The sequence below is a fragment of the Coregonus lavaretus genome (genome assembly GCF_964263955.1).
Source record: "Coregonus lavaretus genome assembly, chromosome: 13".
Classification (NCBI taxonomy): Eukaryota; Metazoa; Chordata; class Actinopteri; order Salmoniformes; family Salmonidae; genus Coregonus; species Coregonus lavaretus.
The window spans coordinates 46,643,044-46,763,779 of record NC_140000.1 but is presented as its reverse complement, the minus strand read 5'-3'; the positions used below and the strand labels follow the sequence as shown (position 1 = coordinate 46,763,779).

General features: G+C 43.4%; 1 protein-coding gene across 4 annotated transcripts; it reads right to left on the bottom strand.

Annotated features, from left to right (window-relative positions):
- Positions 1-32,303: 32,303 nt before the first annotated feature.
- Positions 32,304-95,217, bottom strand: LOC311140536 (protein phosphatase 1 regulatory subunit 12A-like). Of its 4 annotated transcripts, none has more exons than XM_084175625.1 (26): positions 94,906-95,217; positions 73,372-73,502; positions 66,808-66,926; positions 61,168-61,327; positions 60,338-60,482; positions 60,110-60,184; positions 59,768-59,859; positions 59,284-59,444; positions 58,469-58,605; positions 55,605-55,868; positions 54,777-54,868; positions 54,241-54,360; positions 53,478-53,630; positions 52,926-53,090; positions 52,389-52,550; positions 51,224-51,314; positions 50,352-50,522; positions 49,867-50,134; positions 46,954-47,087; positions 46,603-46,668; positions 40,392-40,408; positions 39,988-40,102; positions 39,752-39,856; positions 39,548-39,595; positions 37,047-37,097; positions 32,304-34,024 (listed from the first exon to the last, which is right to left on the bottom strand). In XM_084175625.1, the coding sequence occupies exons 1-26, from the start codon at positions 95,140-95,142 to the stop codon at positions 33,938-33,940; spliced, it is 3,366 nt and encodes a 1,121-aa protein (XP_084031751.1). In that variant the 5' UTR covers positions 95,143-95,217; the 3' UTR covers positions 32,304-33,937. The 4 variants fall into 4 exon arrangements, with proteins under 4 accessions (XP_084031751.1, XP_084031752.1, XP_084031753.1 ...); XM_084175626.1 differs by having other exon boundaries at positions 52,404-52,550; XM_084175627.1 differs by having other exon boundaries at positions 58,496-58,605.
- Positions 95,218-120,736: the final 25,519 nt, after the last annotated feature.

Sequence of the window (120,736 nt, the reverse complement as noted above, 5' to 3'; positions counted from 1 at the left end):
GGCAATCATATACCTTCCACCTGTATTGTATTCATGTATTGTACTTTACAGTATTGTACTTATTGTAGTGTCTTGTGTGGCTTTTAGTAAGAGCATGGCACTAACAACACCGGAGTTGTGGGTTTGATTCCCACTGGGGTCACATATGAAAATGTGTGGACACTTTGGATAAAAGCGCCTGCTAAGTAAATAGCATATACTAGGATATTAGAGTACACCGCCCAATGCAATTTGATTAAAGCAGTGTGAACCCCCCTATCAAAAAGAAGGCAGCAACTTCATTTTGGATCCATGTTTACTGTAATGGGGATGCCTTTGTTACATACAGTTATAGCTGTGCACTTAATCCTAATACCTCTTCATTGACTACATTTGAACATTGTCTTCTTTTAGGGTGTGAATTGCTATGGTCAGATTTAATTAAAACAGTTATTTTAAGGGGCAACTCTGCCACTTTTCAACCTCATTCATTATATCCAGCACCAAATCGGTGTCTATACAGTATGTGAAAACGGCACATTTCTACATTTTGTAGAAAAAAATATAACGTAAAAAGTTCTACCCGATGACATCATCAAAAGGTAATTTTTTTTTTTTACATTGATTTTTCAAACACTATGAGATTCGCAGTGACATGGGGAGGAAGAAAATACCCTCCTTCTGGCTAGAAACTCATTTTGAAAATCACTCGGTTTTGAAAATCACAGTTTTTCTTACTTTTAAGACCAACAGAGTTTTAATCTATATTCTTCGTGGCTGTCTATTTACCACCAAAAACCGATGCTAGCACTAAGACCGCACTCAATGAACTGTATACGGCCATAAGCAAACAGGAAAACGCTCATCCAGAGGCGGCACTCCTAGTGGCCGGGGACATTAATGCAGGGAAACTTAAATCTGTTTTACCTCATTTCTACCAGCATGTTAAATATGCAACCAGAGGGGAAAAAAACTCTAGACCACCTTTTCTCCACACACAGAGACGCGTACAAAGCTATCCCTCGCCCTCCATTTGGCAAATCGGACCATAATTATATCCTCCTGATTCCTGCTTACAAGCAAAAACTAAAGCAGGGAGCATCAGTGACTCTGACAATAAAAAAGTGGTGAAGCAGATGCTAAGCTATAGGCAAAGCGTCAATACAGACCTAAGCTCGAATCGTAGTACACCGGCTCCGACGCTCGTCGAATGTGGCAGGGCTTGCAAACTATTACAGACTACAAAGGGAAGCACAGCCGTGAGCTGCCCAGTGACACGAGCATACCAGACAAGCTAAATTACTTCTATGCTCGCTTCGAGGCAAGTAGCACTGAAACATGCATGAGAACATCAGCTGTTCCGGACGACTGTGTGATCACACTGTCCGTAGCCGATGTGAGTAAGACCTTTAAACAGTTCAACATTCACAAGGCCAGATTACCAGGACGTGTACTCCGAGCATGCGCTGACCAACTGGCAAGTGTCTTCACTGACATTTTCAACCTCCCCCTGTCTGAGTCTGTAATACCAACATGTTTCAAGCAGACCACCATAGTCCCTGTGCCCAAGAACACAAAGGTAACCTGCCTAAATGACTACCGACCCATAGCACTCACATCTGTAGCCATGAAGTGCTTTGAAAGGCTGGTCATGGCTCACTCCAACACCATCATTAAGTTTGCTGATGACAACAGTGGTAGGCCTGATCACCGACAACGATGAGACAGCCTACAGGGAGGAGGTCAGAGACCTACAGGAAAAAGAAGAGGACCGAGCACGCCCCTTTTCTCATCGACGGGGCTGTAGTGGAGCAGGTTGAGAACTTCAAGTTCCTTGGTGTCCACATCACCAACAAACTAACATGGTCCAAGCACACCAAGACAGTTGTGAAGAGGGCACGACAAAACCTATTCAGGAGACTGAAAAGATTTGGCATGGGTCCTTAGATCTTCAAAAGGTTCTACAGCTGCACCATCGACAGCATCCTGACAGGTTGCGTCACTGCCTGGTATGGCAACTGCTCGGCCTCTGACTGCAAGGCACTACAGAGGGTAGTGCGTACAGCCCAGCACATCACTGGGGCCAAGCTTCCTGCCATCCAGGACCTCTATAACAGGCAGTGTCAGAGGAAGGCCCAAAAAATTGTCAAAGATTCCAGCCACAATTCCTGTAAATGCGACCTGCTACAAGTAGGAAAAAAGTTAGACAAAACAGAAATGTGACATATCTCTTTGACAGTAACCCTGAATGATGAATGTGTGAACTACTTTGTCATCTCTTTGGCTAACCACAATGGAACATTCTAATCTTTAAAGGCATCTAATCTTTAAGGCAGAACAGGTATAACTCTAAGTATTATGCCATTGTTTTCAGGAGGGACAGGAAGCGGACTGCTGATCCTGCATTCTACCTTTGTATGACCTTAAAACTACATGGGTAAAGCAAAAGAAAAGTGCACTATCTAAAATCTAAATATGTTTATCCAACTTTCTTGGCTGTCATGGTGTGTGTCATGATCAGGATGATCCGAACTTCACTTATTGCTGTTTTCCTTGGTTTTTTCTTGGATTTTGTAGTTACTACAAATTTGACACTCAATTTTCTCTAAAATGGAAGATAATTGAACCAGGACACTCTGTCAAAAGATAAAACAGATAACACAAAGCCTGGTTTTGGTCTTAATTGTACGGCAGAATACATCTCTGATCTTGACTATATCAGATTGCTTAAAATGTACAGTGAAGTAAAATTATAATAGTCATCATCATAATAGGACGTTACAGTATACCGTTTATCATACTTAATATGTTTATTCTTTACAAACATACATTTTCATTATGTAGTTCTCAAAATCTGTAGTAGAAATAACTGTTTAGAATCTAGAGGTTTACCAAACGGTTAAGTGGTTATCAATTAAAAGCAGTCGGATAGTAAAATGTATTTTAACAAATGAGAAGACAATCATATAAAAAATGATGTGAACATTGCAGTGTGAAAAGCAATTAATTTATTTGAACATGTATTGCAATGTGAAACATGTTTTTCTACATGAAACACTGATTAAGTTTGGTGAAAAAGTGACTGTATGATTTTGTGTGTTGTACTTAGTCAATTGGAGTTCTTAGAGTTTTGAAACAACTGCCTTTTTTGATGATCTGTTTTGAGTTTTGTACTAAGTGTTGTGAAAATGTACCACATACTTGTGAAAATTGCACCAAAGGATTGAAAAAAATATCTAGCTATAATGAACTTCGGTGGATGAATCGAGCCCTAGGTGAAGACAGAGGGGCATTCCTCTGCTCAGACATTGCTGATCTTACAATGGACAGGTATTTTATCTATCAGCTTTCACACATCTTATTTATAGCAATCTGATGCCCGGCAGCACAGTCGATGACGTGACACGCAACCATTGGTTGATCTTATTTATAGCAATCTGATGCCAGGCAGCACAGTCGATGACGTGACACGCAACCATTGGTTGATCTTATTTATAGCAATCTGATGCCCGGCAGCACAGTCGATGACGTGACACGCAACCATTGGTTGATCTTATTTATAGCAATCTGATGCCCGGCAGCACAGTCGATGACATGACACGCAACCATTGGTTGATGCATGCAACGTCTGAGCAGGGGAATACAACCAGAGACAGATAATTGACCTGGGCTCGGCTTCCCGATAGCGATTGAATAGGTTTACGAGTGTATTAATGATGCATTGCACCTACAATGGCAGAATAATTCCGCGTTTAAATGCTAGTCGGAACTAGGGTTCTCCGAAATGTCTGACTTGCTGATTCGTTGAACGCAGCACGTGTATAGCTACAACTAGTTAGCAAGTCGAACATGTGAGTTTCCTAGTTCCGACTAGCACTTGAACGCGCCAATACTCACACGCGTGTCCCTAAACACTAGGAATAGAGAACTTTCACTAAGTGCGTTGTTGGAACATGTGTCGATACTGACAGGATCGAAAGAAAGGCAGCGCTGCTCTCGGTTCAGCTTTCTCCATTCAAATCTTACCTTAACATTATAATTATTCCACAATACTGACGCCGGATCAGCTCCTGCCTAGAGAGATATTATCATCTATAGGCTATGGCTGCAAATATTGAGGCGGCTTATTCTAAGGATTAGCCTCTAGCCTACCCTATAATAATGCACAAAATCACAGATTTGGCTAATCATTGCGCACATGTTACACATCATGAAATTATTAGGCAAATATTACAAGATTGAACAACAAATGTATTTCAATATGATTTAAATATATAGGTTGATGTTGCCTATAGGCCTACTCTATTGATATTTTATTGCAGTCATCTCGGTTTTTGTTTGAAGCATATTTTTTTAATTCACTTGTTTGTATAACTTGCAAAGACATTGGCAACTTTCTATTTGTACACTACCGATCAAAAGTTTTAGAACACCTGCTCAAGGGTTCTTCAATTCTGGTCCTGGAGGGCCGAAACACTTCTGTTTTTTATTTCTACCTGGTAGTTAATTGCACTCACCTGGTGTCCCAGGTCTGAATTAGCCCCTGATTAGAAGGAGAGGATGAAAAACAGAGGTGTTTCGGCCCTCCAGGACCGGAATTGAAGAACCCTGACCTACTCATTCAAGGGGTTTTCTTTATTTTTACTATTTTCTACATTGTAGAATAATAGTGAAGACATCAAAACTATGAAGTAACACATATGGAATCATATAGTAACCAAAAAAGTGTTAAACAAATCAAAATATATTTTAGATTCTTCAAATTGCCACCCTTTGCTTTGATGACAGCTTTGCACACTCTTGGCATTCTCTCAACCAGCTTCATGAGGTAGTCACCTGGAATGCATTTCAATTAACAGGTGTGCCTTCCTAAAACTTTAATTTGTGGAATTTCTTTCCTTCTTAATGCGTTTGAGCCAATCACTTGTGTTGTGACAAGGTAGGGGGGTATACAGAAGATTTCCCTATTTGGTAAAAGACCAAGTCCATATTATGGCAAGAACAGCTCAAATAAGCAAAGAGAAATGATTGTCCATCAATACTTTAAGACATGAAGGTCAGTCAATACGGAACATTTCAAGAACTTTGAACGTTTCTTCAAGTGCAGTCGGAGAAACCATCAAGCGCTATGATGAAACTGGCTCTCATGAGGACCACCACAGGAAAGGAAGACCCAGAGTTACCTCTGCTGCAGAGGATAAATTCATTAGAGTTACCAGCCTCAGAAAATGCAGCCCAAAGAAATGCTTCACAGAGTTCAAGTAACAGACACATCTCAACATTGACTGTTCAGAGGAGACTGTGTGAATCAGGCCTTCATTGTCGAATTGCTGCAAAGAAACCACTACTAAAGAAGAGCAATAAGAAGAGACTTGCTTGGGCCAAGAAACACGAGCAATGGACCAGTGGAAATTTGTCCTTTGGTCTGGAGTCCAAATTGGAGATTTTTGGTTCCAACCGCTGTGTCTTTGTGAGACGCGGGGTGGGTGAACGGATTGATCTCTGCATGTGTATTTCCCACCGTAAAGCATGGAGGAGGAGGTGTTATGGTGTGGGGGTGCTTTGATGGTGATACTGTCTGTGATTTATTTAGAATTCAAGGCACACTTAACCAGCATGGCTACCACAGCATTCTGCAGCGATACGCCATCCCGTCTGGTTTGGGCTTAGTGGGACTATCATTTGTTTTTCAACAGGACAATGACCCAACACACCCCCAGGCCGTGTAAGGGCTATTTTACCAGGAAGGAGAGTGATGGAGTGCTGCATCAGATTATCTGGCCTCCACAATCCCCCGACCTCAACCAAATTGAGATGGTTGGGATGAGTCGGACCGCAGAGTGAAGGAAAAGCAGCCAACAAGTGCTCAGCATATGTGGGAACTCCTTCAAGAAGGTTGGAAAAGCATTCCAGGTGAAGCTGGTTGAGAGAATGCCAAGAATGTGGAAATGTGTCATCAAGGCAAAGGGTGGCTATTTGAAGAATCTCAAATAAAAAATATATTTTGATTTGTTTAACACGTCTTTGGTTACTACATGATTCCATATGTGTTATTTCATAGCTTTGATGTCTTCAGTATTATTCCACAATGTAGAAAATAGTAAAAAAAAAAAAAAAAAACTTGAATGAGTACGTGTTCTAAAACTTTTGATTAGTAGTGTAGTCAACTTCGTTCTGAAGTTATCAGCAGTCACAGAGAGACAGATACATTGGGGGGGAAAAGTATTTAGTCAGCCACCAATTGTGCAAGTTCTCCCACTTAAAAAGATGAGAGAGGCCTGTAATTTTCATCATAGGTACACGTCAACTATGACAGACAAAATGAGAAGAAAGAAAATCCAGAAAATCACATTGTAGGGTTTTTAATGAATTTATTAGCAAATTATGGTGGAAAATAAGTATTTGGTCAATAACAAAAGTTTCTCAATACTTTGTTATATACCCTTTGTTGGCAATGACACAGGTCAAACGTTTTCTGTAAGTCTTCACAAGGTTTTCACAGACTGTTGCTGGTATTTTGGCCCATTCCTCCATGCAGATCTCCTCTAGAGCAGTAATGTTTTGGGGCTGTCGCTGGGCAACATGGGCTTTCAACTCCCTCCAAAGATTTTCTATGGGGTTGAGATCTGGAGACTGGCTAGGCCACTCCAGGACCTTGAAATGCTTCTTACGAAGCCACTCCTTCGTTGCCCGGGCGGTGTGTTTGGGATCATTGTCATGCTGAAGACCCAGCCACGTTTCATCTTCAATGCCCTTGCTGATGGAAGGAGGTTTTCATTCAAAATCTCACGATACATGGCCCCATTCATTCTTTCCTTTACACGGATCAGTCGTCCTGGTCCCTTTGCAGAAAAACAGCCCCAAAGCATGATGTTTCCACCCCCATGCTTCACAGTAGGTATGGTGTTCTTTGGATGCAACTCAGCATTCTTTGTCCTCCAAACACGACGAGTTGAGTTTTTACCAAAAAGTTCTATTTTGGTTTCATCTGACCATATGACATTCTCCCAATCCTCTTCTGGATCATCCAAATGCACTCTAGCAAACTTCAGACGGGCCTGGACATGTATTGGCTTAAGCAGGGGGACACGTCTGGCACTGCAGGATTTCAGTCCCTGGCGGCGTAGTGTGTTACTGATGGTAGGCTTTGTTACTTTGGTCCCAGCTCTCTGCAGGTCATTCACTAGGTCCCCCCGTGTGGTTCTGGGATTTTTGCTCACCGTTCTTGTGATCATTTTGACCCCACGGGGTGAGATCTTGCGTGGAGCCCCAGATCGAGGGAGATTATCAGTGGTCTTGTATGTCTTCCATTTCCTAATAATTACTCCCACAGTTGATTTCTTCAAACCAAGCTGCTTACCTATTGCAGATTCAGTCTTCCCAGCCTGGTGCAGGTCTACAATTTTGTTTCTGGTGTCCTTTGACAGCTCTTTGGTCTTGGCCATAGTGGAGTTTGGAGTGTGACTGTTTGAGGTTGTGGACAGGTGTCTTTTATACTGATAACAAGTTCAAACAGGTGCCATCAATATAGGTAACGAGTGGAGGACAGAGGAGCCTCATAAAGAAGAAGTTACAGGTCTGTGAGAGCCAGAAATCTTGCTTGTTTGTAGGTGACCAAATACTTATTTTCCACCATAATTTGCAAATAAATTCATTAAAAATCCTACAATGTGATTTTCTGGAAAAAAAATTCTCAGTTTGTCTGTCATAGTTGACGTGTACCTATGATGAAAATTACAGGCCTCTCTCATCTTTTTAAGTGGGAGAACTTGCACAATTGGTGGCTGACTAAATACTTTTTCCCCCCACTGTAAACATCTTGATTCTATGTTTAGTGGAGATCTTCTGTGTATAAAGTTATGAGGAAGGGCAGAAAAGCACCTAACGATGCATTTAGTTGTTCAACTAGTGGTCTGATGCAGTCAGTATATAAAGAGCGTTTTCAAGTGCAACTTTAGTAACTAGGGTTTTGGGAAAAAGCTTGAAGATTTAACTTTACTCCTACGAAGGTTCTAACGACGAACTTAGCCTTAAGAAGCTTTTGGGAAACCAGGGCCCGGGATAGTCAACCTGGCTCAGGGGTAGATGTAACACAGTAAATGTAAATCCGGGACACTCCAATTAGTATGATATGTTACGTTTCGTATGGTATGTATTAATTGGTGGATGTTCATCGCCATTTCGTAAATGTTACGAATTGCAATTTGTACAATATGCTACAAATTTGCAAAACGTATGATATGTTACTAATTCCAATTTGTTGTTACTAATGTTAGCAAGGTGGCTAACGCTAACGTTAGCTAGGCTAGGGGTAAGAGGTTAGGGTTAAGGTTAGGGGAAGGGTTAGCTAGGAGAAGGGTTAGCATGCTAAGTAGTTGCAAAGTAGCTAACTAGTAGTAAGCATTGCAAAGTTGCTAATTAGCTAAAATGCTAAAGTTGTCCGTGATGAGATTAGAATATGCAACTTTTGGGTTGCTAGACGTTCATGTTATAGGCCTACAGCCACCCATCCATCCAGACCAACCACCCTACTTTAGTTTTTGCCTTAAGTAACCTTCTGTCTTATGTAACCATATCAAATGTAACATATCATACTAATTGGAGTGTCCTGGATTTACATTTACTATGTTACGTCTAGTCTATAAGACCTGGGCCCAGTTTCCCGATAGCGAATTGAATTGAGGCTTATGAGTGTTTTAATGATGCATCTTTCCTACAACAGTCGAAGATGTAACATAGGTTTCCCAAAACGTTTACTAAGAGCATCGTTGAGGTGTGTGTCAATACTGATAGGCTAGAAAGAAAGGCAACGCTGCTCTCGGATCAGCTTTCTCCATTTAAAATCTTACCTTAACATTAGAATTATGCCACAATGCTAATGATGGATCAGCTCCTGGAAAGATATCACCTAAGGCTGCAAATACTGAGGCGGCTTATTCCAATGATTACCCTGTAATAATGCACTAAATTTAGATTTGGCACATCATCACGTTAGGCTTTACATCATAAAATATATTGAGACAAATTACAGTAACCTACAAGTAGCAAAAAATAACCCAATTGATTGAACATTAAATGTAATTCAATATCATTGAAATAGGCCTATAGCCTACTTTATAGTGTATTTTAATGCGGTCATCTCAGTTGTAATTTGAAGCATATTTTTATATGTTGCTTGTTTGTATCAATTGCAAAGACATGGGAACTTTGAATTTATTTGTATAAACCATGTGATTCTATGTTTAGCGGAGCTCTTCTGGGTATAAAGTGACGCAGGAGCACAAAAAAGCATCTAACGACCCACTTAGCTGTTCTACGAGTGGTCTGAGGCAGATGTTAGATTACGAGCATTTCCAAGTGCAACGTTAATAACGATGCACTTAAAGCTGGGGTGTCAAACTCATTCCACAAAGGGTTTTTAATTTTTCCTTTCAAATAAGACTTAGACAACCAGGTGAGGGGAGTTCCTTACTAATCAGTAACCTAAATTCATCAATCAAGTACAAGGTTGGAGCGAAAACCCGCAGATACTCGCCCCTTCGTGGAATGAGTTTAACACGTGATTTAAAGGCTTTAAAAGTACACTGAGGGCAAAACGTTATATAAAAATACTTAATTAAAGGTGCAATATGCAGAAATCGCTCCGCCATTTCCTGGTTGCTAAATTTCTAATAGTTTACGTAATTATTATAATTTTTTGACAAAACAAGCAAGGTATAGTGTAGAGTCCTCAAACTCAACTCTGGACCTCGAAGCCAGTTCCAATGTATTTTTTCATTGTTCCCATCTAATCAGTGTCATGGTCCTCTGTAGCTCAATTGGTAGAGCATGGCGCTTGTAACGCCAGGGTAGTGGGTTCAATCCCTGGGACCACCCATACGTAAAAATGTATGCACACATGACTGAAAGTCGCTTTGGATAAAAGCGTCTGCTAAATGGCATTTATTTTTATTTATTTTTTTATGACTGTCCTGTGTGAGGATCTAAGGCCTCAGATCAGCTTGACAATGGCTGACAATAACCAGACCCTCTCTCACCCACAGAAGAGGGTAGGGGGGGCTGGGCCGGTTTTGACACCTCACACCCGGTTGTAAATTAGACAGGAGGGGTATCTCTTACTATACATCCAGTATTGGTGATTGGAATGTCCCTTTGTCTCCAGAAGACCTTTGCCGCCAAAACTCTAACGTCCAAAAAGTAAACACTGGAACAATATTTCTAAGATAAGAAAGTGGGGAATGGTCAGTGTGGACCTAAAGAATAATCATAATAGTCATATTGTTTATTATTTTGTGATGTCATTAAGAAAGGTATCAAGAAAATACTGTAACTTGAAAAGAATACACAGCTCTGGAAAAAATTAAGAGACCACTGCACATTTTTCTTAAATCAGCATCTCTACATGTATGACAGCCATTCCATTCCAGTGTCTGTTGAATTCCAACATAGGCACACCTCATTCTACTGAATTAGGTACTGATTAGGTGATCACCTGAACCAAATCTTATTTAACGAGGAAAAGTACAGTGGGGGAAAAAGTATTTAGTCAGCCACCAATTGTGCAAGTTCTCCCACTTAAAAAGATGAGAGAGGCCTGTAATTTTCATCAGAGGTACACATCAACTATGACAGACAAATTGAGAAAAAAAATCCAGAAAATCACATTGTAGGATTTTTAATGAATTTATTTGCAAATTATGGTGGAAAATAGGTATTTGGTCACCTACAAACAAGCAAGATTTCTGGCTCTCACAGACCTGTAACTTCTTCTTTAAGAGGCTCCTCTGTCCTCCACTCGTTACCTGTATTAATGGCACCTGTTTGAACTTGTTATCAGTATAAAAGACACCTGTCCACAACCTCAAACAGTCACACTCCAAACTCCACCATGGCCAAGACCAAAGAGCTGTCAAAGGACACAAGAAACAAAATTGTAGACCTGCACCAGGCTGGGAAGACTGAATCTGCAATAGGTAAGCAGCTTGGTTTGAAGAAATCAACTGTGGGAGCAATTATTAGGAAATTGAAGACATACAAGACCACTGATAATCTCCCTCGATCTGGGGCTCCACGCAAGATCTCACCCTGTGGGGTCAAAATGATCACAAGAACGGTGAGCAAAAATCTCAGAACCACACGGGGGGACCTAGTGAATGACCTGCAGAGAGCTGGGACCAAAGTAACAAAGCCTACCATCAGTAACACACTACGCCGCCAGGGACTCAAATCCTGCAGTGTCAGACGTGTCCCCCTGCTTAAGCCAGTACATGTCCAGGCCCGTCTGAAGTTTGCTAGAGTGCATTTGGATGATCCAGAAGAGGATTGGGAGAATGTCATATGGTCAGATGAAACCAAAATAGAACTTTTTGGTAAAAACTCAACTCGTCGTGTTTGGAGGACAAAGAATGCTGAGTTGCATCCAAAGAGCACCATACCTAGTGTGAAGCATGGGGGTGGAAACATCATGCTTTGGGGCTGTTTTTCTGCAAAGGGACCAGGACGACTGATCCGTGTAAAGGAAAGAATGAATGGGGCCATGTATCGTGAGATTTTGAGTGAAAACCTCCTTCCATCAGCAAGGGCATTGAAGATGAAACGTGGCTGTGTCTTTCAGCATGACAATGATCCCAAACACACCGCCTGGGCAACGAAGGAGTGGCTTCGTAAGAAGCATTTCAAGGTCCTGGAGTGGCCTAGCCAGTCTCCAGATCTCAACCCCATAGAAAATCTTTGGAGGGAGTTGAAAGTCTGTGTTGCCCAGCGACAGCCTCAAAGCATCACTGCTCTAGAGGAGATCTGCATGGAGGAATGGGCCAAAATACCAGCAACAGTGTGTGAAAACCTTGTGAAGACTTACAGAAAACGTTTGACCTGTGTCATTGCCAACAAAGGGTATATAACTGAGTGGCGCAGTGGTCTAAGGCACTGCATCGCAGTGCTAGCTATGCCACTAGAGATCCTGGTTCGAATCCAGGCTCTGTCGTAGCCGGCCTTGACCGGGAGACCCATGGGGCAGTGCACAATTGGCACAGCGTCGTCTAGGGTAGGGGAGGGAATGGCTGGCAGGGGATGTAGCTCAGTTAGTAGAGCATGGCGTTTGCAACGCCAGGGTTGTGGGTTCGATTCCCACGGGGGGTATCAAAATACAAAAAACAAAAAAAAGTAATGTATGCACTAACTGTAAGTCGCTCTGGATAAGAGCGTCTGCTAAATGACTAAAAATGTTTTAAAAAATGTAAAATGTATTGAGAAACTTTTGTTATTTACCAAATACTTATTTTCCACCGTAATTTGCAAATAAATTCATTAAAAATCCTACAATGTGATTTTCTGGATTTTTTTCCTCATTTTGTCTGTCATAGTTGACGTGTACCTATGATGAAAATTACAGGCCTCTCTCATCTTTTTAAGTGGGAGAACTTGCACAATTGGTGGCTGACTAAATACTTTTTCTCCCCACTGTATATGTCAATTTTTCATCCTTTTACATTGTATATGCACCACTCGGCTCCTGAGTGGCGCAGCGGTCTAAGGCACTGCATCTCAGTGTTAGAGACGTCACTACAGACCCTGGTTCGATTTCAGGCTGTATCACAATCCGGCTGTGATAGGGAGTCCCATAGGGCGGCGCACAATTGGCCCGGCGTCGTCCGGGTTTGGTAGGAGAGGCCGTCATTGTAAATAAGAATGTGTTCTTAACTGACTTGCCTAGTTAAATATAGGTTAAATAAAAAATACATAAAACATATGTATATGGAAAATGACGAGAGTATCTTTGTTAAGATAGGAATATGATTTTAGTTTTCTAACGAGATCATAGTTTTTTATGATGCTTTGCACCATTAAGTAGCCATGCCCCGAGAGAGCTCAGAGAGCGTGTCAGCATGACGGAACGCCCCTTTTACCAAGAGTGCATAAATGCTTGAAAGACAAATTAACATCAGACCAGAAAGACGTGAGACGGTGGTCTACACGTCTGAAAATGGTTGGAACGTTGAACCTCAACACGAGGTGAAGAAGACCAACTCCCAGACTAGACCTGAACATCGCCAGGCTGCAGCTGTGCGTGTAAAGTGGCTCAAACTCTGACGAACCACACGAGGTGGGAAGAAGAAAGCTCCCCTCTCAGACAATCACTGGTACATCTGAGTAACTGTTCTGAGGAAACATTCCAATGCCAGGACAACTAAGAAGAAGGACATTGTAACCTCTTGTGGACAATCAGAGCCTTACACCCACAGGACAATCAGAGCCTTACAAGTGAGCTGAGCGAAGACCCAGCCAAAACCTCCTTTCCAAGAGGGCTTGGGTCAACAGAGATAGACGACGAACAAAGACATCCACACGTAAATACATTCATGATTTCTTCTTCCAAACGGGCGTTGGTTCGTGAGCAAAGTACTATGATTACTTTGAGGGTAGTTTCCAAATGTATCAACGATAAGTGTTGTGTCTCTCTTTCTCTCTCTCGCTCTCTACCCCTCCCTCTTTTGGTAACCAAGCAGTCATGTTGTTGTTAGTCCGCTAGGGACTTTTTCTCATGTTTTAAGTGTGTATGTTATTCTGTATTATTATTTAGTTAGATAGTAAATAAATAATTAAACCAATTTGCGTAGTGCTGAATCATAAGTAAAACTGGGGTTCGTGCAGATCCAAGAAGTCTACGACCATTCTGTTTTATCCATATTGATAGGTAAAGACCTTCAGAGTTTAATTCGGGAGATGGTAACTCTATAAACAACTTCTTCCGTGGTGCCCCAAATCCTAATGAGTTAATTTCTATATTATTAATTTAATCGAGTAACAATTAAACAGTTAGTTGATTCGATAAATAACAGTCATCATATTAATTAAAGTCACGTCACGACATCAGGGACTGATTTAGACCTGGGACACCAGGTGTGTGCAATTAATTATCAGGTAGAACAGAAAACCAGCAGGCTCTGGACCTCATAGGGTAAGAGTTGAATACCCCTGGTGTAGATAATCATTCTACCATCTAAACTGATGTGAAATATATTTTCAGTAACCTAAAATATTGCATTTTCAGTAACCTAAAATATTGCATTTTCAGCTGTTTGAAGTTGGTGTGCAAAACCAAAAGTAAAAGACGCGAAAACGAAACTTGAGCATGGGAAGCACAGAAATAGTGCACATAGAACAGATCTACCACTTCTTAGACTTGCGTTCAATGGGAATGACAGATCTATAACTGATAGAAGAATTTGGTAATGACTAATTATTACACCCCGAAACAGTGTGAAATGTGTTAGAATCATAACACTATAATCTGATAATGTGTGTAGCTTAGTTAGAAGTACAATGAGGCAGTTGTCTTATTTTTGTATCGATGTAAGCAGAGTGCAGTTGTGAAACCAGTAAAGGAAGACTGTGTAGGTGTGACCCGATAATCAAGAAAACAGAAGATAACAACATGAGCTAAACCCAGGTGTGAGTTTACAAGGTGTGTACAGTGGAAAAATACAGCCCGCCTAAAGCGGGGTGGGATTTTTCCTCTGACGTGTGTGTATAAAAAGATTGTGCGCCCTTTTAGGGACAGAGCTCTCATAAATAAAGGCTGACCACTGCAGAAAGGGGTCTTTGTTTAATTCATTATTTAACTAGAGATTTACAACCTCTGGGAATTATTCAAAGATTTGAAAAGTAGTTGAATTCAACCATTGAGATAACAAAATTCTCATGACAATAACTCACATTTCTATGTGAATTTGGTAGGGTCACCCAAAAAGTTACATATTGCAGTTTTCATTTAGCAAAAAAGATAAAACAATAAAACTAATTGGCAGTATCATGTGATAAAACAACATTTTACATTTCAGACATGGATCTTCTAGATTAGAACATTCTAAAAACACTGGTTTTACACTCTGGCTTGAGTAATTAACTAATCAGGTACACCTGGAGTGTGACCTGCCATGCAAAACTGAGATACTCAAAATTAAGACAAATTAAAGACTTAAACAAACAATGAACTGCTGACGGTTGAGACTGATATTAAGCGCTGAGTAGGCTATGGAAGGATTTGATGAATAAATACAAGAAGAACCCATTTTGGTTCCAGGAAGAGCTCTTTTGGTTCCAGGTAGAACCCTTTTGGGTTCCATGTAGAACCCTATCTCTACATGGAACCCAAAAGAGTTCTACCTGGAACCAAAAACATGCCAAGATGGAAAGATGCCAAGTCACCAGTAAGTGTCTGGTAAACGAGATTAGGACACAAGTGCTGAAACCCCTACCCTTCCCATTAGTGACAATAGAAAGACAATGTGAGCGAAGCCTGGAGCTGAGGCTATAGAAAGACAAACCCTGTTTCCCATGGCACTTTAACCCCTTGCTATTCCTAACATTAGGTAGCAAAACAGAACTCCTGAAAAAAAATAACTGAAATGCATGGTCCTTTGTATATGGTCCTTTGTAGCTCAGTTAGTAGAGCATGGCGCTTGTAACACCAGGGTAGTGGGTTCGGTTCCCGGGACCACCCATACGTAAAATGTATGCACGCATGAGTGTAAGTCTCTTTGGATAAAAGTGTCTGCTAAATGGCATATATGTATTATGCACATTATGCTTGAATAAAATGTACCACCAAACGTATCAAAGAGGAGGACTGAGTAATGTACATTAGGTAGGTCAGGTGTTCTGATGTGTTTGGGTGTGGTTGGGCGGATTTTGTTCCCTCAGGAATATGTGTTGATTGATGATGTTCTTCCCCCTTCTCAGTGGTGTGTGACTGAGACGTTGTGTGTGCGACTAAGACATGTTGTGTGTGTGGCTGAGGCATGTTGTGTGTGTGGCTGAGACATGTTCTGTGTGTGACTGAGACATGTTGTGTGTGTGACTGAGACATGTTGTGTGTGTGACTGAGACATGTTGTGTGTGTGACAGACGATGTGCATCTCCTTTGTTTCCAGCTAAATGGGCGAAGAAAAACGTCGTCACATTGGGCAATGCCACTACCAGCATGTAATAACAATCTGTAGGAGATGATGGCTTCCAGTAAGAGATTAATAAACAATGACTTTGCAGAAAAGAGGGGCTGAATCATCATGACAATGCAGAAAACAGCAAGAGAGGATTACTTCAAATGAATTATTTCTACTGGTATGTTCCATACAAGTTTAAACTGGAACAAAAATGGGAATTGGTCATTGTTTTATCATGGTGGTCGGTGGTGTAGCATGTGGATTTACAGACTATGTTTTACATTTCTGATTCATCAGTCACAAGGGCAAAAATATATAGGCTATAGTATGAGACAGCATTTAGAACTGGAAGACAGGCAATTCACCCTTGCAGGGATGGGAGTGTAGAATTAAGAAAAAAGTACTTTTAAAAGTACCAAAAGATTTTAGTCTAAAAGATTTCAAAACAATTCAATATGTATTGACTAGGCCTACATTGACCATGCAAGCCACATTTATGAAAACACACACTGGCATAATATCCAGGGGTAACAAAGAGGTTTAGGAGTTTGTAGGTTTCTTATGTTGTTAAAGGCAGTTTTTTTTAGATAGCCACAGGATTCCAGTTATGGAGTAGGAGATAATGTTTAAAATGGCTTCTCTGAAAATACTGTCATAATGGAAGTATTTTTGAAAACTGACAGACTGGGCGGCTGAAACTATATTGTGTTGAGAAGAGAAGAAAATAAAAGGAAAGAAAAGAGGAGAAGATATTGTCCATCTACAGATCATACAGGACCCCCAGTATGGTGGTGATAAACCGGGCCTGGGTCTCACAGCTGAAGGGACAGTACTGGCCATTCTCATTGGTCAGCTCAAGTAGACCCAACAGTACTGGCCATTCTCATTGGTCAGCTCAAGTAGACCCAAGACGATCTGGTGGGTGATAAGAGAAAATTTTGATTATGTGACAATTATAATCAATCATATCAATTGAGTGAAACAATGAAAACATGTAATATACTTCTGACTAGAAAAAACATGATTCCATCCTGAGAGCATTTTCAAAACCATTTTGGTCACTTACCGTTAAAATTTAAAAATTGAGAACGTTATAGTATGTGCAGTCACTTAAGTTCTTGGGCTTGTGACTTACCTCTCCAAGTGGATGTTATGCCTAGAGGGGACATTCTTCACTAGGTTAACAGTCTTGTCGTAGATCTCCCATCTTCTTAGCAAAGTACAGTTCCTATCTACTAAGAAATGTTTATGTAGGCTGTAAATGCATTAACGGATCCTTGGTCTTATTTGAAGCCCTTAGCGACATTGAAATTCTCACTATCCAGAGTGTTATCGTAGACACCACAGTACTTCATGTCACTTCATGAGGGGAAAGAAAATAGATAATATGTTAACTGTGGGGCAAGAATGAGAGATTGAGTGTGGTGCAAGAGGTGGGTCTATTCTAATGAGTAACACAGACGTCTTCGGACTATTGCTGGGGAGCGAATCTACTGTATGCTACACTGCCAGTTTCTTCACTGTTTATCCTCTTTCACCCTTCTCTTCTGATGTGTCTAAATAAAGCAACAACAAAAGAAGAATGATGTACTGTATGTATTGGTGATACACTGGTGATGTTAAATACTATTCCAATCGTTGTGAGATCTGATATTCTTCCCAATGCAACTTAAAAATATGAGATGTAGGCCAATACAACTAGCAATACAGAAAATAGCAATGTGATCTACTGTATAACCCATGGAAAGCCAAAGAACTCACCCGTGAACTATTTCATATGTATTTATGGACTGATTGTGAGGTTAACAATTATGCAAAGGGAGTTTACATGTTGGTGATAAAGTTAAACAATTATGGGAGTAAATTGTTACTGACCGTGATTTTTAGTTTTGTCTAGTTTTGTTTGACATGCTTTGGACAATTTCTATTTGTGTCTCATGTAGAGAGTTGTGTCTACTTTTCGTTGATACATTTGGAAACTACCCTCAAAGTAATCATAGTACTTTGCTCACGAACCAACGCCCGTTTGGAAGAAGAAATCATGAATGTATTTACGTGTGGATGTCTTTGTTCGTCGTCTATCTCTGTTGACCCAAGCCCTCTTGGAAAGGAGGTTTTGGCTGGGTCTTCGCTCAGCTCACTTGTAAGGCTCTGATTGTCCTGTGGGTGTAAGGCTCTGATTGTCCACAAGAGGTTACAATGTCCTTCTTAGTTGTCCTGGCTTGTATTGGAATGTTTCCTCAGAACAGTTACTCAGATGTACCAGTGATTGTCTGAGAGGGGAGCTTTCTTCTTCCCACCTCGTGTGGTTCGTCAGAGTTTGAGCCACTTTACACGCACAGCTGCAGCCTGGTGATGTTCAGGTCTAGTCTGGGAGTTGGTCTTCTTCACCTCGTGTTGAGGTTCAATGTTCCAACCATTTTCAGACGTGTAGACCACCGTCTCACGTCTTTCTGGTCTGATGTTAATTTGTCTTTCAAGCCTTTATGCACTCTTGGTAAAAGGGGCGTTCCGTCATGCTGATACGCTCTCTGAGCTCACTCGGGGCGTGGCTACTTAATGGTGCAAAGCATCATAAAAAACTATGATCTCGTTAGAAAACTAAAATCATATTCCTATCTTAACAAAGATACTCTCGTCATTTTCCATATACATATGTTTTATGTATTTTTTATTTAACCTATATTTAACTAGGCAAGTCAGTTAAGACCACATTCTTATTTACAATGACGGACTCTCCTACCAAACCCGGACGACGCCGGGCCAATTGTGCGCCGCCCTATGGGACTCCCTATCACAGCCGGATTGTGATACAGCCTGAAATCGAACCAGGGTCTGTAGTGACGTCTCTAACACTGAGATGCAGTGCCTTAGACCGCTGCGCCACTCAGGAGCCGAGTGGTGCATATACAATGTAAAAGGATGAAAAATTGACATATACAGTGGGGAGAAAAAGTATTTAGTCAGCCACCAATTGTGCAAGTTCTCCCACTTAAAAAGATGAGGCCTGGAATTTTCATCATAGGTACACATCAACTATGACAGACAAAAGGAGAAAAAAAAATCAAGAAAATCACATTGTAGGATTTTTAATGAATTTATTTGCAAATTATGGTGGAAAATAAGTATTTGGTCACCTACAAACAAGCAAGATTTCTGGCTCTCACAGACCTGTAACTTCTTCTTTAAGAGGCTCCTCTGTCCTCCACTCGTTACCTGTATTAATGGCACCTGTTTGAACTTGTTATCAGTATAAAAGACACCTGTCTACAACCTCAAACAGTCACATACCAAACTCCACTATGGCCAAGACCAAAGAGCTGTCAAAGGACACCAGAAACAAAATTGTAGACCTGCACCAGGCTGGGAAGACTGAATCTGCAATAGGTAAGCAGCTTGGTTTGAAGAAATCAACTGTGGGAGCAATTATTAGGAAATGGAAGACATACAAGACCACTGATAATCTCCCTCGATCTGGGGCTCCACGCAAGATCTCACCCCGTGGGGTCAAAATGATCACAAGAACGGTGAGCAAAAATCCCAGAACCACACGGCGCTTGTAACGCCAAGGTAGCGGGTTCGAGCCCCGGGACCACCCATACACAAAAATAATAAATAAAAAATGTATGCACGCATGACTGTAAGTCGCTTTGGATAAAAGCGTCTGCTAAATGGCATATTATTATTATTATTTATTACCTAGTGAATGACCTGCAGAGAGCTGGGACCAAAATAACAAAGCCTACCATCAGTAACACACTACGCCGCCAGGGACTCAAATCCTGCAGTGCCAGACGTGTCCCCTTGCTTAAGCCAGTACATGTCCAGGCCCGTCTGAAGTTTGCTAGAGTGCATTTGGATGATCCAGAAGAGGATTGGGAGAATGTCATATGGTCAGATGAAACCAAAATATAACTTTTTGGTAAAAACTCAACTCGTCGTGTTTGGAGGACAAAGAATGCTGAGTTGCATCCAAAGAACACCATACCTACTGTGAAGCATGGGGGTGGAAACATCATGCTTTGGGGCTGTTTTTCTGCAAAGGGACCAGGACGACTGATCCGTGTAAAGGAAAGAATTAATGGGGCCATGTATCGTGAGATTGAGTGAAAACCTCCTTCCATCACATTGAAGATGAAACGTGGCTGGGTCTTTCAACATGACAATGATCCCAAACACACCGCCCGGGCAACGAAGGAGTGGCTTCGTAAGAAGCATTTCAAGGTCCTGGAGTGGCCTAGCCAGTCTCCAGATCTCAACCCCATAGAAAATCTTTGGAGGGAGTTGAAAGTCCGTGTTGCCCAGCGACAGCCCCAAAACATCACTGCTCTAGAGGAGATCTGCATGGAGGAATGGGCCAAAATACCAGCAACAGTGTGTGAAAACCTTGTGAAGACTTACAGAAAACATTTGACCTGTGTCATTGCCAACAAAGGGTATATAACAAAGTATTGAGAAACTTTTGTTATTGACCAAATACTTATTTTCCACCATAATTTGCAAATAAATTCATTAAAAATCCTACAATGTGATTTCCTGGAGAAAACAAAATCTCATTTTGTCTGTCATAGTTGACGTGTACTTATGATGAAAATTACTGGCCTCTCTCATCTTTTTAAGTGGGAGAACTTGCACAATTGGTGGCTGACTAAATACTTTTTTTCCCCACTGTACATCTACTGTTTAAAAAAATAATAATCAAGCATTTATATTTAATGTGAAAACAATCGGAAATTACTAGGCTAACTGGTTTTAGGGTTACTTGGATCCCTGTGTTGCTCATGTGGATTCTAGTTTCCTTCAGTGTTTAATGAATCAAGACAAACTGCAATGCAGCCCACTAAACTGTAGTGAAGTGGGTTTGCCAAAACAACACATTTCTCTTGCAAAATACACTAACACAATCAAAACACCTGTCTCAAAATTAAATCACTCCATCAAAACAGTATAATTTGTCATCTAATTAGAATTCTTATTTAGCTAAATTAACCAACACCCTCAAAACTGTTTGAAATAGCTTTGCATACAACACGCAGCGTGTTCTCTACCAGAAACCGCTCCGAAGTCTGTATATTGATTATCTCTACACATATACACATTGGTGTGTTTGCCAAAACAACACATTTCTCTTGCAGAATGTGTGGAGAGGGAGAAAAAAAAAAAAAGTTGAGACTCCATCCCCCCCCATTCCCTTAATGTCAGACAGAACTTACCCATAACATGGTTACCATGTTTTCATTATATACAATATTAAAGTTCTAGACACTTTTCATAGGAATGTTGCAAGAACATTCATGTATCCAGTTTTGTGAGGTTTATGAGAATATCTGTCACACCAAACATACACAGAACATGGTTGCCATGTTCTCAGAATATAAGATATTCATGTTCTAGACAGGTTTCATGGGACGTTGCAAGAACATTCATATGTCCAGTTTTCATATGTCCAGGGGGGTACTGTCACGTGACACATGGATGATCAGACCTTGCATCCATAGCTCTGTCTATGAATTTGAGAGAGGTTACTTTTCTCCAGCCCTATCCCTCTGATTTTTACTGAATCAGGGATGTGGCGACCGCTTTGTTATTGTTTGAACTGCTGATTGCCGCTTTAACAACTCTTTGCATGTTGACAAGGTTAGGGACACCCACAAACACACAGGGCTTTCAACATACATATGACACACATTGACTATTTACATTTACGTCATTTAGCAGACGCTCTTATCCAGAGCGACTTACAAATTGGTGCATTCACCTTATAGCCAGTGGGATACTTTTTCCTATCCCAGGTATTCCTTAAAGAGGTGGGTTTTCAAGTGTCTCCGGAAGGTGTTGAGTGACTCCACTGTCCTGGCGTCGTGAGGGAGCTTGTTCCACCATTGGGGTGCCAGAGCAGCGAACAGTTTTGACTGGGCTGAGCGGGAACTGTGCTTCCGCAGAGGTAGGGGGGCCAGCAGGCCAGAGGTGGATGAACGCAATGCCCTCGTTTGGGTGTAGGGACTGATCAGAGCCTGAAGGTACGGAGGTGCCGTTCCCCTCACAGCTCCGTAGGCAAGCACCATGGTCTTGTAGCAGATGCGAGCTTCAACTGGAAGCCAGGGGAGTGTGCGGAGGAGCAGGGTGACGTGAGAGAACTTGGGAAGGTTGAACACCAGACGGGCTGCGGCATTCTGGATGAGTTGTAGGGGTTTAATGGCACAGGCAGGGAGCCCAGCCAACAGCGAGTTGCAGTAATCCAGACGGGAGATGACAAGTGCCTGGATTAGGACCTGTGTCGCTTCCTGTGTAAGGCAGGGTCGTACTCTCCGAATGTTGTAGAGCATGAACCTACAGGATCGGGTCACCGCCTTGATGTTAGCGGAGAACGACAGGGTGTTGTCCAGGGTCACGCCAAGGCTTTTTGCACTCTGGGAGGAGGACACAACAGAGTTGTCAACCGTGATGGCGAGATCATGGAACGGGCAGTCCTTCCCCAGGAGGAAGAGCAGCTCCGTCTTGCCGAGGTTCAGCTTGAGGTGGTGATCCGTCATCCACACTGATATGTCTGCCAGACATGCAGAGATGCGATTCGCCACCTGGTTATCAGAAGTGGGAAAGGAGAAGATGAGTTGTGTTTCGTCTGCGTAGCAATGATAGGAGAGGCCATGTGAGGATATGACAGAGCCAAGTGACATGGTGTATAGCGAGAATAGGAGAGGGCCTAGAACTGAGCCCTGGGGGACACCAGTGGTGAGAGCATGTGGTGCGGAGACAGATTCTCGCCACGCCACTTGGTAGGAGTGACCCATCAGGTAGGACGCAATCCAGGAGTGAGCCGCGCCGGAGATGCCCAACTCGGAGAGGGTGGAGAGGAGGATCTGATGGTTCACAGTATCAAAGGCAGTAGACAGGTCTAGAAGGACAAGAGCAGAGGAGAGAGAGTTAGCTTTAGCAGTGCGGAGAGCCTCTGTGACACAGAGAAGAGCAGTCTCAGTTGAATGACCAGTCTTGAAACCTGACTGGTTTGGATCAATTAGGTAATTCTGAGAGAGATAGCAAGAGAGTTGGCTAAAGACGGCACGCTCAAGAGTTTTGGAGAGAAAAGAAAGAAGGGATACTGGTCTGTAGTTGTTGACTATGTTGTGCATGTTCATATACACAGTCATTATTATTAAATATGTCCTCACCTGGGATTTGAACCTCCTGGTTTACAGCATTATCATCTTCCCGCTACGCCACCATGTCTTTGTCAGTTACTGATTTCACCTGCATTGCTACACTTTGAAGTAAATCTCAGCTCTGTTAAAAGTACACTCAAGAAAAACTAAATTTTTTTATCATAGTGATTAAGAAGTAACATCTGTGGATGTTTGGTGCGACTTTGTGCTGCATATTGGGGGGGGGGGGGGGGGGGGGGGTCAGGGTCAATGGGGAATACTGAAAGACTCACATAATGTGCAGCACAAATACATTAGTAACCTTAGTACACCAACATTGAGAGGGATAGGTTTAGCCAGAGACAGACCTGTCTTACAGCAGCAGGGCTATTAAGGGTTTCACAGGTTAAAAAAGGAACAATATAAACCGGCACTTTTTTCTGGTTTTAATCAGTTCAGACATTTATTTGCTGGTCAGAACAGCGGAACGGAACAATTTCTGTTCAGAACTAAACGATTGGAAAATAATTTCAGTTCCAACCCCTGTATACAATTACAGTGGGGGGAAAAAAGTATTTAGTCAGCCACCAATTGTGCAAGTTCTCCCACTTAAAAGTATGAGAGAGGCCAGTAATTTTCATCATAGGTACACGTCAACTATGACAGACAAAATGAGATTTTTCTTTCCAGAAAATCACATTGTAGGATTTTTAATGAATTTATTTGCAAATTATGGTGGAAAATAAGTATTTGGTCAATAACAAAAGTTTCTCAATACTTTGTTATATACCCTTTGTTGGCAATGACACAGGTCAAACGTTTTCTGTAAGTCTTCACAAGGTTTTCACACACTGTTGCTGGTATTTTGGCCCATTCCTCCATGCAGATCTCCTCTAGAGCAGTGATGTTTTGGGGCTGTCGCTGGGCAACACAGACTTTCAACTCCCTCCAAAGATTTTCTATGGGGTTGAGATCTGGAGACTGGCTAGGCCACTCCAGGACATTGAAATGCTTCTTACGAAGCCACTCCTTCATTGCCCGGGCGGTGTGTTTGGGATCATTGTCATGCTGAAAGACCCAGCCACGTTTCATCTTCAATGCCCTTGCTGATGGAAGGAGGTTTTCACTCAAAATCTCACGATACATGGCCCCATTCATTCTTTCCTTTACACGGATCAGTCGTCCTGGTCCCTTTGCAGAAAAACAGCCCCAAAGCATGATGTTTCCACCCCCATGCTTCACAGTAGGTATGGTGTTCTTTGGATGCAACACAGCATTCTTTGCCCTCCAAACACGACGAGTTGAGTTTTTACCAAAAAGTTATATTTTGGTTTCATCTGACCATATGACATTCTCCCAATCCTCTTCTGGATCATCCAAATGCACTCTAGCAAACTTCAGACGGGCCTGGACATGTACTGGCTTAAGCAAGGGGACAAGTCTGGCACTGCAGGATTTGAGTCCCTGGCGGCGTAGTGTGTTACTGATGGTAGGCTTTGTTACTTTGGTCCCAGCTCTCTGCAGGTCATTCAATATGTCCCCCCGTGTGGTTCTGGGATTTTTGCTCACCGTTCTTGTGATCATTTTGACCCCACGGGGTGAGATCTTGCGTGGAGCCCCAGATCGAGGGAGATTATCAGTGGTCTTGTATGTCTTCCATTTCCTAATAATTGCTCCCACAGTTGATTTCTTCAAACCAAGCTGCTTACCTATTGCAGATTCAGTCTTCCCAGCCTGGTGCAGGTCTACAATTTTGTTTCTGGTGTCCTTTGACAGCTCTTTGGTCTTGGCCATAGTGGAGTTTGGAGTGTGACTGTTTGAGGTTGTGGACAGGTGTCTTTTATACTGATAACAAGTTCAAACAGGTGCCATTAATACAGGTAACGAGTGGAGGACAGAGGAGCCTCTTAAAGAAGAAGTTACAGGTCTGTGAGAGCCAGAAATCTTGCTTGTTTGTAGGTGACCAAATACTTATTTTCCACCATAATTTGCAATTAAATTCATACAAAATCCTACAATGTGATTTTCTGGAGAAAAAAAATCTCAACTTGTCTGTCATAGTTGACGTGTACCTATGATGAAAATTACAGGCCTCTCATCTTTTTAAGTGGGAGAACTTGCACAATTGGTGGCTGACTAATTACTTTTTTCCCCCACTGTAGCTGCTACACATTAACTCAGCACCGGGATTAAAAACTAGAATTTAATACGTACAGAGGGATCTGTTTGCAGCAAAAGTATTTTATTAACAAAAGGTAAACATACATTTGCTTTACAGAACTGTAATTGTTGCTGCTTTAGAGCAAATTTCCTGCAATTCTACACATTTTAATAATATGCCATTTAGCAGATGCTTTTATCCAAAGCGACTTAGTCATGCGTGCATACATTTTTGCGTATGGGTGGTCCCGGGGATCGAACCCACTACCTTGGCGTTACAAGCGCCGTGCTCTACCAGTTGAGCTACAGAGGACCATGGGTTGGGAGGCATTTTTGCCATTTTAAAAGCTACTTTCCTCCAATTCTACATATTTGACATGACTTATGCCTTGTTAATATGATATCTGAATGAGAGTGACTAAGAAAATCAATGGGGGCTCTCTGGAGGTCAGGGCCCCTGGGCACGTGCCCTGTGTGCCCGGTCGGTAATTCGGCTTTGATTATTACAAATTTAGATAGCTGGCTAGACTAACTAACCAACAATGTTAACTGACATTGGCTAATTGAGTGACTGTCAGTGAGTGACATATAACAAGAGGGAAACTGCTGATGCACAACCGAGTTGACAACCATCTCTGCAGCACTCCACCAAATCAGGCCTTTATGGCAGAGTGGCCAGACGGAAGCCACTCCTCAGTAAAAGGCACGACAGCCCGCTTGGAGTTTGTCAAAAGGCACTTAAAAGACTCTCAGACCATGAGAAACAAGATTCTCTGGTCTGATGAAACCAAGATTGAACTCTTTGGCCTGAATGCCAAGCGTCACGTCTGGAGGAAACCAGGCACCGCTCATCACCTGGCCAATACCATCCATACGGTGAAGCATGGTGGTGGCAGCATCATGCTGTGGGGGTGTTTTTCAGCGGCAGGGACTGGGAGATTAGTGTCTTCCTGGGGTCCAGCAAAATTAAGGCAGTTACACAATTTTAAGAACATTACAATACGTACACAACAGATTTCACAACACATTGTATGCCTTCAGGTCCCTACTCTACTACCACATATCTACAACACAAAATCCATGTGTACGAGTGTGTATAGTGCGTATGTTATCGTGTTTTTGTATGCATGTGTCTGTTCCTATGTTTGTGTTGCTCCACAGTCCCCGCTGTTCCATAAGGTGTATTTTTATCAGTTTTTTAAATCTAATTTTACTGCTTGCATGAGTTACTTTATGTGGAATAGAGTTCCATGTAGTCATGGCTCTATGTAGTACTGTGCACCTCCCATAGTCTGTTCTGGACATGAGGACTGTGAAGAGACCTTTTGGTGCCATGTCTTGTAGGGTATGCATGGGTGTCTGATCTGTGTGCCAGTAGTTCAAACAGACAGCTCGGTGCATTCAACATGTCAATACCTCTCACAAATACAAGTAGTGATGAAGTCAATCTCTCCTCCACTTTGAGCCAGGAGAGATTTACTCTCTGTGTACATCTAAGGGCCAGCCGTGCTGCCCTGTTCTGAGTCAATTGCAATTTTCCTAAGTCCCTCTTTGTGGCACCTGACCACACGACTGAACAGTAGTCCAGGTGAGACAAAACTGGGGCCTGTAGTCAGGATTGAAGGAAAGATGAACAGAGCAAAGTACAGAGAGAACCTAGATGAAAACCTGCTCCAGAGCGCTAAGGACATCAGACTGGGGCGAAGGTTCACCTTCCAACAGGTCAGGGACCCTAAGCACACAGCAAAGACAACACAAAAGTGGCTTTGGGACAAGTCTCTGAATGTCCTTGAGTGGCCCAGCCAAAGCCCAGACTTGAACCCAATCTAATATCTCTGGAGAGACCTGAAAATGGCTGTGCAGCAACGCTCCCCATCCAACCTGACAGAGCTTGAGAGGATCTGCAGAGAAGAATGGGAGAAACCCCAAATACGAAGCGTGCCAAGCTTGTAGCGTCATACCAAATAAGACTCGACGCTGTAATTGCTGCCAAAGGTGCTTCAACAAAGTACTGAGTAAAGGGCTGAATACTTATGTAAATTAGTTATCTGTTTTTTATTTTTAATACATTTGCAAAAATGTCTAAAAACCTGTTTTTGCTTTGTCATTATGGGGTATTGTGTGTAGATTGATGAGGGGGGAAAACAGTTTAATCAATTTTAGAATAAGGCTATAAGTGGAGGGGTCTGAATACTTTGCACTGTACATGTGTTTAGACTGAAGTGACCCAAGCACAAAACCTTGGGCCTAAGAACAGCCCTTAGTTATCACACGATGATCCCCGGGTTCTCATGCCTTATTAAATTGCCCATTGTGTACAAGCCCATTGTGTACAATCAGACACGCCTGTAACCCTAGCTGGGATGTAAAGTTGTAATTGTATGGTTCTCATGTTACCTGGGTGTGTTCTCTGGTCTCTACAGTGTGCTTAGGCAGAACGTTGATGCTGTTCCTGTCCTTCTGGTAAGACCCAGCGAACCGATCCTCTCTACAGTCCTGGCCCCAAGAACCACCACCTCTTTTTTAAATGTACTTAAGTAAAGTGGTGGAAAAAATACTAAATTGTCAAATTTGAGTAAAAGTAATACATAAACTTCCGTATATTAAGCAAACCAGACATTTTGTTTTTGCTTTTTTAATTTACAGACAGACTGGCACAGTCCAACATTCAGACATAATTTACAAATACAGTATGTGTTTAGTAATTCCGCCAGATCAGAGGCAGTAGAGATTACAACGCGTTATATTGCTAGGTGCGTGAATTGGATCATATCCAGAGAGAGAGAGATGGAGAGAGAGAGAGATGGGGAGAGAGAGAGAGAGAGATAGAGAGAGAGATGGAGAGAGAGAGAGATGGGGAGAGAGAGAGAGAGAGATAGAGAGAGAGAGAGAGATGGAGAGAGAGAGCGAGAGAGAGAGAGCGAGAGAGAGAGAGAGAGAGAGCGAGATGGAGAGAGCGAGATGGAGAGAGAGAGAGAGAGAGAGAGAGATGGAGCGAGATGGAGAGAGAGAGAGAGAGAGAGAGAGAGATGGAGAGAGAGAGAGCGAGATGGAGAGAGAGAGAGAGAGAGATGGAGAGAGATTATATTATATTATTATTATTATTGTAGCAACTAGATAAAACAGGCAAATGGTTATAGCCAATATGGTCACAGCTGTCTTTAATAATTAAACAAAACTCAAGCTGAATGAATCTGTCAAAGTGCCCTCGTTTGGGTCTAGGGTCTGATCAGAGCATGAAGGTAAGGAGTTGCCGTTCCCCTCACAGCTCCATAGGCAAGCACCATGGTCTTGTAGTAGATGCGAGCCTCAACTGGAAGCCAGTGGAGTGTGCGGAGGAGCGGGGTGACATGAGAGAACTTGGGAAGGTCGAACACCAGACGGGCTGCAGCGTTCTGGATAAGTTGTTGGGGTTTAATGGCACAGGCAGGGAGCCCAGCCAACAGCGAGTTGCAGTAATCCAGACGGGAGATGACAACTGCCTGGATTAGGACCTGTGCCGCTTTCTGTGTAAGAAAGAAATTGTCCAGCTCATCGCTGCCCGTGAACAGCTCAGCCACCATTTACAGGTCAGGCTTCAGCTGGCGAGCTCTCTCCAGCATGTACTACATACAGCACAGCACAGCACAGCCACCCACACCACAACACACAGGCCAGGGCACACAATGCAACACAGGCAATGTTGGGGAAGGGAGGACGAGTGAGATTGGAGATAGAGATGAAAAGGAGGAGGAGGAATAGAGGAGAGAAGGGGATATAGAAAGAGAGATAGATATGAGACAAGAGAGGAGGAGAGATAGGAGAGAAGGGGAAAGTGAAGGGGTACAAGCTGGGCAAGAAAGAGTAAATATGAAAACACAGAGAGGGGAGGGGGGACATGCAAAGTGTCAATTACCAGGCAACAAACAGGTTAATGGTGGGAATTCGCCTGAAAAAGGGGTGTTGGGAAATGTAGTAACAAAATCGATTTATGTTTAAGTGAATGTGCACAGGCAGTCCAGTGATAATGGAAAATATAGTTATACACTTAATATAGAACACATTAAGAACACCTGCTTTAAGTGCCTTTGAACGGGAATGGTAGTAGGTGCCAGGCGCACTGGTTTGACTCAAGAACTGCAACACTGCTGGGTTTTTCACGCTCAACAGTTTCCTGTGTGTGTAAAGAATGGTCGAGATGAGTCCCATTATGTCTGGCGAAAACCAAACACTGCATTCCACAGTAAGAACCTCATACCAACGGTCAAGCATGGTGGTAGTGTGATGGTTTGGGGATGCTTTGCTGCCTCAGGACCTGGACGACTTGCCTTAATAAAAGGAACCATGAATTCTGCTCTGTATCAGATAATTCTACAGGAGAATGTCAGGCCATCCCGTCTGTGAGCTGAAGCGCAGCTGGGTCATGCAGCAAGACAATGATCCAAAACACACAATCAAGTCTACATGAAAATGTTTAAAAAGCAACACATTTGAAGTTTTGGATTGGCCTAGCCAAAGTCCAGACCTAATCCCAATTGAGGTGTTGTGGCAAGACTTGAAATGAGCAGTTCATGCTTGAAAATCCACAAATGTCACTGAGTTAAAGCAGTTCTGCATGCAAGAGTGGGCCAAAATTCCTCCACAGCAATATGAGAAACTGATCAACAACTACAGGAAGCATTTGGTTGCAGTCATTGCAGCTAAAGGTGGCACAAGCAGTTATTGAGTGTAAGGGGGCAATTACTTTTTCACACAGGTGAATTGGGTGTTGCATAACTTTGTTAATTAAATAAATAAAATAAGTATACATTTCTGTTATTTGTAAACTCAGGTTTCCTTTATCTAATTGTAGGTTTTGGTTGAAGATCTGACAACATTCAGTATCAAAAATATGCTAAAATAGAGAAAATCAGAAAGGGGGCAAATACTTTTTCACAGCACTGTTTGTACTTACAGCTTTATTTGATACCGTTTGTAATTTTTCATAATGCTCTAATCTAGATGTTCCACAGCACATTCACACAAGATGGCAGGAAGACTAGGGGTCCCCTTTTCTACAAAGACTTCAAAGTGTTTCCCCCCAGCAATAACAAGAGGATAATGTTGGCCTAGTAAGACTCAGCACATTCAATTTAAGAGTATCACAGAAAATATTCACCAGGATATGCAGATATGAATGTGTGCATGTACAGTCAGATCAGCATTCTGTTCCTCAGCCATGCACGTGTAGGGGAGTGGAGCGACAGTTGTCCAGGCGTACGCCTGCAAAGCGTTTGGCCGTGATCTCTGTGTACTACTTTATGTGGGCCCACAGGTAGGGGCAGTCCTCTAGTTTAACACAGTTTCAGGCTGTCTCCCCAGCAGAGCAGCTCTTCCCTCAGGTACAATGTAGAGAGCCAGACGGGGATAAGACAGAGAAGTTAGAAATATCAATTCTCTCTAAACTGGAAAATTCACATTTCTCGGGGAAAGGTACATCTTTACCACCCCCTTTTGGTATAGACTGGATATGAGAATTTTAGGCCTATCGCTAGGCCCCAGTTACAACGGAACTAGCAGCTGACCTGGAACCTAATACTACTGAACTATCAGCTGACCTGTCTCTGCAAAGTTCCTCAGGGGGTCATCTGACATCACCCAGCCGTTTTGGGCCAGGAAGTGTCTGACTGGCTCATCAGCTGTATTTCCTGGTCAAATACCATGTTGTCCTCAGGTGAAATATCTGCACACCACTGGATGTTTCCTGGTGATAGGTCCCAATTTAGGCCTGTGCTCCACAAGGTGTTCATAAACTATATTTCCCACGATGCAGTCGTTGCCCTTAATACTCATTTTTAGTGCAGCCCCTTATTCCGCTCCACATTAAGCTCCTCCTGTCTGTTCCAGTTATAACACTCCAGGATGGATGAGGGCTCATTATTGTAACACAAGCACATTAATGACAGAAACATTTGTAGACCCAACACTAGTGACAAGGCAATGCCCAGGTCAAGATGATTGGGATCATTGCTTCAAGGTATTTCCGTTCCTCTCAACTCAAGTGTCTTATCAAACAAAGCTTGTAATTGTCTTATAGAAGGTAGCATACAATACAAGAAAGGTGATTCGACATAATTAGCAATCACTCTGTATGAGCGGGTCTATTGCTGTAATGGAGTATCGTAAAGCAGACATGATTTGTCGCCACAGATACTTTGTCTACGTTTCTACCGTTGTGGCTAGAGGGAGTTGACGTAGGCTTACCGAGCCATCTAGTGGTCGCGTCGGGGACAACAGTTGTTGACAACTGTGGCATTAGCTTAACCCTTTTCCTAACATTAACCTCTTTCTCCTAACCTGCTAAGTTAATTCACCTAAACTGTTGCGTTAATTATCCTAACCTGATGTGGCAACAAAGCCCACCCCTAACCCTCCCCACAATGGTGTGATTCACTCAAATTAAATGACAAATACTTTACTTAGTATAGTCACTCCCACTAAGTCCAACTTTGAATCGTTGATATCCCAGGATTATTTGCACGTTAGACTGGGGACGAGGTTAGATGGTTCCTCAACCTGAAAGTAATTTATGGACCAGGAGAAACTGATCCATGGTTGACATGGGTCTATATCACATCCTTATTATTGCAGTTGAAACAAACTGACCTGAGGTGGTGGTGGCTGTAGGCCTAGAGGAGCATGGATGTTGGGCTCTCCCCGGCTGAGCTGGGTGTTTCCATTCTATTTGAGTGAAAATAAACTTTAAAATGTTATTGGTACACATGAATAGGAATGAGTAGACCTTGTCATTTCTTAAAACATGTACTCGTTTGTCCTAAATAAAATACAGGTAGTAGTTGACAGACACCAACGTGGACATCTTTGAAGGTCCTCCACAGCTTTAGCCGGTTGTTGGAGTTGGGGACCTCCATAACACAGCAGAGATGACCCAAGAAACATGTTTCTGCTGTACTATGGGGGTACCACTGCAGAAAGAGGTCAAGCCAGATAAGAAACTATTCACAGAGAAGTGACAGGTTAGAATACCTGAAGGGCTATAAAGTCACCTTCAAGTGAACAATTGAATGAATGACAAGAATAAAATAGCCAATACAAGGTCTTTACAATGTACAAGTTTATTTTTAATGAACTCTTCAGTGGTTGGTAGTCACAGCACAGCTCGCATGAATGAAGCCACACGCCTATTTTACAAGATGGGAAATTTAAAAAGGAAAAACAGCAAAAATGTAAACCAAGAGGAGATGGCCAACAGTCCAACTACAGCAACGTGTTTTCTTTACTACAGTATCCATAAAAGGCCACTGAAATGCATAATGTGTTTGATGCATGGACTTTATTTTGATGGTGGCTGACATAAAATACTCCTCACATGGCATTGACAGTGCATGTAGACATTGTAAATACCTAAGATCTTTTAGTGACAACACCTTGGCTAATACTACGGCTTAAAAAAAAAAAAAAAAAAATGAAAAGAAAATGAACCGCATTCGTCCAAAGATACTGAATACAATGTGTCAAATGTAGTGAAGCAATTATATTATTTGTATCTCACAATTACCGCGAACACTTAAAACTGGAAAGAAAAAGAACTGAACACTGCCAGCCATTCCCTTTAAGAGAGAGGCCCTATTGTAATCCAATGTCTTTAGACTATAAATGAAGAAAATAGTTAAAAACACACTTTTTTTGTCCTCTGGAGTTTGTATATTTTTAATAGTAACAGACGGGAATCATAAATGCATGCCATGTGCTGGTCTCAAACAATACATACAGCATCACTCAGTACCTGCTAAAACGAAGTGAGAAATACAGAGTATAAACCAACGACTACACTACAAACTTAAAGAAAAGAGGGGGGTGAGGGTCGGTGAAAGGGGTGAGCGATGGAAAGATGGAAGAGGAGTGAAAATCCTACTAGTGATGGACTCATCATTAAAGCATTTTTATTAGAAATAAATGCATATTGCACATACAGTGAAAGCTTAAATTCCACCAAGTCCACCTGTTCCGTAAAGCGATAATTCCATTTACCTCTGAAGGAGACACACAAAGGTACAGAAATGGAAAGGGGGTGGGTGGCGTGGATAGAGGTGTGTGCGTGTGGTGTGTGTCGGGGTAGGGATGGGGGTGGGAGGTTGTGTGCACTAAGACAGGGTACAACTGGGAAGTATTCTGCTGGGCGACAGAGCCTCCAAAAACAGGGTGGGACTTCTTCTGGGGGAGGGGGGGGGGTCAGAAAGAACAGGACAACTACACATCGCACAACCCTTGTATGTAGGTCGAGGAACAAACAGGAAATGAAAACAAAAAGATGAAATAAGAGTTTGTGGCACAAATAAAATCAGGTGAAATAACTGTTCTTCTGTGACAGCCGAGAGATCGATACAAGTGTTTTATGTACAACTAAGGCTTATTGGTTAAATAGTTGAGGCTTCCCCGCCCGCAAAGGCTTTTACATGCCGTTCACAACCCTTTCCTTTGCTAATGTAAACTCAGTGGTTCTATCTGGAGAGCAGCCACAGGTTGAAGTGGATAATAACCTAATGGAGAGAGGGAGGAAATGGATGGGAGGATGCTGTGGTGGTGGTAGAGGAGAGGAGCGAGGGATAGAAGAGCTGAGAGAAGGAGGCTTCCTGTTGCTGATGTCTCTTGCAATTAATACCTAAAAGTTGCAATTCCATTAGTCACTGCCATGGAGGAGTGGGCGGGTGCAGGAGGGCGGGGAGGGGGTCTGTTCTACTTGGAAAGCTTGCTAATGACTCGAATAAGAGCTCCGTTCTCGTCCTTTAGTCTCTGGTTGTCTGCTTTCAAGTCTGGTAGCGTCTGGAAGAGAACAAAAGGAAGATAGGGAAACAGGCTTAGAGACATGTCACCACAGAGACACGTTGAGGTTTACCAGTCAGCCCAGTTCTAGAAACTGTTAATTGCAGCGTGTCATCAGCATCTTTGATGAGCCAGTCTCAACCATTTTTTTATTGTCATTTATTTTCTCAGCACAAACAGTGCTCCTTTGTTTGAAGCATACAGGGCCAAAAAAACACATGAGCGACAACTAAAACTGTTGCAGCATCAAATATTCGGTTCTTCCATTTGTATTTGTGAGGTCGACTTACCATGTGTAAAGCTAACACCATCTCGCAGTCAGGATTGGAAGTGGAAATGGGGCCATTCCCCACCCAATACCCGTTTCTGCCTTGAACTAAGTTTCCAAACTAACTGCTGTTCTTTTCTTATAAGAAAGTAATGGTAATACAACAACTCTGCCTTAACAGAATTATAGTAGGTACATTATTCACTAACATAATTACACCACTGCCTGTCATCTTGGTCACAGTTTGTGAGTTTAGTCTGAAATAGATACAATAAATTGACTTAAAAGCCCTATGACACTCATTAGGGTCATTCTGACTAGCTATCTGAATAAGGGATACCCTACCGCTTTAACTATTTATTAACACAATACTCAGTGTGGTGCCAAAGTGTTGTGGATTAAGTGGGTAATATTACGAGAGACCTACGAAATACTAACCAGTTTGTTTGACAACTGAAAATATAACTAATCACAATGAGTCACAGATGATAATTTACAGGTATAATTCCCTCATTAATATCAATTAAAACCATACTGGGCTAAGCAGATTCATAAAGCCATGCAGTAGTGCATTGCCTTGGGCAGAGCAAACATGGAGGACTGTCCAGTCCCTCTTGAAACACTTCAGCACTCACATAGGGAACAACTGAACATCCAGGGAGATGAAGAGCAAAACTTCACTGTCCACTGCAAAACTATAAAGCATTTTATTACAGATGACAATCAACCAACCTGAGCATCTTATGGTATGTAATGGACCTTGAATCATTAGCCAAATTAATATGTCTAGGTCACATTTCACTTGGAATTTAAATCAGACCAAGTGTAAACCTGCATTATGGGGGTGACCCGGTCTCAAAGCTGGGTTGATGGCATCTATAAGAGTGAATTGAAACGGGGTAGGACTGGAGAAAGACACTGAGGGGAAAGGAAATGTGTCCGTTTTTTTTTTAACATGTCCGCCATTTGACGCAAAAAGAAAGCCACGTCATGCAAAGAAACCAGAAACAAGCCAAACGAAACAACGGCCCTCCCTGATAAAGACTTCAAGACAGCACACTGGGGGGAAAAACAAAATGGGGCACTCTCCTTTACAGTACATCAAATGATCTAGTAAAATCAACTGCATAAAAGACCTAATCATGTAGTCCAATATTTATACTTCAGGTACTGCACTAACAATAAAGTAGTACATATTTGCTTATATGAAAATGAACACCTGAATTGATACTTACCTGAATGAAAATAACATTTCACTATACTGTAAAATATGGGTACTGTAAATGGAAAGTGCCCACTCAAAACACACTCCCCCAATATGAACACCAGAGAGGTCTGGGGAGGTAGGGTGAGTCAGTCTCCGGGGGGAATAACCTTGTAGTTGGGCGGCTGGGGACCTGCCTGTCTATGGGTGCGGTCGGAGCACGAATGGAGCATGAGAAGGGAGGGTGAGGGGGAGCGGTTGGGCAGGGCTACAGGTCCACGGAGGGGGGCAGCTGGCTGCAGGCTGACTGGGAGAGCTTGACCACCACGCGGGCCAGGGCCCTGTTCTCTGCCTGCAGCCGCTCTTTGACCTGACGCAGGGCCTGAACCTGCTTTACCTCTGGGAGGTTCTGCAGGAAAACCACAACACAGGGAGAGAGAGCGGGAGAGAGAGAGTGGGAGAGAGAGAGAGAGAGAGAGAGAGAGAGAGAGAGTGGGAGAGAGAGAGAGAGAGAGAGAGTGGGGGGAGAGAGAGAGAGAGAGAGTGGGGGGAGATAGAGAGAGAGAGTGGGGGGAGAGAGAGAGAGAGAGAGAGAGAACAAGAGAAAGCGCAAGAGAGCGAGTCAAACCAGCAGAGGGCAGAGAAAAAGGGGGAGATGGGAGAGTGTACCAGAAGGGAGAGAAAGAATGGAAGACAATGAGGGGCCAATACAAATGATAGAGAGGATAAGAGGGGGCAAAGAGAAGACAAAACAGAAAAAGGAGATTGTTAGGAAAATGGGACAGAGTTTGGAACTGGAGGAATGACAAGTGCTTTCCAGGCAGACTGGCATGTAGGAGAGATGGCGATCTACGGTAGCAGAGTAGAATGGAAGACAGATCTGATCGCTGGGCTCCTTATGACCTAGAAATTAACACTACATTATGGCAGTGCTGGGAAGAAGAAGGAAGAACACTTGCTGACTCTGACATAATGGATTTTGCTGCACAGTTTGAGAACATCCAATCTGTCATCTCCTTAGTTAGAAGAGCTTACGAGTTACGTCGACATAGATTATATAGAGCATCCCAAAATGTCATAAATACGGAACACACACACACACAGGTGAATACACACATATTCAGAATACACACCATAGACCGGATACACAGTGGGGGCTTAAATCAAACACTGGGGGCTCAAATCAAACAGTGACAACAGCACTATGCTGACTGTCAGTTAAGATTGTTTCGTTATACAAATACCATGATATAATTGACAGCACCAGAGAGTTTATCAAATGGAACATTGGGCCTGTGGAAAAAATGCTATCCTGTATAGTAACTTTGTTCAGCAATACATTTCAACAGGGCATACTAATATAGTACAGCTAATGTATACAGTATGTTTAACAATATTGGAATATTGACTGCTGTCCCCGATCTTAAAGGGGCAATATGTAATTATGTCACTCACAACCTTCTGGTGCCCTACACACAAATAGGGCATACACCCAACCACATACTCCCAGCACGGGTCACCCCTGAGGGCCCAGTCACATGAGACAGTACCTTGAGTTCCTCCTCCATCTCAGAGATCTTCCTTTCTAGAGCTCTTCTTTCCTGCAGGGAGGGGGACAAACAGATGTTAACCCTGGGTTTAAAGAAGAGGGAGAGGAGCATTGAAAACACCACGCAAGACAACCACCACATCCAAGCTCCCACAAACTGCTTCAGTTATGTTACCTCACACCTCGTGGACAAAACGAAGGCCATAGCTCGGCAGCTCGGCTGTTACAGCCTTGAGTGACTGACAGCAGTGTTCGTTTGTCAACAATAATGATGAAAAACACTCGTCAACAACCTATTTTTCCTGACTAACACTATGATAACGAGACGAGATTCCCTGGGGAAAAAACGACAACTATCACAAATTACTTTACATTTTAGTCAACGAAAATGTGACGAGACTCCCACGTGACACTAATGGACATTTAATTTAATTCGGCAGTCAAGTATCCTGGCACCTGGCTTCGCAGCAGTTAAACAGATTGATGAGTGACTGAAGTGACCGCCTGGAGCTGTGTGGGATAGCTGGGCAGATCAGCTCAATCAGCTGCAGACCGCGGAACTGAAAGATGTGAATTCTGCCAATGAAAGGACTGCATTAAATATTCTGCATGCATACATGCTTCAGATTGGACATGTTTGTTTGCAGAATTGACATCTTTCAGTTGCGCGGTCTGAGTTGATCTACCCAGCTCTCCTCCCACACAGCTACCCAGGTCACTTCAAATCACTCGTCAATCTTTTGAACTGACGCGAAGCCAGGTGCCAGGACACTACTTGTAACTAACCTCAACTAGAAACAGTAATGTTTACTCTTACTTTCATGTAGGCTATTTTTGTTTATCACATCAGAACCTCTATTTTCCCATTTGCACTTTTATTCATCTGTGTTGCCGCTCTCGTGCCGCGGTCCGCAAATGCGAGTGGTTGCTTTTTTCCTATGGGGAAAAAACGAATGCCATCTGTTAAATATTAGGAGTACAGTAATACTTCTGACATTTTGGGAAAGCTCAAATTCTCCCCTTATCAAGAAACCACTGTTATTTACCCCCCTTGACGGTTATGATGGGGAGGAAAACAGAGTTGTAAATTGTTTAACCTGTAGCCAAGGATTTATAGCCTATATGGTTAATTATGGCTGGCATTAGTTTCAATCTGCCACAATATCAATGTTACCAACTAAAGTATACAAGGAGATAATAGGCCTAGTTGGACAAGGCCATCTGAATGTGCACATGATGGAAGTTAGAAGTAGCCTAAATATTCATTTTCTTTTAGAAAATAATGTACTGACTATGTGGCTAAAATGTTGCTAAGACTAAAAAGGTATTTTAAGACTAAAACACAGACTAAAACTAAATAGCCGGCAAAATGAACACCGCCCGTAAAACCTAGCTGCAGTTCTATCCAGTACAGTGACTGTGGAGATGAGGTGTGAACGTCAGATAACAGATGCAGGTTGTGGAGCTTTATGAAGAGAGAGAGGCGAGAGGGTGAGGTACACACGCATGACTGTGAAGCATGTCAAAGCCAGAACCATGGAGGCTAATCTAAAGCCCTAACATGTTTAGTGCTGCATGTCCCATTTTCTCCTGATGTGGTTAAAGGCTGTGGTTATCTAATCATGACAAGTTAATGAAATTACTAATGGTAAATGTCAGCCATACTGGCATGACCAATGCAACTAAAATAAAATAAAAACATTTGGCTTCGTTTGCAAAGGAAGACCCAAGCTGTGAAGGTCTGGAGGTATGCTGACTTTAGGGAATGCCAGGGGAAGGTGATCAAGGGAAGGTGATCTGAAATCCGGTTATAACATGGACTTTACGCAGACTAAAGCAATAGACTAGGGTATGAGTAAATCATTCATGGAAGATGTTTTGAGTTGAGGATAAAATGTTTTGTGAACTACATGTGCCTGTTGTCTTTAAGGGGATGTTTGTGTCAGTCATAAAGGGGATGTTTGAGTCAGTCGTTAAGGTGATATGAGTGAAAGTTACTCAAAATTGGGATGAGGAACACTTGCCAAGAAGAATGGCAAAAAGCACATGCAGAAGATAACATTTACATTGAAACAATCCATCATGTATACTCACTATCACACACTACACAAAAACTCTGGAGAAGAAGTGACCACACACTGGCTATTTTTTTTTTAACAAAACACGTGAGAGAAGGTAGGTAGCTCGTGCTTGGGTGGGGTGGCACGCCCCCAGCCAGCTATATGGGCATGGTGAGACAGCCAGCAGCAGAGGCAGTAGACTGTAGAAAGTAGTCAGGTTTATAAGACCATACCACCCAGCTGAAATTGGGGCCTGCTTGTAACCTTCAGACATAAACCAGTTGGCATTGATTACCACTAGCATTACCAATTCAGTTCAAGCCAATAATAATACTTTTATTTTTAAGTGCCTTTCATACATACAACTCATTTTTGAGTTCATTCATTTGTTGGGGAAAATGATGAAATAAGTTAAAAACATAAAACACGTAATAATCATTACCCTTTTCTCCATCTCAAGCTGCGACCGGTCAGCAAAGCGTTCCTGCCTCTGTAACACAAGCAAAGTCGATAACCCACAGTTAGCGAGGAACAGCCCCTATTTATTCCCAATGAGTGATGCTAATGCTGAGGCAACTTACGCTAATGCTACATGATACGTGCTAATTTCCCAACTGTACTGTGCAGCCTGGCCCCAGTGCCTCACCTGTGTGGCCTTCTCCAGCTGTAGCTTCAAGTCAGTCAGCTGCAGGTCTGTGTCACGTAACTGGGCCTTCAGCTTCTCATTCTCTGCTAGGATCTGCTCATAAAGCTGAGAGGAAAAACAACAGTGAGAAAAAAAATCTAACTTCACAGGGAAGAATGACTATTTCTATGGTGGTGTTATTGAGTCTGGTGTGATCTTAACTAAGGTAGAAGGTGAGTGTCCGGGAGCTCCTGTACCTTCTTGTAGTCAGTGCTATCGTCTCGGTCCAGCCTGCTTGAGAATGACCTGCGACCCTCGCCACGGCTACCCAGGTGGTCATATCGGTCGGAAGAGGAAGTGCTGCTTTCATTCCTGAAGAGAATAGAAACATGGACACTTACCTCTACAGTTACATTATCTATTTGACCATATCTAATATTTACACTGCCATATACAAGGTTGTCAACGGTTGATTTGGTCCAAAGTGGATCAAGCCCTCCAAGTGAAGGGTAAATAGCAGACAGGAAGGATGAATTCCCAAATGGCACCCTATTCCCTACATAGTGCACTACTTTTGACCAGAGACCTATGGGCCATGGTCAAAGGTAGTGCACTATATAGGGAGCCATTTGGGACAGACGAAACTGAATTTGGTACGTACCTGGACAGTCGGTCGCTCTGTGAAAAGAAAAGAAAAACAGAAGTGATTTAATGTCTTCACCCGATGTTAAATCAAGCAAATCCACATGACAGATTCAGAGCAGTGCAGTTTTCCTGTTGTCTAGATTATCAATTAGAGTGCATTTTAGAGTTTTGTTGTTCTGCCAGGGAATGTTTGGAGCAGTGAGTGGAGCATCACAATGAACACACTGAAAACAGGATGTTTAAGGTGGCATTCTATTCTCCTAGCACATTTTTTAGTCCAATCTTTTTGTAAATAACAACTAGCTAGCTGTGGCAAGTTGAGTGTTACAAAAATACTAAATGATATGTACTGCTCGGTTATTCATTTCCTTGGCTTCAAAAGGTCTGCCTCCTTGACTTGGAAAGCGTTGACAAGCCAGATGTTGGATAAATCAGTGTCTACCCCCTCTCAGCGCCGAGCCTCTCCCTCTCATAGCACCTGACCCCTCTGCACTGCAACAGTCCCCCCCCCCCCACCACATTCCTGAACGGCTGCCAAGCCTGCCAGTGCCTCAGGGCCTGCCCCAGATCCCCAGCCTCTCCTAGCACCCGCTGCTCCAGCAGAGGGCCTCAGAGTGGGGTTAGGGAGCAGGCGGGATGGGGGTCAGAGGGCCAAGCCTACAGCGGTATTCAAATTGCTGTTGGCTTCCTGAAGCTGAAGGAGCCCGATTGCCAGGAAAAGCACTTGTGTCAGCATATCTTTAAGACCTTAGCTACAGAGATTAAAATGGTGAGGGGGAAGAAAACTGACATGTACAACTGGTTGAATTACAGGTTTGTCAGAAAAATATACTGCTTAACAAAAACACCACAGCATGTTTTAGCCTACTTCTATAAGGTTATGATATATTTTTCAGATCTTGGCAAATTCAAATCTCCCTCAAGTCGTGAAAAAAAACTGTGTGCTTCACTTCACACTGCAAGTAATTGATAAATGCAGGGACATTCTTCCATCTAACTCCAGTTATCCATGACTTTCACCACAATAAAAAGGCCAGCTAAGTTTACCTCCTAAAATCAAGTGGGCAGAACTGGAGGGGTGAAACTAGTTACATATCGCAATATTATTATGGACGATATTATAGCGATACTTTGACTGCGAGTATCGATTTGTAAACATATTGCTAGTAGGGTTGAATGTCGGGAACCCGGTTACCGAGATTTACAGATTTACTGCCCAAAACCACTCCCTTTTCCCGGGATAAATAACAGAGAACCGGTAAATTATAATACATTATTTATATTAACAGCATGACGTGAAATAGAACTTAAATGATATGTGTTGTCTAAATCAGGATTCTCTAAGGCCTTCTCTCTGGTCAAAGCATGATGAATCATCAGATCTCAGGGTGGGGACCGACAGCTCATCTCAGTATGTAGACCTATCATCTCATCATGGTAACTTTGCATTGTGACAGGTAGACTTCCATTCGCTGCAGCATAGCCTATGCTACAGTAATAAAGACCGAATGCACGTCTAATTTACACATCTCCATCTGGCTGGGGTCTCCTCCTTTTTTGAAATGGTAAATATATATATTTTTTGCAGCTGCAGCATTTTAAAACACTCCTATATCGCTGCATTAAATCAATTCACGAGCGAGCACTCTCTCGCAGTCTTTCGCTCTCATCAATTACATTCAAATTGCATCCAAAATAGATCATCCTGTTCAAGATCGACTATTCGAAGAGGGACGCAAACTCGTTTGCTGAATGTTAAATACAGCAGCCAATAGAACTCACAGGTAGTTTGAAAGAGTGAATGCGCGATGGCAGTACGCTATAGAAGTTATTTATTCAGGTCCATAACCATTCAATCCTCGTGGAGAATTGAAAGCCTTCTGCATCTCATTCTAGTCCTATATTATTCAAGCATGTCATTAGAATGATTAAGATAAGGACAACGAAACTTATTTCATTTAACTGTTGAAAGCGAGCAAGGAATGAAGCAACACTAGAGAGAAAGAGGTGGTAGGCTAATAACATTAGGGGAAATATTATGAAAAATGTCAAATTCACTAGCCTATACTTGTAAATTTGTAGGCCGCATGTGCTGCACCAGAATCGCATGTTCTCTCCCTGCTTTATCATGGTTTGAACAAGGTGCGTAATTCCAGTCCATTTAATACAGTATAGTACAATACAGTAATACAGGTCACACTCAAAAAGATTACTGGAGCTTGTTTCATGTATTAACCCATAGTATAGCTATGGTGGGGAGAACAAATATTTGATACACTGCCGATTTTGCAGGTTTTCCTAATTACAAAGCATGTAGAGGTCTGTAATTTTTATCATAGGTACACTTCAACTGTGTGAGACAGAATCTAAAACAAAAATCCAGAAAATCACATTGTATGATTTTTAAGTAATTAATTGGCATTTTATTGCATAACATAAGTATTTGATCACCTACCAACCAGTAAGAATTCCGGCTCTCACAGACCTGTTAGTTTTTCTTTAAGAAGCCCTCCTGTTCTCCACTCATTACCTGTATTAACTGCACCGGTTTGAACTCGTTACCTGTATAAAAGACAACTGTCCACACACTCAAACAGACTCCAACCTCTCCACAATGGCCAAGACCAGAGAGCTGTGTAAGGACATCAGGGATAAAATTGTAGACCTGCACAAGGATGGGATGGGCTACAGGACAATAGACAAGCAGCTTGGTGAGAAGGCAACAACTGTTGGCGCAATTATTAGAAAATGGAAGAAGTTCAAGATGATGGTCAATCACCCTCAGTCTGGGGCTCCATGCAAGATCTCACCTCGTGGGGCATCAATGATCATGAGAAAGGTGAGGGATCAGCCCAGAACTACACGGCAGGACCTGGTCAATGACCTGAAGAGAGCTGGGACCACAGTCTCAAAGAAAACCATTAGTAACACACTATGCCGTCATGGATTAAAATCCTGCAGCGCACGCAAGGTCCCCCTGCTCAAGCCAGCGCATGTCCAGGCCCGTCTGAAGTTTGCCAATGACCATCTGGATGATCCAGAGGAGGAATGGGAGAAGGTCATGTGGTCTGATGAGACAAAAATAGAGCTTTTTGGTCTAAACTCCACTCGCCGTGTTTGGAGGAAGGAGGATGAGTACAACCCCAAGAACACCATCCCAACCGTGAAGCATGGAGGTGGAAACATCATTCTTTGGGGATGCTTTTCTGCAAAGGGGACAGGACGACTGCACCGTATTGAGGGGAGGATGGATGGGGCCATGTATCGTGAGATCTTGGCCAACAACCTCCTTCCCTCAGTAAGAGCATTGAAGATGGGTCGTGGCTGGGTCTTCCAGCATGACAACGACCCGAAACACACAGCCAGGGCAACTAAGGAGTGTCTCCGTAAGAAGCATCTCAAGGTCCTGGAGTGGCCTAGCCAGTCTCCAGACCTGAACCCAATAGAAAATCTTTGGAGGGAGCTGAAAGTCCGTATTGCCCAGCGACAGCCCCGAAACCTGAAGGATCTGGAGAAGGTCTGTATGGAGGAGTGGGCCAAAATCCCTGCTGCAGTGTGTGCAAACCTGGTCAAGACCTACAGGAAACGTATGATCTCTGTAATTGCAAACAAAGGTTTCTGTACCAAATATTAAGTTCTGCTTTTCTGATATATCAAATACTTATGTCATGCAATAAAATGCAAATGAATTACTTAAAAATCATACAATGTGATTTTCTAGATTCCGTCTCTCACAGTTGAAGTGTACCTATGACAAGAATTACAGACCTCTACATGCTTTGTAAGTAGGAAAACCTGCAAAATCGGCAGTGTATCAAATACTTGTTCTCCCCACTGTACATCTATGTGCTTTTATGTTTTTCTACCGTGCTTAATGTGCAGTAGCCTATATATCATATAGCCTATGTATTGGATAACGTCACAATCATTTGGGCTTCGACTCATTAAATGTCTTTAATGTAGGGCTCATAATATGTATTTAAATCAGGCTCAGGTTGCATCCGGCTTGAATTTTCGATCAAAGCTCTAATCAAATCCAGACATAGGCCTATTTAAATGCTTTTGAATGACACTTCCGGTTTGGCGGGAAATACCGGGTTACACGGGAGAAAAGTGATTTATTCTCAGGATGGAAGATTTGTAAAATATTCAACCTTAATTGCTAGGTAGCGTTAGCTAGCGCTATTCGACTGTACCTGCGCCAAAACTCTTGTATTTTTCATCCTATAGCTTGCTCTCCATCTTCTTTTTAAATAGTGAGCCAACATGTTCAGCCCTTTTATTTCCATGACTGATCAAAAGTCATTTTCTCATGCTCTCTCATCTCTCTGTAGCAGACATATATTGAGCAATATAGTTTGAAACAGCAAATCGCAATACACATAGAATTGGGAGAATATCAATACATATCGTATCTGCACCTAAGTATCGTGACAACATCGTAGCGTGAGGTTCCTTGCAATTCTCAGCCCTAGGAGAAACCCAAATCAACTCTGCCAGGAGAGAGCAGCTCTTCCTGAATGCTTTCCTATCCATGCAGAGATAATGGACCATTTCCTATTTGGTGTTCCGTTCAGGCCCCGCCCCATCGTGCAGCCTCCAACAACAAAGAGATCCGCTGGCTTTCTGTCTGGTTGCTGCGTCCGCCTGCCCCCCTCCTCCCACTGTGTGCGTCTGATCTGCAGCCAAGCGCCTGGCCACATCGCTGTCTGCTCCGCTCTGCAGTACTACACAGGTTACACCCCTTCCAAAAACAGGAAGACCTAGCCAGGGAGACTCCATCTTATTTAACCTTTATTTTGACAGGGAAGTCATACTGAGACTAGGGTCTCCTACAGATGAGCCCTGCATAAATACAGAGACTGGGCTTGGTAATTTGTAAGTCTAAATTGAATTAATGATACAGTAGATATTGTTTATCGACAAAGCATGAGTGCTTTGTAGATAAACAAGAAAATGCTGCTCTCCCTTTACATACAAAGAGGCCCAACCCATTTTTTGTTAGTCACACTGACCTTCCCCTCTACCCTCCCAAAGCTACAAAGGAACTCTGTAGGGGGTTCTTTAGCTATGATTACAGGGTGGATGTCCTGTCCACTAAAATTACGTCCTAGCAGATGCCAGAATATCTGATGTTTTTCACTGCATGTGAAAAATATGAATTTGTCATTTTTCAATAACTAGTCCAAAAAAGTAACTAGTCCAGAATGTTTTAATTCCTTCCACTTTCTCCTCCATTCGCAGAACGTTCCTAATAGTGAAAACTGCCTGTACGTTCAACCTTTGACATGAGCAAGACACATTTCCTTTGTGTGGTGGCTTGTTTTGGAACTTACTGTGAACTACGGTGGAGAGTGTTTTGGGTTTGAGGTCACCTTAGCGACAGGACAATCAAAGGAAAGGAGGAACCATTAAATCCAAAGTCAGAGGTATTTACAGTACCAAAGTTGGCCAAAATAGGCCAAATAAAGGAAAAGCAGAGGCACTTGCTTGGCCATGACTATACACAAAAGAGAGTGAGAGAAACAACTACAGGAAGAAGTTGATTGGGGTGGTTGAACATCACCAAAAAACACTGGTCAGTCACTAAAAAGCATGTGTTTTATCAAAACAGTCTATCCTTTAGTTTGGGTCTCAGGCTGGAGGTTTGACCACAGACAGTTGCGGTAAAGAGGTCAATGGAATTCAACCAAAACAATGGAAATGCCATGGAAACGAGTGGGGGAAAGGTCTTGAATATCCTCATTGCCCCCCAGCAAGAACAGCCTATATGTAGGCTATTGTTTATGTATATTTCACAATATGTTGAAGTACAAATCTGAGTATAATAGTTGTATGGATGTCAACCCCAATATATGTTCATGTCATCGTCACCAATCAACTGCATTCGAGTTTAAAACAACTGACTTCCATAACCAATTTCTGTATGCTAGCTATGCAACCAGCTCATATGAACGGGAGTTAGCATTTAGCAGTCACTTCTTGAAAACGTGAAAAGGGACAACTTCTAAATGTTATGCAGCGAAAAACAGCCAAATATCCAAATCCCAATATCCACATTGTGAGCCTGTTTCAAATCAATACATAGATAATTACGGACTTGACGAATTTCCACAGATTTGTTGAATTTACGCCATTGAGGGCATCACAGCGTCCTGCGTTCCATTGACGACTTTACCGCATCTATTGTGGGTTTATTTCTACATGGTTGTGTGGACTGAGGTTACCTGAGGTTCACCCTTGATGCTGCCTTCCTCTGAGTCCGCCGACTGGTCTGGGTCATTGTCATCACTCTGGAATACAAGGAGGGACATGAGGTCAGGAACAGCCCCAGGACACAGTTATTCTCAGAACAAATCCAAAGTCAGGCTCCAAATCCCCAATCAGCTAGACCCAGAGGTGTTTCATGAGGTGCACTTCAGTGTAGTACCACATGAGTAGTTGTACTGCTAAATCCATAAAATGGATTTTTACTTCAAAAACTGACATGTATCTTTATTGCCTTATGGGTGGGTCAAGTGGGCTCTGATCATTATACTTGAGGCATGTCCACATTAAAGTGTGTGTCAGTCACTAACCCCATCTTGGGTCCAGAAGGACACCCCGGTGGAGCGTCTCTTCTCACGGGGCCGCCGGCGATCCCGTATGGAGCGGGGCTGGGACTTATCCTCTCCCTCTTTCTCCTCCTCCTGCTGCTGCTTCTTGTCTGATTCTGTCAATCACAAAGAGACTGAGTGAGCCACATGCACCTCACCTAGCACCTTGGGGTCAATTCCAATTCTGCTTCCTGTTTACATTGTCAACTCAAAATCAAATTTTCAAATTGCATTTGACTTTACTGAGGAGCCTAACTGGTGACTAAAACGAACAGTCATCCATGGCTGGTATGGGTGGTCCTCTGTAGCTCAGCTGGTCGAGCACGGCGCTTGTAACGCCAAGGTAGTGGGTTCGATCCCCGGGACCACCCATACACAAAAAATGTATGCAAAAATGTAAGTCGCTTTGGATAAAAGCGTCTGCTAAATTGCATATTATTATTATTATTATTATTATCCAATAAATAAGCATGAACTTTATCAATAGTGTTCATTACAGTCAGTGTATGTGCTGACAGCAAAGTTTCATTCCATCAAAGCTTAGTTCGGTAAAACTTAATTTAAATCTTTGGTTTAATTTGCTTTCACTAGCGAGCCTTGTATCGCAATTGAGCATTGGCCAGATTTCAGGAGAGAAAACAGCTTTGGATCCGAGAACGCTTGCTCAGCTGACTGAGCATGGTTTGCCGTAGTAGCCAGTGCGTCATCGCTATGGAGAGCGGAGTGATTTTCAGAATTAGGAACTAGTGTTAGGCGGATGAGCAAAATCTAAATTTTTAGAGAGGAGTTCCACGTTTGGTTAGACAGATGGCTCCTAGCAACTGCGTGTCGTGTTAAAATGACGCCATCTGACATGAGACAATGTGCTTTAGTCTCCGAGATGAGAAACCATTTCATTTAAGGCAACCAAATCTTCTCCCTCGCCGTGGTTTTAATAAGCATATTGTGGAGTTCCCATGTGAATCTGGACCGTGGGGAGTTCGAGGGACCAATGCTGCCTGGGTGGAATTCAGGTTAACCTGTCTGTGCTCACATGGCTATTAGATACAGTGCCTTCAGAAAGTATTCATACCCCTTGACTTATTCCACATTTTGTTTTGTTACAGCCTGAATTCAAAATGGATTATTTTTTCACCCATCTACACAAAATACCCCATAACGACAAAGTGAAAACATGTTTTTAGATTTATTGAAAATGAAATACAAAAATCTAATTTACATTTGTTTTTATTATGGATCCCCATTAGCTGCTGCCAAGGCAGCAGCTACTCTTTCTGGGGTCTGGCTAAATTAAGGCAGTTATACATTTAAAAAAACATTACAATACATTATAACAGATTTCACAACATAAAGTATTCACACCCCCCCGAGTCAATACTTTGTAGAAGCACCTCTGGCTGCATTTACAGCTTTTGCACCTCTGGATTTGAGGATTTTCTCCCATTATTCCTTGCAGATTTTCTCAAGCTCTGTTAAGTTAGATGGGGAGCGGCGGTGAACAGCAATCTTCAAGTCTTTCCACAGATTTCAAGTCTGGGCTTTGGCTGGGCCACTCAAGGACTTCCACATTGTTGTTCTGAAGCCATTTCAGCGTTGCTTTGGCTGCACGCTTGGGGTCATTGTCCTGTTGGAGTGTAAATCTTTGCCCCAGTCTAAGGTCATTTGCACTCTGAAGTAAGTTCTCGTCAAGAATATGCCTGTATGTCTCCATTCATTGTTCCCGCTATCCTTACCAGTCTCCCAGTCCCTGCCGCTGAAAAGCATCCCAATAGCATGCTGCTGCCACCACCATCCTTCACGGTAGGGATGGTGTTAGACGGGTGATGAGCTGTGCCTGGTTTTCTCCAGACATTTAATTTCCCAATGATTGAGACCACTGTGCTCTTGGAAACTTTCATACCCTTCCTTCTATATGCCTCATCACAATTCTCTTGGAGTACTATGGACAGTTCCTTGGACTTTATGGTATAGTTTCTGCTCTGACATGCAATGTGGGACCTTATATAGGTTTTGTCACGCAACACAACGCCACAGATTTCTTAAGTTTTGAAGGAGCGTGCAATTGGCATGCTGACTGCACGAATGTCCATCAGAGCTGTTGCCAGAGACATACATTTTAATTTCTCTACCATAAGCCACCCCCAACGTCATTTTAGAGAATTGGGCAGTATGTCCAACCGGCCTCACAAGCGCAGACCACGTGTAACCACGCCAGCCCAGGACCTCCACATCCGGCTTCTTCACCTACGGGATTCGTCTGAGACCAGCCACCCGGATAGCTGATGAAACTGAGGAGTATTTCTGTCTATAATAAAGCCCTTTTGTGGGGACAAACTCATTCTGCTGCCCAGTCATATAAAACCCATAGATTAGGGCCTAATGAATTTATTTCAATTGACTGATTTCCTTATATGAACTGTAACTCAATAAAATCAAAGAAACATTTCTAAAAACATGTTTTCACTGTCATGGGATATTGTGTGTAGATGGCTGAGAAAAACGAATCCATTTTGAATTCAAGCTGTAACAACAAAATGTAGAATATGTCAAGAATGAATACTTTCTGAAGGCGCTATACATCTAATAATGATAGATACTCTGGCCATAGCTCAATGTGGGAATACATTCAACATCAGCAGAACTCAAGCTTCTTTTTTTCAATGAATAGGTCTGCTGTTGAAAGCAGGAGTATCTCAGTATAATATTTATGCGTGCATGTGTGTCTACTCAGTCACAATCAATGCACTGCTGACAGTGTGTCCAGTATGCTTACAGTTTAGTATGCGAGTACATAGATTTATCATACTGATACACCGAATGGCAGTAACACATGAGGTTTAATACAATCCATTGCATTTAGAGATCTGAACCCGTAGCTCTGCTCTCATGGCTTACCTTTCTCAGTGTCCCTAGAGGAGCGACTGTAGGAGGAGGTGATGCCCGTCAGGCTGTTGGGCCTGTTGAGAGAGCTGGAGGAGGAAGTGATGCCCGTCAGGCTGTTGGGCCTGCTGAGGGAGCTGGAGGAGGAAGTGATGCCCGTCAGGCTGTTGGGCCTGTTGAGGGAGCTGGAGGAGGTGGACAGGGAAGTGGAGGAGGACGGGGTGGAGGCCGTGCTCAGGGTGGAGGTGGTTGAAGTGGTGGAGGGACGGTATCGCTGGTAAGTCTGGAGAGAGGAGAAAGAGAACAGGAAGTCAGGAATGGTTACAGTCTTCAGATCAATCAACCTGGGCTTGAGGAAAACTGCACAAAAAAATACTAATTTATTCTGAAATCTCAAAAGGGATTTTCAGTTTACACATCACCAGTAAACACATTATATGTTGTTTTTCCAAATGTATAATAGAGCATAGTAAATAACTATTGGGGAAGCCTTCACATACCTCTTCGAAGCTGCGGTACCTGGACCGGTAGTCGTCCTCCTTGGTCTCACCAGTCTCCTTCTTCTCCTTGTCTTGTTTCTCAGTCTCTTCCTTCTCCTCCTCCCGGGTCCGTGTGGGGCGGCTCCTGCCGATGGTCTTCTCTGCCTCTTGGAGGTCAGTCAGAGTCACACCCTGAGAGGAAACGGAGAGAATTGAGTGAATCTCTGTGTCGAAAAGGGTTAGAGGAGCAATGTTTTTATTTGGCCATTTTGATTTCTTCATGGAGGGAAAAACTACTAAATGGCAGTTATCTGCGTTTTGGAAGAGGAACATTTACAACTAATTTCAGGCATTCACTTACTGCACTGTGAACATTATGTTATAAAAAGTAGACAATTTAATAGGGCATTTTAAGCTGCACCATATTTAGTTATTTCAGGTAGTATTAGCGACAGCATGGAAAGTTGAGCTTGTTGGGGGAGAGGAAAAGGAATAGCCCAATTTCCTATGGCTTGTAAACAATCTCCTCATTAAAACTCGCCACGCTTAGCAATGTGTGCCAGCTTATACAAATGTGTTTGTTTCGGCAATAAAACAAACTGGAAATAACTTTTTTTAACAACAATCAGTTCAGCTATATTACCCCAAGCCACATTATGGCAGAACACTTGCTAACATTAACATGACTTTTAAAAAAAAAATATATATATATGTGTGACTCTTGTAGTAGAGAAATGGACTAACCATGAACCATTACAAAGTACAATAAGAAGTGACTCAGTTGACACTGCATTTAACAGCATGTTGTTTTCTTTTTGTAAACCCCAGAAAGTATTTGGTTAGCCATTTAGGCCCAGTTCAGAAGCAGCGTCAGGACAAGTGTCTAGACTAACCTGGGTAGACCTCCTGGACTGTCTAGCCTGTCTGGAGCGGGCTTTCCTCTGGGACTCAGACTCTTCATCCCGGACAGGCGTGAGGTACGATCTGCAACACAAACAAGGACAGGCGTGAGGTACGATCTGCAACACAAACAAGGACAGGCGGGAGGTACGATCTGCAACACAAACAAGGACAGGCGTGAGGTAGGAGCTGCAACACAAACAAGGACAGGCGTGAGGTACGATCTGCAACACAAACAAGGACAGGCGTGAGGTAGGAGCTGCAACACAAACAAGGACAGGCGTGAGGTAGGAGCTGCAACACAAACAAGGACAGGCGTGAGGTACGATCTGCAACACAAACAAGGACAGGCGTGAGGTAGGAGCTGCAACTCAAACAAGGACAAGCTAAAGCCACACGTAAGCATGAGGATGATAGCATGAGGATGATAGAATGAGCCTGACACCACTTCAAGTAAGTAACCAAATCTAAAATGACTAAATCTAACATCCAGGTATTCTTTCTGTTCAGCTCCGTTTAATCATCCAGATTTGTATTGTACTATCAGCTGTGGAGATATTTTATCTCCTTTTACCTTTTATTTAGCATCAGTCTAAAAGAAATGGCTAATATTGAGGGCGCAAAGACAGTTAAGTCTAGTGCTTTCTTTGACGGGGGAATGTGTTTCTCCATCCCATACAAAAATATGAACTCAATCACTTGTGAGCCTTGGCACGGCCTTGAGAAACCCATCTTCCTTATAAGGAGAACTTTCTGAAGCAGTCAGGGTTCTAGACCCCTCCCAGAACAGGTGGCTTCTTTCAGCAGCAGTGACTTCACAGGAAGACGAGCTCTTAACCCCATTCATTTTAACAGACTCCCGCTCCTCCTCCAGTGTGTACACACTGGAGGAGATCACACCCCATTCTCAAACAGAGGCGATGCAATCTCAAATAACACAGGATCCTGCTAGCTTCAAGATATTCTGCTTTCTGAGAGACTGCAGTTATTCCATTGTTTGTAGTTGCATAAACAAGTGAAGAGACGTGAGTGTTGTGTAAAAAAGGTGTGTATCAGTGACATCCTTGTTTTTCCCCTGTGGGTGCCACGTGTGGGCATCCGTGTGTGTGTGCATGTTTGCATTTGAGTAGGTGTGTGTAGGTGGGGGGGTGCGCGTACGTGCGCGTGTCGGACCTGCGTCTCTCCCTGCCGTCAGAGCCAATGATAGTGCCAGTAGTGGACGTGGTGGTGGTGGTAGAACCAGTGTTAATCGTAGGGATGACAGCCGCAGACTCCTTCTCACGCTCCTTTTCCCTCTCCGCACTCTCCTCTGCCCAGTACCTGATCCACACACAATTATACACACTTCAAAATAGGACTAACATTTTTACATTTATATGCACGTGTGTGTAGGGTTCTCCCCAGGATTTTTTAACAAGGTGATGCTGCTGAAAATGGAGGGGGGTTCTGCTCGGAGGGGGGCAGTGTCCCCCTTTCGCACAGAGATTTTTGAATTTTTTAACACCTGTAACTGCCATTTCCCACAATCTAGAGCCAAAAGATTGCCTTATATGATAACAAATAAAACAATTTTTTTTAGACGCATTTATTTTACATAGTGCCGCAGCACCCCGCTTACATTCTTTGGGGAGATCTCTGTGCGTGTTACATGCATGTGTTACGTGTGTGTGTGTGTGTGTGTGTGTGTGTGTGTACCTGCTGGTGAGGCTGGAGGATCCGGTGCGGGTGGAGGAGCCCAGGCTGGAGAGCAGGCTTCGGTCACGGTGGCCGGTGGGCGAGGTAACAGACGAGGTGGTGGTGGTGCTAGTGGAGGAAGAGGTGGTCGAACCCAGGTCCTCGTGCCTCCTGCCAAAGGAACCACTGTGGATACCAGTGGAACAACAGTCAGAGAAGGAACGAGAGAACGGGAAAGAGGACGAGGGAAGGAGAGTGAAAGATAGGATGGAAAGGAGAGGACCCATTACCCATACCTTTAGTAAAACAGTAACAGGAATGACACGTTCTGAAAACTAGGCGATCAAAAACAGTTAACACTATGGCCTTTGAAGACGAATTCCTCTCCATTAGCCATTACCCAGTGTTCCAAAATGGGGTTGATCTCTCTTTAGTTGATGGGATGGTCAAGAGAACACCACAAAGTCACAAAGACGCATTGAACTGCACAACACTTATGTAGCCGAGACCGACAGACAGGTGACAGACAGTGGAGGTGGAGAGGTTGTTGTTGAGTGGGGGCTGGTGGTATACCTGCGGTAAATGCTGTAAGACTGGTAGTGGGAGGCGGGCGACTGCCAGAGTTTAGTGTTACAGGTGTTAGGGTCCAAGCTGGAGGCGGACGAGGACTTGGCTGGCACGTCCCGCGTGCTGCCGCTCCGCCCTAGCGTTAGCGTGTGGGACGTGCTGGCAGTGTGTGGGGGTGGGGGGGGACGAGATTGGCATGTTAGCAAGAGGGTGCACAAACCACACACACATTTATATAACATACATACACACGCATAACATGTATAAAAACTAAGCTCTGATACACGTCTCGGTTTCTTGTGTCATAGGGATGGATTCTGGGTAATGTAGTTTTGGAACCTTGCAGGCTGTAAGAGCGTGACAATGGCAGATAGTAATGTAGAACCTGGTGTGTAGTATAGAGAAACGAAAGGCACAGAAACCTGACAGGACTTGTACAGTCATGCAAGAGACTGTGGCGTTTGTGACAGAGAGCCGTTGGACTGATTTGCATGGCTTTTCTCAGTAGCTGTTTGCATGTTAATCATGTACATGCACGTTTTTCAAATGACACTCCGAAATCAAATCGAAATGAGGAATGAGCAAAACTACTAAGAGTCAACTAAAGTGTAACTGGATATATCCACAACATTGTTAGTTTGGTTATTAATTTTTAACAACTATGTCCAGAACTAGTACTGAATGAATGGAAGATGGCGCACTGATCTGGTGTAGTGATTCGGTCAGGTTGAGGACTCTGAGGGGTAGCATATAGTGAAGCGTGGCTAACCTGCGCTGATAACTGGGTGTTGTTCGGTTGGTGGAAGCGCTTCCTTCACTGTTCTTCAGCTCATCGTCCCAGCGTCTCCTGGTGTAGGAGCCGCTACGTACCAGACTAGCAGCAGAGTCCCTGGGATTGGAACCACACACTACAATAGCACCTAGGGCTCCACAATATACAGGCAAGGACCAGTAGCCTTGTGCTACAACAAGTAAATACTCGATAAATTCTAAGATTGAAATGTAAATCACAATGACTAACAAAGTATCAATGACTGATATTTATATATTCTATTCTTGTCAATCTGATGCTGGCCAAATGTGAACATTGTGAGAATATTATTTTCCTGTAACTAATTGCTACACTTGATAGAAATATGTATGAGGATTTTTCATTGTAAACTGAAGTACTCAGAGGCAGCAGAGCAGCTACATTAAGCCACAACATGCAGTGCTGCTTTTGGCCTGTAACACACAGCAGTGAACAGCAGGTGGCGCTCCTGTCAATGCACTTTTCCCTTCAGAGGGACAACGCTGGCGCTTCACCTGTTCTCCTTCTCATCAACGTCTGATGTACTGGCCAGTCTCCTGGGGATGGTGGGGGCAACATAGGCAAGTCTGGCTCCTTTGTCTTTTTCCTGCACATGAAACAACATTGTAGCCATTTGCTTGAGCTCCTAAACACAAACGCATGCTACATGCATACACCCAGCCAACAAACTAGTCTCTGTCGACTGTGGATTTCAACTTCAATCTAGCAATGCAACTTTTCAAAACAGTCTGGAACGGTGAACCATCAACTTCATCTTAATATGAACGATGACATCCGTTTCAAAGCTTTGAACACATTAAAGCATATATATATATATATATATATATATATATATATATATATATATATATATATATATATATATATATATATATATATATATATATATATATATATATATATATATATATATATATATATATATATATATATATAATGCAATTTAGCAGACACTTATCCAAATATATATAGTATCAGCACTATTGACTAGGCTAGACAGGGACACATTATATTATAGTAGGGGCACTGAGTGGGTCCTATAGAGACATACAGCAAGTATATGATGATATTGTGTCAGCACTAACGACTAGGTCAGATAGGGACACATTATGACGGCACTGATGCCTGGGTCAGATGGGGACTGATGCCTGGGTCAGATGGGGACTGATGCCTGGGTCAGATGGGGACTGATGCCTGGGTCAGATGGGGACTGATGCCTGGGTCAGATGGGGACTGATGCCTGGGTCAGATGGGGACTGATGCCTGGGTCAGATGGGGACTGATGCCTGGGTCAGACAGTATGGCGTTAGTTAGCTACTGACCTTCTCTTTGTCCTTGTTGTCCAGGGAGGAGGAGAGGCGGGGGCTGGAGGCCGAGCGCATCACCCCGGCCGTGTCCTTCTCCTTCTGGGCCTCCTTAGTGGCTGTGATCTCCGCCAGCGCCCCGTAGCTGCCCGTCTTCCTCAGGCCCAGGCGCCACGACGCCGGGGACACGTCCGATTTCTTAGTCTTGTCATCCTCCTGTTTATCTTTAGGGGAGACCTCTTTAGGAGAGACCTTACCGGCAGGGGACACCTGCTGGGCCACCTGGGGGGAGAGAGAGGGGAGAGGAGGGGTTAGTGGTTAGCTTAGACTCGTTAATAAAGGGGGTTTATACAGAGAGCAGACGAAGGCAGCAGTCCGGGGTTTAGTTTTCTGGGGTGAACAACACAGCAGTCCACAGAGGTTAATCAAGAGGTCAAAAAGCAAAGGAGTTTTGGTGTGGAATGAATCTGCAGAGGCTACTGTCTGATCTCTGGCAGCGCTTGAGAACGTGTCATGGATTGACAACAAAATGCAGGGGACGTTTTGAGTACAGGCGCATGTTGAAGGGGGAACTGAAAGTCTGGAGACATGCTGAAAACACTACAAGTGACTTGTACCCCTAGAAATAATATAACCACATCTAGTCGACGTCTCCCTTGAAAAAGAGAGCTTGGTCTCAAATGGGACTCCCAGCTAAAATAAAAGGTAAAATAAATCAACTCAGATATTAGACTTTTGACTGAGGGACAGAGTAAAAACTCCTTACACTGAGCGGCAGTGGCAGGTCTACAATCAGACACCAAAGAGAATAAACAGTGTTCACTGATGAACTCCAGTTAGTGCATGGATGGATGGGACTGGGTCAATTCAACCTGTTAGGGTTTAGAGGGCTAACACAAGCCTTGGGCACACTGTTACACTGCAAACATAAACGGCAACAGAGACAAACAGACCACATACTAGTTGGAGCACATGAGCCACAGACACACAGAGAAAGCATTTTAGGACAGTGTGTTTGAAGACCCATGCAGAACAAAATGTCACTAGGGGGGTTAGCAAGAGTATTGACTGGATGTGCCATTGAGGTCAGGTGAGTAGGCAAGTTGTCGTTTGGTGCGGAGGTAACAAGGGCAGGGTAACTAATAACTCTGGAACACACACCAATGCCTCACCATGGGTTTTTTGGGACCAAGAGAAATGCCAGTTTTGCGCAAGCCTTGACGCCACAATGCAGGACAGCTTGGCTCCGCCACAGGCATGAGGGCAGTAATATAATCAGACTAAAGCCAACCAAGACAAGAGCCATGATGAGAGAGGGGCGGACAGAGAGAAAGAGAGACAAAAATACTAGTAGAGGGAGAGCAAGAGAGAAACAGAAACAGAGTACAGAGACAGAAGCAGCAGCAAAGATACAGTTCCTAGCACAGAGAGAGACAAATATATATTTTAAGGCCTGATCACACCACACAAGGTTTACTGACCAGGGGGTCAATCGTTTCTATTGGTTGAGTGAGTGACAGCTCTCGCAGGGCACAAGAGGCTTTTTGAAAAGACAAGACAATGCTAGTCTCAAAGCGGACATTGTTAATTGTTTTGATCACTCGTTAGACAGAAGACATCGTGTTGTGTCTGTGCTAGGCATTAAAGTAGGAGGGGAATGAGAGCATTTCTACAAGAGAGATAACAGGAAATATGGATAACAGGGATAGTGATGGGTATATTTCATAGTCTTGACTTCGGTTTGAATGCAGAGTCCACCAAGAAAATGCAATCAGATGGGAGGATACATCCGATGGGAGAAATGTCCTTAGGCACATAACTTCAAAAGGGAAAACGTGACCGTTTCAAAATGTTGGACCTTAATGAGACGCAAAAACAGAAGGGAAGTGTAGACAGGGTATTGTTTGTAGCTTAGTTTTTCTAGTTGAATGATACTGTGCCAGTTGTGTTGAAGGCAAGATACTAAAAACGACTATTACTATAAAGTCCACCACCTCAGGTCTTATGAGGGGATAACGCACAAGTTCCCTCTAAAGAGAGTAACAGGCCAACACTGAAAGGCACAGTATGACTGAGGTCACCGAGTACATTCAGTCAGCTGCAATGCCACATCTGCACTGCAGAGGGCAGCAGACATAGGGAAACTGTGGGGCCATTTTTGAATTATAAATTCCCATCCACATTGTGTCTTGTAATAATCAACACTGCTAAAATATCTGACTGATGCCCTTACCCGTGTCCTTCCAGGGGTCAACAGTGTTACAGTGTACCGTTAACACCATCGAACAATGGCTACCCACCCCCATGTACAACCACTGCCACGTTTGTTGAAGACCAGAGCTCCTGTTCAACTAATCGTAACTATAGCGCCCTGGGCCTCTGTGACACTAGTTTCTGTTCACAGTGTACCGTAGACGGCGACAACAAAACCTACCCAAGTGTTGTACTACTCATGTGACGGGAGTCAAATCCCACGTAACCCCCTTTAAGTAAACCCTGTGTAACTTGAGCCAAGCGTGAAACGTGGGTTTGTGTTAAAGCTTTAACTAAATAGACAGTGAATTATATCGACCTGTATAACAGTGGAGGCGTTGACTGTCTCATCCCAGGGACTCGCGTGAAAGCTGCATTCATAAACGGAGCTCAGGCATGGCTATGTATCCCGGATGACAGGTTACATCCTAACGCATCAGCGATTAAACCTTCCTCTTGGGTTCTATAACTAACAAACTTCTGGGACACGGAACCACTTGATCAGTCATGTGAATCTCTAGAAAAGAGTGCTTCTGTAGTGGGAGCTGTAAAGGCGTGATAAACTCTCTGCAGAAGAGGCTGAAGAGGACTAGTGGAGGACTGCAGTGGACCTATCCACCAGGCCGTACCTTCTTGACAGGCGAGGTGGGAGTCACCTGGTTAGTGGGGCTGGTTGGGGAGGTGGAGGACGCCGTAACGCTGGTCGGCGCTGGCACCACAGTAGTGCCGTTACTGTTGCTCACAGGGACAGGCGCCTTGCTCTTGTCTGGAAGGGAGGAATAGATGGGCGAGGATGAGTTACTGAGGCATAAAGGCTGGTTTATACTTAATCTAACCACAAATGAGACAAGTGTCGTTGGCAAAATCAACATTGGATAACAGGGATAGTGATGGGTATAATTTATACTCAGGTCGACTGTCTGCAGACCGTCGTTGCAACTGTTGTTTGTAAGATATGGTCTGATGATCATATGAACTGGTTAGCTAGCTAGCTAGCTAGCTAAATAGCTAGCGCCAAACCCCTCTTTATAAATGTGTATTTTTAGTGGTCTGGCTTGCTAGATTGACATGTACCAACATTTTTTAACGGATGGGTTTGTTGGTGTTAAAATAGAGCAAGAATGCTTTTTGGACCATATTTTGCTGATGTCATGCAGACTGTCGTTTTTGTGTTTATACTTTTTCATAAAGATAACGACCATAGGTGATGTCACAGACAACAATGTTCATGATGATGTTGCAATAAGTGTATACAGACAGTTCAAAAGAGTACATCTACGAAACACTACAACATTTACAATGTGTTCAACTAATGTATACAGGTTCTAAGGTCTTCTTCAGACTTGGACTCTGTGCTAATGGCTTAGATTGAAATCAGGTCAAGGTTTAGAAACACCCTGCCTGCCATTGAGGTTATTGTACCATTACAGTAGGTGGAACGTACCGGCTTCAGTCTCAGACTCAGAGTCTTCCTCCTCTTCCTCCTCGCTGGAGCAGCTGGACTCCTGGTCCTTCTTGCCCTCCTCTTCTTCGTCCACCTTCTCCGGCTCCAGGGTCTCGATGCGCGGGGCGGGCTTCTCGGGCTCCAGGAGGAGGGTCTCTTTGCTGGAACACACACAGAACGTTTGGTACTTTCAGCCTGCATGGATTCATTATTATTAGACTACAAAGATGTGTGCTCCATTTCAGAGTAACAATACCCATAAACTCATTCCCCTCTGTATTATCAGAGGGCCTCAATGACTTAGAGCTACTTTCAAAGCACTGAAAATATATTTCAAAACAGGCACTTTAACCATGGTTTGCCCCGTGGCCTAGACCTACCCTGGGGATTGATGCATAAAAGACTGAGAATCCATTATAGGACCGTTTTTCACTGAGTGACTCCCTTACGTCACCCCATTTCCCCCCCCGACCAGGACATTTACCTCTTAATGGATTTTAGATTTTGATTGTTGTCCCCAGTGGTTGTCGTTTCTATCAAGGGAGACTTCTTAACATCCTTCTTTTCACTATTGAGCTGCAATGGGAGAAAAAAAATGCATAATGATTGACAGCAGTTAGTACCTAACGCCAGAACTTCAAGCTTTCAGTCGTAAAAAAAAAAAAAGTTGTCAGATTTGATCAAGGGCTTCTGCAATGCTTACACCTGCAAGGCATATACCAGTGACTCTCAGTTTCACTTTTGAAAGCTATTATAAACAGGTTATGCAGTTCATCCAGGCTCAAATGAAAGCTCTTACGAAAGCATTAGCCACACACTGGCTTACCAGAGTCTGCTTCTTCTGTAATTCCTCTAAGTAGCCAAGGACATCTTCATCTGCCACATCAAAAGCTGTCTGACCCTGAGGAGGAAACACACAATTCTCAGAACTAGTGTTATGAGAAGAGCACAGATGTGCAGTACAGGACATGAAGAGTACAGTACATGCTCCATATTCAACTGAACCGTAGAAGGTATGGAAAGAGGACGGAGACTCAGTAGAAGTACTACTCACCACTTTATTGATAAGGTCCATGTCACACAGGTTCTCCACCAGTATCCTGCAGGCCTCCTCTTTGCCCCAATGTGAAGCAGCGTGGAGCGGGGTCCAGCCGTCAAAGTCTTTAATATTTACATCATACCCTGCTTGGATTAAAAGCCTGGGGGGCACAGAGGGAGGGGGGAACAAAAATAGTGTTTATGAGATTTAGCTAAACTTGTTTTCTTGGATTTGGTGCTGCAACCTAATCTTATCAGTCGTTGCCAGTGTCCAGGCTTTTGTTGCTGTGCCAGCATTATGGCTGTATTTCCTATTAGTTAGGCACAAATAAACCAAAAAAGTATTCTATCAACTATTTGCATAAGCGCAAATACATTTGTGCAAAAGGTTTACGAACCATATTTCAGTCAATAAACGTCTTGCAGGACAGGAAAAATGTTGACCTCAAAGTATCTGGTCCTCAACATGGTAGATGTTAGTGTTAGCCAACTATGGCAGTGGAGTGTGTGGGAGACTGTTGGCTGCATTCCCAGGATCAGATGGATAGGGTGCTGTAGTCCCTACCTTAGGCAGTCTGTCTGTACTGACAGGCCAGAGCTGGAGATGTGCTCTTGATAACCATTGATACAGTAATGTAGTAAAATCCCACAAGGGACATGGCTATAAGCAGCATCCACCTAAGAACAACAAATACCTAACACGGACTAAAATAACGACAATATGTACGTGGAAATATCTTTTAAAAATCAGTGTTAATAAAGGTGATGAGTCTAAAATAAAAAAAAGATCCAAAGATTGGCTACAGCTTGTTAGCGGTAAAGGCGAGGTAAGGAGTCTGGACTTACTTTAAAACCTCTGCGTATCCCTTGGCGGCGGCGACGTGGAGCGCGGTCCCCCCGGACTTGGCGTGTCGGACATCGTTGATGGTTCCGCTGTTGAGCCACTGCCGGGCGTCCCTCAGCATGATCCGCTCCTCCTCCTTCCTGGCCGCCTCGATGTCCACGCCTGGTGGGGGCGGAGTGTAACGGTGACCACTGTTAGTCTGGCCTCAGTGGATTAACGGCTACTTAAAGAGAGGCACGTCCCTATAAACACTTGAGATTATCTAGGCTACAAAGAGCAGTAGAAGGCAGAAAGAGTCAGGAAATAATGCTGCCTGTCTGGCATTAAACCCCAGGGAACCAACATTAGAACATTACAGAAGTGATTCAAAAGACTTGAAAATGGAACCCTTTACACAACAGAAATCTGACCTGGAATATTACACAAGCACAGGCTAAAACCTCCCTATGGTTTACACAGTGTTGTAAGCGAGCTATGGACATTTGACATCCTTTGTATGGTGAGATGTCAAAATCCAAGCCATGCAGGCATGTAGTTTAAGCAAATAATCCACTTGGTTGTGCAAAGTGACTGGGAGGAAAGCTAGCACTCTTTTCAATAGACTACACTAGAGGCTGATGGAGTGTCTGACCTCTGACAAATTGCTTATTTCAATATTTTGTAAATGTTATCACTGCTCTGGGACTGAGAGCAAACATAGGGCCTAAGTTTTCCATGTGGGTCAGTATGTCTAAGGTATAGGCTGGCACTCTACAGGATACAGGCTGTAGCAGGAACAGGCGTGTATTGTCTTGTTGACACTCGACTGGAACGCGAGACGGCTGAAGTTTGGAGCGACTGTTGAAGGTGCGTCTGACTACTCAGCTGTGAGTTGATTGTGCTCAACTACATAAACAATGAGTATAAGTGCTCTGGGGTGGAAGCCAACTACACTTCAGCTGGTCCTATAGGTTTTGAGTTCCTCGTATGATGACCATCATCCCTCATTTGTCAGCTCCTGCAAAAAAGGCTGGACTTTCTTTTTCTATCCGTTCATGAAATTACTTTATTTTTCCATTCATGAGAGGGCCAAGGAGAGTCAAGCAGCATTCAAAAAGAAACAAGATTTTGACTAAGACCAAATATCATAAGGTCCAGGAATAGTCTGATTTGATTCATAAACAGATAGACATTGGTTAAATCAGTGCTGGTTAAGTGCCTTGTTAACACTGTACCTGTCATGGTTGATGAGATTAGTGAACTGAAGCGTGACGAAATAAAAAGGGCAAAAGAAGATTCCAACTGTCTGACAGTGTGTTAGGCTGGATGGACAGGGAGCAGTTAACTCCAGCCAGAAGTTCTGGCCTGGCGCCAGCGGAGGAGAACACAGGGGACGATGGGATGTAGATCTGTCAGCTAGGGGACCTTGGTAAAAATTCCTGCACAAATTCACTGACAGAGCACCGCTTGTCTTCATGCTGCATTTCAATCGTGGGAAGAAATTAAAGCTCACCACAGTTCGGTTTTACTTTCTCATTGTGCAGTAAGAGTTAATTGTTGTGACAAAAATACTTTTAGCTAAACTATAAGCCTTTGCATTGAGTTTTCCATTCCTTTCATCAATGACACCTTGGGTCACTATGACGTCTGGCTGCATGGAATAAATAAGCCCCATTTGAAAGGGGAATGGGCGAGGGTCTATGAGTGAAATCCCTAACTCACTGCATGATGAATGTTCCATCATCCAGTGCCTTAGACCATGCTGTTCCGAGTGGCGCAGTGGTCTAAGGCACTGCATCGCAGTGCTAGCTGTGCCACTAGAGATCCTGGTTCGAATCCAGGCTCTGTCGTAGCCGGCCGCGACCGGGAGACCCATGGGGCGGCGCACAATTGGCCCAGCGTCATCCAGGGTAGGGGAGGGAATGGCCGGCAGGGATGTAGCTCAGTTGGTAGAGCATGGCGTTTGCAACGCCAGGGTTGTGGGTTCGATTCCCAAGGGGGTCCAGTATGAAAAAATAAAAAATAAATAATGTATGCACTCACTAACTGTAAGTCGCTCTGGATAAGAGCGTCTGCTAAATGACGTAAATGTAAAACAGAGATTTTTTCCAATACAGAACTGAATGAATAGGTTCAGGCTGGCCTTGGGTTAGAGTTAGGGCAGATGGCACCATAGCTGCAGTGTTCAGTAAAGCTTTGCCCTTTAGTCCAGCCCATGTGATGCCATTACAGTGTAACACACAATACACTGCTGTCATAATGGATCTCAATTAGTCCTTTATTCGGCTGGGCTGCAGCGCATAAAGCCTGTATGAGTGGAACGCGTGGACTGTGGTACAAAAGGTGAGAGATGTACATAACCTCACATATGCATGTTTTACAAATGCACCAGCAAGGCAGGGAAGTCTATTATTCAAGGCATTATCAACATTACTAGCCTTGCAGTAATTGGCCTGTATAAATTGTTATTGCATCTGCTACAATAGGGCCTATCGCTTCCTAGAGTGCAGGGAAATTGTTTTAGGGAGTAGCCTATACTGGTTCTATAAAAAGGCAGGGAGACTAATAGATCCTAAGTAGGACTTCAAAACAGCAACCTGGCGGAGGAACTGGCACACATTCAAAGCCGATTTTAAAAGAGAATATTGCACCTTCTACCGGGACGCTGAGAAAATAAACAGAGAAAAGCCAGTAGACCAAAAACTGACTCATTAAGTCCCCACCACTCTCCCTCCTCAACCTCTCTCTCAAAGCTAGGCCTACATATGGTCTGGTAAAGCCAAAATGAAAATTTCCAAAATAATCTGCCTTGGAGCAAACATGAGAATCCTCTCAGAGGAAAGTCGCCTGGACCTGAGGATGTGACAACACAGGACTAAATTCAGCTGAGGGTAAACCTGCTGACTAGCCAAAACTAAAATTACCCCAAGACACTGACCAGAGACAGCCCTTATGGGCAGCTATAGAGGGAGTAGTGGGGTACAGGCAGCCCAGTCACCTGGCTGGCGTGGAGCTACTGTCTGGGAGGCAGAGAGGGGATCTGAAGGTGTGGCCAGCCACCTGGCCGTGGGGGAACAGTGGTGGCTCCTTAACGAGTATAACCCCATGACGGTATCTCGTTAGAGAAGAGACCATGAGACAGGAAGATAAAATCACATTACAAAACATAGAGGGAGTTACACAACACTGTTCCATAACTGTACCTTACTGAACATGGAGAATGGAGAGCTGCTCTAGCCCTTATTGTGGTAAGGTCAAGAACAATGCGCATGAATTCATTCCCTATGTGGAGTTCCATCCAACAGCCTGGGCATTCTATTCGTCCTGCAACTCTGCTGCAAACTAATTGCCAGTGTAACTGCCCGTCGACAAATTAATTATCTGTAGTGTCACTGATCAGATAACGCTTTGCATATTTAAAAAAGGCTTGGACAACGATGTTTCTACTTTGCTTCTTAATATAAATCCACAAGCGTTCTATAATTACACTTAGTTTGTGTTTCTTACATCTGCAAACAGCTAGTTTGTCTTTTCTTAGTACGTTTTAGCTACATCATGTTAGCCGCTAATGCTAACCACTAGTTAGCTAGCTAGCTAATAAATGTACTTAGAGCAAACGTAGCTAGCTAACACAGCATGATACCAGTGATGGTGTAGGCCTAAATCAGCATGTTGTTTGTGCAACAGTATCTTCTAAATCAAAAGAGGTATAGGTGAAGCATGAATATGTTGGCTACATGAAGAAACATTTAATGTAGCCAAAAATTATAGGATCCCCTAAGAAACACTGACCATCACTTTGGTTCTTATCCTGTCACAATAACTCCTCCTGGGCATTTAACACTATTCAAAATGCCCACTATTAATTATATTCTAACTATGTAATTAGAATAAACATTCTATTTCCATGATTCCAACAGTTCACCCAAGTGTTTTGATCTAAAATCCCAAGTCCAATCGCAACATTTGGTTAAAAATAAAACCTAGTTTTGCCCATATCGTGCAGCCCTATGTGCCAGTGTGGAAATTCTCAAATGAGTGCAGGAAATGCAGAAATTGATGGAAATGCAGGAAATTATTTTAGGTTGAAGTTTAATTGAACAGTATAAAACAGAATGGAGAAAGACCCGTTGAAATCACTTAGAATGTATGTGTTGCCACTGTAGGGTCACGCAATACTCATAAAGCAAATGTATAACTATTATTCAAAAACATAACATACCGTGAATACTGTGATATGATATTTAAGGCCATATCGCACAGCCCTAGTTCTACTACTGGTCTACACCTCAGGGGAGGCTCAACCTCAGCAGACAAGGGTGCAAATGACAGAGGGGGTGGGCCTGCTGTCTGAAAAGCTAAGCTGCTACCTAACTTCTAATTATGGCTGGGTGGCTAGCATGGCTAACAATGTAAACCGTGCAAAGGTGTCCAGCCACACTTAGTGGATTTGAAAAGAGAGGTGCATTTGGAATGGCTACTAGGCAAAGGAGAGCACCATTATCTGCCGACAACGCAGCGGCATCATGAGCAGAGGAGCGGTTCATCCATTTACATTTACATTTACATTTTAGTCATTTAGCAGACGCTCTTATCCAGAGCGACTTACAGTTAGTGAATACATTATTATTTATTTTTTTATACTGGTCCCCCGTGGGAAACGAACCCACAACCCTGGCGTTGCAAACGCCATGCTCTATCAACTGAGCTACATCCCTGCCGGCCATTCCCTCCCCTACCCTGGACGACGCTGGGCCAATTGTGCGCCGCCCATGAGTCTCCCGGTCGCGGCCGGCTGCGACAGAGCCTGGATTCGAACCAGGATCTCTAGTAGCACAGTTAGCACTGCGATGCAGTGCCTTAGACCACTGCGCCACTCAGGACTCATCCCCGGGGCCATTAGCACATCTGAACAAGGCCTCCCATCATTTCAAGAACACCCAGGCCCAAAAATAGAAAAACCCTTCCATCCAGTTTAGAATCATCACAAAGAGAAACCCAGAGTTTAAGTGGATCACATTAATCTCCATTATGTAACTTCTCCACTGAGGCAAAGCGTCGCAGCTGCCGGGACTCTGGGTTTCACTTGATTTCATAAATGCTTTATGACACTGTACACGCATGACATACCTGAACATCATGTATGTAAGCAGGGTATTGGGTGGAGTAGTGAAGGGGGAGTCAGACCAGACCAGTGAGCTTGTTGGCCATGGCGGCTGCAGTGCTATTGAACCAAGCTGAGTGCACGCCACTGGAGGCCTGCCAAGACTTTTTGCCTGATATGACCGGAGGCCACAGCGGCCTAGATGCATTTACCACGATCCATTGCACACACAACAACTCTCTTCTCTCTTAACTGGTCTATTTGGAAAGGCAGTGCATAACTGCCTGGTCTGTAGAAAACACAGAATGATGCTAGCAAAGTAGCAGCACACGTCATTAAAAAGTAATCTAATTTGAAAACTTTATGAAAAACATTTCCATTGTGTCGTTTTGAGCACTTCCCTTCCAATTACATATCGATGTAAAAAGTCCCATTAATGATACGCTTGGTCGACAATGTTTGACTGGCAATGGTTCAACTGAAAGCAGAGATGAAAGAGTCGTTGACTAGCAGGTCAGTGTGGGGCAGACAGTGAGTCAGTGCTGCGGTCCGTCTGTACCTTGTCGGTTGATCTCATTCTTCAGCAGCTCCTCCATGGCCTCCTCCTCAGCAATGTCCAGTGGCGTCTCGCCCTCGCTGTTCACCACCCCCACGCTGGCCCCCTGGCCGATCAGAAACCTGCACAAACACACGCACGCTTAGGACAGGTAAGTAGTCGTCTAAGTAGTATTAGTAACATTCAGTAGTAGTAAATTAATTATTCACTGAATCAATATGGATGGATCAGGTCTCTTATTTAACCCAGGTGAATAAAAAGGTTCAATCAAAATGCCAAGGAAATCATGCCCATCTCATTCTGTAGTAGGCCTCTATAAGCTACTACCCTAGGCCTATGAAAAGTTTGAAGACAAAAATGGGTCAAATTCTAGCAAGACATTTACCAGGATTGGAAAATAGATGCATTTACCAATTACCATAACTGTCAATAATTTGTTCCCGTCACCTGCAGGGAAACACAGTCGAGTGAATATATTAAAGAAAACCAGTACGTCACAACCAGGTTTTCCGTTAGGAAAGCATTTTAATTTACCAGGCGGTACTCAGAATGACAGAAATCACATTTAGATTATGGTAATTCATATTAACAGAAATTGCAAGTCGAGGAACAACGATGTGTGGTCCTTCTTACCGAAATCTGATTCGCACTTTGAAGAGGTTAGAATAATCGTCCACATTTACTTTTCCTCAGCCAACAAGACGAGTAACGAACAGCAAAATCACTAGCCTTTGTCAATCTACTATCCCCATAGTAGAACAAAATTACCTATTCTATTGGTCAGCTTGTCGAGAAAGAAATAGCCGACTCCAAACCGCCTCTGGGACCGTTGTGGGATGATAGATCACAAATTCATACAACCAGTAGCCCTACGCTTTTTTTTTTATATCACGTTAAAAACCAATGAATGATGCAACAGAACAGAAAGTTTAGCTTAAAATGTTGATCAACTATTATTTAAAACTATATGCGCACAACGCAGTAGGCAACGCGCAAATGTTAGTTCCATAATACAATTATCGGGAAAACACCGTTGTCAAAAGCTAGCGGTTTAACGTGAATAGGGCTGTCCCCGACAAAAAAAATTAATCGAAGCAACATGGTCTAGGAAAAGGCGCCAATTCAACAGCGCCATGGTGTGTTTCAGAACCGCAGACAGTGCACCACTGGTCCTCTGTAGCTCAATTGGTAGAGCATGACGCTTGTAACGCCAGGGTAGTGGTTTCGATCCCCGGGACCACCCATACGTAAAAATGTATGCACACATGACTGTAAGTCGCTTTGGATAAAAGCGTCTGCTAAATGGCATATTATTATATTATTACTATCCAAGGCGGGCGAAAGCGCATTTGTTATAAAATATAATTTTTATTTGCGTTGCACCATTGTTCGTACATAATATAACCATGTACAATTTCAGTAGCACATGTCTTAGTCTGATGGACTTTATGGACTGATGGATGGAATTTCTTTACATAGACAGGTATTTCCATCAATTAATAGGCTAAAAAGCATTATATTGCCAAGACAATTGGCCGGCGCCAATTTTATTCATCAGCTTTCTCATTTACTTACTTCAGTCAGCTATTACCGGGCTAATGGAAACCCTGGCCACAACCCACTGGTAGCAGAAATCCCCAACCTTGGGTAAGGCCAGGCACATATCCCTACACTGACCTAACCACCTGAGGGAGAATGGTGTAATTGCAGACCGCAATTAGGGGCGTTTTCTGATATAGGCGTTTCTTGATATCAAGTTACACCCATTGATGCTCGCCATTGGTCCGTGGCCGTTTCTTTCTCGTCGGGGACAACAGTGGTTGACTACTGTAGCTAAGCCTAACCCTTTTCCTAACCTTAACCTCAGTCTCCTAACCTGCCATGCTAATACACCTAACCTGCCACGCTAATTCACCTAACCTGCCATGTTAGTTATACTAACCTGCTTTGTAAACAAATCTGTGATGAGAAACCATCAGTCTCCGGAACTGACCAACGGCAGGTATCAATTGGCGTTTCCTGATATCAAGAAACACCCCGAATTGCAGTCTGCAATTACACCATATTCACCTGAAGGGTTTCCGGTTTTATCCCTCCACTGACCTAAACACCTGAGGAGTTTCATGCTGTCATTCTAGTACCCTGCCTCTAAATCAGACAACCAGTTCACACATATTCACTGCATAATTAGCCTAGTGATTCACCCTTTTTGGTCAATCACACTCCAATTATCTTTCCTCACTGATTTCTCGCCCTGCGCTGGCTGATTCAAGAGGTTATTGGAACAGCAGGAGATCTTGACTCCTGCTGCTACCAATTAAAGCCGTGGAGATACACAGATCCTTCTCATTAGAACACACCACTTGAAAACGGTGCATTCCGGTAACTTCCCGCGTAATGGAGATTCAGCGACCGCCGTTACACATTCTTTTGAATTCACTTTCGACCCATTTTAGCTGGGTTTTAAAAGGTGTGGTTGGGCCTTGTGGTTAGGAGTTCACCCTGCCATCTAGTGTTGAGCGATTCAAGCTTTTTGAGGTCGGTTCGGTTTGATTATGAAAAAATAAATCGCGTTTTTCGATTTAAGGATTTTTCTTGCCATTAAACGCACTATGCATTATGTGGGTTGAATGCTGTAACACAAAATAAAACAATTAATAAAAAAGTCCCAAGATGGTGGTGACTGCACAATACTGCTTATTACGGCTCGGAGAGATATGGCCAAAATTGTTTATCACAAGAGATAAAAATATCTATGACGTACTTGACAGTACTTTAAGTTCTAATAAAAACATTTCTAAATATACTTCACGAGGAGTTCGTTACCCTAGGGTGGCAACACATACATAAGTGATTTCAAACGGGGCTTTCTCCATTCTGTTTGTTTTAAACTGTTCAATCCAACCCGGCTCCCTCAAAAAACGAAATCAGCATTTTCATCAATTCCTCACTGTGCCATGCCCTTGCTGCATGATATGGGCAAAATATCTAGGCCTAGTTTATTGGCGTACTGTTGGAATCATGGAAATAGAATGTAATTTTTATTTTTAAATTTTATTTTATTTTTCACCTTTATTTAACCAGGTAGGCCAGTTGAGAACAAGTTCTCATTTACAACTGCGACCTGGCCAAGATAAAGCAAAGCAGTGTGATAAAAACAACAGAGTTACATATGGGGTAAAACAAAACATAAAGTAAAAAATACAACAGAAAATATATATACAGTGTGTGCAAATGTAGCAAGTTATGGAGGTAAGGCAATAAATAGGCCATAGTGCAAAATAATTACAATTAGTATTAACACTGGAATGATAGATGTGCAAGAGATGATGTGCAAATAGAGATACTGGGGTGCAAATGAGCAAAATAAATAACAATATGGGGATGAGGTAGTTGGGTGGGCTAATTTCAGATGGGCTGTGTACAGGTGCAGTGATCGGTAAGCTGCTCTGACAACTGACGCTTAAAGTTAGTGAGGGAGATAAGAGTCTCCAGCGTCAGAGATTTTTGCAGTTCGTTCCAGTCATTGGCAGCAGAGAACTGGTAGGAATGGCGGCCAAAGGAGGTGTTGGCTTTGGGGATGACCAGTGAGATATACCTGCTGGAGCACAATAATTCAAATTATTGTAATTCAATAGTTGGAATATAGTGGGCAGCACCTTGAATACATTGTTGTTTGACATGACAACAAATTAATAAGACAGGGAGGAATTATTGTGTAAGGGTCGGAACCAAAAGTGTTGGTCAGCGATTCCCAGGGGACCCTATACGTTGTTACGTTCCTCTTCTTTATATAGCTGGCTAGCTAACATTCATGCTTCGCCTATTCCCCTGATTTAGTAGATACCATTACACAAACATGCAGATCTAGGTCTACACCAGCACTGGTATCAGGCTGTATTAGCCACCTAGGTTTGCTCTGACTCCATTTAGCTAGCCCGCTAACTAGCAATTAGCGGCTAACACATTTTATTTTATTAACAATGTGCTAAGGAAAGACAAACTAGCTGTTTGCAGAAAGTAAGATACAAACTAATAGTGTAATTATAGAAGGCTTTGAAAGCAGCATACTTGTTACCAACATCTTGTTGCGTCTGACCATGCAGACTGCAGAGTGAACGGCAAGTGAAGTGCTCGTGACTTCGTGGTCGAGCAACACCAAGAACTGCTCTCCTTGAGTGACAGGGGGCAGGGCTTGGTGTGGGAAGCGGCATGCAGGAGCGACGACTTGCAAGTAGCAAACAGAGTAAACTATAAAAACTGACATTACGCATCACATTCACATTTAACAAACCAAACATTGAAATACTGTTATAGAAGGTGAAGTAAAAACCCAAACCGGTCTGTGCATCAATACCGGTATATAGTCAAATATGGTATCCCGCCCAGCCCTACTGCTTATTACTTATGAAATCATTTATTCACATTACTTAAATAAAAAAATGTAAGTTCTCTATATTACATTTGTTTTATTCGATGACTTATTTCATTCCAAGTCCTCATCTCTATAGAGCTGCTGCCTATGCTCCCTGACAAAATCTCTATTTTTAGTAGTTTTTCAAAGTAAATAAAGCCTACTTTTATGACCGCCGAATACCAACTATCACATAGATCATGTATTTTCAGGCAAAGATACCTCGAAGCAACTGCTCTATCCCTCTCGATCCGTGTTCTTCTTGTCTCTTCTCTGTGTCTGCCCAACAGATGGTCCGTGCTGTTGACTGGACAAGTAGGCTCGCAATGGACTATGGTCTTTGTAGGTCATCACCATGTTTTCTGCGCTAAACTATGTAGAATATTGGCCTGTTGGAAACTACAACTCCCTACTACATCACACAGTTCGGGCTTGATCTGACTTCTCTGGAGGAACTGTGCATTGAGCTCACAGAAAAAAACTATCAAAATGGAATTCAAATAATTAAACAGATGGTCAATTAATTATTTATAGCCCAAAAAAAATTACAGAAATGTTGGTTAAATCGCTCAGCACTACTGCCATCGGATGGCTGTCGGTTTGACACCAAAGGGCTTGGCGGAAAAGGCTGCCATTGCCTTTCCGGCTCTGTAGGCCTCATTATGGGACAGTGTTGTGGGGTAAAATGGTGCTGCTATGTGCTCCTACCACCCACATCAGGGCCCAGAGCCGCCCAAGACCAAAGCACTCCATTAGTCATCCATATCAGACAAGGCCCTTCACATTTCTCCTTCATTCCTCATTGCATTGTGTGAAACAAAAGAGAGCCCTTGTCTTCAACAACAGCCTAGCCCTGATATATGGAGAGAATGGGACAATAAGGTAGACTCCACTGTATGAAAACAATCGACAAACACCACTGTCTGAAAACGATTAAACTGAACGTTCGACAGCTTTTGTAATTATTTTTAATAAACTAATTTGCCTTAGGGGTGAGAGGGAAGTCTGAAGGACAGAACTTCCAGGTAATACCTACAAGAAAGCTCTTGGAATTACAACAAACAATTGCAGCTGATGAAACACCATAAAAAAGGCAACATTACAGTCGGTCAATAAGCTTGGTAGCATAGTATGATACTTCTGCTCTAACTTGGGCAGCAGGACTGCACAGTGTGCGATAACGCTCATGCCAGGCTCCTGTAATATAATACAGAGAAGTAAAACAGGTCACAGCACAATGGGTGCAAGTGAGCTCCTTCAGCTCTCCTTAGCCTGTTTAAAATGTCGACTGATAATACTGATAATACCTCCCTCCTCGCCGGCCCGGTTTCTGTTCCCTTCAAAAACAGCCTTCTTACCTCAATAAGCACAATGAAAGAAAAGACTGGAAAGCAACTGGAGTAATGACTGATGCCGGTGGACACCCCGATTTCTCTATATTGATTACATCACCAGGAACTCGTGCGAGGTTGTTGGGGCCATCTGATAGGTGGTTGCGCCCATCAACATGTAATCATGCACCTTGGAGAAGCACGGGCCATTGAAAACGGTGACCCCTGACAAGTTTAGGCCGGTCAACTCCATAAAAAGTAGCTATTAGGATTTAGTTGATTAACATTGCATTCCATAGTCTAAGACGATTGAATATAAAGGGTTAATTGATGACCTAACTAACCTGACTAGTGATTTACAACAAATTGATGTGTCTAGACAGGACGGGGTAATGGATGTTCTCCAAATGAAACCTCAGGGAATAGCCTTGTAACGCTTGGCGACGCAAAATAAACACTTGTTACATTTCAAAACTGACCATTGATTCTTGATGTGCCTGTGAGTTATTGCCTCCAATTGAGAAAAATGAGTTTGCTCAAGGTGAATTGCCTGGCTAGCCATCCACATTGCTCTGGCCAAACTGACGTTTCTTCTCTACGATGAATGTATACGATCATGTATGTAGCGATCAGAGCAGCAGAATTTAATTCAGGGTGCGTCGTTAGACAACAATGTGAATGGGCTGGTACATAATGGGGTTATCCAAATGCAGTAAAGTGTGTGGGGGGGGACCAGCCATTCCTTAAAGGTCCATAACAGCCCCCAGCTGGACCCTCACCACGCCAGCCATGACACCTCTCTGGCCCAGCAGCTGTACTTACTCTGCTATGTCCATGTATCCACAGGAGGCTGCGGCGTGGAGGGGGATCCAGCCCTCATTGTCGGGCTGGTTGATGGCAGCCCCATGCTCCACCAGGAACGTCACCATGTCCACGTTGTCATCTATGCACGCCTGAAGGAGGGAGAGAGAAATAGAAATGGTTGGTGAATGTTGGCGGGGGTAGCATGCCCAAAATGCCAGGACATCGCCGAGGTGTTTGGAATACCTCCGTGCGTACTATTGCTATTGAGATGGATGTTTTGGGTTTTCTCCGACAGCTCATATGCAAAAAATATGTACACTTTGACTTTTCAGACTTCCTCTTTTAGGCTGTCCTATTCAAAGGCTGCATCTATAGATTTGTGCCGCTCTCGACAACATGACTGATATTTCATTCCAGTGAAATGTGGTTAGACAGAAAAGACCATTGAGCTACCCAAAACGCACTCGCCATTATACCCTCGACTCAGTAGTATTTAGTCCTCTGGAATAGGCTAATCCTATGCATACTAAGAACAAGAAACCGGTAAGTCAGAAATTCTAAAAGGAGCTTTCTTACCCTTCAAATACTCATGCCAGGACTTGAGAGGCAAGGAGCACAAACATGAGAAGGGAAAAACATTAGGCCTAAGCGACGACACTACAAAATGGCTGTATAGACTAATCTGCTAATTTTAGGTTACATCCAAAGAGAAACCATAACAGTACAATAAATGAAATGTGGGAGTGAGCCAGCAACTGTGTGCGCATGCTAACTGGGGGCGTTCCCTGCCTAGAGGCTGAGAGGTAAAAGAGATGACAAAGGCCAACTATCTGTAGTAGAGAGAGAGAGAGTTGAGACACTCTGTTCAGAGGACTAGGGGCTGCTGGTCCAGCGCCGCAGTGACCTCAATGACGATCTAGGGGTTAAAATGTCACCCGCTTCAAAGCCAGACAGATAACAAGGTGACTGTCAACAAAGAAACAAGGCCTGGCTGGGCAAAACATTGTACACAGGAATGACAGGATTAAATTAGTGAAACACTTGACGGCAACAGTTTCAGAGCTCATTTATTACAGTAAGTGGCAGGGATTTCACAAATTGGGAATGCCCGAAAGGCCCCCCTACCCTCACTCGACTAAAAGGCCCCCCTACCCTCACTCGACTAAAAGGCCCCTCTACCCTCACTCGACTAAAAGGCCCCCCTACTCTCATGCTACTGAATATCTCCAGTCACGACAGCACAAACTCTTTCCACTGCAACATTTTGAAGCCATCCCCCCCAAAAAAGAACGTGGACATGATTCGCAAAATGCATGGTATTCTGAAAATGGACACCATTATATATTTCAATGCTATGTTGATATGGCAACAATCCTGTTGGTATTACTACTGCTAAATGTCATTCTGGGATCCCTTTTCAGACCCAGGACTTGGGACTTCAAATCCCTGCTTTGCGTCCCAAAACCTTGATCTCTTGATAACGTTCAGACCGTGGCTTCCCCTTTTCTAAAAGCTGCCTGTAAAGTCTCCAACTCTCTCTGCGAGCTGCTATGACGGTAAAAGCGGCGAGGGGGGGGTGGACACACACCGGACTCACGTCTGGGGCACACCTCTATCTGGCTGGAATCCTTGTCCAAATTTGGGCTGTTTACAAGCGTCGTACATGGCCAGGGCTGGAGAGGAGTCTGCATGGGCCTCGCCGCTCCTATCTGGGACTGTGTGTGTGTGTGTGTGTGTGTGTGTGTGTGTGTTACTATCCTCATGGGTACCTGAAATCCCCCAAAGTCCCTGCAAGGATACTAAAACAAGGAAAATTCTCCCTCATGGGGACATTTCCCACATCCCCACGTGTGTGTGTGTGTGTGTGTGTGTGTGTGTAATGGGAGGGGGTAGGATATAAGCTATTCAGCCAGCTGCTTGGAAGAGTGCATCCAGGTGCGTATCCACCTTTCACTCACTGGCTGGCTGGGCTCGTCTGACTTTGCTGCAGGGCGGACAGAGAGACAGACGGCGCTCCACACAGCTGCTCACAACCACACTCTGGCTGAGTGACAAGATGACGCTAGGCCTGTCTGTCAAGAGTTCAGTCACCCCTCGGTGTCACCATCCCTTAGATACACACAAGATCATTATTGAAAAGAGTGTCTGCTAAATGCAGAAACCAAAATAATGTAGCTAAATGTAGATGGTATACAAACAGCTAGACTGGTGTTTTTCCCAATTCTGCACTGTCTGAAGTCTCATACCTGCAGGTGACTGATACTATAGGAAACTAAGGTAGTAGCGATCTAGGTCAGTTGATTTGTGTCCACCATTTCCCCCTCAGTCTTGTCTCTCTCTCTGACCGCTACCATGCCCCTTAAGGAGAACTCACTGCCAGTTCCTGTTACTCCCCTCCTGAGCCTCCTCTTCACTGCTTCCTCCCCTACAGAGGCCCAGCCCACCGGCTACAGGAGCCCAACAATGGTAATCCCTTAACGGCTGTAATTGTTTGTAGCTGACAGGTGCCAGAGTTACTGCCCACATCACAGGGACAAGTAGCATGGCGGCCAGGGGGACAGGATGTGGAAGAGGAGAAAAGAAGGCAGCGAGTGTCATCCTTTGCTAACAGTCCTTTGGCAGAGCTTAAGGGTTGTGGGGAAACTGGCATACCTGGCTGCCCCACTCTGTCACAGCCACACATTGGCATCTCTCAGCGGCCTGCGAGAGACACCCACTGACGCAGGAGGGACACTACCACTGTTTAAAGTCAAGGACGGGGGGGGGGGGGGACGATGCATTCCTTGACCAATATAGGAGCCGCTGAGAAATGCAACGGGAGCAATTCCGGGAATGGGTTGAACCATCTTTTTACTGACGGGAGATTTCAGCAGCGTTTCGGTGGTTAAAGCCGAACAAGGCAGACAAAGCCATCTTTATTTGATGGCTAAACACACTATAGGGAGCGAGAGAGGGAGATAATCTGACTTTTAATGTAGGCAATAATAGGAGACATTGTGAGTAAAGCCCACCTCACACCACCACTGACCCCTGACAGACAGGCCTGTTCTGCACTCACAGCCCACACAAACAATCCTAGGAGAAACTTTTTTCAGCGGTGGTGTCAAGGGTAGGTGGGGGGAATACATACCCTTTTTCTTTTTATTACTTACTTTTTTTGCAGCGGTGGAAACGATTTCAATATAGGGGAAACACTGCAGACACTGCACAGGCAACATACACGTAGCCATTCAAACCTGTTTGGCCAGTGGTCTAGCTAGAGAGCAGGCCTTGTCACACAGGTAGCAGTCTGCACAACACAGCAGACAGGGAGAGAGAGAGGGGGGGGGGGGCGAGGGAGGGCAATGCTGTGTCTTGAAATCGCAAAATAAATACAAAAACTCATGTAGCATCATCTTAAAATGTTTGACTAAAAGCCATCATACCTCACAGTTCAATACAGCGTTACCCAACGACACGGAGCGATGTCTCGATGTCGGACAGCACAACCCTCTTCAGTATTATTAACACGACATAACATGAAGACACCAGCTGAGTATAGCAGCGGGGGCTACTTCTCCATTTCCCTTCCAGCAGGTTCTTAACCCAATGAGTCCCACTAACACAGGCACGTTTTGGACTTCAAACCGCTTTTAAATATTTCCGGCCTGTACCATTGGATTAGTCTACTTCTTCTGCATCCGTAGATACCAACATTAGTCTGTGTGATTAACTGTGTTTATGAGACAAGGGAGGTCCCGAAAGGGCCTGGGGCCGGGTCCGAATGGTTTGCATTACAAACTATAAAATAAAAACGCTACACAAGTTGTTAGGAGAGTTTCTTCTACATAGATTATGGGAAATCCCAGCACATAGTGTCTTTAATACTGTAATAAACTCAGTCACAGTTGCTGTCAAACTGTTGTCACTGACTAGTTGGACATTTCCTACTGAGGAAACATTTCTTTACTTACAGAATTGATTTAATTCATTTCTCTGGTTTGTGCTTACGCTGACCTCATTTTTTTATTGACATTTGTCAATAAAACTCATGAATGCAACAGTTTGTTAAATTGTTTTAAATGGTAAAACACTTCTTTGTGAGGCTAAATATAAGGGCTGGATCCTTCTCCCCAGCCATCCCTGCAGAGGACAACTCCAAAGTCAGGCCTGGAACGCTGTACGCTCCGGGTAAAATATCATCCCATCCCGGCAAACTGCACCTTAGCATGCTCCCCTTGGCCCAGGGGGAATTTCTATATGGCAGAGTGTGACTTTCATTAGCACTTAGCGCAATGTTGAGACAGCAGGGTTGGCTGGTGGCCACACAGAGAGAGAGGGGGAAACACAGCCGCCGCTATTTCAGCTGGATATCACTGCAATGGAGCAGGTGCTTTAGCCATATAGCATAGCATCCACTAAAGCTAGCCTGCCAGGAAAGGGGCTGAGGGCAAGGTGGCCTTTCTTGGAATGCCTTTCTCTAATGGAGGAAGAGAGGGGTTCTGGGAAGTAAACACTTACAGAGCTTTAGTAAATGAATCCATGATGCACAGTAGGACAGGACCCCCCACTTCACTGGTCAAGAGTTAAAAAGATGCACTATGCAGAAATCGCTATGCCATTTCCTGGATGCTAAAATGCTAATAGGTCGCCTAGTTTCAGTTTGCGACAAAACAAGCAAGTAGTGGACAAACATTGTGCCATCTAAACCGCTGTGAAATATATTTTCAGCTGTTTGAAGCATAGAAATAGCACACATCTACTGCTTCTTAGACTTGCTTTCAAATGAGAATGACTGATCTATAAAACTCACATTTCTATGGAATACCTCTTTAAGGAATACCTGGGATAGGATGAAGTAATCCTTCTAGCCCCCCCCCCCCCCCCCCCCCCCAAAAAAATAAATAAAATAAAATATTGTTGTAAAGTGGTTAACCCACTGGCTATAGGGTGAATGCACCAATTTGTAAGTCGCTCTGGATAAGAGCGTCTGCTAAATGACTTAAATGTAAATGTAAATGTATGTGAATTTGGTCAGGTTGCCCAAAAATGTACAGTGTATGTGCCTCTCCCTCTGAAAACAACAGCCTGTTTATCCACTAAACGGTTCGACCAGGGAGAATAGCAAAGTAGCTGTCATCTCATGACGTTCACCTCCACCCCAAGCCAGGTAGTGATGCTCTTTCTGCGTTACTGACTGACTAGCAAGAGATCCTAGCTGATTATGTTCAATTAAGTTCAAGTAAATCGAGATGTAATCATCCTTACCAGTTGCAATATCGTTTTTTGCATTTCTATAAAGATACACAGCTCCGTAACATTCTTATGAATCTCTATATTTGAAATAAAAAGAGGCGGCGGCTACTGTAATATCATCTCATAGTTGATCAATTCCTACGAGGCCTGCTTGTGTTTAGAGTTTGATACAGAAACAGCGTGGGAATTAACCTCATGTTTAACTCGTCTGCACTCAATCTCAGTGCTGCTAAGTGACAGAACACTTAGCATCTTATTTTCACCGGAGGGAACTTTCAAACACTACAACACAGGACTGTTCTAACCGATACTCTTTTCAAAACACTGAAAAATACTCCTAAATCAAACGTGTGTGTGTTTATTGGAGGTGTGTACACGTGATTACCCATTCCCATCAGTGGAACGTCAGCCGGCATGTGTCAGGAAGTGGCTATGAGTGCACACTTCATGAAAGAGCACTGAGGGTGGGAGGTAGAGGCTGTCTCCTGCAGTCAGAGAGCAGAGCCTAAGCTCCCCGGTGAAACCTGATCCACACAAACACACAGGGCTCACACTGTAAACCACAATGTTAGCACAGCCAAATGGCTCCAACTCATGGCCCTGTTAGGTAGCTGTCCATGTGTTGACTGCAGGAAGTCATATCAGCGTGCATCAGTGAGCGAATGCTCTGTATCGGTCCTGGCATTGTCAATCGTGGTTTAAATGGTGAAAACAGTTGGGAAATAACCAGCGGAATGTTTATACGTTTCACATGACAGAACCAACCTCGTCTGCTGGAAGAAATGCGTGAAGGTAGCCTTCATGCTGGCTGTTTTCACAAGCTCAGGCTACAAGGAGCGACTGTCCCCGGGCAGTCGAGACTTTCTCCAACCACAAGGCAAGTGAAGCGGTGACCTTTGCGCCTCACACATTCTCTTTAATTTAGGGTACCCACATGGGGCTGATTACAGGGCACCATCTATAGATTAACTTAAGAAACCCACCCCGAGCAGCAGGGATAAATATGGAAACATTAAGAGCAGAAAGAATACAGTGTCCATATGCGCCAGCCTAATGCTAAAATAATACAGAGGAATTCAAGAGCCCCGGCTAGCAGGCGGAGATGGGCAAAGCCGTTCTCAGAGCACGACCCCAAAAAAATGCACCAATGATGTCCGCCCCCTGAGAGAGCCCGTGCCGTTGCTGTGGCAACCAAGCCCAAAAGAGGACGAGAGTTCAGTCTTGTCGGGCCTTTGTAAGAAACATAAATAAATAGAGAAAATAGTTAAATTAAAGCACACTGGGGTTGCTCAGATAGTCCCCCGAAGGCAATGCACGGAGCAGACCTCGAAAGTACAAGATCAAAAGCTAATCTTGAGAACGGGGGAGAGAAGAGTTCTTTCTCTTTTTGGACATTGAGTTTTCGGTCACCCCACCGCTGTTCTCATGACCCGTTATGGTCAACAGATAGAAACGATTCTCTCTGCTGCTAGACCTCTCAGCAAGGTACCAGGGCTCATCTCCACAATCTCAGAGTATATTATTGGACAGGTTGAAAGCATAGGTCACCATTAACCATAATAGATTAACTTAGACCTCAATCTTCAGGATGGGGGGGACACAAAACCCCCAAAAATAACACATCTTGCTAATGGCGTGTCATCCATATCACCAGACTTGAGGCAGACGTTGCATGATTAGTCAGAAGACTTTGCTGTATGACCACAATCCATAACAGATATGCTTTTACTGTCAAGTCACAAAATGAACTTCAAAAGACTTACACCTGATTCAAATGTGATTAACCATTATGCTCCAACCAAGAGAATTTACCCCAAAATATAATGCATGTAGACAATGTAGCCTAGCCTATGCATACAGGTTCTCCTATCTATTGCAATGAAGTCACACAATATGAAAACATTTCATACAACATAATGAACCTGTGACAGCTTCCAAACCCCATCTCCCACCCATAGTACAGTCCGGAAAAAGGACAGTGGGCTTTTTCCATACTTTAAAAGGCACTGTACCTCCAACTGCTACTGTGAAGAAGAATTGTGTGTGTGGGAGGAAGGGTGTTAGGGAGCTTGATTATCTCCCAGGTCATCGTGCAGAGCGCTCCATGCTAACTTTAGCAGCACTCCACATCAGTGAAAAGACACTTGAGGACCCCTCCCCCCCACCCAGCCTAAAACTGCTCCTTTGGAATATGCCTAGTGCTGAATGAGAGGGGGCCAGTGTTCAGATACACTATATATTAAAAACGGAAGCATCCGTGGCACATGCCCATATTTGAAATCCCACCTCTATGTGCCTGGTTGGTGCGTTTGTCGTAAATGCAGTGGTTTCTACTGGGCCTGGTTGCCAGTGGGAGCTAGCCCGGAAACAGGAGGCAGGAGAGTGAAACAGCAGAGGCCTAGTGTTCTCTCAGCTACAGGTAGACTACGTCTCAACCAGGGTTTCCGTTAGGAAAATGTGGCGCCTGACATTTGACAGGCAACATTTTAAAGATTTACCTGACATTTAAGAAATTGACCGGACCCATATGCATTGGGTGCGTAACCTGATTAGGGCATCCACCCACGGTGCTCAGAATGACACATTTGGAATATGGTTATTCATATTAATAGAACATGCAATTCGAGGATGCAACAATGTCCAGTCCTTCTTAACGAATTCTGATGTGCACTTTGAACATGTTAGAATAACTGTCCACATTTCCTCAGCCAACAAGACGAGTAACGAACAGCAAAAATCACTAGCCTATGTCAATCTACCATAGTAGAATAGTTTAGGCTACGTATTCTATTGGTCAGCTTGTCATGAAAGAAATAGCCTATTCCAAAACACTCTGAAACAGTTTTAAGACGATAGATCCCAAATTCACAAAACCAGTAGGCTCAGACTACTTTTTTGTTGTTGTTAAAAAGCAACAAGTCTGATGCAACAGATCAGAACAGTTAGCAAAAAATGTGATTAACTTATTTCTTCACATTATAAGCGCAGCAATGTACACAATTCAGTAGGCTACGTGCAAATGTCTGTTCCATAACGCAATTAGCGGGAAAACACGGTTGTCAAATAGCTGCGACTGGGAAAAAATCATTTAACTGTTATCCAGCTCGGAATCCCAACTCGGGATCTCGGGCCTCTTTCTAGCGCTCCGACTTTCCGACCTGAAGATCACTGACATCATGATTTGACCTCGTATTTTTTCCTGAGTTCCCAGTTGTCTTGAAAGCCTAAAATATGCAGCAGCAGCTCGTGCTGTATGACAGATTTTCCGCTCAAAGGCTCTGTATGCTCTACGCATGTGATAATTCCACTAAATTATGCAAATTAACCTATAATTAAGCATGACCAGTCAAATGTATTTACATAGAATGGTATTTGCATCAATGAATAGGCTAAAAATGATTATTTCGCAATGGGATTCTCTTCTTTTCAAAGACAATTGGCCGACAAAATTGTATTACCGGCTAACGGAAACCCTGGTCTCAACCCACCAAGCAAACGGGTCTCCAACAGGTCATACCAACCACTAGTAGCCATGGCTAGGACCCTGGGTATTTCCTGACAACGTGACTTGTACCAGTGTGGCTCAGTTGGAAGAGCATTGCACTTGCAACGCTATGGTTGTGGGTTCACCAGTACGAAAACGTATGCACTCACTACTGTAAGTCACTCTGGATAAGAGCATCTGCTAAATGACTATAATACAAACGTAACTTTACCAGGATCATATCTGGGCCCTAGCTGTAGGTTCTATTGTGGACTCCTGACCAGGAAACATCCAGGGCCCTACGTATGGGTGTTCAAATATGGCATAGGCAGTGCTGGTTTAAAAAAATAAATAATGTTTTAGCACAGGAACCGGCTCAGAACAGATGACCAAACCACAACCAAAACAAAACACTTTGTGCCATGAGTGGAGAACAGTGGTGACTGAGCAGCTGTTCAAACCCATAACGACAGAGAGGCGCCTGAGTCACTCTCCCTGTGATCGTGATCAGGGCTTTGGGTGGGATCAAAGCACCAGCACAGCCACCAAGCACTTTGAAAACATGACATAATAGAACCCAAATGATAGCATTATCTCTGTCACAATATCAACACCATAAAAACTGTTGTATTTTTTCTGCATCAACTATCACCATTCTGTCTGCTCATGTGTTTTGGATAAACCTCACTTGCTTTTGAGAAAACGAAACTGGTCATCTAATTTCAGAGCCGAGAGAGAAAAGGCACTGCAACATTTGAGTAGCCGTCAGAAAAAGCAAAACATCCATCATAGGCCTGGTTTTAAAATATCACGTGTACAACACAAATATGCCCGCTGGCTTTTTGAGTCAGCAACTAAATGTAATAACAGGAGATAGGGCATCCACAGTGGAGCCCTTGTTTTCTTTTCGGAAAAACCCAATTTACTCCCTTATAAAGCAACAGCATGGAGACAAAGCAGCTTCTCCCGGAGACCAACACTGGCCCATTTCTCTCCCTCGTTACCTTGCTTCCTTTCCGCAGCTACCTAGCGTAGCTGCAGCCAAGCCACAGTCTAGCATAGCAGTGGAGCACTTCCCAGATAAGTAATACTCCGGGGCTCAGGGCTTCGAGGAGCGACGCTCTGGCCACGCCTACTGGGCTATGTCACCGGCTCAGAGGCACGCAGCCACTTCCACAAAAGGAATTCCTTCTTACCGTGAGTGAGAAAAAAAAAAAGAGCATGAGAGAAAATGAAAGAGGGAGCAAATATGTGTGTGTGGTTTAAAAGCACAAAGCTACTGCAGGAGGCCAGGGGAACGGTTGGGGGGGGGGCGCTGCAGGGCAGCCAGCTGGGTTCCTCCACTGGATGAGCCCTGTTGGGAGCCGTAACCCGGCTACACTGAGAGAACTCTGCCTCCGTCTCCACTGCTGCCGAGGACGACCATATATGGCTCTGGGATTCCCATGGAAAAAGAAGGCCAGGATTGAAGCAGAGAGAAAAAAAAGTCCAGGGAGATTGTAACTATACATTTCACTTGGGCTCATGCTCGCCAGCCAAAACAATAGCCCTGCTTGAGAGCCAAGTTTGTTTCCATGAGCTGTTACTGTCAGGGATCCAAGGAGAGAGGGCGGGCAAATGAGTGGGGGGCATGGGGGGGGGACAACGAGGTCAGACGGCCACAGAAACACAAGCGTGTGTGTAGCACAATCTCCCTTAATGCTGTGCATTGTGGGTTAACATACAGCCATTTGCAGAAAGTGCTGATGAAGCCTGTTGTTCATGTCATTCTCCAGGCAAGCACTGACTGAACTCCAGAGGTTAAAGGGACAGTGTGTATACTTGTGTCTGCCCGCCAGGCATTCAACCAATCCATAGCCATTACGGTTGAAAAATATGGATCACCTCCATAGCCTTTGGAGTAAAGGCTCCAGCCGTTGTCCCCTGCCCTATCGTCAACACCTCCATATGTGATCTGAACTCAATGTCTCACATGGGACCACCACGCACATTACATTGCCTATCTTGTTAGACCTAGCTCACAAGACATGATCTCTTTCATTCCTGGTATTACCGAAAGACTGCTCTTGGGAAAGAACAACTCAAGACACAGATAAGCATCAGAGTGTGATTTCCTCAAAGAGCTAAGCCACACAGTACTAGATGAGGAAATAGTTTACACAGTTAGGAGGGTTGTCAATGTGAGAGCGGCATATAGTGCAGACTGGGCGAGGAGAGGAGCTGGGTGTGTGTTCTGTGGTGGTGGTTGTGGGGCGAATGCTGGGTAATGGTGGGAGGGGTTACAGTGATAAAAGCAGGCAATAGGAGTTAGTAGCTGAAGCTGTGCTCACTTGTGGAGCCTCGACGAGGAAATGAGAAAAATAAACAAATACTTCCTGTTCCTCTGCCTGAAAATCTCTCCAACACCCCCATCCCCCTCTACATCCTATTCCCCCCATTTAGGAAGAGGATAAACATTCCTGTCAGTCCTCCTGCCCTCTCAAAACGGACAACGACGGCAGGGCACACCTTTAATTAGCCAATGAAAATCTACTAGAGTAGTCCTGAGCAGAGCAAAACTCTGGTGGAGACTAGGGCGTTGGGATTTCCAAAGGCACACCTAATCTCCCTGAGCCTCAGAAAATGTCAACTACATTGGAAGGATCACATGAATCTCCAGTGCGGTCTGAGGAGACTAAATCAGATCAAAATTACTGGTACACCAAGAGTTCTATACATTTTGTAAATGTATGCTAAACGGCTCATTGCTCGTGAAAGAGGTCACTTATCTGGGTTGAAAAGGCTACACTTCTTGATTGACGTTGCTGTGCTTCCGACTGTAGCCTACTTTCTCCAGACCGGCACATGTACAGTCTGCTTATTTTTGGTTCATTTCATTATTAATTTGGCAGGCTATCAACATCTGGGATAAAAGCTCAATTAGACTTTCTGACTGGACAATATTCACGCTCTACAAAATATGTAAAATCAAGTCTACAATATTAGGAAATGAACTGTGAAAAATATTTGAACCAAAATGTCCATTCGGATTTCAAAAAGGCACCAGAGTGAAAATAAGAGTACATTTTACTTATAGTATATTCCTGTTCTGAATAGTTTTCTACTCTGTTGGTCTGTTCAGCGGTGTTAATGGCACCACTAAATTACTGTACCTGGGGATCCTAAATAAAATCAGTGGTTTTGAATGATGTCCAATGCCTGCAGCCATCAAAACTCACAAGCCAAGCACTCTGACACCCAGCTCTATTCACTGACACTGCTTTTCCTCTGCAGTCAAATACAAACACACGCACAGTACACACACAAGCACAGCACACACGCAGAGTACAGCACATAATTAAAAGGCCCTGCCTGCACAACTGCACGCAGCAATTTCACTGGCACACAGTCTGGTGGTAGTTCAGTACACAACTAGATCAATCACAGGCTGAGGGGAAGAGGCAGACTGGTTAGCCTGTACAAATGTAGCTGAAGAGTTTGTTGTGTCCTGGGTTGACTATAGGCAAGGCAAGGAGCCCACTTTGAAACCACATAGGGGTGTGAAGGCTGTCATGTCTACTAAGTTGTAGGTCCTTCACTCACATATTCTAGGGTGGCCTAGGCCTACATCTTATGGTCCTTCACCATGGCTATAATAAGGACTTTACCTCAGGGATCTGCCTTTTCAAAATGCAGATCAAATAATGTTTTAAACAATTTCACCTGCGTTGTATATTGCTTACAATAAAAGGCCATCGTATTTCTAATGTTTATCATAGAAAGAATGTAGCCTGCTACATTTCCTAATGATTTGCTTGAAGTTAATCTTGCATTTTATCAGAGGAAAGTATCTACACATCAGTTAGAGCGTTGTCTGCTGATAGATATAAATTCACAAACAGGCATTTTGAGTCACAATATTAGTCTGATGCTGAGCAGAAATTACAATAAGAACATTTCAGATCTGCGTTTACAAAACGCAGCAAGATATTTAATATGCGTTCTCCTTCTTACATTAAAAACGCAGAATTCTGCGTTAATGCGACTCCTGTACCTGTCAGTACAGTTTTTGGTCCACCAATTTCACTGGCTGGAAAGATGAGGCCATTTTGAGATTAATGGAAAGAATGTAACCTCTCCCTCCCAGGACAACAACAAAACAGACTCTGGGCTTAATTGTCCTCCTCGCTGCATAAGACAGAGGAATTCAGTCTTCAGCGTCCAGGTGTTTTCGGTTCAAAAACATCTTATAAACCCACACTCAGAGCGAGGCATGTGACTGCTACTGGAGAGCAAACAACCCTGGGATGGTTTAAAGACCAATCTAGAACAGAGGAGACTGTGCCACAGGGTGAATAAAACAGACAAGCTGCTGAAGTCATCCCACTAAAATGTTGCAGCAGCTCAATACTATGCTAAAGCCCGAGTGTGGCCGGAGATGAGTGAGTGAGTGCTCTTTGCAGGTTCTCATCCCAGTTTCTTACACAGATGTTGTCAACAGGTCTATGTGCCGGGACAATTTCTCAGCGACCCGAGGAGCCCTGACGACATAGTGGGAGATCTATAGCTTCTCACTCAGGTGAGAAATCGTTTGCATGTACAGGAAAACACAGTGATATCATCAAAACGCATGTGGGAGAGGGTGGTACACTGGTGTGGATCAATGGCAGCTTCTGGTTTCAAATCAACCTTCACTTTGCCTTTAATTTATAGCCGAGTCGCCAGCTTCACCGTGTCGTTTTGATCATGGCCGACATCCGCAGAGCACCTAGCCTATAGGTTGCTTCTGGCGGAAGGTGAAGCAGTGTGTGACAGGTCAAGTCCATCTCCACTGCCTGCCTGGCTGTCACGTCTGTCTGAGCACATACGTGGCAAAAGAGGGTTGAGTTTACACCCCAGGTGAGCCAGTTTCAACCTGCGGTGACGCTTGTCTCAAATACTTCAGACAGTCCCTACCACTAAAAGCCCTTTCAAAATGAAAGCGTCAGGAAATTGGGTGTCAATAAGTCGCAAGAAAATGTGAGTGTTTATAACAAAAAAAAAATGTATATGCAAGGGTTTGTTTTATTTGAGGTAACGTTGGCAAACTATCCAAGAAAATCTTGAGTTGAACAGACATGGAAGGTGTCTGCTTTCTAATATGTCTGACTGACATCGCGTAAGGAAGCCATGCCGACGTATCATGATCAGCAGACTACCCGACATGTTGAGAAGCAGTCGAGAGCAACGACACAAGGACTTCCTGCACTTGATTATAGGTTTTGTAGAAACACTTCAATGAAAACTTAAGACGGGGCCCGCCTGACAGAGCAAGACCTACCAATTATAAACAGGTAGAATGTGCACGTTCTGTGAGCTTTTCTAATATTAGAGTTGTCACAGGCTAGAGGCGTGACGGTTGTGCTGATGATTCAGAGGCAACGTTGAACCAACATTGGGTTGGGTGACCCGTAATGCTTGAATTATAATATGTAATTAATGTCCATAAAACTGACAAGCAATCGACTGCTAAGGTTATGAAAACATCAAACTGTATTAGCCATTAACCTTTCTACAAGACAGACTGAACGCATAGACAAAGAGTAATACGATTCGGATTTTCTTAATTCCATACTATAAATAATTGAGTGACATTTTAATGTATTCTCAATTCTCATGCTGCTATTCACATTATAAAATGCATGAATCGCTGCCTTTGGGCAGGTCAACTAGAAAGCCTAAACTTCAGCTACAACAAAAGGGGTGGTCAAATTGTTATTTTTATTTATAATATTAAATGGATTGGATTTCTATAGTGCCTTTCTATTGGAGGTACTTAAAAGAGCTTTACATAGTAAGGGCTGAACTCACCTCAACCACCAATGAAATGTGGTTTTAAAAAGCCCTCCAAAAATGACCAAATGTTTCAGGCCTTAAAATTGACAAACGGTGACGAATTATCACTGTGATCGCATCACAAATATAAGGTCATCAAGCTTTACAGTACCCCCTTCGCCATAAACCCCAATGGCTACAATTAGCCTACATTTAATTCAGAGCTGCCATTTGTAATGCCACTGACCTTTGGCAGGGCTAAACAGCCTCTGTTGACAGGGCCCAACACCAGAGGCAGGGGTTTCAGACCATTCCTCAGTGGTTTCAACAAGGGAAGTGGGGCATTCCACTGTAAGCATCCCCTCCTCCACAAACCAAACAGTGCCATGTGCTGTGTTCACCCTGCGCCTGCAGACCCAGTCCACTGTCAAACAGGCCACCTCCAACTTTGGTTTAGGGTTAGGAATAGAAAAGGCAGCAAGTAGTCTGAGACAAAAACTAAGCAATTGCATTCTTTATCTTCTGGGCCTTGGTATGGAAAATAAACAGTGACTGAAAGTATTCAGTCTTGTTCGGCGTTCCTTTGATTATCTTCAAAGGTGAACCACGGCAAATGTCCCTTGTAATGAGAGGAACATGGTGCTCCCCCGTCATCAAAAGTCACACAGCTCGATTCATCCCAAGTCAACTTAATCTAGCCCTAATTGGGCAGCACTTTCAGGTCCCGACACACACCAACTCTCACTTCGGATCAGGTGATTCGTGGTAACCAAAAACGTTCTCCGCTTCCCTCCAGGGTAAGTGAGTTTACAGCCTTGAGAACCAAAACAGAACGCTGCATGACTGGTGGAAGAAATGTTCCAGAACTTAATATTTCAGCAATAAGATCTGTGCGAATACAACACTTTACAAGGCCAGACCATCAAAATATCAAGTCAACAAGTACATTTTCCAAAATTAATCAAGAGATTGAATTGAAGCAACAACAAAAAATTCTCAGCAACTACTGAAAGTCGGAATCTGTGCTTCCTGCCATGATTCAGGGTTGGGCCTGGAGCAATTATGTAATGTGTTAATGTAACTGGTGCTGCTTTGGATGGAACTGCAGTGAGGGCCCCATACACTGCTGTCTGCATAGGTTCCATTTCAAGATTCAGGCAGTCCATGTGATTCTAAACTGCTGCTGGCTACTCTGCTCAGTCAGTGGTTATGTAACTATGTATGTACGCAAATCTGCCGACAAGCCACTAGCAACTTGGCATGAGACGTTGCCATGGTTACATTGTTAATAGAGTTCACACACCGATAGTGAGGGCGTGGCAGGTAAACTGTTGCTAAGGTAAAAAAGTGAACAGTTGGCATTTTATCGAGCCTATCCCAATGTCGTAAAACCTTCACCATGACGTCAAAACCACAACTTACAAAAAGCTACTTAAAGCCAGTAAAAATGTAATCCTTAACAATAACTGTACCAGCTAGGCTATATACTGTAAGTACATTACCAATGATAGACAATGTGGATGACTCAAAAGAAAGGCCAGATATGGGTGAATACACCTGTTGTTTCCCTGTGCAGGCCCTGCCTTGATAGGGCACATTAGGCAGTAGTTAGCTGGTTCCTGGCATCGCCTGGGGAGAGGCTGGCAGGCAGGCAGGCCAGAAAGAGGAGAGTAGGACTGTGGGGGGGGGGGGGGGGGGTTTAGGTGACAGCTGAGGAATGCCTGCTCTGCTCTCCCTTTGCCATGGTTTCCACCTACTGTCATGCGAGGAATGCACGGGCCAGGACGACAGGGCCGGAATGCTACCCATCCAGTGCATATCTACAAACATCTCTCCCCAGTCCTGCCCCCTCATTCACAACTCCCTGTACCTCCTCTCACCGACGGGGAGCAACTGTATGGAAAGCGTTACAATTCTGGTTTATAGTAGCACCATTATATGCATTTCCTCGCCCTTCACACATCGACTTCAAGTCAAGCGTTTACTCAGTGGTCCTAGATGGCTGCAGGGTGCGAGGGCTTGTGTGCCAGCAGAAAAGGCTTCAGCATGCTTCATATCGGCTGGTGCCTCACCAAACTCAGCTAGCCGAACGAGAGTTCTCACATACTCCCTTAAAAATAAACGTGTTTGAAAAACAAAAGAGAAAAAAAAAAATCGACAATAGTACCGTTTGTCCATTAAGACGCCGTAACCAAATACTCAGAATTAATCTAACTCAAGAAATGTCATTTTGACATTTTTACCAAAGAGATCTTAGTCGTGCAATTTTACATTACGATGTTTGGTGCAGTATTTGTAGTAGGTGATCTGTTCCACACAGACAAGCCCTTTCAAGCCAGACTGGCCATATATACTCCACATAAACTCCAAATGCATGCCAGTACAAAGCTAAGTGGTCCAGAGTATGTGTGGCGGTGACTCATACCCAAACGTAGAATAATCTCCTCAAACCGAGCTATACTGAGAGGAACTGGTGCAGGTGGTATTTATAACCTGGCACTCACAAGTGGCGGGAGTGCAGTGCAGTCACTGCACCCGAGGAGGAGTGAGTGACCCTCCGTGTAAAAACAGAGCATTGTTACAACAAAAGCTAGGGGTCACTGCCTTGTCACCAGGAAGGGACATGGTTCAGGGCATGTCAATGGCCTCTGATGTCATCAGCACTCGACAGCCCCCATAAACAATTGTTGCAGATAAAATAACAGCTCTACAGCTGCAACTGAAAGGAGACTTGCCACTCTACCATGTCATTTAGCCTACACTGCCTGGCAGGTCAGCGGTCACTCAGGTACCAGCATGGTAGCAGCATTAGAGTAATGTTAAAGCCACCCGTAGTCTCACTACTAAGCCAATTATTACAGTAGTGGTGAATCGTGGCACCATGTTTGACTCTATAAATAAATAGGCTAGCCAAACCGCAGGCTGATGACTACTAATCCTATACACCCAATAAAGAGGCAGGCGTTTTCGAAGAAGACTTGTTAGGGACCAATGAAAATATGAGGCTTGTTTACAATGAATGGGGGGTGGGCAGTGGAGTATTGGGGAGAATTAGCTTACTAGACTTTGATTTAGTTCCATTGAAGACCAGGACTAGGGTGCATTACCACTACTGGCCTCCTGCTAATAGGAGGGGAGTCATTAACCATTATTCTGACAACTTTGATTTTCTAAGCCAACTGGCCCTACTCCTTGAAGGCAGAGATTCCCAACGTGGATAATGATTAGCAAAGCCATCAGGGACAATTAACGTGGCAACCAAAACAAACAGAGGCAACCCAAACTGAGCCACATTAGATGGGGGTTTGCAAAAATGTCACTATTGGAATAGTATCAAGAACTGTTTTTTTTATAGCATACGTTTGTCTAGTTTTCTAACTCTGCATTGTTGGGAATGGGCTTGTAAGTAAGCATTTCACTGTAAAGTCTACACCTGTTGTTTTCGGCACGTGACCAATAAAATTAGATTTGTCGGATATCCGAAATACATGTGGCTGTTTGTTTTTTTTGACATATATTTTTTACCTGAGCACTGCTGCGCGAGGGAGCTGCGGAGGTGCCGGTGAGATGGGAGTGAGTAGACTGAGGCAGAGTGACGCTACTCGGCTACAGCCAAGACTACCTAGCTTGTAGAAGCCACAATGTTATTTATCATCCCATATAACAGTGCCCATCTTGACTAGATTAGCCTAGAGAAGCTAAGCTAGCCAACTATAGCTAGCTAGGCTAATTGAGGCCACATTTTGCACTTTCTCCCCAACCCCATTCTGATAGAACTGCCTACCTGTTGGTTGCTCGTAGTAACCTACTTCTCATTTCGCTAACTTTTAATCACTTCATTTTATTCCATCTTGCATTGCAATAGTGAAGTCACTACACATTGAGCTGCTTTGATTGGCCAACACAACACCTGAATGCTACCAGTCTTTATGGGGAGAACATCAAAAAACTACATTGAAAGGTTTGTTGTATTTATTAGTGTATAATTTCAAATGTCATGGTATTCTTGTATGTAACAATGTCACATGGATATTTTATTTTAGAAAATGCATTAATGAACACTCACAAGTATTCGAATACTAACGTCCGGATATTTGAATAACCGTGCACATCCCTAAACCAAATCTCTGTTGATTTGAGCAAACCAACATCAGCCTGGCCTTCCTGAAATCCTAGGATTAGCACGCTAAACGCGAATCCCTATATCGCCTTCAACTCTTTTCCAAGACCCTGAAGCCAGGGATCACATGCTGGAACACAAACACAAAGTTGCTCCAAGTCTCTCCAGACATGGTTAGGTCTCACGCGCTGCATCGCAAATGCTTTCCTCACTCTGCTCATCCCTGGAGTGGACCCCAGTCCAAAAAAAGGCAATGTTTTCACCCAGTGAGCCTGCACAGAGCAGGGAGCTGACTAATTCCAGTTGAAAGGAAGACCAACTCGGTCACCCTAAAGAAAGGCTGATTAAGAGACATGCACTACTAGTTAGGGACTTTCTAATGTCAGATAAGACAAAATCATTTGTGTGAATTCCTCCTCATCCCCCCATAGTCAACTAGTTATAAGGCAGCATCTATTCTAGGGATACGGCACCACTTCCACACCCTGAGATGGGCCTTGAGGGATACAGCCTTGCCCGGCAATAACATTGTTTATAAAAGATGCACACATCACACTACTTAAGAGAAAGTGCAGGTGATCTGGGTGATGAGATCATTGTAGATGTAAGGTTCAAGACAGTTTGAGCGTGCAAGACTTCTTCAATAAACCATGACTCATTCTGACTTTACTAAAATGCATTTGGGGAGAAAGACAGACCTACATTTTCTCAATTTTGCATTTAAGCCTGTGTGAAAACCTTTGATGAACAGTTAACGTGTTAGTTATTCTATGGCTACAATGACAAAACAATGGCATGACTTAAAATGTTTATGTGTAGTAGCTGTTTTAAAAAAACAATAGCCTAAAAGCACAACACTTTCCACTGACTTAGAGGACTTCTGGCTTCCATGGGCACCCTGTTTTGTTGTCAGTATTCAGGGTAACAGGCTGGTGCTCCACCTGCCATAATGTAGGCTAAAGTGTTGACTAATAACATTAACAGCCCAAAAACCTAGGATTGGCTTATTTCAGACAGCTGAAAGCAACAGGTATTGACATATAAACCTCACATTCGCTCTGAGAGATGTGTCAGCTGTTATCCGACTTCAGAACAGTTTACTGTGCAGCAAAACCCATGTTAGTAATGCAACATTGCAATCCGAACACATCTGCAGGATATAGGCTAGCTAGCCTAATTTAGAGCCAATCGCCAATTCCAAAGTGTAACAATCTTTATAAAATGAGCTATGATTCTAATTCTGAGCATGTACCTAGTTTTAAGCTAAGAATGTTAGTTAGCTTGTTAGCTAGGCTATTTGAAAAGTAGACTGTCCTAACTACTTTGAAACACCACAAATTTTGATGATTGCCAATCCATGCAGATTGCCTATAATAAAATTGCACAGATCTATGCATAGCTATATCCTCCATATATCTGTAGCTCAATTGGTAGAGCACGGCGCTTGTAACGCCAGGGTAGTGGGTTCGATCCCCGGGACCACCCATACGTAAAAATTTATGCACACATGACTGTAAGTCGCTTTGGATAAAAGCGTCTGCTAAATGGCATATTATTTATTATTATATCAAAATAACTGGGCTGTGCCTACCTTACCAGAGCAGCAAAGGAAACTAGGCCAAACCCGATACATGCAATACATGCATGCATTTGGATACATGTAATGTAATCTGTAGTGTAATATATCACACTTGAAAAAACAGCTTTGAATCCAGGGAAGTCTCAAATTGCAATTACAAAATGTAGATACAAATTGCAACGTTATCAATCTGCTATTTTATTATTATTGAAATGATAGGAGTCGCTACAGAATGTCAAAAGACGTGGCTCCTGGGGCTAACGTTAGCTTGTAGTGGGCTGTTGAATGATACTGTAGCTAGCCTAAGGTAGGCTAGTTAGTTACATCTGCTATGAACCACAGATAATATTTCTTGAAAATATAAATGTGTCATGACTGTAGCTAGTTACAGTCGTCCTGCCCTTTAGACTAGAGACTGCGGCATTGCTATTGTTGCTAAACATATTTGTGATAATGCACCCCATCCTCACATCCAGGAACATATTACAGCACTTCAACCAACTAAAATATTGTTGTATGTCACAGCTTCGACGTGATCCAAACTGACATTTGGTTAACTTAATTTGAATGGAGTTTTACTGCCGACTGACTACAGTCAAGCTTATGCTTGGTAACGAACAGTGCCACACTGGCTAGCTAAACGTTCTTTCCACCATTTGCACAGGCTAGCCAACGTTAGCTATCCAACTTGCAGCACGTTAGCTAGCAACTAACAAAACATTTTACTTTTCTGTACTTTCTATTGACTCCAATACAACACAATTAGTTTTAACCTAGTCAACGACTGTAATAATTGAGTATTTGTTAAACAACAAACCAACAGTATGGAGTTAAGCTATCTTTCATAGCTTATAGGCTAGCCAGGGCAGGGCGACAGATCAGTTCCAATAATGGTTTGCCTAGCTAGCTAGCTACAGTAACTGGTTAGATGTTAGCAAGCCAACCAACGTCATTCTTCCTGACTATGGATGTTTGAATCAGTTGATGATATACAAAGACCAAATAGCTAACTATCCATATTTTCAACATTAGCTAACCTAAGAATACATTTAACATACCTAGTTAGCCCAAACAGAATAGCTACCAATCAGGTATTTTATGAGTTTATCCACCCCTTCGCTTCTGATCCAATTCAATCAACACAGCCCAACAAATGAAATGGCCCTATCTCTCGTCTAAAAAAGACGGGCGTGCTAGGTAAACAGACTGAGCTTCAGTAGGAATGACTCCTTTCTCCATTACTGTGGCAGGAGGAAACGTTAGCTACTATCTTTGGCAAGACATATGGTTGTCGTACTATTGTATGGGCAGTGTCAAGGCTTATAGCTGTAAATGACAAACCTGGTGGAGGGCAGTCAGACCGTCTACATTGGCGTAGTTGATGTCAGCACCCCGGTCAATCATTCGGAGCACCTCCTCGGTATCGCCGCTTGAGCAGGCAGCCAAAAACACGGCGCCATCGTCGAACTTCACCTTCGTCTTCTTCTTTTTCAGAATAGGAGGCTCGATGTCTGTCTCCGACCCTAACCACCGTTTCAACTGTTCGTTCCTTTTTTGCTTGGCGTCCGCCATCTTCATCCCCTCCTGTCTCGGGTTTCTTATCTTTCTCCAAGAGAGGATATACTTTATAGTGCCACTATCCCACAGCGCACTGGGGCGTGGGAAGGTGGGGAGGGGGGGGGTGGGGGGGGTGCTGAGAGAGCGTCTGGATTGTTTTCCATAAGCTCGCGAGACAAAGTAACGTCACCTCAGGATCTGCAGTATAACGTCATCAGCAGATAAAGGGAAAGGAGGAGATTGTACATTCCTTGACAGAGTTGGGGAGTGTTATCATTTATTAATCATAAATAGGAGCTCTAAAACCAGCATAGTGTCGATTTTAGTCATTGTGAGTTCTATCAGGATTGCTTACCGTTTTTTTCAAGGGTTTTTATGATGACTGGTCAAACTAAGTCAAAACGTTTGAGAAAATATGTATTTTATTTCTTAGACCAGAGATAGGCTATTGATAAACATAGCTCTTTCATAATTTGAATGTTATTCATAATTATTAATAACATTCAAAGAACATCATCCGTATCCCTATGAAATTACCAGAGGAAGACAATAACAATTAAATAACATTAGCAATAGAAATAGGCAAGGGGGTTTATGTTTTACCAACAGTGATAAAACGGTGTAAAAAGGCACTATCGCCAAAAGCAGAACTTGCAGATTTTTTAAGGTAGCAAATTGAGCATTGCATGCTAAGGTCTCAGAAAACAAAAAGTGAAATCGATGTTGCAGAGCGATTATCAGCAGACAGGCAGGCCACACACTGCACAACACAGGCCAATTAAATGCATGTCTTATCAAAATGATTTCAGAGCCTTGTATTCATCAAAGCCCTAAAAAACTCAAAACCATCTCACCAATGATTAAAATAATTTTAAACTGGGCCTCTAAATGAAATGTGACCATGGTCACTTAATCAGACTTTCACTTTTCAGCTTGATTACAAAACAACCAACAGTTGAACAAATATGTATCTATTCTCTACTTAAATATCTCTGTGGTAGTTTCACTGTAGTAGCAGGATATTAGTATGTTTACTCAGTTTGTGCCCATCTGTGTCAGCTGTGCCACTCCTTCAGAGGAGCCATTATGGAGAGAGAGACTATTGTCCATGAAACATTAGCTGGCCAGTCCATGGAGATAATTACAATAGATATGAGAGAGACAAGTAGAAGCCTTTTGCCATGGTGTTTTGAAGCACTGTGGGTCGATAGGAAAACATTTAGTGACCAGTGTGCAACAACAACTTATCTATAGGAAACTATTGACTTCCTCCTTGGCCTCAAATGGCATTGGAAACCCAAGAGTGTAAGCCATGGTATAGACTACTTTGTCTCTCAGTAGTGTTTGTGTGTGTTTTGTCAGGGGAAAATACCTTCACAAGAGACATCCACTTTATTTTGTGTGTTGGATGGTTATATCAGGTATATCAGATATAGCGTCTGCTAAATGACAAAAAAAAAAACAGTGGAGGGTGCTGAGAGGAGAACGCCTCATAATAAAGGCTGGAACGGAGTAAATTGAATGGCATCAAACACATGGAAGCCATGTGTTTGATGTATTTGATACCATTCCACTAATTCCGCTACAGCCATTACCATGAGCCCGTCCTCCTCAATTAAGGTGCCACGAACCTACTGTGGTATAAACAGATGGTGATTCTCACCATTGCCACAATATTGCTGAAGCAAAGTATGTTCAGGGCCCTCGAAACACCTGGCATAGCAACTGTGGTTCTGGTAAGACAAACACAATTGTCTCAAGTGGATAAGCTTTGGCAGGACCCTAACACAAATATTCAATCTGCATTTTTTCCCCCTTTCTCCAACATGAGTTACCAATAAGGACATACATGGCTAATTACTGTAGACATCACAGGAGGCTGCTGAGGGGAGGACAGCTCATAAGAATGGCTGGAATGGAGTGAATGGAGTACCATTCCATTTATTCCTTTCCAGCCATTACTATGAACCCGTCCTCCCCAATTAAGGTGCCACCGGCCACCTGTGGTAGACCTACTCTGTGTATTTCTGTCCCATCAGCACATGTTCCTTTTCATAACAGAGACACAATGCACACCAAAGAGAAATATAAAGCACCTTTACCACAAACCAGTACCTGTAATGATTTGATGGGAGCACTTGTAGCGCCAGGAATGTCTAGTGGACTCAAGCTCTGGGTGGTCCAGACTTAGCCCTGACTGAATGCAAGATGGACCGGCGAAGAGTGGTTTTTATTTTGGCACCACTGAGCGTTATTATTGGCAGACGCCCATGTGTACGCCGCAGGGGTGTGGTTTTGCTTCCTTGTATGCTGGTTGTGGAGTTGTTTCTAGAGGCCAGTTCCTAGGCAGTCGTCATGGAGCGTGCCACAACACTATTTAAATGGAAGTGCTGTTTACTGTCATGTTCATAATGATAGTGTTTATGGGTTTGAGGACAATAATTGTTGGTCTAATTGTCTTACTAATTCTGGTGGGTGGGAACGGCTCCTGGATCTCAAAATAGTTTATTTCCTACATGAAATCTAGAAGATCCCTGTGTATAAAACAAGTGGGGATAATAGTGATACAGATACATGTTTCTGAAGTTGGTTGCCCATTATAATCTGCTTTAGTCCATTTTCTGTAACTTTGCTTGACACGATGCTTCATTTGTCAATGGAACCTTTTAGTATCTGTCAGCAGCACCAGAGATGTTGTTGTGCGATAAACCTGCCTCTGGACTATCTGACAAAATCTGACAACCTGAGCCAAAAAGCCATCCAAGCAAAGAAATGATCCAAAACATTTACACAGCTCCACCCACATGAGTTAAACCTCAAGACAGACCGACCACTGTGAGGACAGAAGGGGAGTGACGAGAGAGAGATCTCTGTAGATCCAACCGGCTGCCACTTCTTTTCCCAAACCTGGTCCCTCCATCAGACCCAGTGGACGTCCAGTGAGGACAGACTTATATATTTTTAAAATATATATATTTGTATTTATTTATTTATTGAATATTAAAACATACAGTGCCTTGCAAAAGTATTCATCCCCCTTGGCGTTTTTCCTATTTTGTTGCATTACAACCTGTCATTTAAATGGATTTGTATTTGTATTTCATGTAATGGACATACACAAAATAGTCCAAATTGGTGAAGTGAAATAAAAAAAAGAACTTGTTTCAAAAATGTCAAAAAAAAATAATAATGGAAAAGTGGTGCGTGCATATGTATTCACCCCCTTTGCTATGAAGCCCCTAAATAAGATCTGGTGCAACCAATTACCTTCAGAAGTCACATAATCAATTAAATAACCTGTGTGAAATCTAAGTGTCAAATGATTTGTCACATGATCTCAGTCTGCTAAATTATGTAAATGTAATTGTAAATATATATATACACCTGTTCTGAAAGGCCCCAGAGTCTGCAACACCACTAAGCAAGGGGCACCACCAAGCAAGCGGCACCATGAAGACCAAGGAGCTCGCCAAACAAAATTGAGCTTTTTGGCCATCAAGGAAAACGCTACGTCTGGCGCAAACCCAACACCTCTCATCACCCCGAGAACACCATCCCCACAGTGAAGCATGGTGGTGGCAGCATCATGCTGTGGGGATGTTTTTCATCAGCAGGGACTGGGAAACTGGTCAGAATTGAAGGAATGATGGATGGCGCTAAATAAAACAGGCATGAGATGTAACAACGTTGCCCCTCAGTGCCATTCAAACATACTTTTTGTTTTGTTTTATTTTGACTTAATTCTTTTACTTTTATTTTTGACCATCATTTTATCCCCCGCCCAGCAACTCCACTCCCACTTGTCTCCAATTCCACATCCCAACCCTCAGCTTCCCTCAGCCCATCACACCTATCTCTGCTGGCCACCTCTTCAGATTTCTACGCACCATAGAATATATCTTTCAACTATGCTGTGATGTTTAACATACAATTTGAATCTATCTAATCGAATAGAATCGACAGATTACAAGTTGAAGATAAGTACTTTAAGTAAGAGTATTAGTATATTAGTAATTGATTGACCAGGTCTCTCCAGATCTCCCAACAATACTATTTCTAGGGTCAATTTTAGATTAATGTTATGCTTTTTCAGCTATTCCTGAACCTGAGACCAGAAACAGGCTACCTGAGGGCAATACCAAAACAAATGGTCTATTGATTCTGTATCCTCACAACAAAATCTGCAGAGCTGTGATGAATGTATACACCAAATATTCAACATTTTGTTGGTGGAAAGAATTCTGTACAATAAGTTTTGCTCAAAAGCACCAAGTCTTGAATCTTGCGTTGTTTTATATATCAACTCATACACCCTGTACCATGGAATCGGTACATCAAAAATCTCTTTCCAACTATTTTGCAATCTGTATGGCACAGCTGTCAACCTCCTGGTCCTCAAATGAAACTTTCCTATTTATGCTATTTTTATTCCTCCGCCAGTTTTGATCCTTTATATTGGGCAGACAGACCAGTTCCCTACCTCCTCCCACTGTCACCTGCCTCCTCAATTTTTGGGTAATGCTGTAATCAATTGGTTGTAATCTTGGATTGAGCAGACCTTTCCATACAATTCTGATAACTCCATGAAATACATACAGTTGAAGTCGGAAGTTTACACACACCTTAGCCAAATACATTTAAACTAAGTTTTTCACAATTCCTGACATTTTATCCTAGTAAAAATCCCTGTCTTAGGTCAGTTAGGATCACCACTTTATTTTAAGAATGTGAAATGTCAGAATAATAGTAGAGAGAATGATTTATTTCAGATTTTAATTATTTCATCACATTCCCAGTGGGTCAGAAGTTTACATACACTCAATTAGTATTTGGTAGCATTGCCTTTAAATTGTTTAACTTGGGTCAAACGTTTCAGGTAGCCTTCCACAAGCTTCCCACAATGAGTTGGGTGAATTTTGGCCCATTACTCCTGACAGAGCTGGTGTAACTGAGTCAGGTTTGTAGGCCTCCTTGCTCGCACACACATTTTCAGTTCTGCCCACAAATTTTCTAGAGGATTGAGGTCAGGGCTTTGTGATGGCCACTCCAATACCTTGACTTTGTTGTCCTTACCATTTTGCCACAACTTTGGAAGTATGCTTGGGGTCATTGTCCATTTGGAAGACCCATTTGCGACCAAACTTTAACTTCCTGACTGATGTCTTGAGATTTTGCTTCAATATATCCACATAATTTTCCTTCCTCAAGATGCCATCTACAGTGGGGGAAAAAAGTATTTAGTCAGCCACCAATTGTGCAAGTTCTCCCACTTAAAAAGATGAGAGAGGCCTGTAATTTTCATCATAGGTACACGTCAACTATGACAGACAAAATGAGATTTTTTTTCTCCAGAAAATCACATTGTAGGATTTGTAATGAATTTATTTGCAAATTATGGTGGAAAATAAGTATTTGGTCAATAACAAAAGTTTCTCAATACTTTGTTATATACCCTTTGTTGGCAATGACACAGGTCAAACGTTTTCTGTAAGTCTTCACAAGGTTTTCACACACTGTTGCTGGTATTTTGGTCCATTCCTCCATGCAGATCTCCTCTAGAGCAGTGATGTTTTGGGGCTGTCGCTGGGCAACACGGACTTTCAACTCCCCCAAAGATTTTCTATGGGGTTGAGATCTGGAGACTTGCTAGGCCACTCCAGGACCTTGAAATGCTTCTTACGAAGCCACTCCTTCGTTGCCCGGGCGGTGTGTTTGGGATCATTGTCATGCTGAAAGACCCAGCCACGTTTCATCTTCAATGCCCTTGCTGATGGAAGGAGGTTTTCACTCAAAATCTCACGATACATAGCCCCATTCATTCTTTCCTTTACACGGATCAGTCGTCCTGGTCCCTTTGCAGAAAAACAGCCCCAAAGCATGATGTTTCCACCCCCATGCTTCACAGTAGGTATGGTGTTCTTTGGATGCAACTCAGCATTCTTTGTCCTCCAAACACGACGAGTTGAGTTTTTACCAAAAAGTTCTATTTTGGTTTCATCTGACCATATGACATTCTCCCAATCCTCTTCTGGATCATCCAAATGCACTCTAGCAAACTTCAGACGGGCCTGGACATGTACTGGCTTAAGCAGGGGGACACGTCTGGCACTGCAGGATTTGAGTCCCTGGCGGCGTAGTGTGTTACTGATGGTAGGCTTTGTTACTTTGGTCCCAGCTCTCTGCAGGTCATTCACTAGGTCCCCCCGTGTGGTTCTGGGATTTTTGCTCACCCCCTTTTTCCTCCAAACATAACGTTGGTCATTATGGCCAAACAGTTCTATTTTTGTTTCATCAGACCAGAGGTCATTTCTCCAAAAAGTAAGATCTTTGTCCCCATGTGCAGTTGCAAACCGTAGTCTGGCTTTTTTATGGCGGTTTTGGAGCAGTGGCTTCTTCCTTGCTGAGCGGCCTTTCAGGTTATGTCGATATAGGACTCGTTTTACTGTGGATATAGGTACTTTTGTACCTGTTTCCTCCAGCATCTTCACAAGGTCCTTTGCTGTTGTTCTGGTATTGATTTGCACTTTTCGCACCAAAGTATGTTCATCTCTAGGAGACAGAACGCGTCTCCTTCCTGAGCGGTATGATTGCTGCGTGGTCCCATGGTGTTTATACTTGCGTACTATTGTATGTACAGATGAACGTGGTACCTTCAGGCGTGAACCAGACTTGTGGAGGTCTACAATTTTTTGAGGTCTTTGCTGATTTATTTTGATTTTCCCATGATGTCAAGCAAAGAGGCACTGAGTTTGAAGGTAGGCCTTGAAATACGTCCACAGGTACACCTCCAATTGACTCAAATGATGTCAATTAGCCTATCATAAGCTTCTAAAGCCATGACATCATTTTCTGGAATTTTCCAAGCTGTTTAAAGGCACTGTCAACTTAGTGGATGTAAACTTTTGATTCACTGGAATAGTGATACAGTGAATTATAAGTGAAATAATCTGTCTGTAAACAATTGTTGGAAAAATTATTTGTGTCATGCACAAAGTAGATGTCCTAACCGACTTGCCAAAACTATAGTTTGTTAACAAGAAATTTGTGGAGTGGTTGAAAAACGTGTTTTAATTACTCCAACCTAAGTGTATGTAAACTTCCGACTTCAACTGTAACTCTACCATTCCAATTTACAATATCATTTAAAAACAAAATACCTACAGGTCATTTATCAACCAGCACATTTGAGTTCAGCCATAATAATTGTTGTAATATTTGTGTTTCCTTTTCAGGGAGATTAAATTGAAATTGTAACCAGCTCTGCAATGCTTGTTAGAAAAAGAGAGATACTTTGAAAAAGGTTTCATTTTCAATTAATCAAAAATGAGACATGGCAATCTGCACAAAGGCAAAAAGGCCATTTTTAAACAATGGATGAGCTTTTCTTAGTAATCTACTTGAGAACTATTTAGGGTTCAAGTAAAACTTTTGGATAAGTTAAGCTTTTAGAGAGAGGTTTAGTGCTTTTAGATTTAATAATCTCAATCCACCCAGTTCATATTCATTATATAGATAGGCACGCTTTATCTTGTCTGGTTTAGCATCCCAGATAAAGCTATTTTTCTTTGGCTCATATGATTTGAAAAACGAATCATCAGGAGTAGGCAGTGTCATAAGTAAGTGAGTAAACTGAGATATGACTAAGGAGTTAATCAGTGCAATTTTCCATAAATAGACAGGTATTTACCTCTCCATGGTTGCAGGACCATGTCTATTTTTACTAGTTTTCTATTGAAATTCATTGTGGAGTAGTATGTCTACTTCACCGTCAGCCCATTTTATAGGTAAACCGCAGGGTCATGTAAAAGTTGTATTTTTTAAATATCCAATACATAATATTGTACACATAATTAGGTTTTAGTCCAGAGAGTCCAGAAAAGTTATCTAGATCTTCAATGAGACAATGCAGGGATCTAGTTTGCGGACTTAATATAAAACTTGAGTCATCGGCATACATGGACACCTTTGTTTTTAAGCCTTAGATTTCTAATCCTCTACTGTTGTTATCTTATCTGATTTTAATAGCTAGCATTTCGATGGCCATAAGGAATAGATACGGAGACAGCGGACACCCTTGTTTAACTCCTCTTGACAATTCAAAACTCTCTGAGAAGTAGCCGCTATTTACTATTTTACCCATTTTATAAGAGACTCACCAAAATTGAAAAAAATCCAGGCATTTATAAATAAAATCCAGTCTTACTTTATCAAAGGCCTTTTCAAAATCCGCTATAAATACCAGGCCTGGCTTCTTAAATGTTTCATGTTGTTCTATTATTTCTAGTAGTTGTCATATATTATCTCCAATGTATCGTCCATGTAAAAAACCTGTCTGATCAGGATGAACAATACCTGGAAAAACCTGTGCTAGGCATTTCGCTAGTATTTTTGCATCACAACTTTGAAGTGTAAGAGGCTTCCAGTTTTTTAGATAGACTGGATCTTTATATTTGCCATCTGGGTCTTGTTTTAATAATAATGAGGACAGACTTAACATTAATTGATTTCTGCAGACTCGGCACATGAATCAGCCTCGTGGCAGGACCGACGCTGAGGCGTGGAGGATCTCTGGGCCAGGAGAACCAGTGGGAGGCCAAGATACACAGAGGGGGATCAGGCCCAGTTCATCCTGATTTACTGGCCACCCCTCGAACCAATGTCTACGGTGCGAACAGCCATCAGGAGATCCTGGAGGGAGGTCTGTTGTGTTTAGTCACAGGGGAGGTGGAGCACGCCAAACGTCTGTTGTTGCAGGATGATGGTTAAAAGGGTTTTATGTGCTGATATCAGGAGAGCTAGTAGTGGAAAGTGATGTGTAAGCTGCTGCTGGGCAGGGCAGGGAGCAGACCTCCCAGTGATGTGATGGACAGTGTGAGTGAAGCCACATGAGTCACTTTGTGGAGCTCTTTGAGCTCAGGGTACATGTGTGTTGGACGGCGTTGATATCTGTAGTGTTTGTATTGGAACACTGACAATCTGTCAGCGTCTGCATATTGTTCTTCTCAATGTGTTAATGGAGGTGCTCAAACTCAAGGAAATCATCCTACCGAATAAACACACACAAGAAAATGTGTCAAATGTGTGTCCAAATCACCTTCATAAGTCCCTGCTTCTGCTTTCAAACATTGATTGTCAAGCCAATAGTGGAGGAATTGTATATCAACCTTAAAACAGGGCCCCTCTCCTACCTAAACACCTTACCGTCATCAGTTTATGCTTACTATACATCACATACAGCACCATACTGTGTGTGAGACTGAACAGCTACACCTTTCCCACGGGTTAGATTATAAAGAACCAACCATTAATAATGTAAGGATGATGTCACGTCAAACACAGTAAATCCATTTGCTTGTTTTCACATTTGCAGGGATCATAGGTAGCTTGAGCGGAATATAGAAGACAAAGTCTGCAATACAGGCAGAGCCAAGCATCTCTCTCCACGAGGCAGGTGGAGTACCACCAAGAAACCATCTGTGGATGAAATGCAGGGCCAAGCTCAGTCTATCCTAAAGCCAAGGCCTTCTGAAACATCCGGGTGCTAATTTGTTACAGGCTTCTGATTGGACGCCTCAGCAGAGAAACAGTAGATCATAGGACCCCCAAGATGAATTCATATCCACTCGCCACCGCCCCTCCTTCTGGCCTATACTCCCCAACCTGCCAGGTCCTGTCTGTAGTCAGTCGCCACAACCGCCACAACCCCTCTGCTTATCTAACAGTGGTCATTCGCTCCCTGGGGCAATCATGTGATCCATCATCCAACCACATCATTTATATGACTGTGTGCATTCTGTTTGGCTTTTCCCATGTGGACTAACCTACCTCTTGAAGGTATAGTAAATGTTTAGATGTCTTTTCCTTACCCATTAAACAGTTGTGTTTACCGCAATGCTCACGTGGGCCATTAGTGGCTGCCTCAGCTGCATGCAGGCCAGTCCAGTCATCATGTGTCACTGGGAGGGAAGGTTTTCCAGACAAACTCTGTCCCTCATTACCTTTCACTTTGATGCCAGAGGACTGTTTGCTGTTGTTCCTGTTCCTCGCGGAGATCAAACAAAAGTTTGGGAGGGAAACAAATGAAGTGAATCAATACCACAAACCACCAACACTCTCTTTTTGGCATTGTCCATTGACATGTTAGTGACTGGGGCTGATTACAAACAAGCCATAAGTCATAAAGACTTGTTGTTGAGTGTGTGTGTGCTGTTGTGTGATCTGGTGTCAGAACGGTTATACCGATGACTGATTCCTCAGGGGAAGCTGGTGTTTACTATTGTAATTGAGTGTTTCTGAAGCAACTGTTCCCTGATGTGGTTTGGAAAACCAGATGAGGTGTGCAGTCTAAGAGCATGCAGGAGAAACAGCTGGCTGAGGCCGAGGGTGGAGGACTATACAATATTGTGGACTGTTGTGAGTGGGATGATTGCTATTGCCTGTGGTTGTGAGTGGGTTCAAAACTGTTAATGTATTGGACAGGGGTAAATGATCAGATATTGCACTGAAGATGAAATACAGTTTAGTTAGAATCCTTCCAATAAATAACTGACTACCATTGACAGTAAAACGGTCTCTTCAGACATATTCACTACCTACAGTAACATGTCCCAGAAGGTAACCGATGCAGCAGCCACTCAGAGCTGGGTGACTCGTGAGTGTGGATGAGTGAGCACCATCTGAGTGAAGCCAGACGCCCACTTCCTGTCGCCCACTGCCTGCTGCCGCGGCGACATTGGCGCCTGTGACACACACTCAACTCCTCCCAGAGCAGAAAACCCAGATTGCAGTGCTATCATCACACTGATAGAAATAGTCCTGCTTTGATGTTATCTGGGATGCGAAAGGCTATGGCAAGAAATGCATAGATAGTGCCGGCTCAGACCTTAGCCTCTTCAATTAGTCACTGTCAGATTTTAAAGCTCTCCTCCAGCCCCTGGTATCAGGTGAGAGTTAGCAGGTCTGCAGACAGTGTCGCTCTCGGCCCACTGTTTTGCAATGGGCAAAGTTGTTCGTACATATCATCACATTCCCAGAAAAGCACAGCATGATGCTTAAATTGGCAGCAGGCCCAATGCAACCCTTCCTATACATCTGTGCTCATCCACGCCCGTCATTGACAAATAGGCCTATGGCTCTATATATTCAAAGTATGCTACGTGTGGAACTTTGGCCCACCATCATCCAGCTGAACCGGGGGACAGACTATGTCATGCCACATAGTGTTTCAGGCAGAGGAAGAGATACTCTAAGCTGAGTTGGCCGAGGCAGAGTGGTTCGATTCTGTCAGACCCTCCTCATTTAGTATTAATAGCAAGCTGATCTCCGCAGCAGCCAGTCACATGCTGTGAAGTCTGTTGATGTTGTTGTGTGTGTGTGTGTGTGTGTGTGTGTGTCTGTGTGTGTGTGTGTGTGTGTGTGGGGGGGGGGGGGGGGGTGCATATCTGTGCACATCTTTGCATAATTTCTGTAGAAATCTGTTGAGCAGTTCCCCCAAGTAAATTAATAAAACAACTGTATGCTCACGCAGCCTGTCAGGTCATGTTGGCAGGTATGGTATGCAAGGCTGTGGTTTTAGGTTTGACATTGTGGCTGACACACTTCATGCTTCTGTGAGAAAAGCTTCTCAAGTGTTGAAGTGAAGTTCATTGCCCATGTCAGTTGTTGATGAGTCTAATCAATTTGAGGTTCACCAAAGATCCAAAACAACCAACAACCTAACTATGGTAACACATCTTCTCTAAATAGATAGCAGAAAGGCAATAGTGGAAAGAATAAGCTGTGGCTAAACTCTCAGCACAGGGTATAATTGTGGTGCCCAGCAAGCAGCAGCATAGCAGAGACACTGAGGCAGAGAGACTCAGGGATTTGACTCTTGCAGCCAGGGGTCAGAGGTCAGACAGATCTGTGATGGAGCTGCCCTCCCCCCCTTCCTCGCAGCTGTCCCAGGGTCCCCTTTTTCTACTCTGAGCCTCCTTATGGGGGGTGTCTGGAAAAGCTTCTCTCTGTAGTCTCAGGGAGCTTGTCACTTTGAATTCATGCTCTTAAGATATTTACACCACTGATCATGTGGCTTCTTCGACTTAAGGAGCAATATTGCTCTGTCATGAGCAGGCAGGCAGTTCCTTGAGAATAACAGCCAGTCTGTTGAATGCGTGCCACCTGGCAAATCTTGCTGGTGTGCCCCTGTGTTTAGCACGTGATATATCTCAGCGAGAGCGTCCCTCGCCAAAATCCCCCCCAGAGGAGGAGTGATCATGATCTGATCTTCTCATGGACAACAGCTGAGCTCCTGCCTCAGCCAGATATAGGGCCCTCACTTAGCACCTTTTACTACTGTAGTGCACTCCATTCTCAATGAGTCTAAAGGCTACACATACACAGATACAGTGGCAAGAAAAAGTATGTGAACACTTTGGAATTACCTGGATTTCTGAATAAATTGGTCATAAAATTTGATCTGATCTTCATCTAAGTCACAACAATAGACAAACACAGTGTGCTTAAACTATAACACACAAACTATTGTATTTTTCTTGTCACAGATATTCCAGTCCATCAAAGGACCGTTCAACTTTTAAGATATCCCTCAGTGTGGGGATATACTTCCTATGGTATGGCTATGGTTTACTGCATATGAATGGATGTATACTATGCACAATACTCTACTGGTGCGGGGATACTTGTCTCTTTAAGGCAAAATTAGTAGTGACAGCTTAATAAGACAAGGCTATTGGACTGACCTTGTTTCATATCAACAGTCTAATAATAGGATGAATCTGGAGCTGTGCAGCAACCGGTAATGGGTTAGAGCTAAAAGCTCGAATGAGTCACTCCGACAGAGAAAACCATGGAAAAAGACGCCTGCCTATCCATCGTTAATTGTCATAAAAGGTTAACCACATACACGCCATTGGTGAGGCGGTGCGTTGAAGGTGATGGAGTGGGTTTCGCCTCTCTACCAAACAGCTGACCTGTCCACTCCTATGGGCTGCTAATTGTTACCATGGTAACAGTGGCACTGGCAGCTTCATCAAGAGCCCAGTGGATGAGAGGCACTCTCAGCTGTCTACTCCGTTATTTGTGTCAATTGGCTTATCAGCAACGGGAGGATTTGCTGTTCCTTATTTTTCTTGTCACTTCCTCATTGTCTGTCTGTCTCGCTCTAATTTCTCCATGACAGTAGACATATCAGTGGTTAACATTAATGAGTGGTTGATAATGGAGAATATATCAGAAAGCCTCTTGACTTCAAAGAGTCAAATGTATCTCTGGGACAAAGAGACTGGGGCATTCCCATTTGTAGTTACTATTGGTTATATCTCCTATCCAGACTGTTTCCATTTAGCCTACCTTCATGACAACCATGTGATGAAAAGGGCAGCCACGTGATCGATCACTCAACCTGGGGGCTGCCGGGTCTTCAACCCTCAGTTGGAACTGAACCCCAACCCTTTTGATGATCAGTGGATGGGAGCCCAGTGGAGACATCTCTCTCTCAGGGTTTAAAGTTCACCAGACCAGCCCATTTGTCATGGGCAGGACATCAAGGCACTCAAATCCACATGCAGACAGGTTCATGTTTCAATTAACAGGTGTCATATATCTTGTTTCCCATCGGCCTCATCTCTCCTATGACCCCAGAGTTCCAGAGCAAAACAACTAGTTACAGGAAATTAGTATTTTCCATCCACAACATTGTAGCCAGTGTTAGTTAACAATAGTAAAAATACTGTAGATAAATAGACAACCACAGACTCTGGCCATTGAAGACATAATCCTCCTTAAACCTAGTCCGCCATCGTTACCACTGTGGAGAGTTGGCACATGAACAGTGAGAGACCCTCCATTTTACACAGGAAGCCCTGGAGCAGCAGTGTTGAGTGTCTGCAAGATGAAGCAAACAGAACAGTCCCTCCAACCAGAGTTATAAATAGAGCTGTCTTCTTCTGCTTACTTAGATTCAGCTCTTCCCCCTCGCTTTACAGTGGAGACACTCATTATTAGCGCTTATGTTGCAGCTCTCCTCTCACCAGAATCAGAAGACCAGTGAGGAGGTAAGAGTCATGCTTCTGAGCTGAAACAAAACTATTATTTTAACACACAATACAGTTGGTTCATCAGTTAACACAGGTGACCTGAAGTATACAATATACAAATGTAAAAGGAGATGGCATTGGCATTAACTTAGCAGGATTAATGCATTAATGTATTATCATCAAATGCAATAATAATTCAATGAGAGTGATTCTGCTTCAGTGAGATGGGGGCGTGGTGTCACAGGTGTGAATATGAATATTCAGCATCCAGGGAAGCTATGCTGAGACATGCATGTCTAACGGGAGTATAATTACTCAGCTGTGTTGACTTATCACAGACAGACGTTCTCTCATTAAACAAATAGAGTGAAATAGCTCATCAAGCTGGTTGTAATCCTATTCCAAACACAGCCAGTGTTCCTCTCTCGCCTTGCCCTTCATGACCAGACAACTGTGTCGTACGTCTGCCCTCTGACTGCCTCCCAGGCCTCCACACCCCACAGTAACTGTTTCAGCATAGCTGCTAATGGTCAATGATTTTGACCATGGAACAAGACTATGGTAGTTATGTCACCGAGCGGCGAGCTACCACTACGGCTTTCTGGGATGCGGTTTAAATTTAGAGTAACAAATTAGGTCAAGGTCGGCTGAATGTCCAAAGTCACAATAACAGCCTCCTTCCCTGGTCCCACTGCAGCCCACCATCTCCATCCTAGGCCCAGAGATAGTAAAAACAAAATGGCTGCCAATATACAATCTATTGAGGTACAATGGAAAAAGTATGGCATATTTTGCAGGTATACAATACAAAGTGTTGAGTTGTATAGTGTAGAATACAACAAGCCAGTTTGAATGGGTATTCTCTCCTGCTACGTGATGATGAGGTAGTGTCAGTGTTATCTCTGAGCTATTGGGCCGTGTCAGAGAAGACAAGCCGACGACTGACGCTGTTCATCACGTGGAAATTGTCAACAGCCCCGTGACAGGTCCTGATCCGTGCTCACGCGTTACATGTACCAAAGATTGTCTATTATACTGACAAGATAGTCAAGTGACCGCTCTAACAATGGTAATACATGTCCTCAAAGATGGAAGGCAGGTGGGAGGAGGCGAGATCAGGTGGGACCATTCTAGCCCATGAGAGGGCAGATACTTACGTGAAAGACAGGCAATAGAGATAGAAAGAGGACTCATCTTTGTATCTGTGCCATTATAGCATCTGTGACAGCATGGACTGCGCCTTTGAGGCTATCTCCATTTTAAAGTAGTCAATTTTCTTCTTCTTCATTGGCTGACTGCTCCCAACTCATAGGAATCCCCACCCAGTTAACTACTTTAAAATGGTGGAAGACCTCAATGGCAATGTCCATGCTAAAACGGGTTTTATCCATGATGAGTCCTCTATCTATCTCTTTGACAACAGGCACAGCTTCGATATAAAGTTGCCGAAATGTCACATGTTCACTTATATCAGTGCATTCGTAACAAGCTAACCATTACGAAACTTCTATTCAATCAAATAAACCTCACATAGCAAATAAGCAATTCAATTTTTTGTTGACCTCAAATTCAACACTCTCTCATTGACCTCCATGCTAAAATTCCTCACATTGTGGGATTATTTTTGTGGACAGATTTTGGGCGGAGTAAAATCTCTCGCTTCGCCTCTTCCTCTCTACCTGTACTAAGGGTGTGGTGGAGGATGGGAAGTGGATGACATAAGGTTTGTTTGTGTGTATGTGTCGGGATGGGAGAGGGAGGGGTGACGTGTCGCTTGTGGAGCCAGTCACTGTGCACCTCCCAGACACCCCTGGGGGGTTCCTCATGTCAGAGCTTCCCTAAATCAGACTTAGTCAAACACATTTACCTGTCACCCCAGATCAACTCACCCTGCATGGTTCGATGCCTCTCTACAAACACACACACACACACATGCACACGCACACATGCACATGCACACATGCACACACACACAGGTGTTCATTACAGTCTCCCACGTGTTAATGTGTGCATGCAATCTCACACTCACATGCAGGAGAGCATATACAGTACATCTCTCAAGGCATGCTGTTTTCAGGATGTGTGATCATTACATAATGGACTTGTTATCTATTTAAAATAAGTGTACAATAATATGATATATTTACCGATAGAGAAAGTGACAGCTAAATTTAAGCAGGGAAGTATTTATCATCCAATTCATATGACATGTAAATCATCCAGCCCGATAATGCTTAGCATATTTTCTGGTTACAGTTTTACATATGAATTCATGCATCACCTCCAGGGAACTGAATATCAGCTGACTCCAATCGAGTATCTACACAATCCTGGAGTTAGACTTCAACATTTTCATTGGAAAAGACACAGCAAAAGCCCCCAGAGAGTAGGTTCTCAGCTCTGAAAATGGTTGCAATCCACACACCACATTATCCTCCAATCAACTCTGCATTTGGAAATCGTTCAAGGAAATGTCCTTGGAACTGTGACGGCCCTCAGGCCCAGCCTGCATGGAAGCCATCAAAAAATGCAGTTTAACGGACATGTAAACACAAACAGACTTGACATGGAAAGCAGGCGGGAGGTGCAACCTAAGACAAACAAACTGATTTATTTTCAGAGGCTGTGTGACATCATAATAACAACCTCCAGCAGCGGGGCCGGTGTCTAAAAATAGGAAAGACGTCAAAGCGCTGGTACATATATGTCCATAAAGTGTGCAGCACATTCCTCAGATAACAGCAGATGGCTCACAGATTTGGGCCTCGCGGGGAGAGGAGGAACAGCCCACACAAGCTTCAAACAAGGCATCGCAGGCCCATAGGTGCGGAGGTTCACCGCAGAGAAAGCGAAGAGTGGAGACAGGGCTCCCAAATTGTCCTGTGTGGAGGCAAACAGGGGTTTAAGAGGGACTTTTTGTACATGTAGCAGTCCTTGACCCCTATCAGTGAGGTCCTGGTGGAAAAAGTTGGACTCCCTGAAACTGAGAGGCCAACAGCTGTTGTCTGAAGAAGACATCCGCTACTGAACGTGCTCTTTGTTTTTTAATTAGTTGTTAGGGCCTGGATGTAGCTATAGAGGCTTCCTGGTAACTGCATGAGCATTTCATAGCATGGAAATCATCACTTCATACAGTGAGGGAAAACAGTATTTGATCCCCTGCTGATTTTGTACGTTTGCCCACTGACAAAGACATGATCAGTCTATAATTTTAATGGTAGGTTTATTTGAACAATGAGAGAGAATAACAACAACAAAAATCCAGAAAAACACATGTCAAAAATGTTATAAATTGATTTGCATTTTAATGAGGGAAATAAGTATTTGACCCCTCTGCAAAACATTACTTAGTACTTGGTGGCAAAACCTTTGTTGGCAATCACAGAGGTCAGACGTTTCTGGTAGTTGGCCACCAGGTTTGCACACATCTCAGGAGGGATTTTGTCCCACTCCTCTTTGCAGATCTTCTCCAAGTCATTAAGGTTTCGAGCCTGACGTTTGGCAACTCGAACCTTAAGCTCCCTCCACAGATTTTCTATGGGATTAAGGTCTGTTGCCTTGCGCGTGTGTTTTGGGTCATTGTCATGCTGGAATACCCATCCACGACCCATTTTCAATGCCCTGGCTGAGGGAAGGAGGTTCTCACCCAAGATTTGACGGCCCCGTCCATCGTCCCTTTGATGCGGTGAAGTTGTCCTGTCCCCTTAGCAGAAAAACACCCCCAAAGCATAATGTTTCCACCTCCATGTTTGACGGTGGGGATGGTGTTCTTTGGGTCATAGGCAGCATTCCTCCTCCTCCAAACACGGCGAGTTGAGTTGATGCCAAAGAGCTCATTTTTGGTCTCATCTGACCACAACACTTTCACCCAGTTCTCCTCTGAATCATTCAGATGTTCATTGGCAAACTTCAGACGGGCATGTATATGTGCTTTCTTGAGCAGGCGGACCTTGCGGGCGCTGCAGGATTTCAGTCCTTCACGGCGTAGTGTGTTACCAATTGTTTTCTTGGTGACTATGGTCCCAGCTGCCTTGAGATCATTGACAAGATCCTCCCGTGTAGTTCTGGGCTGATTCCTCACCGTTCTCATGATCATTGCAACTCCACGAGGTGAGATCTTGCATGGAGCCCCAGGCCAAGGGAGATTGACAGTTATTTTGTGTTTCTTCCATCTGTTGTCACCTTCTCACCGAGCTGCTTGGCGATGGTCTTGTAGCCCATTCCAGCTTTGTGTAGGTCTACAATCTTGTCCCTGACATCCTTGGAGAGCTCTTTGGTCTTGGCCATGGTGGAGAGTTTGGAATCTGATTGATTGATTGCTTTTGTGGACAGGTGTCTTTTATACAGGTAACAAGCTGAGATTAGGAGCACTCCCTTTAAGAGTGTGCTCCTAATCTCAGCTCGTTACCTGTATAAAAGACACCTTGGAGCCAGAAATCTTTCTGATTGAGAGGGGGTCAAATACTTATTTCCCTCATTAAAATGCAAATCAATTTATAACATTTTTGACATGCGTTCTTCTGGATTTTTTTGTTGTTATTCTGTCTCTCACTGTTCAAATAAACCTACCAATAAAATTATAGACTGATCATGTCTTTGTCAGTGGGCAAACGTACAAAATCAGCAGGGGATCACATACTTTTTTCCCTCACTGTACATCTTGCTGATATTTGTATTGTAGGCCTGGTTAACACATAAATGGTAGTTGATGAAATGCCTCATTTCACTCTGTTCGTGTCTCTGTCTGGATATTGCGTTTTTCACTTAATTTCTGTTCCTGCTTTTCGTAGAAGAGGAACCAGCTACAGCTCCCTTATATTTCTTGGCGCACTCCATGATCTTGTTTTTCTCTCAATCTTCAGTGGCCCCAAGACTGAACCACGCACATTAACAGGGGTGTCACACGGATGACAGTTTAATTAATGATGGCCTTCTCCAGAGCCTTCAGCAGACTGTAAATAGTCCGGAACGCTTCAGAATCCTACCTCGGCGCACCGTGTTGTCAACCATGGTCATGTCACATTCCATCAAATTGAACAGCCCTCTTCCTGTCTCTCTTTCACTCTCTCCTTCAAACAAGCCCTATCATGGAGAACCACGTATCTTTGACTGTGAGGAAGAGGAGGAGACAATTAGATTGCATTGATGGAACTAGCAGTTTTATACTGTTCAGGAATTTATTCTACTTTTCCAATATCTAATAGAGACAAATATAATCACTGCCCCATTGAATGACTACACATACTGTCCAATAAACCCATGGTCTCTGTGTGCCCCAGTCAGAATCTGATGGACATGAGGCTTACGTACTCAAGCCCTCTGTAGTCATCAATGTTGTGTGTGTATCTGATGTGCATGACGAGTTTCATAAAGCCTGCTGCTAGGCTTCTCTACTCTTTAAGAAGGAAAGAAAAAAATGGAAAAGAAGAGAGACCACGACGACATCATTCATCCTGGCCTTTTAAGGAGTGCTCCTGTGGAGGCCTTGTGAGCGCTGTGCTGGCCCACTTTCCCAGCAGCAGCACACAGCGTAGCCCCATCCTCTCGTCTCCTGGGGAGCCAGGAGCACAGACACTGACTGTACTGAGACACAGACACACAGTGACGATATAAAGACATGCTATATGGTTACACAGAGACACTCCGTCAGGCTGCTTATGTCAGGGGTGTACAACCCCAGTCCTAAAGGGCCTCAGTCCTGCTGGAGTTCTTTTTGGTTTGGGAACTATATTGTTGATGATGTCATTGATGTCATTGATTAGCTATGGTGAGGACAAAAAGGGCATACATTGTGGGCATCGTGGAACGGAGACACCTATCCTATAGACACACAGACATACACCTAACTATAAACACAAAAACGCTGTACATTATGCAGAGGAACAGACAGTAAATCACAATGTGCATATGCATGAAGCCATACTACATAGACAGACACTAACAGAAAAACTCAAAGACCTCCATGTATTTATTCAATCAAAACACATCTCATTCAATAACTGATTTATAATGGTGGTCCATTATGTAACTGAGGTAGAGCAATTAAACTACCGCTATCACTGTATGACTGGCTAACTGGTGTTCTCTCTCTCTCTCTCTCTCTCTCTCTCTCTGTTTCATCAGCAAGGCCATGTTCAGAGTGTGGTAGTGGGGGAAAGAGCCTCCATGGTTCTGGCAGCAGTATTCATCATTGTATTTCCTCACAGGCCCAGCAGATGTTGTCCAGGCTGCAGCCACTGTCCCAGAGCCCATCAGATAGACAGAGACGGACTGGAGAGGACTGTGCTGTGGTGGCCCTCCCTGCCCTGAGCCGAGCGCTGCTGATGTCAGCCAGACCCTGCATGGCCCCTACTCACCCTCCACCCTCTGCCTCTTGCATGAACCCTTACCAGACCCACAAAAGGAGGACAAAGGAGTGGGAGGGAGAGGAGCGAGAGAGAGAGAGTGAGAGGAGAAGTGTATGTGTGAATGTTTGACAGAGAGTGTGTGTGTGTGTGTGTGTGAGTGTGTGTGTGTGTGTGTGTGTGTGTGTGTGTGTGTGTGTGTGTGTGTGTGTGTGTGTGTGTGTGTGTGTGTGTGTGTGTGTGTGTGTGTGTCTGTCTGTGTGCAATGCATGCCGTACCTACATCTTTCTGTGTGTGTGTGTGAGGAGAGTGAGAGTGAGAGTGAGAGTGAGTGAGAGTGAGAGTGAGAGTGAGAGTGAGAGAGAGAGAGAGAGAGAGAGAGAGAGAGAGAGAGAGAGAGAGAGAGAGAGAGAGAGAGAGAGAGAGAGAGAGAGAAAGAGAGAGAGGAGAGAGAGAGAGAGGGGGGGGGGGGGGGGGGGGGGGGGGGGGGGGGGGGGAAGTGAAAGGCTGAGAGAGAGGGAAAGAGGAAGAGAAAGAGAGTGAATGTGACAGAGAGACAGTGAGGGAATGACTAGTGCTTTGGCAAGTTTAGTTACTTTCCCATCATGCTTTGCTCTATTGCCAGGTCAACTCAATGTTCTCAAAGTACAGCTTTAGACAGAACCTTTGAATGATTCAGCCACTCTATAAACAATAACCCACTCTAAAATACATAATGACGCTTTACAAGAAAGTGGGATAAGGAAATGTAGTTTATGTGAACAGAACACATTGGATATCGCCTTAATGTCATGGCGGTTACATCTCCCTAGCTTTTAATTCAATATGACAGTAGGGGAGAGTTGGGGTAAGTTACTTTTTTAAATACTTTTAACACAGGCCAGACCCTGTTGTTATCTCATATTCCAGAGATAATGCCTTGCATTACGCCTGGGAAGAAAACATTTACATTTGCTCAACAATAAAAATGTACTATCTTGAGTTCATATGCAAGACACGTTGCAAAATATTATGCATATTATGCATTAAACTGACAAAATGTAATCAGAATTTGTATGGGGTATGTTGGCTATTGGCTCAACTTACGCCAAGGCAAACATTTTGACTATATTAGCCCACACAGCTACAAGGATGCTCTTTCATGCTAGGTTTAGGACCTTATATTGAAGTTAAAGAGACCCCAACTGATGCATAGAACAATCTTCAAATTATCAACTTTGGTTTAGATACAAGCATCATGAAACCTCTAACACAATACATTTATTTGACTTGGTGAAAATCTGTTTTTTGAACATTACTTGCTTACCACTTTTTCCTTGTGGCTTCTTCCTTCACAGACTCCATGAAATGATGACTTCCTAAATATTTGGTCAAATTATAAATTTTGTGCATGGTTTCCCTAGAAACAAGTGTGTCTCAATTTACCTCTTTGGCTCAACTTACCCCACTCTCCCCTACATGCCTTTTCTCAAACATCTAGATGTTGATAAATGGTAGTTATACATTACCCTGTTAAATAACCATAAGATCCTCTTTTTGATTTTGGTCTTGGACACAATTTCCCTAAACCTACATTAGTAGGCTGTAAAGCCCATCCGATTCGCAGGCATTGAACAACAGTGGTGACATTAACCACACATTCTCTCTCTCTCTCTCTCTCTCTCTCTCTCTCTCTCTCTCTCTCTCTCTCTCTCTGCTGAAAAAGCAGTATGTGAAAGCAGTGTGTGTGAGTCTCTTCCTGGAACCTAATGCTCTGTCTAATGATGAGCAGGCATTGAACAACAGTGGTGACATTAACCACACATTCTCTCTGTCTCTCTGTCTCTCTCTCTCTCTCTCTCTCTCTCTCTCTCTCTCTCTCTCTCTCTCCCTCTCTCTCTCTCTCTCTCTCTCTCTCTGCTGAAAAAGCAGTGTGTGAAAGCAGTGTGTGTGAGTCTCTTCCTGGAACCTAATGCTCCGTCTAATGATGAGCATCAGGTCCTGTGTACAGGCCAGGGGACCAGAGGACAGCTGACTGCAAGGCCTGCCACTATGCAGCCAATGCCCGCTAAAATAGCCAAATTAGTGGAAGAGGCTCAAGTCCAAATGAGGGTTTAATACCAGGACACATTTTACCGGCCTGAGCTGTCACACACAGCAGCAGACATCAATATTTACCGCTGCCATGGCACAACGGTAAGAGGTGGCGATGGAGTGGCAGCCATTTTGGTGGCCCTCCAGGGTAACTTTATGCTCCAGGGTAACTTTATTCAGCAGCCCACCTTGGGACTGGTGCTTCTAAGAAAGAGGCTGGAGGCCGCCCAACATGCTGTAAATAACTGTCACTCAGAGATGTGTTAGTCCCTGGGATGTTGTGTAACATGTGATAGCCTATCCGCATGTACACAACTGACACTGAGAAGCTCAAGCAATGTTTCTATGGACAAGCAGGAAAAGTGTTTAGATTATGTAGCAATATGATTCCAATTAAAAAATGTGGATGCATTCAGTAGCCTATAAGTAACCTACTATTATGTCACATTGACGCACCCGTGCATCACACAGTGACGTCATTTTGAATATTGAATAGCTCCCCATGTGTTTATGCTAAAGAATGACCGTTTCTTGTAACGGCTGAAGTTTGCACCTATTCCATAACGTGGGTTTGTGAAAGCGGCCTTTTTCTATGCATGAGAGGATCCAGACAAGAAAATCATCTACAAACTAATAAGTCACCACCATCGAAAAATGAGACTCACGAACACGACGGTTGTTTTACTCTACAACATCCACAAGCTTTACGTCAGTTGTCTGAACTCTCTATCGCGGACGTCCTCATTTCGAAGAGGTCTTTTCACACAACGAACTGTCCAGACCGATCCATTGGAGCTACAAAATAATATGTCACCAATATCGAAAGGGGAGACTCTCACAAACTTTCTAGATCTCTCAGGTATAGGACAGACACTGTCTGTTTTGCCATTTACAAATGTGTTATTCAATGCGTTCCTATGGGCAATAGCAGTAAAGGCCAAATTCAATGTTTTATCAAATACATTTTTTATTTAAAAATATTATACCAACAGGGGTCCTAAAATTCCAAATAAAATGGCTAAATGATACATTTTATGACCATCTTAAAACAATTCCATATATTAGCTTAGTAGATATTGCGATCTAAGGGCTTAGACATACAGGGGTTAAGGGCATTGGAGTAAAGTTTTAAGGCTAGGCATTATGGGAAAATATATAGTTTGGATAGCTGTGTGCGTCAACTAAACAAGTCAACATGCCCACAGCTAGCGGAGGGTGGCCTGGTCATGTCGCTGATACATCAACTGTCATTTTCCTATTTTGTCTGACTAATCGCAACCTAGCCTTGGATGGCCTGCCTTTACGCAGTGGAACAAGTCATTATGATGAAACTGGGAAAGTTGATGCATGTGAACTTTCTAAAGAGCAGGGTGTAGGGTGAAGAGTGGGGATGACAGGGCCTATTCATGGAGCCACAGACAGAGATATAAAAGGTAAGACCTGTGGCTCTAATCGTTATTTCCCTTGGCAGGCAGGCAGGCGCTGTATTCACTGCCCTCGCTGGGACGTCACTTTTCTTCTTCATAAGCAAGCCCTGAAGAGTGCTTCTCTGTCTCCATGGCAACCATACTACTGTATTCCTCACAAAACTCCAAAGCACCCCTCCCCCCCGCCCCCAGGGCTTGGCAGCCCGCTCTCTCCCTCTGCTCAGGGAAACTTCAATTACCAGCAACACTTTTTCTACCTCGCCTCAGCCTATTATGGTCAAATGAGAGTATAACGTCGACCCGAAAAGCCCGCTCCTTTGCTGTAAATCTGTGAGCCATTGTCTCATGCTCGGGGTGCTGTGACAAGACAAGGTCAAGGGGTCGTGCCTCCAGGTGATGTGTTTCCATAAGGCTGTGGAGAGGGAATGCACTTATATGGTATGGTCTTTAATTATTGCCTGTTCCCTGTCTTTACTGGGTGACTGGCTACAGACTCTTCTCTCCCATAGTCCTGCACTTCTGTTCTGACACAGTACAGTAGAGACTTAGCTAACTGCTCATAATAATGGCCGGAACGGCGCAATTGGAATGGCATCAAACATCTGGAAACCATGTGTTTGATGGATTTGATACCATTCCACTGATTCCGCTCCGGTCATTACCACGAGCCCGTTCTCCCCAATTAAGGTGCCACCAACTTCCTGTGCTTCTAACCATGTGGGTTTTAGTTACCTAACTCCAACAATCTTTATGTATGAAAAATGCTATTCTTTATCCCGTTATGAAGCAGAGCTGAGGTATATTGTGATTGTGCAGGCCCCCGGTACCCTCCAAATCCTGTGCTTGAAATACCATACCCAAAGCAGTAATCGGAGAGCGTTTAACTTGAGATCGCAGAGTGGCCTGGACAATGTAAGGAGAACTTGACAGTTGTGAACACAAAGGCATTGTGTGCTTTAGTGGGCCGCTGAGCGAAGCAGGAAATCGAGGAAGATTCTGTGGCCTTACCGTGTTTCCTATGCAGACCGCGAGGGGGGCCCCAGCGACCCTCAACACGAACACACAGGTCTATCTGTCCTGCTTGATGTCCAGCCTGGGTCCTCTCCTCGCACAGCGCTTCCTCTGTCTGACAATGGGGTGTAGACATTGGCACGCTTACATGGTAGAGGAACATCCCTCCGAGTTATCTGTAGGCTGATTACTCTATGGGTTTGTCACGCATGAACCATGGCTGCACCCCAGATGGAAAGGGCACAGTGAGCAGCAGTGAGCAGTGTTCAGAATCAGACCTACCCCCTTAAAACATCTCACACACCAAATACAGTGTTGACTGTGAAACGGAGTCCTTCACATAATAACCCACAAGTCAAACACATACTGTACATCCTCATTCACTTTAACTGTCAGTTCTAAAACACAGAGTGCCTCTTTTCATTCCTCTCATCCAACTCCAACACACTGCATGAGAATAGCAGGCCCCTGGATTTAAAAGTGGACCGTATCCCAACTCAGAGCAAAAATGGCTGCCTATGGGCCCCCTTGGCCTGTGTGCCTAAATGGGAGGGCGGTGGTGGTGCTATGAATAGATTGGAGACTGGAGAGGGCATTGGCTGACTCAAAGCTGGTATGCCTGGCACAGCTATGCCAACCCTACAGGAAATGTACCCATCGAAATGTGTTGAAAATGCATTTATTGTAAGCAAAACAAATATGGTTTGAAATGCATTTTTAGTTT

Coding starts and splice junctions, on each gene's coding strand:
- LOC311140536 (XM_084175625.1), bottom strand. CDS start 95,142: ATGAAGATGGCGGACGCCAAGCAAAAAAGGAACGAACAGTTGAAACGG. Junction 66,927..73,371: donor GGATACATGGACATAGCAGA/GTAAGTACAGCT, acceptor GTGTTTGTGCAG/GTTTCTGATCGGCCAGGGGG. Junction 60,483..61,167: donor GGATACGCAGAGGTTTTAAA/GTAAGTCCAGAC, acceptor TGTGCCCCCCAG/GCTTTTAATCCAAGCAGGGT.